General features: G+C 38.7%; 5 protein-coding genes and 2 long non-coding RNA genes across 8 annotated transcripts; 2 read left to right on the forward strand and 5 right to left on the reverse strand.

Annotated features, from left to right (window-relative positions):
- Positions 1–2092: 2092 nt before the first annotated feature.
- On the reverse strand, positions 2093–15455 carry LOC148862126 (C2 domain-containing protein At1g53590-like). 2 transcript variants are annotated; one of them, XM_088985372.1, is made up of 13 exons: positions 15322–15455; positions 14447–15200; positions 14046–14120; positions 13722–13865; positions 12953–13048; positions 12705–12836; positions 9612–9764; positions 9471–9512; positions 9223–9271; positions 4171–4263; positions 3883–4066; positions 3589–3712; positions 2093–3505 (listed from the first exon to the last, which is right to left on the reverse strand). In XM_088985372.1, exons 2-13 carry the CDS (start codon positions 14570–14572, stop codon positions 2417–2419), a joined length of 2307 nt encoding a protein of 768 aa, XP_088841498.1. In that variant the 5' UTR covers positions 14573–15200; positions 15322–15455; the 3' UTR covers positions 2093–2416. The 2 variants fall into 2 exon arrangements, with proteins under 2 accessions (XP_088841498.1, XP_088841497.1); XM_088985371.1 differs by having other exon boundaries at positions 12929–13048; positions 14447–15453.
- An 8581-nt stretch (positions 15456–24036) lies between these two features.
- LOC148862127 (uncharacterized) lies at positions 24037–28789 on the reverse strand. The gene is made up of 2 exons (XR_016112605.1): positions 28257–28789; positions 24037–27613 (listed from the first exon to the last, which is right to left on the reverse strand). It is a non-coding gene; the product is annotated as an uncharacterized LOC148862127 (long non-coding RNA).
- Positions 28790–35349: 6560 nt separating this feature from the next.
- On the forward strand, positions 35350–59856 carry LOC148862128 (high mobility group B protein 14-like). Its single transcript, XM_088984688.1, has 6 exons — positions 35350–35614; positions 35698–35880; positions 49065–49122; positions 49258–49302; positions 59317–59397; positions 59589–59856. Exons 1-6 carry the CDS (start codon positions 35556–35558, stop codon positions 59634–59636), a joined length of 474 nt encoding a protein of 157 aa, XP_088840814.1. The 5' UTR covers positions 35350–35555; the 3' UTR covers positions 59637–59856.
- Positions 39628–59098, reverse strand: LOC148862129 (uncharacterized). The gene is made up of 3 exons (XR_016112936.1): positions 58858–59098; positions 58583–58686; positions 39628–41525 (listed from the first exon to the last, which is right to left on the reverse strand). It is a non-coding gene; the product is annotated as an uncharacterized LOC148862129 (long non-coding RNA).
- A 6886-nt stretch (positions 59857–66742) lies between the features above and the next one.
- LOC148862130 (3-oxoacyl-[acyl-carrier-protein] synthase I, chloroplastic-like) lies at positions 66743–74221 on the forward strand. The gene is made up of 8 exons (XM_088985375.1): positions 66743–67021; positions 67277–68043; positions 69330–69761; positions 71083–71256; positions 73168–73281; positions 73387–73488; positions 73624–73690; positions 73871–74221. The coding sequence occupies exons 2-8, from the start codon at positions 67585–67587 to the stop codon at positions 73936–73938; spliced, it is 1416 nt and encodes a 471-aa protein (XP_088841501.1). The 5' UTR covers positions 66743–67021; positions 67277–67584; the 3' UTR covers positions 73939–74221.
- A 2254-nt stretch (positions 74222–76475) lies between these two features.
- LOC148862131 (uncharacterized protein At2g34460, chloroplastic-like) lies at positions 76476–79029 on the reverse strand. Its single transcript, XM_088985376.1, has 5 exons — positions 78653–79029; positions 78365–78562; positions 78083–78202; positions 76846–77118; positions 76476–76752 (listed from the first exon to the last, which is right to left on the reverse strand). The coding sequence occupies exons 1-5, from the start codon at positions 78761–78763 to the stop codon at positions 76588–76590; spliced, it is 867 nt and encodes a 288-aa protein (XP_088841502.1). The 5' UTR covers positions 78764–79029; the 3' UTR covers positions 76476–76587.
- A 2350-nt stretch (positions 79030–81379) lies between these two features.
- On the reverse strand, positions 81380–104751 carry LOC148862132 (DNA-directed RNA polymerases II, IV and V subunit 3-like). The gene is made up of 3 exons (XM_088985377.1): positions 104031–104751; positions 103681–103918; positions 81380–81903 (listed from the first exon to the last, which is right to left on the reverse strand). Exons 1-3 carry the CDS (start codon positions 104483–104485, stop codon positions 81631–81633), a joined length of 966 nt encoding a protein of 321 aa, XP_088841503.1. The 5' UTR covers positions 104486–104751; the 3' UTR covers positions 81380–81630.
- Positions 104752–113347: the final 8596 nt, after the last annotated feature.

The raw sequence follows: 113347 nt of genomic DNA on the forward strand, positions 1-113347 counted from the left end.
TGAATTTGACTGGATTGATATGGATATGGGCCCTTCCACCCCAAGTGATGACATGGGGAATTGGTACATGGACTCATGCGCTGGGGAGATGGTTGAGTTGGTTGAGTTTGGAGAAGTGATCAGTGATTATTCTCAGTTCTACTTTGGTGTTCCATTGGATCAGGAGCATGCCTACAGCTCCTTGTGGCAAGAATCTTATGATTCAGTGATTTTCTGATCAGAACAAGATGGTGTGGAGCACTGTGATGAACACCAACCATGAATTGTGCATAGAATCTTTGAAATGATCATGTAAACTTGATTGATTACAGATTTGTATTCAAAACTGAAGCCTCTTATGGAGTATCAATTTTTTTAAAACCATTACTTTAATTCAATTCTTGTTTCTCTTTACCATTTGCTCAAAAAAAGGATTATTTACTATAACACACATCCCCTATAGTTTCACGGATTTATTTAAACCTACCCTATAGACTATAGTTTCAATTTTCTAATTAAAATACCCTCTATAGTTTGCAACCTATTTACTTAATTGACCTTTCACTAAGAAGTGTTTGTTTTGCCATCTAACATTATCACCAAAACTGCGTGGAAATAATATTTTTGTTTTCTTTTTCTTTTGATTAAATTTATTCCAATGGACATTAGGGTTAAAACTGTCATTTTTTACTATCATCTAATGAAAGGTCAATTAAGTAAAATAATTGTAAATTATAAGGGGTATTTTTGTAAATTTCCAAAACCATAAAGCATAAGGGGTGTTTTAGTAAATTGCCCAAAAATAGTGATAAAATAAAATAATGTAAACAAGGAGTTATTAATTATCAAGGGGAGAGTACCATATAAAAAATGAGATGTGCCCGACAATGCACCTTTCTTTAAGACAAGATGCATGTATTTGGGTATAGAGAAATTAAAAGATGATGAGAGATAATAAAATGGGAATTGACTCAGACAGCACGTAGGTGCTTATGCAATAAGCCATTGACATTGGACTAGAACATGGATTAATTGCTTTTCATGCCAGTACAACGGTGGCTATGGTTGTTCTAAGTGATTCCTGTGGACAGTTGATTCTGGTGGGGGGAGGGATTCCTAAAGCAATATACCAATTAAATTGGTGGCTTCAGTTTGACACAAACCTTTTGAATGTGCATAGGAACTGTAGAACATATTTTAGAGGAGCTGAAAGGATTCTCTTAACATGATGGAAAGGAGGGAAGAACTTTAGATTTCCACAGTAAATAACTTTGGGGTGTAAGTTTAATAGAAAGAAAGTGATTAAGTGTTATCGAAGGAAAAAAATATGGGGATCAAATCATGAGATCTTCACTAGTGGGTGTAGTGACTGGAGAAGAAACCAACGATTCATTATGAGAATCAGTGAAGCCATGGCTGCAACGTGGACCAGAACAGAACGGCAAACTGAGCACTTTGTTCCTCTTCTGTTTCCTTTGACGAGCATCATATGTTGATCCCATAAAAAGATGCTCAGATGCTTGAGTTGAATCAGTAGTGATGATTTGATGATGTCATGAAGACAACCAAGACTGAAAAGATTTAGAGGTTGTCTGACGATTTCTTCTTTGTTTTGGTAAATTCTGACGATTTTTTCTGTTGGCAATTTGGATAGTGCAATCAACATCCTCCTGAAGCTTATTTTCCATGCTAGAATAGAATTCAACCGTTCGCCTGAGATTAGGACCTTAAATCTGGTACTTAACATGCTTGTATCGGCTGAACAATTTGAGGTTGTTCACGAAGTGTACTTGGCCAAACAGAAATTACATGTTTCTCATCCATGAGCAGAGGTCTCGTGGAAGAGATTTGACTGCAGAAAAGTCTCTGGATAAAGCCATCCTACATGAAAGTGTACAACAGAACTAAATCAGATCTTTATACAGCCTTTCTGTCGAATTAGATTCACTTGCATTCTCAGTCGAGTGACTCAAGTCAGCATGTATCAAGGATCTGCCAGGTTCCTAATTCCCGTTTCCCTGCTCCAAGGGTGCCATGCATTTCCTCTATTGCTTAGAGCAGCATCCCAGTCAATTCAATGGATCTGATCCACAAGATCTTGAACAACCATGACTTTAAAAAGCAATTTTTAGTTAGAATTGTACAACCTACAAAAAAACTCAGATACATTGTTTATATGATTTTTTCTTACAAATATCCTCCATATGAATCAACAGGCAATAACTCAAATAATATGTCATCCCATTCACCATGCCCGGTTCTGAGTTTCTCTTTGAATCTAAAAATGCAATTTAAAGTTCTAAACAAGAGAATGAGATATAGTACACAGATAGATCCAGCCAACTAAATGATTTGTTATCAAGTTCTTAAATTTCACCAAAGCAATTAATCTGAGGCCACCTTCAGCAAATTTGCATCTTCCAAGCTTATCATCCCATCATTCATTTGCAGCCAAGTTCTCTCTCAGCTTTGGGTCTGAAGATTCTTCAACTAGTCCATCACCATGTAATTCAGAGGAACTCACCACATTGTTTTCCATTTCCACATCCGAAGTTTCTTTGGTATTTGTTGCAGAATCACACAGGCTCTCCAAGACATTTTGCTCCTTGGGGGATTCTGCAACCTGCCCATTTATTGGAGTGGAATCAATTGTGACTCCCTCAACCACTGCAGTAAATTCCCTATCAATTGGGATTCCCTCAATCACTGAAGTATGATCCTTTGATGAGGATACGGATAATTCATCAGATGAGTCAGATTCCTGAAGGTTCTCAGTCAAGACTGACGGTAAATCCTTATCGTTTGATACAGATGATGTATCACCCTTAGACCTGTTTGACCCCATCCTGAAAAGAACATGCTTTACACCATGAGCAGACCTTTCAGCATTCTCCAGAATGCTATTTTCCATACCTTTAATGTTTTCCTTGCCTGGCCCCTCTGTCTCAGGGTTTAATGTCCCATCATCAGCTTTTGGCTCTTGGGCAGTTAGACCACCTGTGATACTATCATCCAGAATAATTTTTAGAGGCATTGTCCTCTCATTGACTGCTCTAAGGTTGACACGGGGTGTGGGAATACTGTCTCTCATATTGGTGGAATCCTCCTTTCTAGGACTTCTGTGGAATGCTGAACCAATTTTCTCCAGGCTCCTCCAAACCATGTTAAGAGGACCTCGCTTCTTTCCTTCTGAATTTTCATCACTGCTGCTGTCATCATTGCATTGGGACCCACCTGATGCTGAATGAAGGTGGTCAGTGGAGAGATCCTCTCTGTATATTTGGGTATCAAATTTCCTACTCTTCCCCTTTCTAGGCTCCCAAGTTGGTGAAACATCACTTCCTGGGTGATGAACCCATACTCCTACCCGCTGTTTCCCTTCAATGTTAATGGGTTCAAATTTATCTGCTATTTTTTGAGACTGATCTGTCATTGAAGTTGAATCAGAACCTTTCTCAGAAATTCCATTCGGATCCAGGCTGGTATTTTCTTTCTTGGTCGATAGTTCCCCAAATAGATTTTCTCTCTGCATCTCAAAAATCAATCCAAACTCTTAAGTGTTCTGTTCTTTTTTTCTTTTTTTTTTACACATAAATAACAAAGATATACCTTGCCATTGGTATCAAGTACAGTTACTGCTAGATGAAGTCTTCCCATTTTAATGTTCCGAAGAGGCAACCACAGGTCATGCCTCTGTCCTCCCCTTAGGTCAGTAATGTTTACCGAACAGTCTCTGCAGATAATATTCCGTTAGATGATTTCAAAACCTACAGAACAATGCTAATTATGTATATTCCAGCATACCAAATGTCTGAGTCAAAGTGGGGGAATGATACATACGCTTTTCATTACACAGAAAAATATATATTTAAGTTGCAGAAAACTAGGAATTAAGATGCAGACCCAAGGGTATCATCAAGGAAATGGTCTTTGTCACGAACTTCAAGAGTTAGAACATTGGGTGATTCCCATGTACAAATGGGTATTTTGAATTCCTCCTGCCACTTTGGAGCCAGTGTTTTCTTTTGAATCTTCGTCCGGAATCTGTATGGACCAAGTTGCCCTTTAACATACGGATCAGCCAATCCTGAAAGATAAATCCAGTCAAAACTCATAAAACGTTTTTTTTTCTTTTTTCAATTCTAATGGTCTTGTTGGGAACTAAGTACATGAATAAGTCAGAAAACCAACCATTTGGATCAGATGGTTTCATGTCAATTCCTTCCACAATTTCCACTCTGGCATAAGCAATGGGTTCTTTCTCATGCACAGAAAACCAACCACCTGAAAGTTTTTAAGCAGCACATAGCCTGTAAATTGTTGGAACCCTTGATACTGATAGAAAGAAATGACAAAACACATGCAGGCAACTATTACTCCATGTTCATCATATCCACAGAAACTTATAACAAGGATGTAGACCCTGACTAAAATAACAAGTTATAAATAAAAATCTACATGCAAAGCACAGTTTAGATGTCTGTTAGTCACCATAAGTAGTTATTCTCCCAGATCTTATGATGTCAAATCTTTGAGAACCAAGCTGAAACTCATGATATATGTTGGCTAAAGTTGCATTAGCTAACATTTCATTAGAAAGTTTCTAACATTCCTGGAAGCAGAACATAGATTTCTTTTCCCGGAACACCAAAATATTCTGTTGGAGTGTTACGAAGTGTCATGTAAAAGACCACCAAGTTCCATTTAAAAAATAAAAGAAAAGAAAGGAAAAAATGGCCACAATGTCTTTGTACTTCAGTTGTTTTCTTGCCTTAATCCTTGGAGAATTGCTAGTAGTGCTGCTTTTGTAGAATCCCATTGGCCAATAGATCCTGAAAAATGGCCATAACTTTACCATGACTTTTCATGAAGACTCCACCAATACCCTAAATAAAAAATATTATATTTTGGCAATATAGTTGAAAAGGACATGGGTAGAAGAGCTAGGGGTAGACCAAAAAGGACATGGGGAGAAGTAGTAAGAAATGATTTAAGCACTAATAATTTAACAGTGGATATGGTTTTAAATAGAATGGAGTGGTGGAACAGGATTCATGAAGCTGACCTCATATAGTTGGGAAAAGGCATGGATGATGATGACGATGATGAGTTGAAAAGGATGTACTTTATGAAATCTCCCATATGGAGGTTAGAAAAACTCGCATAGCCCCTCAAGTAACAAGGTGTAACATTGAAAAGGATCATGGACAGCATGCACAAAGGACTCTCCTAACTGATAAAAAAAGGACCCTCCTTTTTTGACAGTATGGTTTGACAACTAGACCCACTCAATAAAAAATTCAAGAAAAAACATAAAAGATGAAAATGGTTCTAGATTATATTTTAAAACATTTTTACAAAGTTATTATCAAAATAAGCTTGTAACAATAAATTTTATAAGTTACTAAACCTATTTAGACATGTATTTAAGTAGGTTTTACTAAGTCAACATTTCTAAGAACCAGGCAGACTAAAAACCATTTTGGCTTCTACTTCCCCATTATAATAGTCCAACATGCCAGCTCAAGCAAAACCTGAAAACACCAGGTCATCATCATATAGGCCTTGCCCCAACTATATTGGGCTGGCTTCGGCATGCAACTTGGACAGGGTGCCAAGGTGGGCTGGGTTTAATCACTTTAAGTCAACCCAGGCCCAAGTGCCCAACCCCAACACATGGGCCTAAGGTCCATTCCAAGATCAAGCCCAATCCATCCAATCCAGACCCAGCCCAAACTAAAATTTGACACACTCGGTTGGGCTCGGGCCAGCTGGCTAAGGGTTGATTACTTGGGCTGAGGCGGGCCTATTGGGCAATGGGCACAGCTTTTTAAAAATGTTCCTAAACCTATGCATGTATGTATGTAGTGTATGTAGTTGGGTCAGGCTTGAGCAATGTTGGTGTTAGACTAGGATTGGGCTCGGTTTTTTTCTTTATCAATAACAACAGCTTCATTAATTTAAAAGAAAAGAAGGATTATGGATACAAGAGGGGAAATAAAATATCTTAGCTCCCCAAAAACTGAATACAATGGGAATACAAAGAGAAAAAATTAAAGACTAAACCAAAAAACAGACTCCCTATTCACCCCTTGCTTGGCTAGACCATCCGCAAATGAATTGGCACTCTCTTCACCCAACTGTATTGTATCTCAACATCCCTACATAACCATAAGAACTGCTTCTTTTCATTGTTATAGTTCCACAATCCACTGTCCTCTTTCTTCAGCCAGCTAACCACCACCTTCGAATCACCTTCCAAGATCAAACGGCTGATATTTAATTCCTTTGCTCTACGAATTCCTTCAAGTGCAGCAAGGATCTCAGCCCTAAGAGAGTCGCCTTCTCCAATAGGGCCAGAGAACAAAGCAATAACAATCCCTTCCTCATTCCTGAAGACTCCTCCAATCCCTAATGGCCCTGGATTCCCTACACTACTGCCATCAAAATTCAACTTTATAACACCCAATGGGGGGGGACCAAGAGGGACAAAGAGTCCTCTTGCACCTAGCAGTGGAAGCAATCTCTTTCCAATTTCTTTGTAAGTCATCCATAGGAAAGTCTGAAAACGACTCTAAAAATTTTAGCCAGTGGACAGCCCTTAGAAGGATTAGGTCTAACAGTTCTTCCAGGGTTCTTTCCTTGTCTGAAAAAATATGTGAGTTTCTTTCTTCCCACAATGACCAGCACACAGCTACCTAATAATCCTCCGCATAGTCTTCCATCGCTTCTTAGGCCATTGGAAAAAAGAGGGAGAAAACAAACTTTAGACTCTCAGGCAGATTCCAAGAACACCCAAAGAGGGAGATAGCCCACTCCCACACAGTTTTAGCAACCTTACAAGAGACCATGAAGTGTTAGGCTAGGATTGGGCTCGGTGTTTTTTTTTTTGGTAATTAGCTCAGTTCAGGTTATCCAAAGACTAGGCTTGGGCCCAATACAAGAAAAAAAAGGGAAATGAGGTTTTAAGCCCAAGCCGAAACCAAGGACAGAGAAATCCAAACACAACCTGTATAAAATTTCAAATTGGGTCGATCAGGGCTAAGATGGGCCTGCCCAAGTTGTAACCCTAGCTCACTGCTTGAATCCTGTTCTGCCATTCCATTCTATTCAATGAGCCATATCCATTATTAAATTATGGACCTTTATACCATTTCTAACTACGTCTACCCAATGTTCGAAGTATTGATACATATTGTAACGTATCATACAATAAATAACAATTTTCAGGGTCATCAATATGCAAACATGGGAGTTCTGTTATTTTAACTGTTTTATATATTAATAATTACTGTAGCATATCCACTGTAAAATTGTCAAACCAAAAATATTAAAAGAAAAGGAGTATCAGTTAAAGAAAACTCTTGATATGCTGATTTTTCATATTGAGAGTATCAATACTTTGTACCTTACTTCTAGACATATCCTTTTAGACTGCTCCTCTAGCCCCTTCATTTGTAACATATCACTTCTTATTACAGGTGTCATAAATAGTTTTCTCAGCATGTGCGAAACCATCTTAGTTTACTTTTCCTCACTTTATCACCTGTTGGAGCTAGTCGTAAGTTCCTTCATTTCTACTCTTTCTACTGGTTTTCCTTTACATAGTTCTTAAATATCTTTTGCTTTCTGGAGCAAGGTGAAGTTTCATATTGAGAGTCTCTAGCTCCTTCATTTTGTAACATATCACTTCTTATTACAGGTGCCATAAAGAGTATTCTCTGCATGTGCCCAAACCATCTTAGTCTACTTTTCCTCATTTTATCACCTGTTGGAGCTAGTTGTAAGTTCCTTCGTTTCTACTCTTTCTACTGTTTTTTCCTTTACATTGATCTTAAATATCTTTTGCTTTCTGGAGCAAGGTGAAGTTTCAACAAGATTCCATCCGAGTAAGAAATGAAATTGTAAAACTTCATATGAATACTTTGAATGGTAATTCCTGGTGAAAAGAGCAACCAAGGGATTAGTAAACAAACCTTGAAGATTATCTTTGACTTACAAAATGTCCATTGTCAAGTGCAATGGAAAAACCACAAGCTGACCAGTGTGAGAAAACAAGTTTGAATCAGAGAGTGGTGGCCTTGTACAAAAATGTCCAAGTTTTGAAATCTATCCAATCCCATGTTTTCAAATGAACAAGATGGTGACTTCTGTAGCTAATGATATTAAATGTTAATTCACACATAAAGGATCAAACAACCCATCTTTGTAAATGTCAAGAGTACCCATTGATTTGGGTACCTTATGCCACCAGGCCTACACATTTTGAGAGCACAATGCTATTTATTAAGAATAGGGGCCATTGCCTTGAGGGATAATAATATAACCAATGTTTTAAGACATGGAGGCGTGACGCAAGGCATTCCACTACCTAGAGGCGTGAGGTAGTTCAGAATGTAAGAGGCATAAGCCTCCTTAAGAGGAGGGGGATGAAGAGGAGGAGGAGGAGGAAGGGGAGGAGGAAGAGGAAGAAAAGGAAGGAGATTCTCATTTTTTTCTTTTTTATTTAATAAAAATCTTTTACATTAAGAAGAATGAAGATTCATAGCACTAGTTGAAAGGAAGGAGAATCACATTTTTCTCTTTCCTTCCTTTCCTTTCCCTTTCCTTTCTTTTCCTTTCCTTTTTTTCTTTTTTTCTTTTTTTCTGTCCTTTGATATGAGGTGTACAAAAGGCATATGCCTCTAGCATGCCTCATAAAAAAAGTGTATGAGGCGCACACCTCTTGCACCTGAGGCGTATGCCTTAGACGTGTCAATGCCTCTGGCATACACCTCGGGGCATTTTGGAGGCGCCCCGCCTGGAGGAGCACCTCCAGGCATATACCTCCCACGCCTTTTAAAACACAATATAACAATGGATATGGCACTGAACAGACTAAAATGACAAAACAGAATTCATGTAGCCAACCCCATGTAGTTGGGATAGAGCTTAGTTGAGTTGGAGAAGCAATTACTTACTGCGATGGTAAAGTCTTGGGCTGTGAAAAGTGTGAGAACCCAAGTTCCATTACAGAGAAGCCATTTTGCAACAAATGAAAATAAGTTAAAATGTTAAGTTTGCATCCAGTCCACCCTTTCCCAAGACCCCAGATAGCAGTGACCAGCACTGGGTAATGCTCTATAGCTCCATTTAATAAGAATGCCAATTTTACTACTTAAACCACAAGCAAGTTAACATAGTTCCACCATTTAATAAGCTCAATATCGAGTCTGATTGATAAATATTTTTCACCGTAAGTACCTGCTGGTGCTGAGATAAACTTTTCAACATCAACAACCAACATATTGGGCTGCAGAGCAAAGAATTTATACCATAAATAAGTTCCCAAATAAATGCCATGGTCTGAAACTTTACAACTTCTGAATTAAGAAAAATATAGGAGTATGCTATAGAATTAAGCATTTTATCAATGGGTTTTTAATAAATATTTATTTTGTATAGAATGTGTTTAACTTTCTGAAAATATCAGCAGCTAACAAAGAACTAACCTCCACAAGTGTCTCTTCAAATGCAACAGCAAGAAGTTTATCCTGATTAAAATAAACATTAAAAAATTGGTTACATTCCTCTTAAAAAATATAAAGCAGTGGATCCTTGTCTTGAATCACAGAAAAATGAAGAAAGCTTACCAACCACCCTGCAATTCCTGGAAGTTCTGTAACATCAATTCCATGGTTAAAGATAGGTTTTACTGTCATTTGGAAGTAAGGTGGTTCAGCAAAGCATAACCGCAGACGCCCAAGGAAAGGCCACTCATGGAGAAATTTCACACCAATCAAAACCTACAAAAGAAAAAGAATATACATATACTTTGGAGTAATATTAAAACTAAACAATGAAATTATGTAACCTTCTTTAGTTATATATGATTCTTTTCTTCTTGACTAGGAACAGGATTTTTTCCCCCACAAAGAAATAGCACAGAACGAATAAATTGATATTATTTGATATAACATAAATTTAACTTGAATCAGAAATCATGAAGAAAGAAAATGATATAATTCAAAGCCTCTATGAGGAGCCATAATGGTGTAGCAGGATTAGGCCTTTTACCAGAATGCTTGATGCCACAGGTTCCAATGATTTCCATTTTCCCACAGTTTTAATTCCAAGGTGCTTCTATATTGACCCCATAATGAGGCATGCAGCATCAGGCCCATGACCCATCTTCTAAGGATAAAGTTCCTAGTTAGCAATGCAAATGGTCTACATGTGTACTACAAGTTATTTTTTATTAGTTTTTGTCTTCCTTAAAAGGTAGATTACTTATGCAGATAAGTTTCTTAGAGCCAAGGAGGGTTTCAATGCCTCTCCTTCTCTCACATATCAAGTCCCATCCTTTAAACTAAAGTCCAGTCTGCAAACTAAGACTGCAGGTGCAACATCGATAACATTCCATGTTCAATCTGAAAAAGAGGAAAAAATAAAACAATGACAAAGTATAAGTCCCAACATAGAAGTTCCTAACACGTCCTTAATCTGGCAGACAGAGAAACACAAGTACAACCTAAGAAACCTTTTATCTCGGAGTAGACCTGAAATATAAGTCACAGTGTAGAAGCTTCTAATCTATTCTTAATTTACAATTAGGTTATATTTTTTCCTTTTTTAACTTAACTGAGGTAATTTCAGGAAGCAATTAATTGGTGGAATAATCTTTAATCCTAGAGAAGAAGGGCAAAATGGAAAAGTGTGACCTTGTAACCAATCTCAAAGAGTTAACACCACTTAGATAACAACAAAAAGACACCATTTTCACATCTCTTTTCTACTTGGCATCAAGCTTAGCTTTCACGACAGAATTATGATCATTCATTGAAGATAAAACCAGTCAAAGCCCCTACAAGAATTATTAGAAATTTGGTAAATGAGTCCAAACAAAGTGAAGATCAGTAGCTTTCAATATGACTTATGACTTATCCTGTTCAAACTTCAAAATAATTCAATGCTTCTCATTTATTTATTTATTGTTTACTTATGTAACCAAATGTTTTTTCATGCTAATCTTATATGTAGCACTAATCTAATAGAAAGGTAAAAAAATGAAAATGTCCACTAAGATGAAAGCCTAAAAGAAGAGCCATCATCATCGTCTAATCCTTGTCCCAACTTTATGGAGTCAGCTACATGAATCCTATTTTTCCATTCCATCTATTTACTTCTCCATATCCATTGTCAAATTATGAGTTCTTAAGGCATTCCTTACTACTTCAACCCATGACCTTTTTGGTATGCCCCTAGAACTTCTAGCCCTTTCAACTTGCAACAAATTGCTTCTTCTTACGGGTGCCGAAGATGGTCTTCTATGCACATGACCAAACCATCACCCCATCTAGGGTTTCAGGTATGCAAAGGAGAAGACGAAGAACACTTGAGGGAAATACCCACACCCCAAAAGAGCAAAGTTTTATTGAGATGGCATAACATATGTACATTTATAAATGCCCTTACTAAGAGGGCAAACCAAAGAGAAACAAGAAATACAACATCATACCCCATATACAAGCTACTATATTATTATAGGACCTAACGAATAAAGAGAAAAACTACGACTGTCTACAGAAACCATCTTAGTCTACTTTCTCTCATTTTATCACCTAATTGGAGCTGCTTGTAGGTTCCATCAAATGTCTTGATATCTAACCCTATCTTTTATTTAGTTTTTCCACTCATCCATCTCAAAATATGCATTTCTACCACACCCATTTTCTGGACATTCTTTTTGATTGCCCAACACTCATTTAGTGAGGAAACTGATCACACTAAATGAACATGAAATGTACTACATCTAATGAACAATTGACAACTATGGTCCTCTTTGACCATTAAATCTTGAACTGTCATCAATTTTATCATACTCATCTCCCTGGTGGTTGGATACTTGGATAAACATTCTAGGCGGTTATAGAGACATAAGCTATATTACATGGAAAGGCCATTACCCAAGGTTTATCCCAGCTGTCTGGGGCCTTGAGAAAATGAAATGGATAGAGACCTAACCTTTGGCATGTTTTTTCTTTTCTTTTTCTTTTTCTTTTTCTTTTTATTTATTTAATGATGGATATGGTACTGAACAGAACAGAATGGGGAAACGGGATTCATGTAGCCGAGCCCATATAGTTGGGACAAGGCTTAAATGGTGGTGATGGTTTATTTATTTATTTATTTATTTATTTATTTTTGCACAAAGTGCCCACTCTCAGACTTTAACCTGTGTTCTTACACTCGGCAACCTGAGATTATAACATTACACCAAGCAATGGCCCCTATAAGCTACATAATATGGATATTTGAAAAGGAGAAACAACTGCTGGAAGCACTTCAATGGTGAGTAGAGAATGCCAAATTAAGTTGCAACTCTGCCTGACCAAAGGCCAACATCATATATCTTTAAAGGTTATATGGACTTCCTTTTTTTTTTTTTTTTTTGGAGGGGAAGAATTAGATTTTACTATGTCAATCCTTAAGTATTTGTGGTACTGTCAAGTATATTTCAAAGAGATCAACCCAAAAAGAAGAAAAACAAGAACAAAATAATTTCCAATTAGTTTTGCAATTCATACTTTATTGTATTCACAGAATTTTGAATCTCATACATATATATATCAAACTTCATTTTCCAGTATGTGTAGAAAAGAAAAACTTCAATGTCCAGTATGATTCAAAAGATATGAACGAGAACCAAATACTTCAACATAAAAATACCATACTAATTTCTGTACCTTCCCTTCAATATGCATGCTTGTCACATGCAATTTCGCCCACATGCCAAATCCAAATCTCTTTCTTAATTTTACAGCAAGTATTGCACTCATGTCATCCGCCGAAAGAAACTTCATTCCCAACTCAAGAACCTGCATGAACTTGGTTGTAACCACATCTAGTGGAGGAAAGACTAATAAACTTTAACCACAAACATATATTCAATATGACCTATATGTCTCACTTGAATGGCTGGAGTAACATATACCAGGTGATCATCATCAGCAGATTGACGAAGGACCCGTATATCTGTAAACATTGGAGGAGTCCTTCCCATGTAAAGATGCTGGATAACTGCTTTCTTCTACACATGCACATGGAATAAAATACATCAATTTCTCAAAGTCAACAACTAAAACATAATCATCCAAGTAAATATACACATAAGAATACATGCAAGCATGCAGAAACATGGAAAGTTGTGTCAGCAAGTTTCTGTTGACTCAATATAATTTAAAACCTTGATTCAGGCAGCCCAAATTTCTTTTAGGTAACAAAATTTTTGGGAATGCCAGAATATACCAACAAGTGTATAATAACCCATTTAGGAAACAAGCTGTCTAAAATTATAACACTCTAACATGGACTAGGCACCTTTCATGTGTCGCTAGCATACTTAGCTTGCATAAGGCTATTTTTCCACAGGGTTAAAACAAAGACCTCTCAAAACAAGATGTGATGCCATAACCACCATGATAAGGGGACACTGACCAGGTAGCAATAAACATCAAAACAAATGTCAAAATAGAATAGAACATGCATCAAAATGTAGGTTATGATTAACATACTAACTTAAAATATCAACTTATCAAAAAAGGGTTAACATATTCAACCATGGAAATATTAATATTCTAATGGAAGTGCTCTAGAGTCTAGACCCGGCAACATCACCTAGTCATTAGAATCATGTTGCTACAGAAATAAAATACATTTTATATGATTTCTGGGGTAGCACTAGTCAAAAAGGGGAACCATACAGCAGTCCATGGTTTATACTTTTCCAGAAACCAAGGAATAATGGGAAGAAGGATTTTCTGTGATGCAATCTGCTCGATGCATATAGGCCAGATCTTCTCCACTACATGGTTTAACCACCGGACTGTCTCTGAATCAGAAAGCACCTGAAAAGAAATGTCCAACATAATACTGAGGTCTTCATAAACTTCAAATGACTTTTTAACTTTTGGAAAAGACATAAGAAAACAAGTAAAAGGACAAGCAAACAGCATTTCATACTAGAATGGAAAAAGATGGCCCATTAAGCAAACAATACAGAACCATACTACCAGGTAGGAAATTACCCTTCTCTGATTTGCTTGTTTTCTTTCCTCAAACTGTACTTTCCTTCGCAGCCGCATGCTACAACGCTCATGGACCTTCAATAAAAGAGAAATGGATATTTAGAACAATAACAAAACAAATCCAGCATACAAGATAGTTACCTAATTCAACTTGGTCCACATCACCAGATACTGAAGCAAAGATGCATAATAGAAACATATTATAAAGAATCATGAATAACACCTAAACAGAAAATTAACATTTGAACAACAGAATCTCTTCCAATCGCAAGCGTTCCAATTTAGATATTAACAACAGCAGGATGACAGCAAATAAAAAAGCATAAAGTTGTACCTAAATAGAAAATTAACATTTGACAAAACAAATAAAAAAAACAAAACAAAAAAGCATAAAGTTGTACCTGATATAGATAGATTAAGGATATGAAGTAAACAGCAGGATGACAGCAATTGAAAGAAGACAAGGCCCAAAGCAAAGCGAACACAATGGCGACGTGATGTATGATTGAGATATCCGTGATAGCCATATTGGTTTCCAATTACCAAAACCCTGTAACTATTCTAACGAAGGCTCACAACTATTCATCGAATTGATTCCAATATATCTTTCAGAAAGATCCATTCTCACTCCCAAGATCCACAGTTCACACACTACGGCCGTCAATCAAATTATCTTTCAGTAAGATCCATCTTTGAGTACTCTTAAACCTCACATTCATCGAGCTCTCCCTCGATCCCATCCAAAACTTCAAATCATACTCTTCCGAGGAAAAAAAAAATCCAGTATTCTAAAGTAATCTGAGAACTTCACAATTTCACATGCGCCACCGATCACATTCAAACAGTTTTTAAGTCATCAAACGGCAAACAAAAATAAAAAGCAAACTTCACCACTTCCAAGCATCACATTCTTCACGATAAACAAAACCTAGAATTTCCTTTTCTTTCTTCCCAAACTCTTAACGTGCACCAATCTGAGAAACAAGTCAATTCAGAACAGCCCTTTGACCAAAAAAACAGACAAACGAGAACAGCCTCCAAAGCAAAGTCAAATGAACCAAAGAAAAAGCGTTATATAATCCCCTTATCTGCAAACCCAAAACCAATATCCTGTAACCAATGCTCCTATCTCGAAAACCAAAAATCTCCCCGCACCTGCATCTCGTAATTATTATTTTACACCTAATCAATTCGAGTTATTACAATGAAACCATAAATTTCCATTTAACGGAAGAGCTCCCAATCTGGGATAACAATTAGGGTTTAAGGATCTGACCGGTTTATGGCAAGAATTCGGTAAAAGCCCGGCCGTCACGAGGAGAAGTATGAAGGAGATGAAAAAAAAAAAAGAAAAAGATGTCTGTGACGTAAGCAAGAGAGCGGTGTCGCCGATTCAGGCTTCGGCTTCACTGTTTCAATGCAGAAGTCTGCACCTTTTGACTAACGGATATCGGGGGACATTTCTGCTGACGTGGAATACGCGGGAATGTGTAGATTGAGCGGTTCCAACTCGGATTGTAATGCTCTACGTGTCCCGGGTTTACCGGTTAATTGCGCGGTTTACCCGTCTAACCCATTACCCAACCATCACTTAACTGGAACCCGGAAGGGTTATCCATTTCCGGTTTTATGGTCCGACCATCCGATCTGGGTAGAAACTTAAAACTAGTCAACACTAGACCTGTTCATGGGCCGGGCCGGGCTCAGGCCGGGCTTTGACTCTTTATTAACAGAAAAATGTTAGGCCCGAGCCCGAGCCCGAGCCCGAAACCCCACCTAATAAAAATTCAAAATTTTCCCTATTCAAATGGACATTTTCTATTTTAATTTAGATGTTTTTCCCATATTTAAATGAACAATGCGCCTACAAGTGAATCACCAACATTCTCTAATCAAAAATTTTATTCAAATGGACATTACATAGGGTTTTTACTTAGATTTAACTATAGGTCGGGCTGGGTTTACTTAGGTTTAACTATAGGTTGGGCCGAGCTGAGCTCAGGCCGGGCTATTTTGGCAAAGCCCGAGCCCGGCTCGAATTTTATGCGGGCCAAGCTTTTTGGCCCGAGGTTAAGCCTATGGGCCAGAAAGCCTGTTCAAGCCCATCTGGGGGTCGGGTCGGGCCAGGCTAGCCCGTCGAGCCACCCGGCCCATGAACAAGTTTAGTCAACACATGTCGGCATGAATTTTTAACTAAATTAACAGTTGAGATACTCGGGATCCTCTTTTTTATCTATGCGAGCCCAATTCAGTGGCTTGATTATGAAATGAGTCAAACTCGAGCCTACGCTCGAACATATATATATACACGTTCGAATAATTATTAATTATTATAATTCTTAATTTTTAAATATCAAATAAAAAATATATTTTTATATATAATTTTTTATTTTTATAAAATATTTTTCTTAAAATCGAGCTCGAGCTCGAGCCTAGTAGAATAGTCTCGAGCCGAGCTCGAACCTAGTACTATTCGGCTCAGCTCGGCTCGAATCCACTCCTATCTATGACTTTTTTTATCCATGGCTTTATGTGTCACAATTTTGGAGGAAATGTTGGGAAGATGCCCATTAAGGAATTTAGATCTGTTGATCACAACATGCTCGTCACATTCATCTAGTCGCAAATTGAGAATATCTGTGATTATAATACAATCGATGTTGCAACTAAGTATAGACCATGGGGTGATTAACCGATGTTCCATAATGTAATCGATGTTCCATAATACAATTGATGTTCTATATCAGTGATTAACCGAACCGTGGGGTGATTTTTTGGACCGAATTGAATTGTTTGGTTTTTCAATTTAACCAAATCAAAACCGAACCGATGCAACTGGTTAACCGGTTAATTGCAGTTTGATTTTTCGGTTTTTTAATGCCATCAATATTAAAAAAAAAAAAAGTGGAAAACCTTCCCTGTCAATCGTCTAGAGAGAGTGAACACTTAATAGAACTGAGACTGAGAGTGAGAGAGATGAGAGAGAGAGATAGAAACAGAGATTGAGGAGGTACGTAGAAAAGATTGGATTTTCTGGACATCTAAGCTTGGGCTCGAGAAAGGCAGCATCATTGCCGACCAGAAACAAAGATGGGAATACTTGTGTCATCTCCCATGACAACAAACAACAATCATGAAGAAGTAGAGGAAATCGAGGCACCCACGAGTAATAATGCCAAGCCCCTGCTTCATAAATAGGTGAACAAGTTTGTGAGTGATTCATAAGCACCTAGGAAAAAGCCAGTCAACATCTTCGGTAGTCGCCACCATAAAGCCAGTGGCGTTTCAGTCAAGGAGGCATGATGATTCACTGTTACAACAGCAGAACGAGATCCATAGCACTATTCTTCATTGTAAAAGAGACAAAAGAGACAAGGGTTGAAAATTTTCGAAGAGACAAAAGAGAAGAAAAGCTTGAAATTTTTCAATTTTCGAGACTAAGAGAGTGGCAGTTTGGCACTCTAGCAGAGGCAGACTACCGAATTTTCAATTTTCAAATTGAAACTTTTAAAGAGAAAGTCTGAAAGTCTCTCAGACCGCTGAAATTATTTATTTAATTTAAAAAAAATAAAAAATATAATATAAGTATTATATAAATATATATTACTGTATATATATCGGTCGGTTCGGTTAACCGCTAATTTTTTAAATGGCTAATCGAAATCGAACCAAAACTACTAGTTTTTTAAGAATATCAAACCGAAATCAAATCGATTGGTTCGGCTTCAATCAGTTTTTTCAGTCGATTCGGTTTTTCAGTTTTCTTTGCTCACACCTAACAACACGGACGTGTGGGTTAGAAGCACTGTTTAGCGGTGTATTTTTTTTTTCTTTTTGGAAATGTTATTGTTAGGTAGGATGTTTCCTGGAACAATAACAATACTTTATGTTTGGTACCAGTGTTTCATGTCTGTTTTTAGCACTAATACCCATTATAGGAAGTCCACGTCACTGCCACATCATGTTCTCATTGGTAGCAACGAGCTACAATCTAAGAAAATGCCAAATTTGATGTTGCTCCAAATCAAGCTTTCTCAATTTCCAAGGCGTGGCTTGGAGCATCGTTTTTATGAAAAAATAGTTCCAAAGAAACAAGTATTTACTGAAGCATCATTTTTTTTTTTTTTGACGTGGTGCTAATGTGTCACCATTTTCTAGAATAATGGCATAGATGCCAAACAAATGCTAAAGGACAATTATTTTAGGTTTAAAATTGTTGTAATGTAATGTTGTCAGGCTAGGATGCAGTCATCCTTATTTTTTGTTCAGGCAAACCCAAACCAAAGAGATAAGCCAGATTAAACCGGTATGGTGTTTTAGTGTTGTCTAGCATGGATGCATTCGTCCTTCAGGCAAACTAAGACCAAGCAGACAAGTCGGATCAAATCAAGGACAGAATCTTCGTCTGTCTAGCAAGACATGAAAATGAGAAATGGAATGATTCATGTTTATAAAGAATTTGTGGTTAAAAGGAAAATCAATTCAATAAACCATAGGAGTGCAACATGGATGTACATGGATGGCCCCAAGCAGTGAAGCTTGTAGGCTGTAGCCACACATATATGTAAGACTTGTACAAAAGAGTTAAACATCACCTTATCCCTAAAAGCTCAATTAAGTTACTAGTTAAGTTGTGTGTCAAGGTTCAAAATTTTTATGCGATATGCTTGATATGAGGCATAGCGTATCATATCTTTGAGGTTTTGATATATTTGTTTACAAGTGTTTCAGAATCCTCTTTTTTTTAATAAAAAATATGTGAAAAAAACTCTCCCAAAAACCAAATTTAAAAAATAAATAAAAGTGCATGGTTTTAAGTATCGATACACAGGGGCGAATCAATACTTTGAACCTTAGTTGTGAGTCAAGGGCTATCAATGGATCGAATAGTGGTTCAACCCAATCTAGTTCAACTTGAGTCCATTACAAATGGATCGGGTCCAATACACTTTGATAAATATTTTGGACTAGACCAGTCCAATTTAATGTCTTATTGGACCATCCAAAATGTTCAATTTGGTTTTAGTTCAAATTGTGTCCAACCTAGGCATAGTCCGTTGACACCCCTACTCCTATCTTCTGTTAGCGGACTGGATATTCATGCAACTCAACCTCGTCTAAAATAAATTCATTACAGATGGGCCAAGTCCAATTCAATCCAATAAATACTTTGGACTATTAATAGGACTACTCATTTGTTAGCTGATGTTAGTTTTAGTTCTTGTTATAGTTTTGTTGAAGTCCCTTTGGAGTGGTTATAAAAGTCCCCAGGTGATGATAGGAGTTTTTCTAGTTTAGTTGGGGGTTAAAGTTTTGTTTTGTTTGGAATGATTAAGAAATAATAAATTAAATATTTAAATAATAAAATATTTATTTATCATTAATTACTAAATAATTAATTACTTACTTTTCCATATATCTATTTATCCATTTGTTTATTTATTATTTAATTTTGGTGAGATGATGTGACCATTTATCTTTTTCTTATGGAAATATAAGTTGTCAAAAGTAATGTGGTAAATTTGGTAATTTAAAAAAATGGCTAAGGGACAATATTGTCATTTCAAGACAATATATCTACATTTGAATTCAATTGAAATGTGAAAATGATCAAATTGGAGATGACTTCGGGGTTGTTCCATATTGTAGTTGGGAAAAGTATTAGATAGTGCATGCCCTTAGCTCTAATCAAATTGATGTACACTAATTTTCATGTATTAATAATATCAGTACATTATTGTTTTGTGTTAAAATTGGTGTGTTTCTATGAATTACTCCTTTGTTTGGTATGATTAAGAAATAATAAATTAAATATTTAAATAATAAAATATTTATTTATTTATTTATTTATCATTAATTACTAAATAATTAATTACTTACTTCTCCATATATCTATTTATCCATTTGTTTATTTATTATTTAATTTTGGTGAGATGATGTGACCATTTATCTTTTTCTTATGGAAATATAAGTTGTCGAAAGTAATGTGGTAAATTTGGTAATTTAAAAAAAGGGGCTAAGGGACAATATTGTCATTTCAAGACAATATATCTACATTTGAATTCAATTGAAATGTGAAAATGATCAAATTGGAGATGACTTCGGGGTTGTTCTATATTGTAGTTAGGAAAAGTATTAGATAGTGCATGCCCTTAACTCTAATCAAATTGATGTACACTAATTTTCATGTATTAATAATATCAGTACATTATTGTTTTGTGTTCAAATTGGTGTGTTTCTATGAATTACTCCTTAAAATGGATTGGATGCTTATGGGACTTGTATTAGTTTAGAATGTTTTTAATCATTGGATAAACTTGATAAGCTTATCTTGACAATGGTAACACTAATGTGCTATCGAATTGGTAGAGCAGCTTATTTCAATTTCTAGGGTTAAATCTCAAGCACAATTAGTGGGTCTTTGTGACTGAACTTGGACCAAATTTCTTTGGATTGTGAAGACATAGATATACATAATATAAAATATATATGAAATATATACATATATACATAAATATATACATACTAGTTGGTTCAATTAACCATAGGTTTTTTATATTGGTTAACCGAAATGTACAAGATAATTTTAAATATGGTATCCTTAATAAAACATAATATCGTATTTGTTTCTCATATTTGTAGGATTTTGACCATTTTCACTTACATAAGCCTTATATTTAAACAAATTATTGCATATATTAGCCTATACCATGACTACCAAATGGCCACACAACTTACCAAGTGTGTGATTTGTGATTTACATGAGGTTTTAATTCTCCATATCCACACTTTCTAAAGATAAATGTGCTTCATAGAAGTGTCATGACTTCAACTACATATTATAAAAGTATGCAAAATTACTTCCTATAAAAAAACACAAGTTTAACATAAGTACATACATGTTTTTAAGCAGTTAGAATTTGCACATAAAGGGACAAAATCGATTTTAAGGGCAATGGAATTTGTAGTGCCTCATCTTATTGTTTTGATAAATTCTTCTTTTATTCTTCTTAGATCTTACTCATCATGTTTTTAAGCTGTTAGTTACTACTCTCAATTTGTCTTTTACCTTATACTTATTATTTTGTTACTCAAATTGCATATAAATTATTATTTTGCTATTATTCTAATTGCTTGCACTTATATTTGCCATATCCTTGCTTTATTATAGAACTAGCGGAGTCCCTTGCATTGCAAGAGTTGATAAGAATGTTGTTACCATGTTTCTATTGTTGACAGTATCTCTATTTGTCATTTATATTGCATATTCTTACAGATGTTTACCATTTTCATCCACCATGGGAGCACTCTTGTTGAATTACCACCATTGATATACTGTGGTGGTGATGTAACATTGAGTACTATAATGTGGATGATGACTTGTTATCATATATTGAAATAGCTACAATGATGAAATAATTAGGATATGTTGATCATTAGAGAGTGTTTTACGAGAAGCCAGGCCATGATTTGATGATGGAATGGTACCCATACAAAATGGTAGAGATGTTTTAAAAATGTTTGTGGTCCATGAAGATAGGCCCCAATAGATTTATATGTGATCCATGATGTGGATAACGTCGGCCTCCCCCACAAGCATATTATTGCTTTAATGAATTAGATTGGAGACTAATAATGACAATGATGACCAGGATTATGTAATGAGCACTAAACATGAAGATGAACAGTCAACATCATTAGAGGATGGGACAAGTGCAGCCCAAGATTGGCGTGATGCTGAGAAGCACAGTGAGTATGATGGGAAAACATCAACTCTTGCCCCACCTAGTGAACCACAACAAGCTCATAGTGAAGCTCATGATGAAGTTAACAGTGTAGTAGCTCAGATGGATGTAATTGGACCAGAGTTGCTAGATGACCGTAAATAGCTAGATGATTTATGTTGTCCACATGATTCAAATGATAAGCGACACAACAATGGGAGGAATTTGTACCAAAAAGGCAAATGAGTACATCAAAGTTATTAGTGGGGTTGGCATTCATCAATCAAAAAATATTTAGGGAAGCTTTGGTTACATATGCAATTGTGAATGGTTTCTACTTTGTGTATGTGAAGAATAACAAAGATAAAGTTATAGCTCATTGCAAGAATAAGTGTGGTTAGTGCATATATGCATTTTGGATGTGGGACAGGGAAGCATTCCAAATCAAATCCTTTCTAGGAAAGTATGAATATGCAAGGGCTCTGAAGAATGATAAGATAAGTTCAGCATGGCTTGCAAAAAGGTTTAAGAACAAATTCTTGGATGACCCAAATATGAAGGTGCTTGCATTACATAATGAGACCCTCAAAGATTATAGTGTTGATATCAGTAGGTCAACCACATATAGATCCAAGATGAAGGTATTAAGTGGTATTAAGGGGATCCAAACTGAGCAATACAAGAAGTTTGGTTATTGTCATGCGTTGTTGAGTTCAAACCCAAGGAGTACAATGAGAATTGGGTTCGGGTTCAACGATTATTTTCCAAGACAATTTTAAATACTATTTTTGTGTTTTAATGCTTTGAAAGTTGGATTCATGAAAGGTTGTCGCTCATTTACAGGGCTTAATGGCTTTTATATTAAACAACCTAACTTTGGTCATATATTGTCTATGGTTCCCATGGATGGAAACAATTGTATATTCTCAACTGATTCTTCTGTTGTTGAGGCAAAGTGTAGAGTATCTTGGAATTGGTTTTTGCCTTTATTGTTTGAGGTAATTGGAGGCCCATAGGAGCATGGGTGGACATTTATTTAAGATAAACAAAATGTATTTTTCTTAATATATTTATTGCATATATTCCAATTCATGGATGTTATTTAATTGTTTGTGTGCACATGTTAATGATTGTTCATTGTGTTTCCAGGGCCTTATAGAAACATTTGAGAGAATGATTCTAAGTGTTAAGCATAGATTTTGTGTGAGGCACATGTATGCAAATTTCAAGGGAATCATCAAGGGAAGAGACTATTTATAGGGTGTATACAGAGCATACAAGATTGCTGAATTTGATTAGTATATGAAGAGTTTGCAGTCTTTGAACAATACTGCATATGAGTGGTTGAAGAAGATACCTTCATCTTTGTGGTACAGATCAGCCTTTGGACCAAGGGCACACAATGGTGATGTTTGCAACAATTTTGTAGTCTTTTAACAAGTGGATATTGGATGCAATAAACAAATCCATTATTACAATGATAGAGACAATTAGGAGGCAACTGATGAAGTTGGTGCAAATAAGGTATTGAATGCTTGCCAATGAGAGGAGTCCTGTATGCCTAAATGTCAAGAAGAGAATATCATATTTGCAAGAACATGCCAATACCTGTTCCACTATGTATGCTACAATGTCTTCATTCAAGGTCACTCAATTTGATAATAGGATGGTTGCCAATTTGGAAAGAATGACTTGTACATGTAGACAATGGACATTAACTAGGATACCTTGTTGTCATGCAATACCGTGCATACAGATGCAGAAGAGTTCAATATATGATTATGTGTGCCCTGTATACATAGTTGCAAGGTGTAAAGGCATACAACAACATTATTGTTCCAATCCTAGATGAGACCCGATAGCCCCATATTGAGGAACCGATCCCCATTGTCCCACCTGCCATAAGGCCGCAACCAAGAAGACCTAAGAAACTACAATGAAAGGGCCCATATGAGATAATTAGTGGTCATCGTGTGTCTAGAAGGGGTAGTTCATGAAATGCACATTGTGTGGGCAAGTAGGCCACAATAAGAGGGGATGTAAGAGCAAGCAGGCAGGCCAGACATCAACTGGTGGTGGAAGTGGGGGTATTGGTGATGGGAGTGATGCCCAAACTAGACATGGACTAAGGGCTAGGAAAACACGGGACCTATGAGTTAGGGTCTCAGTCCAATGTTCTCAAACATCCTCATAAAACCTCTCCTCTCATTTTTATTTTCTACCATGGCAGCTCAAATCCTGAATGTTGATTTCAATAATGCAACAAATAATACAAAATTTTGAATACATTTTATTGCTTTAGTTCTGGGTTAGTCCAGGTGATTGATGGGAGAACTCTATTTGTTGAATGAGCTTTGTAGGAATCCATGATAACAAAGGTGCTCATATCGACAAAAGCAAATCCTTTTCTTGTGAACAAATTTCTTTCTTTTCCAAAAATGAAAAGAAGAGAAAGAACTAAGATAAGAAAGAAACAAGGACCCATGAAGGAGATGATAAATAGAACAAAGGTGAAAAAAGAGCTAGGCCCCATACACTACCCTACCTTGTCCCATAAGGCAACCTTTGGGGGTTTGGCTGCTAATACAAATCAAATCTATCTATCCCACTTGTGAGCATCGGAAAACCGCTCATTTGGGCTAAATTAGAGTCACCACCCATTAGTTGAGAAATGGAGGTCATGGGACCTATGAGAAATATGTTAAAAAAAACCATTTTTATCTAATAGTGACTCCAATGGCCCAAGACACCGACTAAACTATTCATGGTATGACTTGGATGGGAGAGTGAAGGGGTTAGGCACCGATCTCTCGAATCTAATAGACGGGGCCTGATGAGGGCGGATTTGTCCCTCCAATGATATTGTAACACATGGCACCTCAGAACAACTAGGTGACACCTGAAACCACTTAGGCAACAACTTGCCTTAGCCAAGTTGATGGTGTCCCACCTGGCGGTCTGGCACAGGCGCGACCTAGCCCTAGCGCAAGCTGGCAGCCTAGCACTGGCGCGACCTAATGGCTTAGCCCTGATGCGACCTGGTAGCCTGGCACAAACGTGAGCTGGCAGCCTGGCACTGGCGCGACCTGGCCCTGGCGCGAGCTGGCAGCCTCGCACAAGCGCGACTTGGAGGCCTGGCACAAGCACCGACCTAGCGGCCTGGCCCAAGTGCGACCTGACAGCCTGGCACAGGCGCCGACCTGGTGACCTAGCACATGCACCGATTTGGCGACTTGCAAGTCGTGCTCGGTGAAAAATTCGGCATGCATATCCTAACACTCCCACGATCCTTGGAAGTTGACCCACGTGCCGAACGATCCGGAGGGTGATCAACATGCATGGCTGTTACCTCCGGGAATCTCGAACCACTTAGACGACTTCGCAAAAATCTTGGATATGGTGAGTGAAGCCCACGCCAAACAATGCATATATAAAGGCACGAACCCAAATGGCAAGTAAGCAACTTCTAGCTCTCATACTTTGTGATTTTTAACTCGTAGTCTACTATGAGAGCATTGACTTAAGCATCAGAGTGACCTCGTCGAGTTAGCCACCCCGGGTCCTCTGACATTTGGTTCCTTGTAGGTCTTTAAAGAGCAACGAAGCTCATCAATCCAGCTCATCGCCAGGCAACCCGACACCTCACAGGTAGCTCATCACCTCACATGCAACTTGGCACCTGGTCAACCCAGCACCTCTCAGGCAACCTGACACCTCACAGGCAGCTCGGCACCTGGTCAGATCGACACCTCATAGGCAATTCGGCACTATAGTCAGTTCGCCACCTAGCCTGTCCAACTCGATTCAACTCAGCAGCCAAAGTTCTCCACTTCGGCCTGAGTCATCGGCCACTTGGAAGCAGACCAAATGACGAGGTACTTAGCACAAAAAATTGATTCATTAATTGAAGTCGTTTGTGAAAAACTCTACAAAAAGTTAAGTTCTCATCCTCCGAAAGGCTAAGTCCATTCTTCCAGAAATCTAAGTTCTCACCTTTTAGAAACTAAAAGCTCTCACTTTCTAGTTTCCATTTTTTATGAACTCAAAGACTATGCAAGAGGTTGATGGCCAACAGACTAAGCAGCTCTACCAACTTTATTTCAACTCGGATAAAGCATCATCAGTCTTCTTTGTGAGGTACCATTTACAAAGATGTGCTCTTTGTGGCTTCCGCGGGAGTAGGCGACCAACAAACTGCATGGACGCCCCAGTCGGGCGAGCCTTCTAAGGCTCACGTGCAAGATGGTGACCTAAAGTCAGTAGTGCTGCCCCCGTAGGACGAGCTCCTAGTAGCTTCTTGTAGGAGTGGGTAACCGACGTCACTAATAAGGTTGATGCAATGCAGTCGTAGCTCTAAGGTGCGACCTGGCGGCCTGGCACGGGCGTGACCTGGCAGCCTGGCCCTGGTGCGACCTAGCGGCCTGGCCCAGGTGCGAACTGGCAAACTGATAAAAGACCTCGGCACCACATAAGACCCAGTTGTCTCTTCGGCATGGGCAAAATCAAAGATCAAGGAGAGTGGACTATGAGTTGCTCCTAGAGCCTAAGGGCTAAAGTGCCGAACTGGCAAAGACTGCGGCACCACATAAGACTCGGTCGCCTCTTCGGCATGGGCAAGATCAAGGAGAGTGGACTACAAGTCGCTCCTAGAGCCTAAGGGCCAAACTACCGAACTAGCGAAGACCTCATCACCACATAAGACCCAATCGCCTCTTCGGCATGGGAAAAATCAATGAGCGAACTACGAGTCGCTCCCAAAGCCTAAGGAATTGAATCGACGCTTATGAGCTCATCAAATTATTCATTCTGGGCCAAAATGAGAAATTTACTCCCTTTGCCGAGTTACTTTCGGTTCAGGAGTGGGGAGCAAGTGATGAGGGCGGATTTGTCCCTCCAATGATATTGTGACACATGGCATCTCAGAACAAATAGGTGACACCTAGAACCACTTAGGCAACAACTTGCCTTAGCCAAGTTGATGGTGTCCCACCTGGCAGCCTGGCACAAGCACAAGTTGGCAGCCTGGCCCTGACGTGAGCTGGCAGCCTGGCACAAGCGCGAGCTGGCAGCCTGGCCCTGGCGCGAGCTGGCAGCCTGGCACAGGCATGACTTGGCGGCCTAGCATAGGCACCGACCTGGCAGCCTGGCACAGGCATGACCTGGCAGCTTGGCACAGGCACCGACCTAGCGACCTGGCACATGCGCTGACTTGGCGAAACAATACCTAACACTCCCACGATCCTTGGAAGTTGGCCCACGTGTCGAACAATCCGGAGGGTGGTCAACGTGCATGGCGGTTACTTCCGGGAATCTCGAACCACTTAGACGACCCCATAGAAATCTAATATGGTGCGTAAAGCCCACACCAAACAATACCTATATAAAGGCACCAACCCCAATGGTAAGTGAGCAAGCAAGCAAATAAGCAAATTCTAGCTCTCATACTTTGTGATTTTTAGCTCGCAGTCTACTATGAGAGTACTGACTTAAGCATCGGAGCGACCTTGTCGGGTTAGCCACCCTGTGTCCTCTGACATTTGGTTCCTTGCAGGTCTCTAAAGAGCAACGAATCCCATCAATCTAACTCGTCACTATGCAGCTTGACACCTCAGTCAGCTCGACACCTAGTCAGCTCGGCACTTCACAGGTAGCTCGGCACCTCACAGGCAACTCGACACCTAGGCAGCTCGGCACCTCACAGGCAGCTCGACACCTCACAAACAGCTCACCACCTGGTCAGCTCGGCATCTCATAAGCAGCTCGACACTATAGTCAGCTCGCCACCTAGCCTGCCTAGCTCGACTCAGCTCGGCAACCAAAGTTCTCCACTTCGGCCTGAGTCATCTGCCACTTGAAAGCAAACCAAATGACGAATTACTTAGCACCAAAAATGTTGATACATCACCTAAAATTCGATTCATCAGGACCCACATGAGATTTTAATGCAACCACCACCTTATAAAAAGCTATGAAACTCACGTTTGAACATATTCTAAATACAATCGATATTGCAAACTACCGTATCTAAATAAATAAATCAAAACAGAAGAGAATATGCATTTCATCATCTTTTTTTTTAATCATGGCTTAATCTTCAAAGAAAGCGTAAAAGAAAACATTTTGAAGTAAACTCACATTTGCATGCAAAGTTAACATCCTAACCTCTAGAACAGGCAGAGCAAGATTGAAAACAGAACTGAACGAATAACCACATCATTAACAACATTCATCATAAGAAAACTAATTTCAAAGGTAAAACATAAAGAGAAAAAGGAAAAAAAAAAGATTAATAGCAATCCAATCACTAACAATGGTACATTCAGATCTGATCAACGCATGGTAGCAGGCAACAAAATTCAGGTCGGATTGGACCGGGGATGAAAATTTACCGGAGTTAGTTCGATGGAACTGACTCCATCAACCTTCTTCCCTAACCTCAAATCCTCACTACAGAAAGAAATACAAAAAAAGAACAAATCAGATGTACCTCTGTGGTATCCTAACCGGTTGCTTCATGTTGTGAATTGGAGATCCAGGCAAGATTGATTTATTCCACGTATACGAATTAGGGACTATGGTGTGCAATGGTGAAACGGTCGAGTCTACTTCCACCTTCTATACGTAAACAACTTGACGATGGCTTATGCAACTTGTTCGACTCAAACGACAAAGTTCGTAGAATAGAGGGGATCTCGGTCAGCTACTGGAATGATAAGAAGCAGAAGATACCAAAGGGAAATGGATGAGAGAGGAGAAACAATGCTGAAGATGACGAAACTCTCACCAAATATAGTAGAAAATGGGAGTTCTGCCACCAACTAGATGTCCTGTTCTCGTACGGAAAGCAGCAATGAACAAAGCAAGAGAGAGTGAATAACGACGAGGAGAAAGAAATAAGATGAAGCGGAAAGAAAGAAAGAAAGAAAGAGGGGGAGGCGAAGACGGAGAGGGGGCCATTGGAAGAGAAAGGGAAACACCGTCGTTGTTCAACGAAGAAGATGGTGAACAGTTGCGGTGAATAGTAACTTGCAAGATTAGGGATAAATGCTTAACTTGTGTTTTATAAGGGAGGCAGTGGCATTTTTGTATTTTTTGGGAAACCTGAGGGTTGAGATGGGTACATGGCTGAGACTTTGGGTTAAAATTTGAAGGATTGAGATGGCTAAGATTTTGGATTAAAATGTTAAGGGTCGAGATGGGTATGAGTGTGCATTGGCCAAAATGGAATATTTTTAGATGAATGGACGGATTTTTTCGGATCATAAAGATTTGAAAGGGTTTAATTGAATTAATCTAGAGCTTCGAAACAAAATCTGTATATAATGAAGTGGCAAACAAGGGTGTCTTTGGTTGAAATTTCACAGGGATAGGGTTTTTGGGCAATTTGAATTAATTGGTGGGGTCATATTAGTGCAACTAGGCCCAGATCAACAGATTTGGAGGGGGTTTGATTTGGTCAATCTAAAGCCTCAAAATATAATTTAGGTGTGATGAAGGGGCAAACAAGGGTGCCTTTGGTTGAAATTCCATAAGGTAGGGTTTTTGGGCACTATGAATTGATTGGTGAGGTCGTATTGAGCCAACTAGGTATAGATCACATAGATTTGTGATTCAATCAATTTAAGGCCTTAAAATGAAATCTTTTTATATAGGAGGGCAAATGAGGGTGGTTTTGTTTGAAATTTTATGGGGTGAGGTTTCTCGATTGAGAGGTGGTGCTATGTTGGCCCTACTGGGCTTGGATTAGAAAGATTTGGGGTTTGATCAATCAGGAGCTTTAAAATAAAATATTTTTAGATGAAGGGGAAAAACAAGGGTACTTTGGGCTGAAATTTCATAAGAGGGTATTTTGGAGTATCTAGGGTCTGAGGGTGATGTTTGATTGGTCTAGAGTGTCAAGGTCACGGAAATTTAAGGTCACGAGGGAGCCCAAAATGAAATCTTGGTTTGATGAAAAGGTAAAATGTGAAATTTTAGGTTGAAACCTTATGGGTTGGTATTTCGCTGCATTTAGGTTTTAATCATATGGTTTGATTAGCTTAGATGTGTTTGGATCAAGGGTATTTGAGTTGCAGGTGTTTCAGGCTAACAAAATAGGTCGAAATGGAATCTTTGCTTAATGAAATGATAAACAGAGGAATCTTGACTTGGGATTTGTTGGGTATGTCTTTGGGGAGGTTCTAGTTTGATGATAGTGTCTGAAATGTAGACGGGGGTTGATCGAGGTCAATGGATTGGTATCAAATATATTTAATTGTGGATTTGAAGGCTTTTGGGCTGAAAGTTGGGTTTTTTTGGGTATTTGGGTGTTTTAGAGAGATTGGAAAGGGCTTGATTGGGTGCTAAGAGTGAATTAGGGGTTCCAATAGTGAACAAAGCAAAAATCAGGTGATAACACCACCCCTTGTTATAGAGTCATATAAACAAGTATATTTATAACCAAGAATAAAATGTTAATCGAACGCGATATAAACCATACCATTTTATGATATTAAATACATATAATGAGCAAAGAAAATTACAAGTGCTAAATGAAAAACCTAATTTACTAAAAACAGTGGACTGGTCTTTTATTGAGCTCACCAAAATGGACTAGAAATAACTTTTACACTCCCATCCCTCATATTTTCTTGCTAACCTCATTATCTTGCAAAACAAAGATACTGGTAAAATTTAGTAGCTAAACTATACAGTCAATATTTTGAAAACTGGAGTAGGTGTTGAACCAGAAAGCTATCAAGTTCTTGGTTTTCATGATACTCCACGATACATCCCTACTTGGTCAAATGCACTTTTAACTGGTATTTTATTTTTGTATAACATAGGGATCTAATATTGTTGATGGGATATGTGAGAGAACTCTGATAGGGCAGGTTGATGGGAGGACTGTTTTTATTTGTTGATGGGAGATTCTGTTACACATGGTTAAGCTTTTATTATCTTTCAAATGGAGGAGGTGGAACTGGATTTGCCTTTTTTTAAGATAATGGATGATGCAGTAGGCGGATATGTTAATATCATCCTTTTTTTTGTTTGAATATTTTGTGTAAAGAAGGATATACATCTTTTATAGGACAATTGTGAATGGAAGGATATACAAGAAGAAACCCGAACAATGGAAGATATTGAATATTTTGTGTAAAGAAGGATATACATCTTCTATAGGACAATTGTGAATGGAAGGATATACAGGACAGTAGAAGATATGTGACGTTTGAACAGGAGAAATTCACACTTTTCTTTTTGTTTTTTTTTTTTTTTTGGTGAATATGTGATGAACAAATGATGTTGTTTTCATTTTATAGAAGAAGATATGTGATTTTTAGTTATTTTGCTGAAAACTAACTTGAATAACTGTGATGTCGAACATGTGGTTTTTAATTGTTTTTTGCAGCCAAGACTCACCAAAGATAATTGGTTTTATCTTTTGATGAATTCCAGATTTAACTAGCTTTTTTTTTGCAGCCAAGACTTACTAGTGATAACTGGTGATATTTGTGCAAAACTCCTGATGATAACTAGTTTTCTATACTGATGAATACCAATTTTAATTGTTTAGTGCAAAACTCCTTATGAATACCAGCTTTTAACTGGATTTTTGCAATCAAAACTCTTGTTGAATACCGGTGTTTAACTAGATTTTTGCAATCAAAACTCTTGTTGAATACCGGTGTTTAACTAGATTTTTGTTGTAGTCAAAACTCTTAATGAAATTTTTTAGAGTCGAAACTCTTTATGAAGACTATAGTTGCTGGACTTTTTTTCCAGTCAAAACTCCTGATGAACTCTGGATGTTTAACTGGATTTTTATCAAACACAAAACTCTTGATGAATGCCAGTTTTTAATTGGAATTTTGTTGCAGTCAATACTCCTGATGAAATCCATATTTTTAACTGTTTTTTTTTTTTTTTTGCAATTAAGACTCCTGATGAATTCCAGAATTTTAACTGGATCTTATCAACCAAAACTTACTAGTGCTAGGTGTTCCTGTAGAAGTCTGAACAAAATCAGATGGAATGAGAGTCTAATGACTGGTTCTTGCAGGTTGGCTCAATTTCTACATGAACCTGGGAGACTGCAGGTTAGAGTTTCTTGATTGGTATCAAAGATTGAATGGTGGGAACTTCTAAGTTCCTGCACATTCTGCGATCATTCAAATGATGGTTCTTGTTAATTGTGGTCTTGAAAGGGTAGACTGGATAAGGGACCTAGCCTTTGGCAATTATTGCACAGAGTTGTCATTCTAAGACTCAAAGTCAAACTGTCAGCCCAAGAATTTATCATTCCAATTAGGTTGGATCACACTGTATGCATTAAGATGCAAGTTAGGGTAAGGGAGGCTTTTAGTAATTTGATAGGATGTTAGTGGGTTGCATCACACTGTGGAATTATTAACTTTTCCTCATCTTCCATTAAGATTAACATTAGTAATATGATGGGATTTTAATAGATTAAGGTGAACAAAGGTTTTTACCTTTACTATTTGCTGGCAAATTGAATTTCTAACATTTTTCCCTTTTAAATATTGAACATGATAGAAACACTCAACCACATGCAAGGTCATCTACCAAATGTTAGTTTGCATCTCAATTTGCTTAGTCTATTAATCAATCTGGAGTGCTACCTACTTGTTTTGCTAGTAGTGAAAGGTTTTCAGGACCTCATGATCATGATCAGATTGTATATAAGAAAGATGCTGAATGTGAACTTTCCATTAAAAGAAAGCTTAATTTCCAGAATGTGAACCCTTCATTACCCCCATAATAATAAGGTCCCCATCATCAACTTCAATGTAACCATTCTCATACAATAAGGGAGGTTCATTAACAACCAAACTCTTCGCATGACCAAAACAAAACAAAGATACAAATAATCCTAGCTCTTGTACATGTACATAAGTAAGACTCTCATGATCTTCAGTCCTTCAGTAAAACTGCATGTTGGGAGTAGGGGTGTCAATTGGATTGGATTTGGTCCAATCCGATCCAGTCCAATGTGAGTCCATTACAAATGGACTTGGTCCAATCCAGTCCAATGGATATTTTTGGATCAGTCCAGAGGCTGTCCAATCTGTTCAAATTCCTATTAATTTAGATTGGTTTCAACTCAAACTTGGTCCATTGACACCTATATTCTTATCTTCTATCAACGGACCAAACATAGGCTCAATCCAATATAAATTCATTATGGACGGACCAGGTCCAATCCAATATGTCATATTGGTCCATCCTATCCATCCAAATTCAATCCGTCTTATTGGTCCATCTAAATCGTCCTAATTGATTTTGATTTGAACGGATTCAAACTCAAAACCGGTCCATTGACACCCATAGTTGGAAGGATTCCATAGCCTTCCTATGATGGATGGTCCAAATCAGCTACTAATACCTTAAGCTCTCCAATACAATTTTCCAGGTAAACCATTCTTGAGATGCCCTCATTAGAAAAGTTCATGGGAACTACCCACTGAAGAAAAATAATTGCATGGTAGAAGTTTGCTGCCCTGAATACAACCAAATGCAATGCAATGGAGGCCAGCATCCCTTCAGTGAACTAAATATCAAACATTAGTTAACTTATTTGCTTACATAACTAATCAGGTAGCTGTAGAAAATCCTATTCGGATTATAGTCTGTTTCCTAAACTCGAATCACAGTCCTCTTACCACATTTACAATCCCCTGGACTATACTTAAGGTACCTAGCATGTTGATCGGCACTTGATTGAGAAGAAGACTTCCCTACACACCGAAACAGAAAAAAACCACCTAAATAATTCTTCACACATGCAATTGCAATTAAATGTGTAAAGTGGAGTATTCCTTCTTCGTCCGTTTAAGTCCACCTCTTCGTCCAGTTGGAGTTGCTTGTTGCACAAGGGAGCCTCCCTCCTTTACCCGATTGTAGTTGCTCATTGCATAAAGGAGTTTGAGCCGAAAAACCTTTTCTCCCTTTCTTTTAAGTCTCAAATGGTCCAAAAAATATCGGAAAGGGTATTTCTGTTATTTTAAAAATATTTAATGCACACCTAATGTCATGTGACTGTATTGATTAACGGCGTAGGCACATACATGGTGGGTTAGGGTTTTATTAAAATTGAAAGTTTAGGAAAGGGAAATAGGTGGCACTCTTATCTTATTTGTTAGTTTGTCATACCCAAATTGCGAGGAGGTGGTCTGAAATATAGGTTAAATAACTGAATAAATTACAATATGTATCATGTACTTTGGGGGTAGTGACACATAGGTACCCTAGACTTTTAATTGCAACACCTTGAACTCTCAAAAATAAATACTTAGGCCCATCCGTTAGTATTCTATCAGTTAAACATTATATAATATCAAAAATACCATTCTCATGTACTTCTAAGATCATTCTCAAGTAATCAAACGCCTCCCATGATGACATTCCCACTAGGGGTGGATTTGAGTCGAGCCGAGCCAAATAGTACTAGGCTCGAGTAAAATATTCATAAGCTCGAGCTCGATTTTGAGAAAAATATTTTATAAAAATAAAAATTATATATAATTTTTTATTTTATATTTAAAAATTAAGAATTATAATAATTAATAATTCAAATATTTTGGGAAATTGTCAAAAACTCACCATGAGTTTTCAATTCTCTTAAACTCACCACAACTTTTCAAAATGTCTAAAACTCACCATGTCACTAACTTGATGTTAAAGAGACTAACGGCTGTTAATATGTTACCATTTTAACCTTCATAGAAAAATATAAAATATAAACACATATAAAGAATATACATATATTTTAATACTTAGATATGAAAAAAAGGAAATGTTTAAATAATATTTTCAAATATAAAATACATAAAAACACAGAAATTGCAAAAAATTTAAAAAATTATAGAAATTACACACAAAATAAAGAAATTTCAAATTATAGAAACTATAGAAATTGAAAAACAAAATCAAAAAATAAAAATTTTAGAAAAAATGCCAAAAATTATAGAAAAACATAGAAATTTCAAATAAATATAAAATATAGGAAACTTTATAGGTTGTAGAAAATAGAAAAATGTAAAAAACATAAATTATAAAAAAACACTAAAATTTAATACAAATATTTGAAAAATGAAAAAAGACCCTTTTCCTCTAACTCACCATTCAAGGGTGATTTGGTCATAAAAATTGTTATTTATGTTGACGTGGGCACCTCTATTAAGAAACATTAACGATGCACTAACGGAATGTGAGTTTTGGAAAGTAAAAGCTTACTGGCATGGTGAGTTTCAGACAAATTCCCTAATATTTTTATTTTATATATATATATATATATATATATTTGAACTAGCTCACGAGCCAAGCTTGTATCATTTAATAATCGAGCCACTGAATTGGACTCGAGCTCGAGCAGTTCGTGAAAAGCTCGACTTATTGCCATCTCTATTTCTCACGGACAACAAATACCATATTAAAATTTTCTGATGACAACATTCTACGGTGATGATTTTACTTCATAGAATGATCTTAAAAATACATAAGTATCTTTGATGTTATGTAATGTTTAAGTGACGAGATACTAACGAATGGATTGAAGTATCTATTTTTAAAAGTTTAGACTACTCAAATATTTGAATTGAAAGTTCAAGGTATTTATCTGTTACTTATTATGCCGAAAGTACAAGTACCTATATGTAATTTACCCTAAATTATTTAACTCGAATTAAAACATCCCCTTCCTGTCATGCTGTCAAAGTATCGGCCACTCCGCGACGGCCGGCAAAGTTTATAAAAACCCAGCAGAAACGGAGGGAGAAGAGAGATGGCAAAGAAACCTGCAAAGTCGAAGAAGTCTCTCTCTGCGTCTTCCTCTGCTGACAAGTAATGAACTCTTAGTACTCTCTATTTCTCCTCTGTTCTTTCTACTTGTCTGGTATGTTCATGGGTTCTTCTCTTTGTGTCAGGGAAAAGGCATTGAAGTTAAAATCACCAGAGAAGATGAAGAAGACTGTGAAGCCAATTAGAGTTAGCAAAATAGAAAAGAGACCAAAAAATTCCAAGAAGCCAAAAGCCAAGCCGAAGAAGAAGACAAAGAAAGAGGATGCCAACAAGCCCAAGAAGCCCCCAACTGCTTTCTTCTTCTTCCTGTATGTCTCTCAATCAATCATGCCTTTCACATTTCCTCTTTTATTTCATTTACTTTGTTCTTTTTCTCTTCCTAAAAAATTTCTATGTTTTCTAGGATATTGCTTCAGGAATTGTTTCTGATGTTTGTAATCCACATTCTTCTTAATTGGGGAGTTGGGTTCTTACTCCTTGTTGAACATCTGACTAGAACAGTGTACTCGGTGATATATTATTCTGATTGTTTAACAACACTCAAAGAAAAGAAAAGGAAAGATGAAATGAATTTGCAAATAATTATTTGCTTCTGTTTTGGAGCCATTTGGTTTGCTCTTCGCCCCTTTCCTGAAAGGGTCAACGAGAAAGTGTGTGTATGAGGTTCTGTATGTTTTCTCCTAAGCTCAACCACCTTTGTTCTGTAGCCATGGTGGTAAAGTAGGAGTGCTGCAGTGGAAATTGATCACTGCCATACAGAAGAAAGAATATTCAGCAGAGAAAGAAAAATAGTAGAAGAAATACTTTAATCATTATTTAGATCTAAATTTCTTGGGTAAAGTCTAAGAAGAAATTCTCTAGGTGCTAGTCCATGCAAGTCATCAGTTCCTAAAATTTAAAACGTACAAAGGTGAAATCTTGACTCAATATGCTGGATCCACTTTCATGCTTTGATAAGTTCTCTAGAAATAAAACCTTAAAACCTTTTTTTTTTTTGTGTTTTTGAGAGTAAAATAAAAAACTCCTTAAAAGAGAAGAAAAGAAAAGGCAGTATAGTTTGCAGGTGACAAGAAATCACTAAGACAAGAGGAATGGGAAATCCCCTTTACCACAACTAACCATGAAAGCTTATTTGGGCACTAGAAAAATCTCAATAGGCTATCCAGAATAAATAAGAAACGTACTTATAGAAATTATCGAGAACTAAAACTTGTCTGTGGACATGATTATCAAGAGCCTCCTACACTTCTTGTCACTTCTGCTTCATAACATCAACTTCTGCAGGAGCAATTCCTCTTGGAGCCTACTTTTTAATGTGATAGTTGCAATTTCCATTCCCTGAATTGTGCTAAAATCTTAGAGAATATTCCAATTACTACATAAAAATGAGATTTTCCATGTATTATATATAGCTTAAGCATGATAAAAAATGTTACAGATATGAGAGAACACTAAACTCTTCTATTTATATCAATTTTTACAGTTTTGGTAAAATGGTTCATTTGGCAAAAGGAAAATTTTACTTAACTTTATAATTACTCAGTTGAACTCACTCAATCCCAACTGTTTGGGGTTTGCTATGTGAATCCCATCTTACTCACTATTTTATAACAGTTTTTTAGAATTACTGTTAAAAAAGAACTGTATATTTAAAAACAAAAAAATGCATAACATTGATTAAGAAATCATTACAATATTTCCACTACATATCCCCATGCAGTATGTCAATATTGTAATGATTTCTTAATGGGTATTGGTGCATATCAATATGGCCGATACTCTTCATTTATTTATTTTTTATTTTTTATTTCATAATAATGAGAGGGTACCAGAAGAGGTTTGGGACCTTATAAAGTTTTCAAAATATTTGTGTATCGTTGTATCCAAGCATATTTGGAATTTGGATGCATCGATACTGATACTAATATGCCTGATATAGGGCATGTCGTATTGATATTTTAATCCTTGAGTGTAGCAAGCAATTCAGCTCTAATAGAATCTCCTACTCTTACTAGGCTCTGGAATAAATCAATGGCATGTCCTTCACCTCTCAACACCCCTCCTATTCCGGAGGAACCTAGGTTGCCTACTGCTTCTATCCAAATTTAACTTCAGATACCCTTTATGAGGAGGCATCAACACTGAGTTTACTTTCTTCTTTTGAGAAGAGCTTCTAGCCACTTCCTCCCAATTTCTCCAAATATCATCAAAAGTGAATTGCAAGAATGAGTCCATGGTTCTAATCCAACGTATTACTTTGGTCATCTGACATTCTTTCGTTGCTTCTTTACTTCTCTCCCTCTTTGAGAATATTTTAACATTCTTTTCTTCCTAAATTCTCCCTATCAATGCTGCTCCCACACATTTCCACATGACCCTTCCCCTTTTCTTAGGCCAAATAAAGGTAGAAGGGTCAAAAAGCATCTTTATTTCCACTGGTAAAATCCACTTATGCCCAAACAAAGAGAAAAACCAATCCCAAATATAAGTAGTAAAAGGATAGGAGATTAACAGGTAATAACAACTCTCTCTACTGGATTTACAAAGAATGCACTGGTTTGGTGAAACACAAAGAAAAGGTCTTTTATTTTGTAAAGTGTCCATAGTGTTAATCTTCCCATGACCCACTTCTCAATAAAAAGCTCCTACTTTGGGTGGAATATGTCTATATCAAACCTCTTGGGGGGGATAGGCAAAGAGAATTAGGGGGTGTTTTGTAATGTGGACGAGAAATTGGCGGGTATGGCCTAGTCCACACCACGCCACTGTCTACAGTTGTTTTGAACTATGGACAAAATGTGTGGACTAAAACAGTCCACACCCAAAATAAATTGGAAACAATAATACAAAAAGTAATGGATAAAATAAACACCAATATGTAATTACTAGTAAATATAAAAAATATATTTGGCATATATGTCAAAAGGAAAATAAAATCAAAATGAAAAAAAAAATAACTATGATGAAACCTAAAAAATTTTATGCTAATTGTCAACTATGGCGGAGGGGAGTGGTGATGGGAGCTACTTTGGAAGAGAAAACAAGCTTCAGTTTGGTTTTCCATGGAGAGCAAGAGAGATAGCTAGGCCCACATACCTGTTCCAATTCTAGACTGGTTGGTGAACTTGGCGGAGGAGTGGATTTGTTAATGGCGGTCCAGTAGCATAGAATGACGGAGGATACAGGAAGGTCCCCTGTTTTAGCAGAGAACGGAAAAGAGTGTGCTATGGCTTGACAATGTTAATAGAGAGGAGTTTAGGACAAAAAAGTGATGCATTAAATCATAAAAACCGGTTTGGCAACTATGGATGGTCCCCATCCATGAGATAAATGCGGGGACGATAAATTGGTGAGCAGATAGACCCTATCCACAAGATATTGTGGATGGGGACCATCCATAGTGAACCGAATGCATGATTCTCTCACGGAATGGACCAAAATGGTCCTGTCCACAAGATAAACACGAAAATGAATACCACTTAAATAGGGAGACAAAAGAAAAACGACCTTTGGGATTGGGAGTCCAGATATTTTTGTTCAGTTTGGACGGGTCCAAGCACACACTATCAAGGAGTTGTAACAAACCAGTCCATAAAGTAAGTTCACGAGGGTGGCAATTTGTGTTCACATGTCATGCCAAGGTGGGATTGGGAGTCCAGATACTTCTGTCCGCTTTGGAGGGGTCCAAGCACACATTATCAAGGAGTTCTAACAAACTAGTCAATAAAGAAAGTTCTTGAGGGTGGCAATTCTTGTTCACGAGTTGTGTTAAGGTAGGAGCATTTGGATATGGATCGACACGAACACGACACGATTAATTAATTATGTCAAATTTTCAAACATGAACATGAACTATTTATTACACGGGTAATATGACATTGCCCGAGTAACCCATATTAACACGATTAATCTATTTAATTTTGTACTAACATGTATAATCTGAATTAACACAAAATACACACGATTAACATGTTTAAATTAAACAATAAATATATATAAATAGTAAAATAAACATTCAATCATCCATTACCTAAATAAATTCATAAAAACCTTCAATGTCATCCTTAACTACGTTAATAGTATTTCAACCAAATATACATGCATGATCTAATACTCAACTTTGGGTTGCCATGATTTTGATACAAACATGATTAAGGTAAACCCAAATCCACTAACTTCATGTCGTGTTTGGGTCATGTGTTCATGTGTTGTGCCAAATATTGCCAGCCCTAAGTTTACCATCCTTCAATCCTCGATGGAAACCAAAATCCCAATTGTGACCCACAAGAGAAAAAGGGGTGACAAAGAGCTGGTCTAGTGGTCGAACTGAAAAACTTGACTAATTCGACTCATTCAAAAAGGTTAAGGCATATGTGAACACTTAAATTGTTAGGTGCCTGGACAAGGGCGTGCATTAGGAGACTGCTTTCTTGGTCTATCACCTTGCTTTTTTGACTTCTAGAGCCCCTCCCACTGTTGCAATGACTGAAAAAATTTTCAAACCTATACGAAAACCTCAGGGAGGTCAAATGGATCAAAGGGGGCTTTGGAATCTAATCTGGCTTGGAAACTGGTGTCCTTAAAGAATGTTACAACTCTGGGTAAACCCAACCCAAAGTTTTTTAGGCATTCTCGTGAAGATTCAGAGGAAGATAGCGATTGGGAAGACCTGTGATAGGAGGAAGATTATGAAGTGGGTAAACCATCTAGCATAGGAAGGTATGACTCCACAAAAACCTACAAGTTCTGGGATTGAGAGAGCTCCCTCTGTTCCAAGCGGATTTTACTTGGTCAAACATTCAATCTCCTCTACTTGCTCCAAACTAAATAGATTTCTGTTTTGCTGTAACTGGGAAGAATTGCGGGGGGAATTAGTTTCAAGAACTTTGCCTAGAGTTACTTCAGATCATTGTCCTGTACGTATTGAGAAAGAAGTACCTTTTGGAGGTCCTTCACCTTTCCGCTTGGAGAGCATGTGGTTTGAAGATCCTTCTTTTAAGGAAAGATAAAATGCCTGGCGGGAAGAATTTAGAGATTTGGGGAGAAAGAAAGAAGTGAATCACCCTTTTAAGTCAATTGAGTCTTTTTTCTTGCAGCTGTGCTAGACCCACCACTGCAAGCACTGGAGTGGATTGAAGAGCCTTGACTTCTATTCTTATGGACCCGATCCATATTCATCTTATAGGTCCGAACCAAATACGAAGAGTTATGTATTTTTGGGGGTTTTCTATCTTGTATACAGAGTCTAAGTCTTGTGAGAGACAAGTGAGGCTTTGGGTGTATTTGGGGCTTAGGGTTTTCTCTGTGAGAGCACAACTTTGTACTTCTTCTCCATTTCCATCTTCTTAGTGGATTTCTGTTCCTCCTTCACCCGTGGACGTAGGCTATAAGCCGAACCACGTAAATCTGTGTGTTCTCTGCGCTTGTTTCTCTTTATCTCTATTTTTACTTTCAGTGTGGGTGCCATTCGAATCCGTTTTCTTGGGTTTTTTTCATAACAATAATCCCTCACAGGCCCTGTTTGCCTAAGTTTAGATAGGGCTTTATCATAGTTGTCGAACCTTGTTCGTCCAAAACGAATACATAGAGCTTCTGTGAAATCCACCCAAGAATCTTGTGGATGGGTATGACAAAACCATTGGAAAGTATAACTTGGCCGACCTGGTCATTGTCCAACCACGATTTCCTCCTCCTTGATTTCTGCTATTCCCTTTTTGATCGCCATCATGGGTTCCTTCCACAGTTTTTCTCCACCTGGGCCATCAATGTTGCTGAAGTATGTTTGATCTCTTGCAAATTGCTCGTCATTTTATGCAGATGAATCTCCATTCAATCCATTCATTCTTCCATGGTTTCCAATCGCATGCTTGGCATGATGTGTCCTGCTGTAAGCTCTGATACCAAATGTTGGGGAGCTGCCTAACGCAAATCCTCTTCGAGGGAGGATGACATCCTGAATTAGAGAAGAAGACAAGAGAAGAAATTTGTGAAAACTTTATTCACATCTTATTGTAAGTACAATACTATTTTATATTCGTCTAGTTTCTATCATAGCTAACTTACAACAGATTTACAACAACTTGCCAACATGTTTAATTCAGTAAACTCCAGCTACCTTTGAAATGGATTCACTAGGCTGATGTGGGCTTCTTCTTCTGGAATATACCTGTAGCCTCTGTTCATTGCGTCTTTAACAGTACTATCAAGAGGTTTAAGGGCAATCAATGCAGTGGTATGTGGGTTTGCTGATAACCCTTTTTCTATGTCACTCCAAACTAAATCAGTTGGTTTCTCACAAATGAAAGCCAGCTTCTAGGCTCTGAAGGGATTGAAATTATGCAGAATGTTAATAAAGCTACTGCCTCTAGTTTTGACTATGTAGCTTTCCAGGTTCAAGGGAAGGGGGGAGGGGGGGAAGGTCTCTATGTTTAAAGCCGGTAAAGGAGGGTCTTGAGGTTTCCTCATCAGTGGCTTGAGGGAATCCAACATTGCATGCCACCCACAAGAATCATCATATTTGTTAAATTGATTTAGTTGTTGGTGTTAGGGTCTGTTTGGCTAGTTAAAGTGTTTTTCTTTATTTCGTTTTTTCACTTCTGTTATGTCTGTTATTGTACTCAGGGGCACAAGGGTCTTTTCCCTTGTTATTTCTGCCGCCCCCTATATATTATAATAAAGGCTGGCACCGCCAGCACTGTTACATTGCAAATCCCTTCTCTTCTGCTCTCTCTTCTCTTCTCTTCTCTTCCTCTTATTTCTGGCCGATCATACTGTCAAGATGGTATCAGAGCGGGAATACTGACTAAAGAGAGCAGATTGAACAACCTTTATTGAGGGAACAGATCGAACAGACTTGCTGAACCTGGGCGGAACAGAGATCTGAATCTGGACTGAGGAAAACAACTCTACATCTGGTACAGTTCTTCCGTTTTCTCTTCTTTACCCTTCTTGGTCGTGTACCAAGTGAAAACCAAATGAATCTGGGCTGTATGCTGTCGGATCTGTATACCTCTGTTTGTTTTTGGATTGTGTGATCCTGTTCATGTGTTAAGACGACTATAGGTCAAGGATGACATGTCACCTCAATAATTTGACTTGATTATAAGTGATAAGGATCTCTCCTGCTGATTAATGGCTTTAGACATTCTGGAAGGCTGGTAGGTTGGGACTGTTAAAACCGTACAGGTCTGAAATCTGTCAAATATTGCCTCTGTTTTGTCTTGAATTTGGTATTGTTTGTGCTCAGCCTGTTTTTAAACCCAAGTGTGTGGGTGTGGACTGAGCGGACCATTGTTTTGTGGAGTAAGGAGGGGTCCTAAGTCCGGTGTTTGGGATTGATTATCTGTTTTGACCATGTCATCTGAGAATTCTGCTACTTCAGATATTTCAGGGAGCCATAATGGAGTGAGTGGGGGAATGGATATGAGTTTTCCCATGGCTGTTGTTCCCTTTGATGGTCTGAACTACCTTGAGTGGTCTAGGGGAATAAAACTCTACATCACTGCTAGGGGGAAAATATGATACATCAATGGGAGAGTGAAGGAACCGAAGTATGGAAGTGCTGAATATGATAGGTGGAACCAAGAGAATAGTATGGTGATATCTTGGCTCTTGGTTTCCATGCTGCCACAAGTAAGGAAGACTTTTATGTGGGCTGAAACTGCTTGTGAGATATGGGAACAAGCGAAGTCCACTTATTCCGAGCAAAGACACTATGCCAAGATATATCAACTGCAAGCTGAATCCTCTACTTGCAAGTAGGGGGAGAGGAGTCTCTCGATGTACTATTCTGATTTGACATCGATATGGAAAGAATTTGATCACTATCAGAATGTGAATTGGAAGTGTGATGAAAACACAAAGGCATATAAGTCACTTGTATCTCAGCAACAAGTTTTTGCCTTCCTCCTAGGGTTGAATCCTTCGTATGAGTCCTTCAGGGTGCAGATCTTGGGTAGTAAAGACTTGCCATCAGTTCAGGAGGTGTATGCCCTGGTGCAATTAGAAGAGAGTAGAAGAAGTGTGATAAATGGTGTAGAAGGGGAGTCAGTTGCCCTAGCTGTCTGGGGAAATTCAGATACAAATGTCGGAGGTGGTTTTAAAAAAGGTGACTCTTAGAAAAAATCAGATGATAAGAGCAAACTTTGGTGCACTCACTGCCAGAAGACACGACACACAAGAGATACATGTTGGGATCTCCATGAAAAACCTAAATGGGCACAGGATTTGGGTAAGAAGTCAACACCTGATCAAGGCAAGAAACCAGGTCGGCAAAATCAAAAAAGGTATAACTCATCTTATATGGCATCGACAGAGACTAGTCCTTTGGTAACTCAGGAGAGGCATCCTAGTTCTGACCCTAAGGAAGATATTATCAACTTTCGTGAACATTTGGAATTGTATGGTAGGACTCTTCGCCAGATGGATTCTGGTCCTACTCCCTCTACCTCGTTTGCATCTACATCAGGTAATGCTGCCACAACCTTCTATGTGTCATCTCATACCACTGATTCTCCTTGGATTATTGACTCCGAAGCCTTAAACCGCATGACTGGTAAGTCAAATTTGTTTCAGACATATAACCTTCTCTTTGGGAGAGATAAGGTAAGACTAGCTGATGGTTCTTTTTCTACCATAGCTGGCCGAGGTACCATACCTCTCCCACTTGGCCTTACCCTTCCTAATGTATTGCATGTTCCTTAATTACCTATTAATTTGTTATCCATTAGTAGTCTAACTCACTCCTTGAACTGCTCGGTTACTTTTTTTTTGTCTTCATGTGTGTTTCAGGATTTGGCCTCGGGGAAGACGATTGGTAGAAGAAGCATGGTGGATGGTCTCTATGTGTTAGAGAATAATACTGGTCTTGTGTTTACAGAGTCCATGAGTTCATCAAGTGAGAGTCAAGTCTATTTATGGCATAGTCGTCTAGGTCATCTTTCTTTTGAATCATTAAAAGTTATATTTCCAAAGTTGTTTGAGTCATTGTCTGTGAGTCAGTTACAGTGTCAGATTTGTCAATTGAGTAAGCATTGTAGAAGTTCTTTACCTTTGCGAAATAAAAGATCTGAGTTTCCATTTCATATTGTTTATTCTGATGTTTGGGGCCCTGCTACTCTACCTACTGGGGCTGGCTATAAGTACTTCATTACCTTGATTGATGATTATTCTAGATACACTTGGGTTTACCCTATGCGATCTCGAGATGAAGTGCCAAAAATTGTGTAGCATTTTCAACGCATAGTGTTCACTCAGTTCCAAACGGAAATCCATATCTTCCAGTCGGACAATGCGAAGGAATATTTCCATAGTGATCTCACGGAGTTTTTTGCTTCGAGTGGGTCACTTCAGCGAAGCTCTTGTGCCAGGACACCCCAACAAAATGGTGTGGCTAAACGGAAGAACCGCCACCTTCTCGAAGTAGCTTGTGGCTTATTAAGTCGTATGAATGTGCCAAAACGGTTTTGGATGGATGCAGTCTTGTGTGTTACATATATCATCAATTGCATGCCCTCTCGGCTACTAGAGTATAAGGCCCCACATCAGCTTTTGTTCCCTACAGCCCCATTGTCCACCATTCCAATGCGTGTTTTTGGGTGTCATTGCTTTGTCCATAACCTGTCCCCTACTCGCGGTAAGCTTGATCCTCGAGCTATTCCTTGTGTTTTTCTTGGTTACCCTTTATCTCAAAAGGGGTATCGCTGCTATGATCCCACCTCTCGTAGGTACTATGTCTCCATTGATGTATCATTCTTTGAGAATCAACCTTTTTTCTCGGTTTCTCCTCAGAGGGAGAGTAGGGTTGAGGAGAAACAGGCGACTCAAACTCAACTACCTCTTTTACCCGATCCTTCTCCATTTCGGGTTTTTCATCGTCGCCATAAAAGCCAGCAGAGTTCAAGAGCCGTGGAATTTGACACTATGCAACCAACATCATCGGATTCACCCGAGGCAAATCCGTCTCATCAGCCAGATACACTTGCTCCTGTTGATATATCTGTTCCTCTAAATGTTGATTCACCTGTCATCAATGATCTTAATATTCCTATTGCTAAGAGAAAAGGTGTTAGGTCTTGTACCACTAATCATCCTATCTCTAATTTTGTGTCCTATGATCATATTTCACCTTCATACCATGCATTTCTTTCTTCTGTGGACAGTGTTCCCGTTCCTAAGAATGTGGCAGAAGCTTTGTCTAAACCTGAATGGACAGATGCAATGCAGGAAGAAATTGATGCTTTACACAAAAACGACACTTGGGAGTTGGTAGACCTTCCTGAAGGGAAAGAACCAGTGGGTTGCAAGTGGGTGTTCACAGTGAAACACAAGGCTGATGGAACTGTTGAAAGGTACAAGGCTAAACTGGTAGCAAGAGGTTTTACACAGGTATATGGAGTGGACTATGCAAAGACTTTTGCTCCAATAGCCAATATGAACTCTATCAGGATTCTTCTTTCATTGGCAGCAAATCTTGACTAGGAACTTCACCAATTGGACATCAAAAATGCTTTCTTGAATGGTGACTTGGAAGAGGAAGTGTACATGACTCAACCACTAGGATTCTATGCCAAAGGGAGTGAACAAAATGTGTGCAGGTTAAAAAAATCTTTATATGGGTTGAAACAATCACCCCAGGCTTGGTTTAGTAAGTTTCATTTAGCAGTTCAACAGATGGGGTTCAAACAATGCCAGTCAGATCATACGAAGATTGGGAGACTGAAATACGAAGACTAAAAAAATTCTTAGCCACTCATTTGAGGTGAAAGATCTAGGCCCCTTACGTTACTTCCTCGGAATTGAAGTTGCCCGCTCTCACAAGGGCATCTTTATTTCCCAACGGAAATATGTACTAGATCTACTAGAAGATACAAGCAAGTTGGGGGTAAAACCAATTGATTTACCAATTGAATCTAATCATCATCTAGGAGACAGTCAGGGAGAGCTTTTGAAAGATGTGAAGAAGTTCCAGAGACTCGTGGGGAGACTTTTGTATTTGTCTATGACCAGGCCTGATATTGCCTATGCAGTGGGTGTCCTTAGTCAATTCATGCACAACCCTAGGACAACTCACTTTGAAGCTGCAGAGAGGATCTTGAGATACCTCAAGAAGTTTCCCGGAGCTGGTTTGTTGTTCCAGAAACATGGTCACTTAAAGGTGCATATACTGATGCAGATTGGGCAGGAGCAGTCAATGACCGAAAATCTTCCAGTGGGTATTGTGCCTTTGTAAGAGGAAACCTAGTCACATGGAGAAGTAAAAAACAAAGTGTGGTGGCTAGATCTAGTGCTGAAGCAGAGTATAGAGCGATGGCTTATGGGGTTGCTGAAATCATGTGGATAAGAAATCAGAGTATAGAGCGATGCACAACCCTAGGACAACTCACTTTGAAGCTGCAGAGAGGATCTTGAGATACCTCAAGAAGTTTCCCGGAGCTGGTTTGTTGTTCCAGAAACATGGTCACTTAAAGGTGCATATACTGATGCAGATTGGGCAGGAGCAGTCAATGACCGAAAATCTTCCAGTGGGTATTGTGCCTTTGTAAGAGGAAACCTAGTCACATGGAGAAGTAAAAAACAAAGTGTGGTGGCTAGATCTAGTGCTGAAGCAGAGTATAGAGCGATGGCTTATGGGGTTGCTGAAATCATGTGGATAAGAAATCTGCTAGGTGAACTGGGTTTCGCAGTGAGCAATCCTATGTCACTCTACTGTGACAATAAAGCTGCCACCAATATTGCTGCTAATCTAGTCCTGCATGATAGGACGAAACACATTGAAGTGGACAAGCATTTTATCAGAGAGAAACTTGAAAATGGAGAAGTGTATACACCATATGTCAGCTCAGAAGAACTACTTGCAAATATCTTCACCAAAAGTCTTCGTCATGTGTGGCACAAAGATTTGTGTGACAAGTTGGGCATGACTGACATCTATGCTCCAACTTGAGGGGGAGTGTTAAAATAATTTAGTTGTTGGTGTTAGGGTTTGTTTGGCTAGTTAAAGTGTTTTTTTTTTCGTTTTTTCACTTTTGTTATGTCTGTTATTATACTCAGGGGCACAAGGGTCTTTTCCCTTGTTATTTCTGCCGCTCCCTATATATTATAATAAAGGCTGGCACCGCCAGCACTGTTATATTGCAAATCCCTTCTCTTCTGCTCTCTCTTCTCTCTTCTTCTTCTCTTCTCTTCCTCTTATTTCTGGCCGGCCATACTGTCAAGAATCTTCAGGTATGAACCCTGGCGCTTTCCTCACCTGCCCAAGAGGTGAAGTTTTTTATTTTAGTTGGAGGGTGGAGTGTAGGCCTCTGAAGAATAATCTCCTTATTTCCACAACATTTAAACCATCCTCTTGAAGCTGCAATAAAAGCTTAAGGAGTTTCCAATGCTTCATCCTCTCTAAGGGTCAATTTTTCCAGAAACCCCTACTTTTCTCCAATAAGAATGCAGAAGGCAGTGTTAGATTGGAGATTGCCCTCAATTTCAAAAGTTTTCACTTCAGTGGTCCCTCTGGTAGGGAGAGAAGGAAGGGATCTGAGTGTCTGGCAGGCTCCTACTTGGAGCTCATCCTGGCCACTGTAACTCATTCAGTCATCACTCTTTCTGAGTTTGCTACCTACATCTCTATTTCTGCCTCTTTTTCAGCACTTGGACTTTAATTTTTGATTCATTCTTGACATTTTCTTATATTTATTTATCAAAACCCAATCTTGAACATTTTCTGCTGCTCTAAGCACAACCATTACTACTGTACGGTATTTTCTCTTTTCTTATTTTTACCCCTGTTTTGTGAGGCTTTTTCATGGAGTCACATGACCATGGGTTTACTGGTTATTTTACTATTTTATACAGTTGCTATCTAAGTAGAATAGAAGCTGGCACCTGCACCTCATGCTTTTAGCTCTCTCCACATTTCTCTTTTCCTTTTTTCTTATTCTCATTTCTTTCTCTTCTGCCTCATTCTCTTCTAAATCTATACTCAAGACACTCAAGAAGAATAAATAAGTGGATGTATTTATCTGTGGTTTCATCCTGCATTTATCTGATTCAATATTCGTGGTTATGTGTTGCAGCAAAAGAAAAAAAATCATGGTTATGGATAACATAATGTAGAGCATTATATTGGACTTTGCTTTGGACTCTTTACAGCTTTAGCATTTGGAGTTCTCTTTTGTAAATTAACAATTAAAGTAAACTATTGTTTATGATCTAACATTTATGCCTTAATGCCAACACTCTTCCTCCCTTCCAAACTCCCCCCTCCCCCCCTGAAAAATAAAAAAATAAAAAGAAAGAAATAAAGAAAAGAAAGGTTTGGTCTCCCAGAATTACCTTCTGTTAACCATAGCAACATTAGCAGAAAATGGGCATTGGTTTTATTGAAACATGGAACTATATTCAGTGTGCACAAGTTCATGAGTATTTCTACATCATCATATAAACCATATGTTCTTTGTCACGTTCTACATTTTAACTGCACATTTTTGTGATTTTGAAGGGAGGATTTTCGCAAGGAATACCAGGAACAAAATCCAGATGTGAAGTCAATGCGCGATGTATGTGCTAGATCACTGCAGATTGTTTCTTTGAAATTTTCCCTACTAATTCAAGCCATTCATTCTTTCATTACCTTTATTTCTTTCCCCTTCAGTTTTTTAATTCATGCATTCTGTGATATTCTCATTCTTTAGATTGGCAAGGCATGTGGGGAGAAGTGGAAAACAATGACATATGAGGTTTGGTTCAATTATTGTTCTCAGTTTCTGACTGTCTTTGTGCATGTGATTTTATATTAAGGCTGTGAGTGGTTTTGAGGGCATCTCAAATCCCAACATGTCCTCATCTCATAGGATTGGCTTACAGCAGTATGAATCATGAACTGCATTCAAGGTTAACTTTATAATAGTACAGATAAGCTTTCAATCAGTTCCAAAATCAACACACTTAATGCACAAATAATGAGCTAAACTATAGATGAGATTAGCTACTGTTTTTGTCCTTTATTCTTTTAGTATAATATGAACATCGTTCAATAAGTAACACTAATGCATTGATTGATTTCCTTTACTGCTGCTAATTATATTTATCTATCAAAAAAACAAGTAACACTGGTGCATCAACCATGCACATGGAATTTGGTATTTCTGGATGCACTCATCCTTGTGTCATATGGGTTATTGTAATTCCAGTTTCATGGGTGTATAGCTTTACGACCATTGGCAAAATCATGTTGCATGAAGACCCCAGATGGCCAGCGGGGGAAGCTTGGAAAGAGGGAGGGAAGGTCAGTTCCTGCAAGCAAAAAGATGGAAGAAAGTGCTGAAGGTGGAAGCGAAGGCTTTCATCTTGGAAGAAATCTGGACTAGAAATGGACTCTCTCTAAAGATTGTATAATCGAGGAAAACTTCTTTACTTCTCGAAGGAAGGGCGGTACCATGGTTCCTAGGAGTTCTTAATGGAGCTAAAATAACAGAAAAATCAAGGGAGTGGAGGTGCTGTCTATTGGAACAGAACAGGAAGTACGTGGCTGAAAGAAAAGAGAACAAGTACGGGAGGTTTTTGGGAGTGCAGGAACTCTTTGGTGAGGGGCTGAAGCAGTTTACCTGTTTCCCTGAAGGAAGGGAGGCCTCGGGATGGGACAAGTTAGCAGAAGCAATTCAGGAGTTTATGGTGGTAACTAATGACAGAGAAAGTGTCCTAAAAGATGGTCAAAAAATTAAGGAACAATCTGAAGGGCAGTCGGGGAAAGTTTTCAGGGAGATCCCAGGAGAAGAGGAGATAGGGACGGAAAGTAAATTGCAGATTGATGCTGGACAAGGTTTGGTGAAATTGTGAGTGAACAAACCTAAAGAGGATTGGCAGCTTAAACTTGTCCTCTCGTTAAACCTAAAGAGGATTCGGCTGTAACAGAGCAAGGTGTGGTGGTGTTGGAGAAATGGAAGCCTTTTTGCAATGTACAGTTGGTAGAACCCACAGAACTTATCAATCTGAAAATTATTGGGTTGCCTTTCCATCTATGGAAGATGGAGGTATTCAGGAAAGTTGCGAAGCTATGTGGAGGCAAGATGGTTTCCTTTGATGCTTCCAACCTGAGTGCCGTGCAGATTAATGTAGCTGGAGCAAAGCCAGAGCTTATCCCAAGGTCTTTGGATTTAGCTTCAGATAATGTAGAACTTAGGGTTTGGATTGCAACTTCTACAGAAGCTAGATGGTGGAGATTGGGGAGGAGTGGGGAAGACGAAGATGACGTGGCCTCCAAGGTTCGAGTTAACACTGGGAAGGAAACTGTAAAAGCAAGGGATAAGAAAGCAGTACCCCAGTCTTCCAGTCTTCCACTTTAATTGGCAAATCAGAGGGTCGGACTAGGACTTTTGCTCAGGTAGTAACGTCCAAAGGTGGAGAAAGTTTGTCAGATGACTTTTTGAATTTGAACAAGTGTCCAAAGGTGGGGACAGGTGGAGGTAGATTGGAACAACAACCAGGTGGATTGTCATTTGATATGGCCCAGGCCTGCAGTCAGGGAACCAATACTAAACTTTTAAAAAGACTGGGTCAGGTTCAAAATTATAAGGATGGGCCAACGGTAGAAGTGAGGGGTACTGGTGGACCCAGTCTTAAACTTGAAGTGGATGGGCCTGGAAATAAGACTCCAACAGCAAGTAAGCCCATAGATAAATCAGGTGACCACTTAAATAGGCACGTGAGGTGGAACAAGGTTCAAAAGACTATGGACAGTCGCTGTGGTATATCTTCGTCCTCTTCAGATTGGTCTGCAACTGGCTCGAAAGAAAAAACGTTTGTCTGGTCCGACTTTAGCGTGGAAGCCAACACTTGTCTCTTACTCCACTAGCCCAGATAAACCTAATCCGAGATATAATCGCACGAGGTTAGAAGAGGAGGATTCTGCTTCAGATTGGGTAAGTGTAGATGATGAGTCTCTGAAAGAGGAGTTGTATGTTGAAGTGTCCAGCTATGGTAGTATACAGAGTAAATGTCGTTCAAGGTTCGGGGAGGAAGATGACCCAGGATTAAAGTTACTGTTCGAAGAAGAGGCTTGTACACTTCCAGGAGAGTTGGTTCGGCCTAGAAAGGAGTCGGAAAGAAAGAAAACAGGCTCGGGTGAGGAGAAAACCGAAACGGGGAGAAAAGGGGATTCAATCCTTTGTAAAGACCAGGGAATGAGTGCTTGTACGGTGTGTGTTGGCAATCTGGTTCCTCCAAGCAGAGCTGTAAATTACCCGCTTCCGACTGCAATTAATCCAGATCTTGATTTCGAGGGTCCTATTCCCAGCGAAAGTCAAACAAAAGGGTTCAGGCTATTCCAGCAACTCATATTGCGTCTTCTTCCTCCCAAGGTTTCGATTGTTTTCAGGTTCAGTTTTTGGTTACTAACTTTGTTTCCCAAGTCCTGTGTGTGTCTGGCCTACAGGTGATTCCAGCCCAGCTTTAAAGTCTGCCAATTCGTTTGATTCGGGACAAGTGACAGAGGTAGTGGGGGAGATAAATTCAGAAGCAGGAGAGAGAACTAGGGGACAAAATTTGGGTGTTGATCTTGGAACTATTTAGAATCAGAATGGAAGAGGAGCTGAATGTGAAAGAGGGTAGGATTGAGGAGGAGATTATTCAATTTCTCAATACAGTGGCGAAAAGTGGACACAGTGGAAAATCAAAAGGACAACTGAAAAAGAAGAAGGGGTCAGGTAAGAAACTAGAAGGAATTGAGAAGGTGGAAGAGTCTAGTAAGAAGGTAGGAGAGCTTTCTAAGAAGAGGAAGAAAAAGCTGAGTGAGGTGGAGAGGTTGAAGAGTGGGGTGGTTTATGATAAAGCGAGTAGGGCTAGGAAGGATAGAAAAAAGGAGTAAAGAGGGTGGTTTGGTTGGGGTTACCTGATTTGTTTGTCCATGAAGTTAATAAGCTGGAATGTAAGAGGTTTGGGGAGTTCAAAGAAAAGGCGAGTGATCAAAGACTTCTTGAGAAGAGAAAAGCCAGATGTGGTCTTAATACAAGAATCAAAATTTGAATGAGGTGGACGAGAAATGGGTGAGGAGCATTTGGTCAACAAGAAATTTGAGTTGGGCCTTTGCACAATCGTGGGGAGCTTAGGGGGAATTATTGCTTTATGGAGAAATGAAGACTGGGAATGTGAAGAAGAATTAATTGGGAACTTCTCCATGTCAATAAAATCGAAGAGAAAGGAAGATGGGTGGGCTTGGGTGCTAACTAATGTCTATGGTCCCACCTCTTACAGGGAAAGGGAAGGTTTCTGGGAAGAACTAGCAGCTGTTAGGGGTTTGTGGGATGGCCCCTGGTGTTTGGGTGGGGATTTCAACGTAATAAGATTCTTAAACGAGTCCAATAACTCCAGTGGTAGGATTACATCTAGCATGAGGAAGTTTAATCTCTTTGTGGAGAATTTTACATTGCGGGACCTCCCTCTTCAACAAGCAAATTTTACCTGGTCAAACTTCCAAGAAAACCCTACCTGTTGTCGATTGGATAGGTTCCTCTTTACAGTGGATTGGGAAGCTGAATGGGGGATTTTAGGTGTTACTGCATTGTCGAGACATATTTCATATCATTGCCCAATTAGGTTGTCTCACGAAAGACTAGATGGAGGGCCGTGCCCTTTTAGGTTTGAAAACATGTGGTTACTTCATTCAGAGTTTCTAGCTAAGGTAAAAGAATGGTGGGAAGTGGACCAAGTGGAATTCCGATGGAAGGGGTATAGGTTTTACAAGAAACTACGACTCCTGAAAGCTAGACTCAAGATTTGGAATAAAGAGGTTTTTGGTAGATTAGAGCAAAGGAAAGTGGAAATCAGCCAGAGAGTGTAGGAGCTAGATGGACTAGAAGCTGAAAGAAGGCTGAGGGAAGAGGGTAGGGTGGAAAGATGGAATTTGAAACAGGAACTGGAAGATCTTCTTAGGAAGGAGGAGATAAGTTGGAGGCAAAAATCTAGGTGCAAATGGCTAAAGGAAGGGGACATCAATACAAGGTTTTTTCATTCGCTGGCAAATGGGAGGAAAAGGAAGAATTCTGTTTCAAAATTGGAGTGGGATGGGCCCTTGCTGACAAGGGAAGATGATATAGCTCAAGCTTTGGTTAATCACTTCAAATTAGTGTATGACAACCCAAGGAGACCTAGTGAGAGCTTAGAGGACTTGGAGTGGAGGGTGGAAGATAGTGTCTTATTGGAATCTTTGGAAAGAAGATTTAAGGCCCAAGAAGTGAGAAATGCAATCTTCACCATGGATCGAGCTAAAGCTCCTGGGCCTGATGGTTTTTTGATGGCCTTCTATCAAGATTGTTGGGAGATAATTAGAGAGGATTTGTTGGAGGTTTTTGAAGAGTTCTATGAGAGAGGGCAAATGCAACTTTTATTGCCTTGGTTCCTAAGAAGAAGGACGCTCTCCAACCAAAGGATTTCAGACCTATAAGCCTGGTGGGAAGCATGTATAAGATCATCTCTAAGGTCTTAGCGCTAAGATTAAAAAAGATCCTCTCGTCTCTAATCTCACCGTATCAAGGGGCCTTTGTAGAAGGAAGACAAATTGTAGATCATATACTTATTGCCAATGAATGTGTTGAGGTGAAGAGGAGGAGAAAGGAAAAGGGATTGGTTTGCAAATTGGATCTTGAAAATGCATATGACATGGTGAACTAGGATTTTTTACTAGAGGTTCTCAAGCAGAGAGGGTTTGGGGAGAGATGGTGTAGTTGGGTAAAGGGATGCATTTCTTCATGTCATTTCTCAATATTGGTGAATGGTGTAGCTAGGGGTTTCTTTCCTACAAAGAGGGGTATTAGGCAAGGAGATCCATTGTTCCCATTCCTCTTTACCCGAGTAGCTGATGTGTTGAGTGCCATGATTTCGAGGGTCGATGCTAACAATTTGATAAGAGGTTGGAGGATTGGTAGGGAGGAGGTGGTGGTCACACACTTACAATTTGCAAATGACATCATCTTGTTTTGTGACATGGAGGAAGGGGAATTACGGAACTTAAAGAGTCTAGTGCTTCAATTTGAAAGGAAGTCCAATCTTAAAGTGAATTGGGGAAAAAGTTGTGTGGCAGGGCTCAATCTAGGCAGAGAGGAGGTGGATTCCCTAACTAGGATTTTGTGGTGTGAAGTAGGGGGCTGGCCTTTACAATATTTGGGGCTACCACTAGGAGGGAACCCAATGGTTAAGAGTTTTTGGTACCCTATAATTGAAAGATTCTCTAAGAGGTTAGCAAATTGGAAGAGGAATTACATCTCTTTAGGGGGTAGGATAACCTTAATCAAGTCAACCTTAGCCAACCTGCCAGTTTATTTCCTGTCTACCTTTAGAGTACCAATTGAAGTAACTAACCAGTTAGAGAAGATAATGAGGGATTTTTTGTGGGAACCAGGGGATACTAAGAAGGATCACTTAGTGAACTGGGAGGTGGTTTCTAGGAGTAGGGATGATGGAGGCCTTGGGTTAGGAAATATAAGATTAAGAAACATGGCTTTGTTGGGGAAATGGATTTAGAGACTACCGATGGAACATAATAGACTTGGGTCTAGAGTGATTGTTAGTATTCATGGATTAGCAGATAACGGCTGGGATGCAGGACTCGACCCTGAGGCTTCTGAATGTTCTCCTTGGAAAGCTATTCAAGGTATTTTGCCTCTTATGCTTCCTTATTTCAAATATGATGTCTGCGTTGGAAATAAAGTCCTGTTTTGGGAAGATGTTTGGGTTGGTGAAAACTCCCTTAGAGATAGATTTCCTTCTATTTACTCCTTGTTTGAAAACAAAAGAAAAGCAATATCTTCATTGTTTGTTGATAACTCCTGGGATTTGGGCTTGAGAAGAGGTCTAAGGGATTCTGAAATGGGGATGGTTGATGATTTGATCACTCAGTTAGGGGAAGTCTTTCTTGATCAATCCTGTAGAGATGGCAGAATTTGGAAACCTTCCCCTTCTGGTTTTTTCAATTGCTCTTCTTTCTATAACATTTTGCTTCAGACCTCTAACCTTGTAGGGAACTTTCCTTCAAAGGAGGTCCCTTTGTGTTCTTTATTTGGTCTTGGTTATCTTCTCTCTTTGACTACAGGTGGACTCCCTCCTCAAGCATGGCGAACCTCTTTGATCCAACTTTTTACAGGCAACCAACGGTTCGTGGAAGGATTATGTGGAGAGCCACTAGAGCTGCTGTATTGTGGTCAGTGTGGGAGGAAAGAAACAATAGGATCTTTAAAGGCAGATGTAGATCCAAGGAAGAGGTTGTGGAAGGAATAACTACTAAGATTATCCATTGGTTGAAATCCTGTTATCTTTTTAAGGATTTCTTAGTTGAAGGCATTTATAGAAGTTGGGGTATTGTGGCATCTACTACTACTTCCAAAGCTATGATACAGGAAGTTTGGTCCCCACCGGCACAACAAAGGGTGAAACTGAACTTTGATGGAAGCTCTATATGTAATCCAGGCCCATCTGGTATAGGAGGTGTTTTCAGAGATAATGAAGGCAAGATAAAGGCTTTGTTTTCAGGTCCAATAGGAGTTGGAGATTCCTTAAGAGCGGAAATCTTGGCACTACATCAAGGTGTAAAACTGGCCAAACAGTTGGGGTTACAGCAGATTGAGATAGAGGGAGACTCCAAGTTGGTAATTGGGTGGATGCAATCAGGGCAGCTGGGAATTTGGCAATATAGACAACTGATAAGGGAAATTCTTAGCATAACAAGGGAGGTGGGTGTTTGGTTCAAGTGGGTAAGGAGATAAGCAAATGGTTTTGCTGACGCCCTAGCAAAACAAGGGATTGCAAGGGAGAGTCTTTTTTCGGCAGTGCTGTAATGTTTGATGTTTATTGGATCAACCTTTTCTAATAAGGGTTGAATTCTGTATTTCAGGTTAATTTATCTCTAATGAAAGTTATCGTTTCTGATAAAAAAAAAAATCATGTTGCATGAACTCTCCTAAATGGATGATGTGTCTTGTTGGACACATATTGGAGCCCAACATTTCATGGATTTGTGAGGGCACTTCTATGTAACGTTTCTTTTTATCTTCTAGCTTATTTGACATAAATGAACAACTAATCTACAAGAATCCATTTTTTGCATCAAACATCACTTGGTAACGAAAGAAACATTTTTTATAGGTATATAATGTTAAAATTCAAAAAATATGAAATATTTTAATAGTATATACTTTTCCATAGATGTGTCTGTGACTCCATGTTTTCTCATCTTGCCGAGTCAGGCTCTTGGACAGGCATCTAATTCCGATTCTCATGTCTGTGTCCATGCAACACTGGGTAAAGTTGTGCCTATAAAAACATATTTTTTCCTTTTTTACCTTGATGCTGTAGCATTTGTATGGTTATATCAATTTGATCCACTTCAAGTCCCATAGAAGGTTATAAGATTGAAAAGAAAGAAAAAAAGGTTGACAGCTTCAGAACTCATTCTTAGCATATGAGAGGCCCCATAGAAAACTAGCAAATATCAGAAGTGGGGCCTACAGTGTTTAGTGGGCCAACCACATCGGAAAATTTCTTTTTTCTTTTCTTTTTTTTTTTTTTTGATGAAATGGAAGAAAGGGGTACAAGAGGGGAGGCAGCACACCCCCAGAAATCACAAAAAGAAATAAAATTTAACCACCAAAAGGACCTAGAGGCTGCACACCCTCTATCTCTAGATGATTTGAAGATGCGATCTTGAAGCACTCTTGGATGATGGTTCTTGGATCAAAGAAGAATTCTCATGTATGTAAGAGAACACTGATTTCTCTTGAATGTGGGGTTCTAGTGGCAGGTTTATGGTGTATAATTTTACCAGATTTATGGCTAGAATCAAATTATCTTTAAATTTAAATATTTATTTATTTTTTAGTGTGCTGATGGGTCATATTTTTCTCTTAAAGGTGCTCTTTGATAATCTTGGACTATTCTTAGTTGTGGGGTCAACTTGTATGATGTGGACTAACCTTCGTTCTTTCTCTCTCTCTCTGTCTTTCTCTTAAATATTTATGCAAGGCCAGAAGAGCAATAGATTGATAGTTTGATGAATTAAAGTTACTGGCTGTGGTTCTAGAATTGATGTTATGTTTTTTTAACCTTTCTCCATTCCTGTGTAAAATCTAACCTTTTTTCTATTTCTTGTGATTTAACCTGATTTTGTTTTTTGATTCTCTTACTACATGCTGCCATGTATTCATGAAAGGTTCTTGACTAATTCTTGGTAGTTCTAGTTCTTGAATTGATGTTGAACCTTTTTTATTTCTCAATACTTGAAATTCTTTTTTCCTGTACTCATTTTCTGAAACATTTTTTTCTGCTGCATTCTTATTTTGTGAGACGCCGGACCACATGATTTATTCTAACCTTCTATGGTTAACCAACCCACTGCATCAGCAGAGCATGTGCTGTTAATTCGAGTTTATTTTCTGTAATGTTAGGTCAAATCACCATGCTCTAGGGTTTCCTTAGCCACTCTAAACAAAAGAATTGAGTCACAAGATATCCCCTGTTTGCAAAAAGGCTTTAGGTTTATCCTTTTCCACCTAGGTGCCATCGAATTTCCAGGACACCAACTAGCATCTTTTATGTTTCTTCAGCATTACTGTGCATAGTAAAACTAGTTTATCTTGTTAGCTATTCAGACGATGCAGTAAGGGACCTAAATGGAACCTAACTTGTTGCTCTTTAGCAATGCTTTGCTGTTCATGAGTGACATTTATGCTTGATAATCTTGCTTTCTTTTTGCCTTGATGTGAAAATGTAATTTTATCCTGTTGGCAAGAAAATCTTAAGATTGAAGGTGTTAAGGCTAGACAACAAGAGAGCCACCTTGTCATGTAACCATGATGATTTGGTTAATTTCAACTTGTTTCCCTAGTTGAAGCAGCAAGCAAACATTAGAAGTGATTCTATTAATGTGAAGAGGTACGGGGAATATAATGTCTTTGTATTGTATGACAAATCAAAGAAGGAAAGTAAAAAAATGGGGATAAAGCCCCTGTCATGCTCTCTAAATTGAAAACTTACCTTTTATGCATTGTTTTGAAAATCGGACCAGAGTGGATGGTTGAACCGTTTGACCCAGGAAACAGTCATACCTCTGGGTCCTTTTTTCAAGTGGACTGCTATTTCTGAAAAAACCGTTGAATTAGTCAAAAACCGCTGACCTGGGCGGTGTAACCACTAAACAGTTTGACTCTAGAAGCGGTTCACGGTTTAATAAAAATTTGTTATTTAATTTTTTAAGAGCATGTACAGAGAGATCGAGAGATGGGGGGAGGGATTGAAATTAGATATCAGACCTGAAATCACTGCTCTGAGAGAGAGAGAGATCTGCGAGATCTGAGTCGCCACCACCTCCTCCTCGTCCTTCTTCTTCCTTTTCTTTCTTTCTTTTCTTTCCTTTCCCAGCCGACAGTAACTTCTCTCTTTTCTCATAATATATAGACACACACACACCATCCTCTTACCCTTACCCTAATAGGTCAAATAAATCAACCTGCTCGAACCACTCGGCCTAGACGGTTGAATTGCTGACCTGGAAACCGGTGGTCAAAATGGTTTTTGTTTTCGGGTCAATTTTTAAAACCTTTGCTTTTATGGTACTCTTTATACCATTTTACCTTATGTGATTTAGCTGCACTACACCAAAAATTTGTATACCATGATATAAAAACATGAAGGCACATGGTGACCCCTGAAAAAGTTTTACCTTGACAACTACCTTAACATCTTAGCTTTTAATTTTTGTCCTTTTCTAGGAAAAAGTTCAATACTATGACATCGCCACAGAAAAGAGAGCAGAGTTCGAGGAGGCAATGGCGGAGTATATCAAGAGAAAGGTAGCTTATTCACTGAACTCAAGGCTTTTGCCTTTTTTTTTTTTAATCTTTTACCTGTTACTTTTTTTCTTAATTGGCTTTGTAATCCAGCCTTTCTAAGCCACTAATTTGGATTTCCACAATTGGCATGGTTGGCTTATATAATCTTGCCCTATCTTCTTATTTTTAATAATGTCTTCATCTAATTGCAGGAAAGTGGTGAGGATCAAGAAAGTGAAGACTCGGAATATGATGAGTAGAGTTAGTTGAGAGAAACAATGTTGACTGGGATTAGAGTAGAAGAGGGGGGTGTAGGGTTGTATATTAGCTCCATAGGTCAACAACTATCATCTTTGTCATCGAAGCCATCTCTGTATCAATTCTAATGTAAATTTGATGCCCGCAAATCAAATTTATAGTAAGGAAAACCTATTGATTGGGCTTGTTCTCATTTTAACAATATTGCTAAGGTTATCTCTATGTTCTGGTTCGGGCAAGGTTTTAGGTAATTATAAGTGATTAATTTCCAAAACAAGTAACAAAAAAAACCGTAAAAAATGAGATGCCTCTTGTAGTATGGGGGGTAAGGCTAGATGGGGTGGTCTTTTTGAAGGACAGAGAGAGGCCTAGGGTTTAGGGAAAGATGCAGATTAAGGTTCCTAGAGAATGGGAGAGTCGGGGATACTCGAGGGTATTGATAGCACAAAAATGCTCCGATTGGATGATTCCTTCAATATGAGGAGGATCCCTATTTATGGAGATCTAGAGATCCTAAAAGGTAAGAGATGGGGATATTTGCTTCGTATCAGGAAAGGGGATATTTGATTTGCTGTCAATAATTAGATGCACTAATGGGGTATTGCCATGTGTTTCATGAGGATCTTCTCAAGGATTGGATTTCTTTATCCTTAAGATCTCTCATTACTCACATGTGCTACTACCCTTTTGCGCGCCATGACTAATCATACATGGCATCAGTGATGTCACTTTCAGTGGTTGGCGTTTCACCGCTAACACGTAGCGGCTCATAAGGTATTTTTCCATCGAGAGGTCTGCATGCCTCCGGGCATGCACGGGCCTCGTCATGGGCCCAGGCTACGTCTCTTTTGACCCATCATCTCAAGCGGGCTTGCAAGTTGTGAGTTCATCGCATGCCTTATTGGGCGTAGCTTTATTGTGCACACAGGTGGGCTTGTGACCTTTGGATGGGTCCAAATATGGTTTCTTTAGGTTCGGGTGCTGACTAGATTTGGTGAATTGTGGGTTCATTGTGGTATTGCAGTATCTACTGCCAGTTCAACCGTGGGTTGATCGCAGGTTGCTTGCGTGTGTTTATAGGGTGTTAATCATGGTGTTTGGACATCCCTTGAGGGTCTGACTGAAACAACTCTAGATGCAAACCCAAAGACAACCTAAACCCTGGGCACACAGAGGAACATGGGTATCATTTAACGTTAGTGAAGATGACAAAAAAATAGGCAGAAAATGTAATTTTTTTTACCTTTATTCTTTGGAGACAACAACGACAAGGGTTTTGTTGTCTTCTTTGGCGACGTTAACCGATTGAAAGCAGTGTCTTCTCTATTAAGCACTTGAAATATAGATTACCATCAACGTAGACCAGAGGGAATGTTGTCTTTGGCGTCGTGGATGACTTCAAACGACGGGTAAGATGTCTTGGACGGCGTTTTCCCAAGAAGGTACACTGGCGGCAACCTCTTTCTGAAACCAGGGTTCTGATTGAACATGCTGCCCATGGGACAAATAAGGGGTTTTTAGGTAGTGGCATTTATTTCATTTTGAAAATTTTCTCTCTCTCCTTTAAAGAAATAATGGGTATTTCCATCATTTCACTTAATTGTTAACAGCCGTTGCCGGAAAGGGACCTCATAGACACAATCTGAAAGATCAAGTATTGTAAATATACGTTTTGAAGTTTATGGACTGACTTGACACATAACCCAATTTTCCAATGCTTTGCCACTACCCCATTAAACTGTTATTTCGTTATTAACGAGCTTGACAATGTAGGTAAAAAGTAAAGTTACTAAAAATGTCAATAGTTTGAAGAATGATGAAGAGAAAAAAATACCAAAATAACAAAGAATGGGCTTATAAAAAAACAAAAATAGGCATAGTAAAGGTGTGGTATCTCATATTTCTTTTGCAATCTTTAGTGGTTTATCTAATTTTCATTTTCTTTATTATATTTCTACAATTTTGTATTTTTTTTCTATTTTAGTTGTATTTTCCATGTTTTATTTTTTTATTTGAAAACTATCGGTCGAAGGTCCTACCTACGCCCACAAAAAAAGATAAGGCCCTAGGGTGTGAACTAGGAGCGATGAATTTGATGGTTAAATTAGCCAAGGCCGAGGTGAGAACAAGATAATGGGAGTGCAAGTGTGAGAGTGTAAGAGAGGTAACCGTGGCTCATTAAGGTGATGACTGATGACCACGTGGTCGGATGTTACATTGACATTTAATGGGCCTGACTGACATCTTGGTCGCGGTCAGAAAGCCTCCGAGGGAGACTCGTCATTAAGTGTGGGGACGAAATACCGGGACGACCTCCTAAGGCCTGTGAAAAGATGTGGTTGCTCCATGGATACACCACATACATCCACATGCCAAATAGGGAACTTCCTTCATTAGGCGAACCTCCTTCAGAAGCCAAATCCGAGGAGATCGATGGGCAACTTCATCAAGCCAACAATGAATGAAGACTGATAGTACCAAAGAAATAAAAAAAGAGATGAGTGTAATCTTTTCTCCACCAAGAATCAAAGCTCATAAAAGAGAAACAAAGACCAATGAGCTATCCTCAGAAAGAAACAGGGGACTTCATTGGTATTTCTTGTACGTCCTTCGCTCTTTCTCGAATCAAATACAAAGAATATCGCAGAATTCCGAGGATCATGACGCAACAGAAAACACCACGACAACAACCAAAAAGGAGAGATGCCTTAGATTCTTTGAAAGCTTGGAATCATTGTCTCCAAGTCCTAATTCTTGTCTCTAACAATCGAAAAACAACCCAGATGCGTTTTTCTGCAACGAATCGTCAAAAACGCGTCCTTTTCACCATGAGCACACCTCCTGTGTTATATTCCCCTCCCCTCCACCCCCCCCCCCCCCCGATAAAACATCGATTAAACCTCCATTAAAGGACCTTCCGCTTCAACCCTTTGTCGAAACATTGTTTACTATACCCAGAAATCATAGGTTTTCCTTACTTGCAAAACAAAGTTATTAGGGTTTCCGTAGATCAAGCCCCTGTCTTACCAGCCTGTCTCATCATTTTCAAAATCAGTTTGGAATGTTAAGAGTCCAGACTCTCATCTGGTGAGAGAGCTCGGTGTTCTAAACGAAGATGATGAAGCGACCAATGATGTACTTAGCAGAGACACCCAGACTAGAGGATTTGGCCAGGCAGCCTACGAGTTCCCTCTGGGTAGATTTAAAGATCTATGAAGCAGGGGATGCAGATAATATCAAGGAAGAGAGAGGGGGAGAGAGAAGCTTGCCACCGTTTGATTCACCACTGCGTCGAGTGGAGAATATAGAAGTTCGAATCCAATTTTTCAAGTTAAATGAAAAACGAAGAGTGGGTATTCTTTTTTCTTTCAACACGGTCTGAAAATGAATGTCAGTGGCGTTCAGATCTGAAAACAAATTTCAGACCAATCTTCAGACGTAACACCAAACGAATCTGATGATGTCTAAAAACATCGTACCTCTGAAAAGTAATGCCAAACGCTTCGGTCTTCAATAAATTGATGATTCTACCGACTACCATCATGTCTGTAGAGTCAAATTGAAAGGTGTATGATCTCCTAAATTCGGACGACCCGCCCGGCAGTACTTGGTCCACCTCTTGTGAGTCTATGTTAAAGATTGAGAGTTCGGATCGACCCTCGGGAATGGATGTCTTACAAAGTAGGTATAAGATAACTCGTGCTGAGCGGGATGAGACTACCAACTCGACTGCCGAGAAGGTAGAGTTGACTTGAGGGAGCCCAACCATTCCTACAACAATTGTGTCTGTTGCGTTGAAATTGATCAAATTCTAGCCCAAGTGCTAAGCACGATAGATAAGCTCGAATTGTAAAATGGAAAATTCCAAACTTTGGGGGTGGTATAAAGTTAGTATCCAAACTTTTAAATGTGTCATTATTATAGTACCCAATTTTTAAAAAGTATTTAGTTGTCCAAAATCATCAACGAAATGCCCTTCACCTATCACCTAATTGCCATATGTTGTGCTAGGCATTTTTTTTTGCTCGCAATACATGATTAACAACTTTTTGAAGATATGTACGAATTCTTTGCCAAGAGGTGGAAAATTCAATAAGGCGGCTAGACGCTCAAGCCCACTTTGTTGTGGAAGCACAAACACAACAACGAATACAGGAATCAGATGACGGTAATGTGTGTGTGTATGAGAGAGAGAGAGATACGTAGACAGATTATTGATTTGATAAGCCATTCCTAACGGGCATTCATTAAAGGTAGATAGATCAATGATCAAATTTTGATTACTAATAAATGTGTGAAGGATTTAAAAAAAAATAAAGGATTTGTGTGTAAATTGGACTTGGAGAAGTTTATGATATGGTCATTTGGTTCTTCCTCTTGGACACTTAGAAAAATTTTGGATTTGGAGAAAGATGGTGTGGATGGATAAAATGATGTTTGAAGACTTGTCATTATTCGGTCATAGTTAATGGAGTAGTCAAAGACTTTTTCCCAACAACTAAAGGTTTGAGGCAAAGGGATCCCCTTTCTCCTTTCCTATTTATCTTAGTAGCTGAGGTGCTCAGTAATATTTTAGTAAGAGCTGATAGCATGGGACTTTTTAATGGATGGAGGGTTGGGAGAGAGAGCACAGTTGTCACACATTTGCAATTTGCTAATGATACAATTATTTTTTGTGAGAGTGTTGATCCTCAGAAGGAAAAATTTTGAAGCAGGTGATCAAATTGTTTGAATTTGTCTCTAAGTTAAAGATCAATTTTGAAAAGAGTTGTGTAGTGAGATTGAACTTGGGAGAGGAAGAGATGGATAGGGTTGTAGTAGCCATAGGTTGCCTTATTGCTAGGTGGCCTTTGAAATATCTAGGTTTTCCATTAGGAGCCAACCCATAGGAAGGAAGTTTTTGGAACCCAATTCTTTAAAGATGTGCCAAGAAATTGCTAGTGTGGAAGAGTAATTATGTGTTTCTAGGGAGTCATATTACTTTAATTAAGTCTACCTTAGTAAACCTTCTACTTTTCTTCCTTTCAGTATTTAAGATGCCAAAAAGGGAGGTAGTGAAATTAGAAAAGATCATCAGGGACTTCTTGTGGGAGCCTAGTGAAAGAAGGAACGATCACCTAGTGAGATGGGATTTTGGACTTGTTTGTTTGCTCTGAAGTCTAACATCTGAAAATGCAATAATTACATTAAGAGATATATTGGTATTGGTGAACTGTTCTTTCCTCTAAACTCTGAATACAGAGAATGTTGTTCTGAATTATGAAAATTATCAAATATCCATTTTGAACATATATGAGAGATTTTGTTTGTCTTTTTTTGGGGTATCATTGGAAAATAAAAAGTTGTATGATTGCACTTTAAGAGATAAGATATATGAGATAATGAACAATCATTTTTCTCTTAAAGTTAAAAGATTCCTCTTAAGAGATAAGAGTAAACGAACATGCCCTTAGTCTATAGAAGTAAGAAGCAAGAGGGTTTGGAGTTAGGCAATATTGGGAAGAATAATGAATCTCTGTTAGGTAAATGGTTATGGAGATGGTCATTAGAGAAAGGGAGGTTGTGACATAGGGTAGTGGGAAGTATTCATGGTTATGCATGAAATGGTTGGGATGCTGGAGTGTCTCAATAGGCTACACTAAGCTCTCTATGGAAGGCTATTCATGGTATACTTCTCCAATTTCTTAGCCTTATCAGGTATGACCTTTGTACATGTGATAGGATTCTCTTTTAGGAAGACACTTGGATTGGCATGTCCACCCTTAAAGACCTTTATTCATCTTTGTATTCCCTCTCCCTTTTTAAAAGTGAACCCATTCAAACCTTTGTTTATGTATCCCAATCCTCATTCTTTAGTTGAAATTTGGGTTTCAAAAGAGATTTGAGAGACTCTGAACTTGATCGCTGCTTTGTTGCTAAAAACCTAGGCTTTGTTTTTTTTTACCTTTCTAAACCTAGGGTAGAGTCTAGACTCCGAATTCTTTGGGTCTTTTTTCTTGTGCCTCTTTTTTCACGCAGTTGTGCTCAGCTCCTAACCCTCAGGCTTTCTATTGGAAGGAAGTCTGGTCTAAGCCCATTCCCCCAAGGTTGGAGCCCTTTGTTGGGAAGTCTCTCTTGGGAAATTAAACACTTTAGATACCTTGCAAAAGAAAAGGCCCAACCTTTGCATCTCCCCAAACTGGTGTGTCCTTTGCAAAGCAAATGGAGAGATGAATTTTTGGTCTTTTAGGGCGTGTGTGGAATATGCCACTGCAAATCAAGGGGGCTTTTTGACCCTACAACTTTTAGGTGGTCTAAGAGAAGAGTTAGAGTGTTATGGAGATGTGTAAGAGCTACTTTAGTATGGACTACTGTTTGGGAATGTTTGTTAATAAGGGCTACTAATTGGGCTAAAACTTTGGAGTTATTCTCACTTTTCTCCTTTGATGACATATGGAGAAATTTGGAATCTATGGAAAACTCCTCTTTAGCTAAGGACAAACTTGTAGTTGACTGGAAACCCCTAGAAGAAGACTTCATAAAAGCTCAATTTTGATGGCAACAACCTTGGCAATCCTGAACCTTCTGGCATTGGGGGTGTGTCTAGAAATGAAGACAGATTGTTGCTTTATACGCCGGCCCAAATGGTGTGGGATGTGGTTAGTGGAGAGATGCAAGCAGCTATACAGGGTGCACAAATTGCTAAAGAGTTGAACTTTGGGAGATTGATCATTAAAGGTGACTCTAAAGTGATAATGGGTGGCTAAAAGAACCAGACACAACAACTTGGTTTTTTATGGGAGAGATAAGGAGATTTAAGTGGCTTACTTCTAATCTCACAGTGAGAGTTTAGTGGGAGAGGAGGTTGGCAAATGGGCTGACAGACTTACTAGGTAAGCAAGGGATGAACAGAGATCACTTGTTATGGGCTCAATTGTAATTTTATTTTGATTTTCTTTGTTTTAAAAAGTAGCAACTCGGGAACTCTATATTGTATCCACTTGTCAGTTTACTTTATTTTCGTCATAATAAAATTATTCATGATTCATCAAAAGAGGGAGAGAGAGAGAGAGAGTGAGTGATGAGAACATATATACAGATAAAGCTGTGGTTGAGGCTTGAGGCCTGAGGGGAGTAGGGGACCAAAATCAAGTTACCGCTTTCCGTGTTTATTTTGTTTCCTCTTTGAAATCGATGTCTCCAGACTGCTTCAATCCCATCACGTCAGAATTATCTTTGTAATTCCGTTGGATCTGCAAGTTTTTCCCATACTAGTCTTTGAAATTTGTTTCTGGTTTCCTAATTTTTACAGATCTTTTGTCTTGTTTGGAATCGGTTTCGTGGATTAAGCGGAAAAAGATCCTGTGGAAATGGTTCTAGTGTTTTTGTTCAACTCCGTATTGCATTGGTGAGAACTTTGAGTTACCAACATCATTCATTGCGGGCTTTGGAATGTTTTTGTCTTGATTCCAACAAGTGTCTACAGTCGGAGCCATCAATATGTTTAGGTCGTCGGCCTTTTTATTGGCCAACTATGTCCATTTGTCCTTAAAATAGAAGATAACGAACATTTTCTTTTATTGAAGGGTACTTTTAATATTTTCAAAAAGCTTAAGGTACACATGTCGATCACATGTATTGACGACCAATTGGTTAATGGCAGAGACCAGTTTGGGCATTGCGGTGATACATTTGAATGGGGAGAACGATGGTTCAGCTCAGTGTCAAAATCTTTAGACCCAAAGTACAATTGGAAAATTGATGCCAGTTCACAATTCACAGGCGGCCACTGAGCCTATCCGTACTTTTTCCTACTAACTTCACACTACCCCAAACGCCAAAGTAGAATTTTCCCGTTTCTCATTACCAAATAACACTCCTACTCGCCCGCTTGGCGCTTGCTCCCGCAATCCACCGCGGTTCTCTCCCGAATCTTCCCCATCATCACCAGTAGCGGCGGAGGAACAATACATGGAGGCCCTTCAGTCACCAGCACTTCGAATCTCTCCACTGGAGCCTCTCCGCAAACAGTCCCCTCAACTCACCAATGTCAAGCTCATCACTACCAAGAAGAACGCATCTACTCCGATCTGCGCTGCAGTGTCAACAGCAACTTCAACTCCCAAGCGAGAGACGGACCCCAAGAAGAGAGTCGTCATCACTGGGATGGGCCTCGTTTCCGTCTTCGGTAACGACGTTGATACCTATTATGACCGTCTCCTCGCTGGAGAAAGCGGCATTTCTCTTATCGATCGGTTCGATGCGTCCAAATTCCCCACCAGGTTCGCCGGCCAAATACGGGGATTTACTTCCCAGGGTTACATTGATGGCAAGAATGACCGTCGCCTCGACGATTGCCTCCGTTACTGCCTGGTCTCTGGAAAGATGGCCCTCGAAAATGCTGGTCTAGCCGGTGATAACATCTCCAAGGTCATTAATTTTTGGTTATTTTGTCTTCACTTGGTTTCGTTACATTAGTTTTGATGCTATCTTACTGTAAATTCTCTTCGTATGTTCGTACATGTTTGCTGTTTGGCTAATTCTTCAGCATGTTGGGTTTCCCAGTTTTCCTTATCATTCATTTGTAAAATTGATGCCGTATTTCTCAGATTCGTCGACGTTGTTATAAAATTTTCATTCTTGGTGATTTGCGTCTGTTTTCTTTTGTCTTTCTTTTTTTTTTTTTTTTTTTTTTTTAACAATGTAGTGTATTTTGATTTCAAAATGCCGTTTGCCTGTAATTGACTGAAATGAGATTACTACATAGTGCTCTACCTAAGTAAGCGAACAATAATCACTTACAGAAACTATAACCCCTATTTGCTGTAACTTTTTTGATATTGATATTCCAAATCGAAACCTCTTTTTTGTTTCAGTTTATTCTGGAGAACAGGACACAAGATTCTGAAAATTTTGAGGAAATAATTAAAAACGTTAAAATTTGCAATACAAGAAATGGAAAATCACTTGGCTCTCCTGCTGTCTAGCTACCTTGGTCCTTCATCAATCCGGAGGCTTGTGTTCATCAAGAGAGGATGCTCTGTGTTACTTGACTTGCCTCCAAACAGCCAGTCGTTTTTGTTTAGCATAAAACGGATAGTCAGAGCTTCTAGTTGGGAATACAGAGTTGGTACTTGGTAGAGGTACCGGGGCAATGGTTCTATGGGATAGTTGCTAAGCTTGGTGTTTCCACAATGAACTTTCTTTATCATCACCCATGCCGTATCCCAACTATATGGGGTCAGCTACATGAATCCTGTTTTTCCAATCCGTTCTATTTAAAGCTATATCCACTGTTAAATTATTAATGCGTAAAACATTTCTTACTACTTCTACCCATGTCCTTTTTGGTCTATCCCGAGCTCTTCTAGCCCCTAAAATGTGTAACAAATCACTTCTTCTAACTGGCACAGTTGTTGGTCTTCTATGCATGGTATAATTTCTGTAAAAAACGGTAGCAATGGTATTATTTCTTGAAATTTTCATTTCTCTTGATTATTGATACTGTAGTTACCCTTCTCTCTGTGTGTGTGTGTAATAGGCATTAGAACTTAGGAGTTTTTCTTTCTTTGTTTAATATGATCAAATTTCTCATTTTAGTTTGAAATGTTACAAATGAACTTCACTTAATTACAACATTGCTTTTCTAGAAGTTTCACTGACTTGCATTTTATATTATCACACCTTATCCTTTGTTGTATTTATGTTTTCTTCAGATCGACAAGGAGCGAGCAGGTGTGCTTGTTGGGACGGGCATGGGTGGTCTTACAGTGTTTTCTGATGGTGTTCAAGCTCTAATAGAGAAAGGTCACAGAAAAATCACTCCCTTTTTTATTCCTTATGCCATAACAAACATGGGATCTGCGTTGCTTGCAATTGAACTTGGTTTCATGGGTCCAAACTATTCGATATCAACTGCTTGTGCTACCTCCAATTATTGCTTCTATGCTGCTGCCAACCACATCCGGCGAGGTGAAGCTGATTTAATGATTGCTGGTGGAACTGAAGCTGCAATTATTCCGATTGGATTAGGTGGTTTTGTTGCATGTAGAGCTTTATCACAGAGAAATGATGATCCACAAACTGCTTCAAGGCCTTGGGACAAGGATCGAGATGGCTTTGTTATGGGAGAAGGTGCTGGAGTATTGGTAAGTTTTGGAGGAATCTTTGTTCATATGTCCAGGATGTGTGTTTCTGGCATATTTTACATTTTGGTTTATTTATGTTCACTATCATGCATAATTCGTTTTTGTTCAGTAGCAGTTGGGATTTGCATCTTAAGGAGATTGCCTTAGAGGAAAAGTCATAAACTTCATTTCATGGTAAACTAAAGTCCATGTGGAAGAGGAATTAATTTGTGGACATTTACAGAAGCTCATAGAAACATCGTAAAATTATGGAAACTATGAAAGTGTTGGAAATCTATGATTAATCTTTAAAATTAATAGAATAAACCTCAATACACATTTGGGGCTCATTTACACAATTGGAACAATTTCTACCAAAAAAAAAAACAATTAGAACAATTATATAAAATAAAAAGGCTATTACCTATTGTTGGTCCCAGCTATCTGGGGTCTTAGACTCTTAGGAGGGGTAGACTGGATATGGACCTAATCTTTGGCCTTTTTTTTGTACAAAGTGGTTACTCTCAGACTTGAACCCACATAAAGTTTGTCACCCAAGATTTTACCATTTGACCAACCAATGGCTCCTAGAACATAAAATATAGAAAGTGATGTATGTCATTGGGCATGCTTGATATACTTGAAATCCAATTTTATATATAAATAATTCATATTCATGATTATAAGATAGTGCATCCTCTGTTAGAATTAAATACAAAGAACATTCATTCGTGCTCATTTGAGGTTTTCAAATAACTTTGTTTTATTTTGTTGTTTAAGTTTTAGAAAGAATCATCCCTTTCATTATTGTTGACATAAAAACACTTCTTTCTCTGTTATTTTTTAAGAGTTTTAGTTGGTGTGCTTTTGTGTTGTGACTGAATGTATTTTTATGCAATGTGCATAACATGCCTGATTGCAACAATCAAAACTCATTGAAAATTAAAGTTGTGACCTGAACTTCGATTATGTAAGTGTCCCTTCTGTTGCCATGAAGTGGAAGCTTTTCATTGGATTTAATTTGGTTTCAGTGGAAGTTTAAGTCTAAACCTCAGCGTAGCTTTGATGCAGTGGAAGTTAAAATCTGTCTATGCATGTCTGTACACACAGATACACCCACCCTAATGACTAAGCCATCATTTTTAAGGGACATGAGTGAAGTTGGAGTTGAGGCAGATCTGTTTATGACTCGTTACCACAGTTTACCTGAACTTTACTACAGATTGGATCTAGCTAATATTTCTTTATTAACAGTGAATGATTCTTTGCAGTAAACATTCTCACATATATAATAAGGTGTCTTGACTTGTTGGTTGATAAGGTTTGATGATTCTTTTGATAGGTAATGGAGAGTTTGGAACATGCAATGAAACGTGGTGCACCAATTATTGCTGAATATTTGGGAGGTTCAGTTAACTGTGATGCTTATCATATGACTGATCCAAGGGCTGATGGACTTGGTGTTTCATCATGCATTGAGAGTAGCCTTGAAGATGCTGGTGTGTCACCAGAGGAGGTACTCTCCTTGTCATCTATTTGTTCTCAGCATTATGATGGGTTGATTATTTCTGGATTGCACAGATTGCACAGAAGAAAATTTTTTGGACTTTTTATATTTAACATTTATGTTTTTCCTCTGTCACCTAAATGAAGAAGCATTTACTCATAGTTGAATATATCTACTCTTTGTTAAATATGCTTAAAGCTGCAAGTCCCTTTTCCAATTGTTGTTTTCCACCTGGTTTTTTATTGTATACTTGGGTTTTAAACAAGTATCTGTTGCTTAAGGAAAACGGTATCAAGGGGTTAATGTTAATGTTCTGTTTATGTTTTATGATTAAGGTGTGTAAACAGGGGTATTTTTTTCAATCAAGAAGAGGTTACTTATTAGGGGTATGAAGTTCTTTTTGTTCTTTTAAGTTATGGTCCAGCATGTAACTTAAATGCCACATATGTGATGGGACAAGAAATCTGAACTCCACAATCCCTTGTTTCTCTTCTACTCATCTCTCTTTTGTGGTTCTCCTCTTGTCTTTTCCTTTATAATATTCTCAGGTTGGATCAAAAGGTTACATGTATTGAAGTATTAGAATCTGATATGCTAGGTTCCCTCATTCTTATTCTTCATCTATAACTTATTGAACTGATCTCTGTATGAGGGCAATTCAAATTAAAGCTATTCTGATCAAATTCCTTGGTTCAATCAGTTTTCTTCCTTTTTCTACTTGTGATCAATGTGTGTTGGTGCTATGGTGTAAACCCTCTATTTGGCATCCACAGAGGGTGTGACTGGTGTCTGGTGAGAAGAATTTTATGGATGAATTGACTCGGATCCTTGGAAGTGATGTGAACATGGTTAGTTGGGGAGTGATAACTATGTGATGAAGTACAATTTTGGGGTATGAATTGGTGATTTATGATAAGTGTTTGTGATTGAATATAAACCATTGTGAAGTAATGCATATGTTCGTCCAGCAGTTGTGCAGGTGAGTTACTTAAGTTTTTGGTGAAGCTTCTTCAAAGTGAAGTTTGATAAGATGGAGATGAAAACATCTATTGTATAATCATTTGATATCTTCTTGGTTCAGATGACAGCTATCAAACTGAGTGGTACTAATTATGCTCACTGGGTCAAACCAGTTGAGGTGTTCTTGATGGAAAAGGGCACTATTTGGTTGAAGAGAATCACAAATTTAATGCAACTAACTTTTCATATTGGATTTAGGAGGATGGACAAATCAGAACATGGCTTTGGAATGGCATGGAGAAAAGAATTAGCAATAGCTTGATTGTCGTTGGCACAACGAAGGATGTCTAGTATCATGTGAATAAGATATATTTGGGGACTGACAATATCACCCAAATATATAGATATTTCAGAAATTCTTTTGTTTATGGGAAGGAGATAAGGGAATTGAAGAATATATTGTTTTTCAGAATTAAAAGCTCTATGTGAAGAGCTGAATTATCTACTAGTGCATCTCACTAGATGCAAAGCAGCATGATTACTTTGTAGCAGCCACGCTTTTATCTGGACCAATGTTTTAAAACATGGAGGCAAGACGCTAGGCGTTCCACTACCTAGAGGTGTGAGGCGTAGTTCAGAGTGCAAGAGGTGTAAGCCTCCTGAACACAAGGAGGCGTAAGCCTTTCTTAAGAGGGGGATGAAGAGGAAAGGAGAGTGTGTCCAGGCCTTGATTGTTTTTCATAGAACTTTTACAAGTGGGGAGTGTAAAATTTATAACTCATCATGCAATTGCCAACTGACAAATAGATTCTAATATGCTGTTACCTTTGTATTGCTGTTTGAAGTATTTTTCAATGCCAAAAGGAATAAAATTCTCTAGAAATTCCTTGGCTCATGAGTAAGCAAGTGGACTAACTTCTCTTTTTACCTCCATTCTCCTTTACTTTTCCTGCTTCCCAGGTTAACTACATAAATGCACATGCAACTTCCACAATCGCTGGTGACCTTGCTGAGGTGAATGCTATAAAAAAGGTATTCAAGAACACGAAGGAGATCAAAATGAATGCAACCAAGGTAAAATCTCTCTCTCTCTCTCTCTCTCTCTCTCTCTCCACACACACACACACACACATGAGCATCCTTGTATTGTAACTTTTAATTATCTTTGTTTGTGTTCAGTCTATGATAGGGCACTGCCTTGGTGCAGCTGGAGGCCTAGAAGCCATTGCTACAGTAAAAGCCATTACTACAGGGTGGCTGCATCCTACTATAAACCAGTTTGTATGTATTACTTTTGGAAGCATTTCTGAAATACGACATTAACAACTAAATGAAGGAAGAAATTGTTTTCAGGGTTTTCACCATTATCTAAGGTCCTATCTGAATTGGTATTTGACATTTCTTTAATTAATGCAGAATCCAGAGCCTTCAGTTGAGTTTGATACTATTGCAAATAAAAAGCAACAGCATGAAGTGAACGTTGGTAAGTCCTGATGCTCAATTTTTCATTTTTAACCGTTTGATGGCAAAGCATAGCATAGGTAGTATCCAGTCTGCCCCTCCCAAGACCCCTATACCTGGGAAACATTGGGTAATGATCTTTAGCTGTTTGATAGCAAAAAAAGGCAGACTTACCATTTTATCTTTTGATACCATTTTGCAGCCATTTCAAATTCTTTTGGGTTTGGAGGACATAACTCAGTTGTGGTATTCTCAGCATTCAAGCCCTGATCAATCGTCTGTGATTTTGGAAGAACAGCAATCTTGCTGATCCAAGATTCCCCAGATTTTCTTTTATAGAGGCTTCTTTGTCATTATTCTTTCTAGCACGCTGCTTTTTCAAAGAAAAAGCAATTTTGCGATAGAATCAAAAGCAGTTCTGCCGGTTTTTCCGTTAGCCATTGAACTAATTTAAAGATCTAGGTAGTGTAGTTTCTGAGATTTCATTCAGGTTTGTAGAATGTAACTGTTGAAGCTTATGCCAAATGGTCTTGCTTAGAAGCTCTTATTTTTAGATCTCTCTCTCTCTCCATTTGTTTATTTATGCCAAATGGTCTTGCTTCACGGTTGCAAGTCGTATTACAACATGTCCAACTATTAGACAAATGAGCTCCAGCCTGTGCTGACAGTAGCATAACCCTACTGTAGCGGCTAATCAAATCTAATTCCTTCAGAGGATGAGATCATGAGAAGAAAAATATGTTGTTTTCTTCCAATTCTTCATTGGAGCTTATTTGAAAGTATTTGATCAATACCAGATATTAATAGATTAAAACAAGTTGTATTTTGTTCGCCCATGTTGGTTGAGAGATTTAGCCCAAGAATGCGCATGCAGTAATGGAGTTCTCACCAAGTTGTTGAATGTAGATCTTGATCGCGTCAAACCCTAGCTAAAAGTTTCTCTTCCCCATTAATATGCACAACCATATCCCATAATGCCAAAATCCCGGACACCCAAAATTGTTATTAAACAAATTCAAATTGGAATTTAAAGAAAACAGTTTACTTCATAGAAGATGGAATACCTGTGAGAGCGAGATTATGAGTTTCTCCAACAGCTATCGCCATTACCTTTTGGGATAGCTTTCTGGAATCAGAGGATGTTGCTGCAGCCTCCATTTTTCCCAAAAAAACAAAAATTAAGAGATGTGGTCTTTTGGTGGCCTGGTGGATTAATAGAACTGAGATCTGCTTCTCACAGAGCACACCTCACACCGACGCTGTAAGGTCGGTGTGAGGTGCGACTTGTAAGGAGCAGATCCAGACTCAGATTGATAGGGATTAACATGAGAGTGGGTGATAGGAGGATGGGGAGAGCATAGCACTGCAATAGTATTTTTATAACGAAGCTGAATCATCAATCTCTACTATTGAATCAGAAATTGAATGATCGGGTCTCATTGATCAATCTCAAGATCCATTTTAAAACCTCTCTTGCCATCTCTTGTTAATGGTTGGAGGGGGAGAAGTGATATTCTGTGTATCTCAAACCATATTGGGATTTATCATAAACTCAGTGTATGTTTAAGCCTTTTACCCTTCAAAATATTGTAATTTAATAATGCATGTTTTATTAAGAGTGCAACGTGGACGGATGATTGTTTTTTTTTTTGTCAAAACCAATAAAAGGATTTGTGGGGGTTCTCCTGGTTCAATCATTATTCTTAGATGATCCCATCCTGTCTAACCTAAACCTGAAACGTCATGGTGAAAAAAAAAAAGGTATGACAGCTAAATATTTGCACATATCAAACTTTGAACCTTGGACTAAGTATTCTAATTCTCACTAGTTTCACTGTCAATGGGGATAAAGGAATATGGACATTTTACATATTTCAAGAAAATTATGTCTAATGTGAAGGCATATAAGTATATGCATAAAAACTTGTAAGAGGAAAGTTGAAAATAATTCCCAAGAATTGGAACAGCAGAATGTCAACAACCTCACAATGGGGCAGCTAGTCCTAATTTTACAACCACAACCTTGCAACTCATAGTGTCAAAAAAAACACCTCCTATATTAAATATCATGGCATCTCTTTGCTTTGCTTCTCTGTGCTTTTTTTTTTCTTGGTAAGATTCTCTGTACTTGACACATAAACCAGAAGTTAGAAATATATTTACTCCAATGCTTTTGGACTGTAGTAAGAGAGGTTCCAGCCTGTTGGCTGGTGGAAAAGTTTAAGGTGTGTAAAATATATTGACAACCTACGACCTAAAATAATTATGCTTGTGGTTATGCCAACAGAGAAAGAATTGGTAGATTCTTCTTCACTCCAAGCTTTCTTTAAATGCAATCAGCAGTTATCTACACAATCAGTTTCTCCTCTCTAATAACCATAAAGCTTAGTCAGAAATGGAGGGTCGCAAGTTGTCGTTGGTATTCACCATCTATATTATGGTTCTGATAGCATTTGCCACTTTTTGGGGTCAGTGTTGCAATTGAAGATGTTGGAGAGATTGCCCCATCACCAGCCATGGAGAATGCTGGAGTAGCTCTGTGTGCATCTGCCGCTATCGGCCATCGCAGCCATGGCTTCTCTGGTTGCTTGGTTCTTTTGAATTTTATCCTTCCATATGCTTGACTTCTTGTGAACGTTTAGTTTGAACTCTCAAATTATTTTTGTAAATGGGCGTGTCATGAGATTCTTGTTTTGGTGAAGCATGGTCTGATTTTTCATACAAACGTGTTCCATCACCATCCATTAAAAAGATTCTTCCAAAGTACCAGACCGCTGTTCTCTGCTTCTAGATCACATCACAGTAAATTAAATGCCAATGCGAGCAATGAATCTTGTACTAATTCGCTTTAATTCAAAAATCAGGAATACAAATAAATAAAATAATTGACATATGATTGTAGAGTGGGAGAGAGATCGATCAGTGTTGCTTTATAGAACTGAACAGATCTCCATAAGAACGTTCAGGAGCTTCAGGTCGAGAAACTATTTCCACAACTTTGTAATAAGATTCTGGGTGGAGCAATGCCTCAACAGCAACTTCTGCAACTAGATCTCTGGATATAGAGCCTTCATAAAGAGTATCCTAAAAAAGAGGCCCAAAAAAGACAAAACTGTTACGATGACAAACCTGGATTATGGAAACACATTTGGAAGGAAAAAAATGTTATAGCTCTACCTCAGGCTCCATGACTATATTTCCACTTGGGGGATCATTTCTCAATCCACCAGGCCTTATTATGGTATAGTTTATACCAGATCTCCTGATATAGTTCTCTGCCTGCAACTTTGCGATCAATGTAAGTCCAAATACATTTAGAAAGATGTAAGCTGGATTAAGTATTTGCCCCATTGCAGCTCCATTGACTAAAAGAGAACTGATAAGAATGAATCTATTAACACCACTTTTACGGCATGCTTCAACAAGGTTTATAGTCCCAAAATTATCCACCTGCAATAATAGGAAATATCAGATACTAGGAAGAGATATATGTAATGTCATAGATGAGAACTTAAAAGTTTATTTTGGATTTTAGTTTCAAAAAAGTACATAGAATGTGGCAAGAAAACCATATTAGTATAATGGTAAAATTATCAATCAGCATAATAAGGTTTTTCCAAGCAACTCAACCAAAATGTGGATGAATACTGAATTTTGTTCTCATACACAATAGTAGTAACTATAGAATGAGTCCACCAGAAAATATTTTTGCTGATAAGAGGCATAGTTGTCAAATTGTTACAATTTATAGTATCATGTATGATTTGAATCATGAAGTCCAATGTTATGAACCCACATTCTCTCACTTGTAGGCCCACCATTACACCAAGCAATGACCCCTATTGGTGTGATATGATTGAATACATACAAGAATATGAGAATCAAAGGAATGGCATGTAGCTTTTGCAAGGTTACCACACACCTTTCCAAATGTCACCTAACAAGTGATTATTCAAAGAATTCATACTCCTATGGGCGATCTTTACAAAAGTGATTGAAGAAGATGTGATCTCACAAATGGGCCTAACAGTCCACAGTGAAATGTGAGAGTGGTCAGCAGAAAGGTGGAGAAACTAGAGAAACAAGCTGCATAAGCCCTATGAGTATGTATGGGTGAAACATTACCAACATGTAAACAATTACAGTAATAAATTTGACAAGAACTAATTCTTTTTATGTGAAGGACTGTAAATTGGCCTTTCTGGGTTCCATGCCCTTGCACAAGTAAACTTCTTACATGAATCGTTAGTAGAACAAAGGGACTAAGCAAACCCCCAATTACTTTTTTTCCGTTTCTGCATGAACAAGGGAATCCATGGAGACAACGCACGCATAAAAGCTATTGACTCAAGAAGCACCATAATCAAGCATAAAGCAAGAATTCAACCATTCCACTGCCACAAGAGAGACTGACCTTCCAGGGAGCCAATAAATCCCATGAAGGTCGAAAACCAGTAGCACAAATTACAGCTTCTGCATCATCACCTATGGCTTCTGCTAGCTTTGTTGGACCCTCTGTTACATCAGCCTTCACCTGCATATGAATAAAACAACATAGAATCCCTTACACCCGAATAAAATACAATTCCTAAGAACCGCAGTTAACAGTGATTAATCTAAAAAAAAGGGGGAAAGAAAAAACCCAATCTAATTTTGAATTGAGCATCATAATGGGTAGAGAAATCAAAATACCCACAATTTGCAAAGCTGGGTTTTCAGAAAAAATGGTTTTTGCTTTATCTAAATGGAGTACTCCAGCTTTAACCGCAAAACCCTTGGCTAGCAGCTGCTCCACAATTCTCTTTCCGGTGCTTCCGGTAGCCCCGGCAACGAAGATTTTCTTTCTCTCATTTACATTTGTTTCTTCGTTCTCTTCAACTAGGCTTCCCTCCATCTAATAATAGAATTAATATTTCAAAGCAGAAAAAAAAATGAGCTACAGTCTCTGTGAAATGGGAATTGGAGAGAGGGAGAGAGAGGTTACCTTTGTAGCTTTAATGGAGTAAGAAGGGCGGGAATTGGAGATGTGTTTGTTACGAAAGTGGGTTCTTTTCAGGAGGAGATGAAAATTGGTGTGGAAGAGAGCTGTGGCCATGGTTCGTGCTCTCTTCTTCCACTCTCTTGCAGTCTTTGCTATGAGAAAGACCTCTAAAACGTCCACCTCAAATCCTCTCTCATTATTGCGAGCTGGCCGGTTCTCGTTGATACTTGTTAACCAGAGGAATTCAAATCTGCGCCCCACGTCACATTCCCATCGTCTATTAGGAACATCGTACCAGAAATGATGATATCATCATCATCGGGAGATGTTATCCAATGGGAATGTGCTGTGGGACATTGTCGAACGCATATGTGAACTCCAACCCAGAGAGGTCGTTTCTATCTGTTTATATGGGCCAGGTTCGGGCCATCAACAGAATACACTCAGGCCCAAGCCCAGCCTGACCATCAGGCCTAAGTTTTGAGCGTGAGCCCAACTCTCATATAAAGCCCGAGTTCGAGCTTGGTCAGAAATTTTTTATTCAATAAAAAGTGTTTTATTTATATTAAAAATTTTCAAAATTCAAACAGTAATAAAGATTTCACTATTACTTGAAAAAAAAGAGAAGATAGAACAAAGAAAAAATATTGTATATATATTTTTTATTAAATAAATTATATTTTTTATTATTTAATATATAGTATCAAGTCGGACTCGGGTTCGAGCTTGTCTTTTTTGAAAAAAAAACCCTAATCTGACCCCAAAAAAATCGGATCCGAACTTTAGACCCAAACCCAAACCCATGAGCCTAAAATTATGACCAAACCCGACTTAATAATAAGCCGGATTGGGCCAGTCCATCGGACCACCTGGCCCCTGAACAGGTCTTCACTTCCATAGCCTTGCTATTTACTAGAAACTAGCGTATTTACTAGAAAGTAGAAACTACCTGAAAGGCATATATAAATTGTTATCATATTGATATAAATTCTTACGATACAATGTTTCTTCAGACACCTATTTTACAAGTAATAAATTTTAATGCTTGCCTCCATTAAGGTTGCGTTTATTGTAGTATAAATGTACTTTTACACCATTTTAGTTATATGTTGATTGGCTGATTGGTTTAAAAGCTATTTTCAATGTAAATGAAAATCAGAATTATCAATATAAATGTTTGCATCGTTTTTATCGAAGTCAATATTTACATTGATTATCAATATAAAACTCAATGTATGTGTAATTTTCTGGTGTTCAATTGCATTCCACTCAAATGACTATAAAACCGGTTTATAATATATAATATAACACCAGTCTGATATTTACACCACAAACAAATACAGCTTTAACTTTAATTTCATTGTTGGATTTTGGTATTTTGTTTTACTAGCAAGGGGATGAGCTGCTGAATCATACGGTTAATCGATTTAAGGCAAAATCTGTGTTGAACAAAATTAAAATAACATGCAAGGGGCAATTAATTCCTTGCTTAAAAAAGTAGTGGAATGCATCGATGGTATATGAAATGAGTTCCATGTAATACTAAATAGCCTATACAGTGTGTTGTTATTTTCCCATTGTTGTGAAAGAGTTAAGAGGGATCATCGGGAAGTACCCATGACCATGAATGATGAACATAACAGACAAGATCAAGATCCCTCAATGACAATTTTCATCTTCATCCAACTGGTCTTGAAGCATTAGTGTATCAAGTTCAGCGCGGTTTCCCCTACTCTTTTAGTGGTTCTGTATCTCACCCGGTTTGGGGTTTAATCTTTAGCATACAGCCAAATGACTTACTAATCTTAGTTTGTTCGGTGAGTTTTAATCTTAGTTTGGGTGACTTGCTAATCCTCTTACAATGGTGTGAACTGTGAACTGTGAAGAATAAGGCTCACTGTTCTCTCTCTCTCTCTCTCTCTGCTCCAATCCATGGGGCTACACAACGGGGGGTAGCCCATCCTGACTGCTATTATCAACTCATTCTAAGCTGCTTCTAGCTGACTATATCATGGTTGCAATGATTGATTGACTAAAACTAATAATCACATTCAAGATTAAACTCCTCAAAGCCATAATTCAGATGTCATTTACTGAGGCAGTGCAACCAAGATAATTCAGAAGGCTAGGAGAGAGAGTTGGGTACCCAACTCGAAGAATTTACACAACATCACTGCATCAAGTCCAGGTCCATTCAAAATTTAACAAATCCTAAACCAAGCCCAACCAATTTGCAGTCCTAAGAAAGGCAGATGATTTTAAATATAAAGGAAACAGTGAAAACAAGGTAATATTGAAATTCAAGGGTCAAAACTTTGTCTTTACTAGTGGAATGGTATTAGAACTACCTAGGCATGTCAGTGGCCCATCACCTGGGACTCCAACCAGGAGGGCAGTAAGAATATAAACATAGTGGGTGAAATAAATAATTATGCCCCCTCTATAATATTGAACATGCGTGTTGGGAGTATATTTAGAGCTCCACATTAGGATTATTAATCCTTGTTTGCGTATGCATTTCTTTCCTTTGAACCAGAGAAGTTGTTCGAAGTCTTTGTTATTTTTTTCTGAAAAAATTTAAAAGCTGCAATTTGGTCATTTTACCAATTTAATATGTGATTTATTAGTATGTAATGAGTAATACTTATATATGGTAGCATACACAAAAATTACGTATATATTTATTTGTTGATTTGTGCTGCCTAGTTGTCACCTAAGAATCAACTCACCTTGCCAGGTCAAAATACCCAACTGTGGCATAGCCTGCTTGAACACAGTGAACATAAGTTACAACTTCAAGGGTAGTAAATAGAATTACATCCTCAAAAACATGAGCCTGGGATGTATATCATGTGACTTAAAATGAAAGATGTTTACTGTGTAGAACCCAAAAGAAAAGAATGTATAAATCCAAGTATACGACACAAAGGAAATCTAAATGCATGTATTCACTAAACAATGTCGGATAGTGATATGACAAACTATCCTCCACGCATGTGTGCACCCAGTTCACCAAACTGATCATCAGCTTCCTCAGTTTCCTCAGATGGGCGCACAACATCCAACTTCTGTTTTAGCACTTCTATTGCATTGACGACCAATTGAGAAGCTTTAATGGCACCAGTAGATTCAACAGTGAAAATGAAGCTATCTTCTTTGGCGTAAATCTCAACAAGTCCTGCTTTCCCCATGGCTTCCGCTTTCTTGATCACCTCATCATCATAGGTGTATGCTTCAGGGTCAACTGCCACAACCTGAAAATCAAATTTAATAAAAGAGCGTAATAAAATAACCAAGAGACACACCCAGAAGCTATCCAAAACCAAAAGTCATTTTTTTTAGTTTTAGTAAATAAACCTTCTTGGCATCTTCATTTTAGTAAATAAACCTTCAAAGTCGTCGGTGGAATCATTACCGAAAAAAGACAGCAATTTGGGACTTATCATAGTATTGGGTATGTATCTTATTTTTCAACAGTTAGATTAGGTTGTAATCTAACTGTTTTTGTGGTCCCTCCTTTAGATTAAAGTGGGTTTTACACATATGAGGTTCTTTTTGTATGTAGAATTTATGACAACACTTTTTTTTTCTTTTGGGAGAGGAGAGAAAGGGAGGTTGAGATAAGAACGGTGCTCTTGGTGTAAGAGTGGATTCTTTTTCTCTTGTAGTGTTCTTCAAGTTGAGAGAGGAAAGAAAGGGTGTACAAGGGTTAAACATTGGTTTGGGTTGCAAAGCACAAGAAACCATATACCTTTTTTTTTATCAATAACAGAAATTTTATTAAAAGAGATATAGAAATTACAACCAGAAGGGAGGGGTAAAAGTGTTAACCCTCCCTAACAAAACTGAAAGCACATATTACAATATAGCCCAAAAAAGATTTGTTCTTCTCACCCCCTGTTTGGCCAAGGTATCAGCCATGGAGTTAGTGCACCTCTTGTCCCATTGAACCCTTACAGTCATATTCTGAGTTAACTGAATAATCTTCTTTCTTTCATTAGAGAACTTCCACATGCTGGACACTTCCTTCTGCAACCATCTAATAGTCAACTCAGAGTCACCTTCCACCAACAGCTTACTAATGTTCAGTTGCTTAGCTCTTTTAAATCCTTCTAGAGCTGCCAAGATTTCAGCTCTCAGTGAGTCCCCCCAGAATGGCCTGGATTTCCTTCACTGCTACCATCGAAGTTCAATTTGATTAGACCCGGATCTGGTGGAGTCCAAACAGGTCTAAGAGCAGTGGACATGGGAGCTGACCGAGCCACTTCTTCCCACTTTCTAATGATGTCTCCTACTGAATAATCTTCAAAGAGCTTCAAAGGCTTGACCCAATGAGCCACCCTAACACAAATAAGTTCTATGATGGCTTCCTTACTTTTTTCTTTATCATGAAATACTCTTTGATTTCTTTCTTCCCAGACAGTCTAGCAAACAGCAGCTCTAGCACAACTTCACAATATTTTCCCACTCTTTTTTTAAACCCCTCACTATTGTGGAGCTAAACAAGCTTTGCACACTAGAAGGGGAGGCCCACCTGCAACCAAATAGAGAAAAAAACCAACACCAAATATTGAAGCAAAAGGGCAAGAAACGAACAAGTGATAACAGCTTTCACCATTCTTCTTACATAAGATGCACCAGTGCAGGGATAAACACCAATTAGGCCTTTTCTTTTGAAGTAGGTCACAAGTGTTACACTTTTCTAGGAATGCTTCCCAGCAAAAAGCGCCTACCCTTGGAGGGATTGGATTACCCCAAATTTACTAGACTGGAAAGGAAAACCCCAGAACCGGACTAGGCTGTGTCAGTGCTTTGAAAAAGGAGGGGCAAGAAAAGATACCCGAAGGGACAAGAGACCAGACCCTGGAGTCCCCAATGGAAGGCTCAAGGACTACCTCATCCAGGATTTTAAGCAAATTCGAAATGGGTTCCAATTCAGAATCTCTAAGCGCCCTTCTAAAACCTAGGTTCCAACCAATAGAAGAATTAGACACGGTAACAAAGGTAGCTACAGGTTCACTTTAAACCTAGACAGAGCAAACAAAGAGGAAAACTGCTCTTTCAAGGGGGAATCTCCCACCCAAATGTGTTCCCAAAAATTAACTAACAAGCCAGAGCCAAGATCATACCTGATGAAGGGAAGAAAAGATTGAAGGATGGCGTGGATTGACTTCCATGGAGAAATTCTTGAAGCCTTAGATGAGAGTCCCGAATCCCAGCCAATTGCCTCTTGCCCATGAATACTTAGGATTATTTTGGCTCACAGGTTCTCCCTTTCTTTAGACCACCTCTATAACCATTTCCCTAAAAGAACTCCATTCTTCTTCTGGAGGTTTCCCAGTCTCAGACCCCCTTCACTTTTAGGTCTTGTAACTAGATCCCACCTAACTCTATGGTCCCTTTTTTCTTCCCCAGGTTCCCATAAGAAGTCCCTCATCAATTTTTCCAACACCCTACAGACTCCTTTAGGCATTCTAAACACAGACATGAAATAGACTGGAAGGTTTGCCGATGTTGACTTAATCAGTATAATCCTACCCCCCAAAGAAACAATTCTTCTTCCAGGAAGCTAGCCTTTTACTGAATCTGTCAATCACCGGATTCCAAAAACTCCTTTTTCTAGGATTATCTCCTAAAAGAAGCCCTAGATATATTTCAGTGGCCAATGAGCTATTTCACACCTAACACTCGAGCCCTTACCTCCACCTCTCCATCACTCATATTAATACCAATCACACAGCTCTTACCAAGGTTAACTTTGAGGTTGGTCATTATTTCAAACAACTTAATCACCTTCTTCAAGTTACTCACCCAACTAATCCCCTCTCCATCACAAAACAGAATTGTGTCATCTGCAAATTGTAGGCAAGTGATTGGAACCCTATCCCTCCCCACTCTCCATCCACTAATCAAGCTTCTTGAGTATGCCCTCTCAATCCACCTCCCTAACACTTCAGCAATTAGGGTAAAGAGGAAGGGGGATAGAGGGTCCCCTTGCCTAATACCCCGAACAGCTGGAAAGTGATCCACCACCCTACCATTCACTAACACAGAATAATGACAAGTCCTGATGCACCCTTTTATCCACTTGCACCATCTCTTCCCAAATTAGAAAGACTCTAAAACCGCCAACAGCAAAGACCAATCCACCAGGTCATATGCCTTCTCCAAATCTAGCTTACACACCAGCCCTTTCTCACCTTTACTTCTATAGTCTTCCACACTCTCATTGGCAATCAGGGTTTGGTCCAGAATTTGTCGATTCATCACAAAGGCACCTTGATTGTGGGAAATAATTGAGGGGAGCACCTCTATAATTCTTCTAGAAAGCACCTTAGCAATGATCTTATAGAGACTATTAACCAAACTGATGGGTCTGAACTCTTTAGGGTGACAAGCCCTTTCAATCTTCGGAATTAAAGCTATAAAAGTAGAATTCAGGCCCGGGTTTATCACACCTCTTTCAAAGAATTCAGAGAACACATCTTGAAGATCAGCCTTAATTATCTCCCAACAATCCTAATAAAAAGCCATCGTGAAACCATTAGGGCCCAGGGGCTTTAGATCTATCCATGGAGAAAATGGCATCCTTGATTTCTTCCAAGTCAAACTCTCTTTCCAACCACACAATCAACTTAGCAGGGAGCTTAGGCCAATCCAATCCATCAATCCTTAACCTCTTCAACAGAGGCTTACTGAAGATGGATTTAAAGTGCTCCACAAAAGCCTTGGCAATCTCATGTTGTTGAGTCAAAACTATCCCATCAACTACCAACTTAGATGTGTTTTTCTTTCTGCTATTGGCAATTGCATGGGAAAATTTTGTGTTCCTATCTCCCTTCCTTCACCCATTTATGTCTAGATTTCTGCCTCCAACTAGTCTATTCTTGGAAAATTGTGTCCTCCAAGCTCTTCCTTAACTCCCACCTCTGTTCTTTATCACTTTCCCCAAAACAACCCCTTTCTTCCTTAGCATCTAATTCCTCTATCTGGCTTATCAACTGGTGCTTCCTCTCTTCTAACCTACCAAAGTGGGAGAATATTCCATTCCTTAATTTTGACTTTCAGTTCTTTTAGCTTCTAATGGAATTCCCTGCCCAATTGACTTTCGGGTTACTTTCATTCCACCAACTTTTTACCTTGTTTTTTAAGTTCGGGTGAAGTAACCACATATTTTCAAACCTAAAAGGGGAGGGTCCACTACCACCAAGATCAGACTTACAAATCATTATTGGCCAATGGTCGGAAGAAACTCTGGGTAAGGCCCTTGACACCAAATCTCCCCAATGCTCCTCCCAGTCTAGGGTGAACAAGAACCTGTCTAGTTTTGAGCAGATAGGTTTCGCTTGGAGATTGGACCAAGTGAACCAAGTGAAGCTATTGTATTGAAGATTCAATTCCTTTAGCTCAAAAGCATTAATGAACTCATTGAACTTCCTCATGCTGGTGGTACTCCTTTGTCTCTCCTTGTTACTCTCTTCAATGAATCTGATCACATTAAAGTCCCCTCCTAAACACCAAGGCCCCTCCCACAATCCTCTAACATCTTCCAGCTCCTCCCACAACTCCTTCCTCTGTTTATAACTATTGGGGCCATATACATTGGTAAGGGCCCATTCAAACCCATCTGACACCTTCTTAAGTTTAACCGAGATTGAGAACCTTCCCATTAATTCTTCCACTCCCTCCACTACTTCATCCTTCCACAGAATAATTAAGCCACCAGATGAGCCCCAAGATGGACTCATAGCCCAACTTAGACCATTCACTCTCCACACACTCCTAGCCCACCTTTTGTCAAATGTCATAAACTTAGATTCCTGAATTAGAACAATGTCTGGAATTTCTTTCTTTAAAACCTCCTTTACTAAAGCTCTCTTCCTAGCACTCCCCAACCCTCTCACATTCCAACTTACTATTCTTCAATACCTCTGCTCAGCCCCACTCCCTTTCTTCCTAGGAACCTCCTTTTCTTCCCCTCCCTCTCCTTTCTCTAGCATCATTACCCCCATCCACTTCCAACTTCAATTTCTCAGCTTCACTTAACCTTCTCTTCCTCCTTATCCCACCTTCTCTTTTAGTCTGTAAATATCCTTTTGTTGCAAGGCTTAAGTGTTCCTTGTAACTAATGTTAGTGGAACAGTTTCAGCTACTAGTCCTTTCTTTCTTTTTTTTCTTATTGTTCTTATCCTAGGATATGCCGCCAGGGGCATACTTGTAATTTTGTCTTTTTTATAAATATTAATATAAATAGAAGACTGACAACTGCCAGTACTGAGTTTGCTTTTCTCTCTCTCTCTCTCCTCTCTCTCTCTCAATCAATCACCACAAGCAACAACATGGTATCAGAGCAGAATTTCTGGGCTAGAGAAGACCTACGATCCTAGCATCAGCCTTTCTAAAAAGGATTGGACGTGGCTACTTTTCTATAAAAAAAAAACTAGCGGCGACTGGTCTCAGTTCTCTCTGGCGCCTGCACTTACAGAAACCCTAGCGGCGGCTTGTGTTTTCAATCTTCTCTGGCGGCTGTGCTTGCAGAAACCCTAGTAAGTCTTGCGGTTGTACTTCTAAGCGACAACTGAAAAACCCTAGTTGTGTCTGACCGTGGGATGGTGCTGGTCTGCTGAAACCCTAATCGAAGGAGGGTGTTGATGGTGCAATGAAACCCTAGCAGGTTTTGATCTAGTGTTGAACAAGTGTGGTTTTGTTTCAGTTTATCTCAGTATTCTTTATCCAATGGTGTGTAGGGCTTATGCCTTGATTATATGATTACTAGTTTGAATAATTGGATGGTTAGAGTGGGGGAACCACATTCAGATTGACAGTGATGTCTGTATTGGTGGTGTCAAACCGATGATTGGACTATTTATTGTTCTGTTTGGACGTTGTAGTGACTGATCTCTTATTCTCAGTAGTAATTCTTGTGCTCTCAGCAATATTCAATAGTTTGTTGCTCACATTCAAGGAGTAAACCCTGAGTTGCCACATTCCAGTTGTGGCGGCTGTGTTGTTAGGTGGCATTTGGATTGGATGGTTGTAATATTCAATGGCAAGTCATGAACTGACCTCATCAAGGAACACCCCAACCCGCAACACAGCAGGTATGGGAGGTGAAACCATGGTTTTTTCCATGCCAATTACCCCCTTGAACGGTCTGAACTACCTGGAGTGGGCTAAGAGTGTAAAACTCTATGTAACGGCAAGGGGTAAGGCCGGTTACACCAATGGAAGGGTGAAAGAACCCAAGGGTGAGACGGCTGAACATGATAGGTGGGACCAAGAAAACAGTATGGTGATGTCTTGGCTCCTCGCAACCATGGAACCTGATGTGAAAAAGAATTTTATTACCTATTCTGAGCAAAGGCATTATGCCAAGATTTACCAACTACAAGCTGAGTCATCAACATGTAAACAGGGAAACCGTAGCTTGTCCTCATATTATTCAGCTCTTACCTCCATATGGAAGGAGTTGGACCATTATCAGACCATAGAGTGGAAGCATGATGATGATGCTAAGGCCTACAGGAAGCTGATCTCTCAGCAACGAGTGTTTGCTTTCTTGTTAGGGCTGAACCCTGTATATGAACCATTAAGGGTGCAGATCCTAGGAAGCAAAGAATTGCCTACAGTACACGAAGTATACTCCCTTGTCCAATCTGAAGAAAGCAGGCGAAGTGTGATGGTTACAGTTGAGGGGCAGCAACAAGTTGCCTTGGCTGCGGTGAATAACAGCTCAACAGGGAAGAAAAGTGATCCTAAGAAGGCAGATGATAAAGATAAACTCTTTTGTACCCACTGTAGAAGGTCACGACATACACATGACACCTGTTGGGACATCCACGGGAAACCCAAGTGGGCAGCAAAGAATCAAGAACAAGGTAAAGGTCACTTGATAAGAACGAGTGCAGCACATGTGGCAACCCAAGACACTCAGGTTGCGGGTAGTACCCGGGACCCTCCTAATAAGCCTAACCCCAAGGAGGATATAATGAATTCATTCAGAGAGCATCTAGAATCTTATGGTAGGGCATTGCGGCAATTGGACAGCTAAGTCATTGGTACTCCCTCTACCTCTTTTGCATCTACTTCAGGTAATGTGGCTTCTGCATTCCATGTCACTCCCACAGATTGGATTATTGACTCAGGGGCCTCAAATCACATGACCGATAAGCCTAACCTATTCCATTCTTATAGCCTTTTGTCAGGAAGGGATAGAGTGAGACTTGCAGATGGTTCATTTTCATCCATTGCAGGTCAATGATCAATATCCCTTCCCCATGGCCTTAACCTGAATTGTGTATTGCATGTCCCTCAACTTCCCATAAATTTGCTTTCAATTAGTAGCATTACAAGTTCTTTAAATTGTAGTGTAACCTTTTTTGCTAACTCGTGTTTTTCAGGACCTAACTTTTGGGAGGACGATTGGTAGAGGAAGCCTAGTGGATGATTTCTACATTCTCGACAACAAAGTTGGTCTATCCGTATCATCCTTAGAGTCACATAGTTAGTCAAATAAGAGTCAAATTTTGTTGTGGCACAGTCGTTTAGGTCATGTTTCTTTCGAAGTAATAAAATGTTTGTTCCCACTTTTATTTAAGTCGTGTTCAGTGTCAGAGTTCATGTGTCAAACGTGTCAGTTGAGTAAACAATGTAGAACAACCTTTCATTCAAGCAATAAAAGATCAAATGTTCATTTTCATGTTGTATTTTGATGTATGGGGGCCTACAAATGTAATCTCTGAGGGTGGATATAAGTATTTTATTACATTGATTGATGATTACTCTCGCTATACATGGGTAATCCCTATGCGTAGCAGAGACGAGGTTCCAAAGATAGTGAAAGACTTCCAGAGGATGGCATTTACACAGTTCCATGTTGAAATGCAGATCTTCCAATCCGATAATGCTAAGGAATACTTCCATGGGGAGCTAAATGAGTTCTTCGCCTCCCATGGGTCTATTCATAGAAGCTCATGCGCCAGAACACCACAGAAAAATGGGGTTGCAGAAAGAAAAAACAGACACCTCCTTGAGTTAGCCCGCAGGATGATGTTACACATGAATGTCCCAAAAAGGTTTTGGGTGGATGCTATACTTACAGCTGTGTATGTCATCAACCGCATGCCCTCCAGAGTATTGAATTACATGGCCCCTCATCAGTTACTGTACCCTCAGTCGCCTTTATTTTCCATCCCCATGAGAGTCTTTGGTTGTCAGGCCTTTGTCCATGATTTGTCTCCATCCAGAAGTAAGTTAGACCCTCGGTCCATTCCTTGTGTCTTCCTGGGGTACCCATCCTCTCAAAAGGTGTATCGGTGTTTTGACCCAGTTAGTCATAAATATTTTGTGTCTATGGATGTGTCCTTTGAGTCCAAGCCGTTCTTCCCTCCTCGGGGGGAGAGTCGTAGTGTGGAAGAGGAGAAGCAGGTTCAGGTGTCTCTTCCTTCTATTCCGGACCTCACTCCCTTCCGTGTCTTCCAACGTACTCGTCAGAGAGATCAGCAATGTGATAGCATTATAGAGGAATATTCTAGACCAAAAGTTGTGGGAGAAGCTGAAAAACTCTATTTGAGGAAAAATTTAACCACAAAGTTGTATCTAAAGCGACAACTACATATGGATTGGAGATGGAGAAAGATGAGAATCACCTATAACTCTTAAACATGTTCAACAGTATCTTGCATCAACTGGGAACGTTACTGTCAAGGTAGAGGATGAAGATAAGGCCCTTTTGCTTCTTATCACACTTCCTAATTCATACAAAAATTTGGTCACAACATTACTACTGTATGGGAAAGATACAATGAAGTTGGAGGAAGTCACTACGTCTTTCTTATCCAATGAGGTTAGGAGGAAGTTCAAATATGAGAATGGATATGATTTTCCAATGGTTATGCAAGGAATCTATCAGAAATGAGGATCATCTAACAAAAGATTTGACAGTGGCAGATCTAAATCTAAGGTTAGGAAAAAGAGCAAGGTACAGACAGTGTTACAAATACACAAAGTTTGGTTACATAAAAAGAGATTGTCTTATATGGGAAAAAATGGGATGAATATAGTAGTGGTGGATAGTGTAGAGGAATTGATAAGAAAATTTACAATGTCTTTAAAATTCAAGAATGTGAGAGATGGAGGGAATTGTCTATAATTGGAGGTCTTTGGGAGGGTCCCTAGTGTGGGGACTTCAATGTAATTAGGTACTCCCATGAAACCAACCAACCAAGCCAACGAATAACCACTAGCATGAGGAACTTTAATATGTTCATTGAGTCTTGTGAGTTAAGAGAGCTTCCCTTGCTTCAAGGTGACACCCCAAAAAAACTACTCTACACAGAACTAATCAGCATTACATCTTTGAAGCTCTAGAACGCCCCACAAACCATCCCCTAAGGCTGCTCAAATGACCTGAGCAAAATCTGGAGGAACCAAGACCCAATTAGACACTAATTTACCAGCTATGGCCACTAACAACGCAATGATTTGGACTTGTTCTTATTTGTTCTTCTCATTCCAAATGATCCAGTTTACTGCAAATGGAATGCATCTCCAAATGATTCTTGCCTTCCTAAACATCTCTGGATCCCGCAATATGACCCCCCCCCCCCGACAACCCTTCGGCCTTTAAATTCAACCATTATTCACTATTCACTCCCCAGATTTCTTCCCTCATGCCCACATCAAAATTTTCCAATTTTGTTTGCTGCAGCCAACACTCTCTAGTATGTGTTTTCTAATCAAATTCCTCCCCACTGCCCTTCTGCTCTCTCCCTTAGCCCGCTCATATTCCAACTTAATAGCTTCATTCTTGCCCCCTACCTTCTGACAACTACAATGATTTCAGCCCTTCAGCCCCTCATTCTTCCCCTTGTTCAAAAGCAGCCTTTGCAAAGCCTCCCCCTCCCTAGAAGAATAAACCCAAGGATTCCCCAATTATCACATCCCTTTCCACTAGTTTATTAATCACCACTTCTCTGTTCTTAATAATTTTAGTACCATCTTGGCCTTTGACCTCTCTCGCCTCTTCTTCCTCCCCGCTCCCTCTATCCTCCTCCCCCCTTTCCCCCTCCCCCCCGCCTTCACTCCAACTTCACCACTCGTTAAACCCACTAATTTCCTTTTCCTATTATAAACCCTACTCCAAGAACCACTCCCTTCAACCTCGAACAACGACTTTCTCTTCCCACTCCCTTCCCTCTCTTCTTCTTCTACTATCTTCTTATTTCCTTCCATCCTTTCCTCCCTTTGCTCATCCAAGGCATCTGAAGAATTAGAGTCAAATGGACTTACTTCATCAATGAGAAAACCACCGTTGGATGACTCCTCTAGAGCATCCCCATCCCTTCTTCCCCTGTTCCTTTTTCATTCTCCTCTATCATAATCTCCAAGGGATTAGGATTGTCGACAACTTGTTGATTCGGTTGATGTTGCGCCTACACCAAGCAGTCTCCCTCAATCAGATCTCCCAGTGTTTAAACTCAATTTATAAGAGGAGTCAGGTCCTTTTCAAAAACTCAAAGGCTGGAAAGTGGGGGGCTTCGAGGAGGTTTTTTTTATGTCAAGGAAAACAGGGGAAAGTTAGATAAATGGATTTGGGTAATCACCAAATATGAAGAAGAGGTAAAGAGACAGATTGAGATGAGTGCCGAAGAAGAGGAGGAATGTAGCAGTGATTTTAGAGGCTTTCAAGATGGTTGTCTTCCAAATGCTAGTGACGGAAAAACCAATGAGTTAGTTGAGGAGGTTGGCAGACCAGCTGTTCAAAAGGGAGACTTTTCTTTGACTTGCGGTGCCAGTCAAGCTTCGTTAATGCCTAGAGTGTTTGGTTTTGGCAAGGGATAAAAAGTGATGGAGTTTGATCAGGGGAAAGGGTTGGTGGGGAAGGAGGTTGATAGAGTTGATAGTTTGGAGGTTGCTGAAAGTGGAGATGAACCTGAGAATATTAAAGCAAACGATGTAGAAGTTTGGCTTCTTCCTTTGGATAAGTCGGCATCAGATTATTCCTCTCCTTGTGAGGAAGTGGTGGTCGGCAAGCTTGGTGTAGATTTGGGGCGAAGAAGGAAGATAGAGGAGAGTGAGGAGCTGGCTGGTGATGTGGGGAGACAAGAAGAATCAATGTTCAAGTAATGCACACATTATTCATGTTACTAAAGTTGCATCTCATCTGGAAGAGAGGTTGGAGTGTTCAATTGAAGATAAGAATATTGAGTCATCTTCAAATGAGGAGATGGACGAGAAGAAAAAAAGAGGAAGCGTGGATTTGAAGAGCTTAGTTGATAGAGAAGTGGAAATCGGAAAGTCTCTTGGCTTATTCTTTTTGGGAGGGGAAAGTATTGTTAGAAAAGCTTTCGAAGCCTTTGAAATGAAGAGTAGGGAAGAAAATACGAAGAGACCAGCAGACACTCTTGAAGGAGAAAATTGGGATGGGGAAGGAAGCTGTGAAGAGTTTGGAGAGATTGAAGAGTGATTATGCTCCACTGCCATATTGTGTGAACGAAGTATAAGTGGCACCTATTGAGCATGCCTTTTGTATGTTTGTTTTAGAATGGGTTGGAGGTCTTGCAGGGGGGCTTGTGGGATGTTATCTAAACACCTGTTTTGGTTGTATTCCTTTTTTGTTTTCCCTTTAATATAATTTTTTCTTTTACTTATAAAAAAAATCATTATGAGACCTCAGGGCCCTTGTCTTCATCCTCATCTTCATTCTGCTGTAATGATCGATCTCTCTCAAGTTCCCCAACCGATCTCCCTTCTCTCAGTACCTTTGAAACTTTCTTACCATTCTCAAATGTGACAGCATCCAAACCAAATCCTCTTTGGGTTTCTAGCTTTCTTTCTCCCAACCGTTGCTCATTTTTTGTCAAGTTACTCAAAAAAAAAACCAACAACTTTGCTTTTTTTTCAATTATGTCCTTCCCCCCTCTTAAAACCTCCAGCCCCCTTTGACCTATTTTTATCTCTTAAGACCTTTGACCTTCCATTTTTTTAAAAGAATAAAGAAAAAAGATTTCATTAAAAAGAAAAAAAAAAGGAAAAGTACATCACAATCCAAATGAGTGTCAATGTGATACACCAATAAATCACAAATCTACTAGAAAACTTCCAATATTACAAGCTTAAATTTCAAGCACATCCCAGAAGTTCTCTCCCAAATATGCTCTATTTATTTGAGCAAAATCTGGAAGGATCTATACCTTAACTGTCACTAGTTTGCCAATTGAAGCAACTAGAATCTCAATGTTCTTGGGCTTGTTCTCAAATAACCTTCTATTCCTTTCGTTCCATATAGCCCAACATATTGCAAAAGGTATACAGCACCAATCCTTGCCTTCCTGCTCCCTCTAAATCTTGGTCAAGATGAAAAGGTTTCAGCAGTGAATCTTGGCTGAAAGATTCTAGCACTGGATAGTGTAGAACTTCCAGATAAAATTGGCTACCTTGCAAGAGAAAAATAAATGGCCCATTGTCTCCTCTTCCATCTTGCACATATAGCAGAAGCTCGCCATGCTGAAGCCACTGTTCTTCAAGTGGTCTGCTGATAAGATACTATCCAGGGAGACCAACCATGCAAAAGCTTCCACCCGAAGGGACTGGATTTCCCCATACACCTTCTGCCTGTGCTGTGGTCATATGGTCTTGATAAGGCCTAAGTAGAACTGTACTGAGAGTTTTCCATCCCTACTCTCCTTCCACCAAAGGCCATCACTAGATGAGACTGAAATGGACTACTTTCCAGCAACACAATACATTCCTCCAGTTCTTGATCCCATAGTGGTCTTCTAAACTTTGGGCACCAAACCACCTGATCACCTCTGATTTCATAGCATCAGTTAATCCTGAGTTGATGCTCCGACAGCCTTTACAACCTCAAGCAGACCTCATACAACTTCCCAACTTCACTCTAATCATCCTCCCAAAATCTCTCTCCCACCCTCTCCAACATTGAATCTAACCAAACTCTAAAATCCTGGTTGAAGCCCATTATTCCTTTCCATACACTCACCCCTTAAGAGTTAGTCACCTCCCTTGATTTTCCCACATGAACTTTCACCACCCCATATTTCCCTACCACCACTCTACTCCAAAGAGACGCCCCCTCCCTCTCCAACCCAAACCTCCACAGCCATTTGTTAGACAGTTTTGTATGCCCTTAGCTTCAATCTGATTTGATGTACTTTTGTTATTTAGTGGAAATAAATAAAGTGCATGTTTGATTCATGTTGTTTGGTTTAATTCTGTGTAAAACCCTAAAACTGGACATTTATAGAGACTCATGTTAGTTTTAAATGTTCACAGCCATTGGATAAGTCTGGGGAGATTTATCCTGCCAAGGCTGATACTAGTGTGCCACCAAGTGTTGGGATGGCCTGTCTCAGCCACCAGGGTAAGACCCGAGGCACATGCAGTATGGGATTACTTGAATCCTTGAACCGGACCAGATTTCCAGTATTGCCCTGGACCTTGGAGATAAATGGGCAAAACTGGAAAGTTACACCTGACCCCTAGACTCGATTATGACATTTCACTAGGTGTTGGATCAGGCTGCCTTTGATATGCCATTCAGTGAGATCCTTAGCGGGGATCAAAACCTGGGTATGTTGGGGCAGTTTGAGAATTCATCTGAGTGGGTGGTCATAGTGACAAAATCAGCCACTTTGTCGGACAAAGGGTAATGATCGGGAATGCACTCTCTCTGATGGAAACCAAACTGCCGGCAGTTGATTTCAATCGTTGGAATTTTGTTTTGCAAAATTAATATATTTATATATATATATGTACGGTTTCGAATTGTTTGCAAATGGTTTTAATTCCCGGGATCCATGTGAAAGGAGAGTGCGGCACTGTTCCTTGCAGCCGAGGGAGAAGTCCTCTCTTGTCGGGCAGTGCTTGATCATTAAGGGCTGAGAGGTTAAGTGTAAGACCATTGAGGATAATACCTGATGGGCTAATCTTGCACCTGCCCACAGTCCCTGGGTTTTTATAAGATGGCTTGGCCTAGGGACCACTTAATGTAAGTGTTGGGCCCATAGGGTCCATATGATGGACTCAAGGGGTTCATTGAGTTTTTCAGTGAATTCGGCTGGGCCTTGTTTTAGAGGCTGGGCCGAACCCATGTGGCTGGTGTGTAGATCAATGCTTGGGTCCCACGCCATACAAAGAAGCCCAACTGGGCAGCAGATTGGAAAGTAATTAGACATTGAACACTTAATGGGCCAAAAGCCCATTTCGAGGTGGGCTGATATGATCACCCATCCATGGGGCGAATTTGAGATTAAAGTTAGTAAAAGGATTGGGCCTTTAGCCTTATCCACTCTTAGAGACCAAATTCAAATTAGATTTGAATCTGGTAACCTCCTGATAAGATCAGGAGTAAGCTAACTCTATCTGCAGAAAGGATTAAGATTATCCCCTATCCAAATACTGATTTGGATTGGGATAACTCCTAAAAAAGGTTTCTTAATCAAGAAGAAAGGAGGAGATTTCGAACCACCTTGAAGAGATATAGGATATCTCCTGCGAATTGAGAGGGGCTCTAATTCATACTCTCCAGAAAAACAGAAAAAGCAGTTCAGCCTTTTTCGTTTTTGAAATCTCCTCCTGTCGCCGCCATCTGCCATTGCAAGATTAGATCTTTGCAGAAAAGAAAGTCAAGAAATCTGTTCTTGACATCAGTCTTGCAAGAAAGACTGAAAAGGATTCAGTGTTTAATACTTCCAGAGGATTCTTGTGAAGGATCCAGTGTATAAGACGCACCCTGCTGGTTCTGTTCCATTCACAGCTGTGTCATCTTCAGCAGGAACGGATCTTGGAGCATTCTTTGGGCGTGAACACCAACTTTGGGAGATACTGCTTCTCCGGATCAGGTATATTCCTCCCATTTATCTTTTGGTACAGATCTGGTTTGATTATGGTTCAAGTAGGATCCTTGAATATTGTATTCTAAATTTAGGGAATATGATTCCCAGTTGAGAGAATGTAGGAAATTTTTGAAATTCGCCCACCCATTCCGCAACCTTTATAGCGTCCATTAGATGGATCCTACCATTTTTTCACCATTTACCCAACAGTGCCTTATTAAAGATCTTCAACCTTCTAATTCCTAGCCCCCCCCCCCCCTCCTTTGGCCTACACACCTTGTCCCATTTAACTAAATGATCCTTCCTAAAGCCCCCAACCCCTTCCCAAAGGAAATCCCTTTTGGATCTTCTCTACCCTCCTGGCCACTTCTGATAAGATTTTCAGCAATGAGAGGTAGTAAGTAGGAAGAGATGATAGAACGCTTCTTATCAAAGTAATTCTACCTCCCAACAACAGGTACTTTGCTTTCCAACTCTCCAGCCTTCTCTCCACTCTCTCTACAGGAGGATTCCAAATCCCTGTTGCATTTGACTTAGAGCCAACCAGAAGACCCACGTACTAGAAAGGTAACTCCCCTACCTGACACTCGAGAACAACAAAAAATTGCTCCATGTCCTCTATTCTGATTTCCCCTACTCCAATCAAAAGGCTTTTTGCAAGATTCACTTTCAACCCTGTCAGTGTTTCAAAATTAGCAAGAATAGCTCTTATATTTTTTTATCAATTAGATTAACTTTTACATTTTACTAATAAAAAAAGAATAAAAGTTACATTCAACACTTGGTCCACCGAAGCATCTAAAAAAAGAAGTGTATCATCAGCATATTGCAAGTGTGATATGCAAGGCCCATCTAGCCCAACTTTAAACCCCTCAACCCAACCCAACTGCTCTCCCTTGTTCATTAATAGATTGTATTGGTAAAGGTGTATTGGTGCTTCAAGTGATATGCCTTTTTTTAGTTTTTTTTTTTTTCAAATTTCAGTTTTCAGTATAAGTATATATTATTTAATAAAAAAGGGGTTCCTGAAAACACCTGTGAACAGATGTAACAGGCACCCAAAGATATGATACGATGTGCCCGATACAGGGCATATTGTATCAATACTTTGAACCTTGATCATATGCTTTTTCTATATCCAACTTACACAGTTACACACCAAACAGCCCTTCCACTCCTTAGCCTCAAATCAATGCATTCGCTAGCCACTAACACCTCATCAAGAATTTCTCTTCCTTCCACAAACACCATCTGAGTCTTCACCCACCACCTCATGAATCACTCCCCTAAACCACCTTAACAACAACTTGCCAAGAGTTATGTGAAGCCCACCTGAACACTTCAACCTGTTAATGTTCTCTACCAGCTATCTTATTTCTCCCACCACCACGTTTTCACATGTTCCTTGCTCTTCTTTCCCCTTCTCCTTACAACTTTCCACATGCCCCCCCTCTTTTACTCCCTTACCCCTAACCTCCCCTGAACTTCCAGTTTTACCCTTTACCTCTTCCACCTCACCTTCATCTTCTTCCTGCGACCATCCCTTCACCTCCCCCTTCTCTGCTCTGTTCTCCATGATTTTATGCACTACCCCTTCCTCCCAATCCGAGCCAACCTCCTTAGCACTTAGCCATTACCGAACTTAGAAATGTTTCATCCTCCCTGGTTCCCCTTTACCAAGTCTAAAAGCAAACCCAACATGGTCCAAACTACACAAATTCTTGTTTTCCTTAGATTGGGAATCCCATTGGAAGGGGTTGACAGCTAGAACCTTGCCTAGAGTAACCTCAAACCATTGCCCAATTAGGCTAGGGCAAGAAGGTTTGGTGAGAGGTCCAATACCATTCAGATTTGAGAATTTGTGGTTAACCCACCCATAGTTTTTCCATAGAGTGGAAGAATGGTGGAAGGAGGAATTGTGCAAGTACAAATAGAAAGGGGTTAGGTTTCAAAGAGATCACAAAGATTGAAAGCCAAAATAAAAGAGTGGAATAGGGATCATTTTGAGAGACTTGGGGAGAAAAAATAACGTTTAGCTGCTCACATTGAATTATTGGATAGAACGAAAGTTGAAGAGTCACTAAATGCAGAGGAAAAGACTTGTAGATGGAATCTAAGAAAGGAGCTAGAGGATACAATATCATTTCTGCATTGGTGAAAGATGGTGTGGAGGCGATAGACCAACCAGAAATTGCACATATCTTTGTGGAACATATCAAATCAATTTATAAAAGGCCTGAGGAGGATTGACTGGTTGTTGAATGGTTAGATTGGCCCGCTTTGGATTAGTCCTTTAGGGATAATTTGAAAAAAAAAAATGATTTAAGATTTATGAAATTAAGAATGTTGTGTTCTTTATGGATAGATCTAAGGCCCCTGGACCTCATGGTTTTACCATGGCATTCTATCAAGATTGTTGGGAGATAATAAAATATTATTTGTTTGAGGCCTTTGAGCAGTTCTGTGAGAGGAGCATCATAAATCTAGGGCTAAATGCTACATTTTTAGCTTTGATGCCCAAAAATAGAGGTGTCTCTTCCTAGGGAGTTTAGGCCCATTATTTTGCTATAAAATAATTGCTCAAGGTTTCAAATGTCGCTAATGTCGCCCGACATATGTTGATGTTGAGGCTCACTGACATGAAAATGGATGGTAATATAAAAATTACATTATGTCGGTCGACATTTCCTATATTTCGGAAATGTCAACCAAATCGGTCCAAATAACCAAAAAAATACAGTTTTTCCTATTATGTCGACTAATGTACATTAAAAATATAATATATTAGTATATTATATTGATATAATACAATATATTAATATAGATTATTCCATCAATAATTTCTATTTAATATTTCAAATAAAATATTAACAAAATATAAAAACAAAAGAATAAATTAATTACTTTATAATATAAAACATAAAATATTTTTCAAGTAATAAAATATTAACTAGTTAGTATTTTTAAAATATTTATTAAAATCAGAAAAAGTTTATTAAATTTTACAATAAACCATATTCTACATTTAATATAAAAAATCAGAATAAATTTATTAAATTTTATACTAAATCATAATTTATTATAAATTTAGTATTAAAAATCATAATAAATTCATTAAGTTTTACAATAAATCAGAATTTATCATAATTTTTATACTACAAAAAGGAGAATCAGTTTATTAAATTTATAATAAAAATAATGTATTATAACTTTAATATTTAAAAAATCAGAATAAATGCATTTCTATTTACTAGTGTGAAATAAATATATTAGAATTTATAATAAATCAGAATTAAAAATAAGAAAAGAAAATATCAGATAACCTTGTAAAAACATCAAAATGCATAATAAATCAGTAAATTCATTTACTAATTTGTTATTGATCTTATTTTCTTAGCTTTATATAATGGTTGGGAATAAGATAATAGTCTAGAAATATGTATTAATGCTTTTTTTATCATTTTACAAAATACCTTTGCATATTTCCACATATTTCATAATATTTCCACAATGTCTCTAACTTTTACAATATTTCCCCTCAACATTTCCAACACTTCTGACATATGTCCTATATTTTGGTAAGCGACATTTCCATTGGCATTGACATTTTAAACCTTGTAATTGCTAAAGTGCTCTAATTGAAGCTCAAAGCAGTGATTCCTTCAATTACCACTCCATTTCAAAGGGCTTTTATTTAGGATAGGAAAACCACTGATCAAATTTTAATTGCTAGTGAATGTGTGCAGGAGAGAAAAAGATCTAGAGGTAAGGGATAGTGTGCAAACTAGACGTTGAGAAAGCATATGATCAAGTGTATTGGTCTGATTGAGGTAATGAGTATGTGGTTTTCGGGAAAAATGGTGTAAGTGGATTAGTGATTGCCTACAAACTTGTCATCCTACTATTTTGGTCAACGGTGTGGTCAGATATTTCTTCTCGACACATAGTCACATAGAGGGTTGATACAAGGAGATTCATTGCCCCCCTTTCTGTTTACCCTAATTACAAATGTGCTTAGTAGAACGATTACCAAGGCTAATCAAGAGGGGTTGTTAAGAGGTTGGAGAATTGGGAGGGATAGTATAGTGGTCACACATCCTCAATTTGTAGATGATATACTCATTTTCTATGATGATTGTAACCCACAACAGGTGAGAAGTGAGAACTTTGAGAATTTTATTGATGTTGTTTGAAAGGATTTCCAACCTGAAAATCGATTTAGAAAAAAGTTGTATAGCTAGGGTAAACATGGAGGACGTTGAGATACAAGCTACAGCGAATGGTTTAGGTTGTTCTACTAGTGAGTGGCCGATGAATTACTCAAGTTTTCTTTTGGGAGGCAATCCGAGGAACGATAGTTTTTGGACTCCAATTTTAGAAAGGTTTAAGAAAAAGGCTAGTGGCATGGAAACGCAACTACATTTCCTTGGGTGGAAGAATAACTCTGATCAAGTCAACTCTAGAAAACTTTCCCTTGTACTACCCCTATATAAGCTACTCAGATAATCCTCCCACAATTCTTAAGCCATATCAGGTATGATGTTTATTCTGGAAATACAATTTTATTTTGGGAAGACCAATGGGTGAATGAGATACCTCTGAAAGATGTTTTTCCTTCTCTTTATGCTCTCTCTCTCTTTAAAAGAAAAAAAGAACATGTTTCAAGATTCTACTCAGGATCTGAAAATTCTAACAGGGATTTGGGTTTGAGAAAAGGGCTAAGGGAGAATGAGTGTTCTGTTGTTCAGTTTCTGCAAACTCTTGAGGAAGTGGTGATGAACCTAACTAACCAAGTCAGATGGGAGGATTTGGATACCTAGTCCAAAGGGTCTTTTCTCTTATGCTTCTTTTTTGTGGGTCTTGGTTTCTCCTACTATCCTTCCTCCCACATTCCCTGCCATGAAGTTTGGTATAAACCAATACCCCTAAAAATTGAAGCTTTCTGTTGGGAGGTTTTTCATGGAAAGATCAATACTCTAGACATGCTGTAAATGAGAAAAGAGACTACTTGCTTATCTCCAAACTGGTACATACTTTCTAAGACTAATGGTGAATCTGCTTTTCATTTATTAATCTCCTACTCTTTCATTTCTTCTATTTGGAATTGATTCTTCACTCTTTTTTGGTGTAGGTGGACTCCTATGAGCTTGGCCAGCTTGTTTGAGGTTGACATTTTTAGATGGGAGAAAAAGAGAGGGAGAATGTTGTGGAAATGTACCAGGGTTGTTGTTTTATGGACAATGTGGGAGAAAAGAAATGCTAGAATCTTCAAGAAAGAAGAAAGAAGCTTGAAACCAGTATTGGAATGTATTTTGGTAAGGGTGATTCATTGGGTAAAAGCTCCGCATTTGTTCTCATCCTATTCTTTTGATGGTTTGAGAAGGAATTGGAGGGAAGTGGTTGTGTTTCAACAAGACAAAGTAGAGGTTACAAAGAATGGTAACCGCCTCATGATAGATTCTTAAAATTAAATTTCGATGGTAGTATCTTTGACAATCAAGGCTCCTTAGGAATTTGAGGATTGCTTAGGAACAAAGAAGAGAATATAGCAGCCTTATTTTCTGGTCTAATTGGAGTTGGAGACTCAACAAGAGCTAAAATGCTTGCAGTCCTACAAGGGGTTCAAAAAGCAAAAGAGATGAATATAGAGAGGCTAGTTATTGAAGGGGACTCTCAAGTAGAGGATAGGCAAGCTAAGGAATGAAATGGAAGGATCTTGGACTCATGGAAATGTAATAAAGAGGATTAAATGGTTAACAAGGTATATGACTGTAAGACTACATTCGGTTCCAATCGGTGCAAATAATTTGGCTGATTTGTCGGCCAAACAAGGGGTCACTAGGGGACAGTTGTATCGAGCTATCTTGTAATTAGTTGTATGGTAGAGAGGTAGATGCTTCTACCTATCCTTGGGACCCTTTCTTGTACATATTTTTTGTATTCTCCATTTATATTAATAAAATTTTTACCTGTCACCTATCAAAAAAAATCTACATTGGATGATGATGGAGATGTTCTCATAATCTCCAAAGGCATGCACATTTCTTCTCTAGATGAATGATCTTTAGATTCTGAATGTTTTATGCATATTTGGTCCAAGAAAATATTTTTTAATACATTTCAAGAGAAGGCAAGTATTGTCTGATTGGGTGATGGGTCTACTTGTGATATTGTGGGTGTGGGGACAGTGAAAATCAAAATGTTTTAATGATGTGGTTTGCAATTTGGATGGTGTGGCATCTGTCCCAAAGATGTATAAGAATCTAATATCACTTATCCAATTGGATTCTAAAGGTTGCAAGGTCTTTACTGCAAAAGGGGTTTATAACATCTATTTGGGAGAACAATGATTTCCAAAATTTTGATGGATTGTGGGAAATGGGATGCACAAGGTAGTGTGGCCACACGAAAGGTCTCTTTTGCAGTTGAGATGAAAACAAATGTTATGTGTTTACAAAGTTCAGATGATGGTGAGAAGAAAGTTTCTACTAGGAGAAAGGAATGATCGATGTCCCTCTCTGGAGTTAATTAGGATTGTTAGCTCGGGTACAGGTGCAAAAGTGCATTGGCTGCTTTTGTTTAAATCACATGGTAGCAGGACCTGGTGATGAAAGTTATGTGTAGCTGGAGGTGTTTCTCAAGACCAATGGATATTTGCCTTATTTGCAAATAAGTGGAAGCACAAATGAAAGGACTTGAAGGTAGTTAAAAAGTGGAGATAATTGGATTTGTCTTATTGTTCAACCATTGGATTAGATTGTAATCTACCAGTTGGTATGGTCCCTCTTTTATGTTAAAATGGGCTTTATGTATATAGGGTTTCTTTTGTATGTAGGATCTATGAGAATGCTCTTTTTATTTTGGGAAATGAAAGCAATAGAGGTTGAGAGTAGAAAGGAGTTTTAGTTTTAGTTTCATCTTAGAGTTTTAGTTTCATCTGCTGCTTCTAATACTTTTAGAATTTTAGTTTCATTGTAGATGGTTGTTCTGAAACCAACACTTAAAACCTACATGAACTATTATGAGATACTCCTCAGTCCTCAAGTTCTTTTAAAACATCATCTTCACAACCACCATTACAACTTTTAGTTTGTCTGACGTCGAAGGCACGTATCTCCGCAATATGACCACAATACTGAAAAGTTTAGAAGGAAGATAGCAAAGTTAACTTACCTGGTGAGTATTGGGATCAAGGCCAAAAACCTTGGTCGGGCTGCTTTCAATCCAATCCCTTTTCTCATCAAGAGTAAGAGTTTCCATCAAATCTTCATTAATATGGATTTCAGGTTCATACATAAAGGTAACAGTGGCTGCAGGCGACCACTTCGCGTGGTCTTTGCCAATCCCCTTTCTAGCTATGGCTCTCAGTCTCAGCTCTTGCCCACGACGCAATTTCACAATAATAATCCCCCTGAAGGAAACAAACACCGTTTACTTCTCAAACTACACAAAAAGGGGTTTAGGGTTTTAGAAGATCATCAGAAACTCGAAAAGGGTTCCATTATTTGGAGTCCTACTCCTACCTCTGCTCAGAAGCATCGTAACCGGTGGACTCGGAGTGCTGGGCGACATCAACGGGAACCACGGAAGGGTCAGAGCTTCTGAGGTCGTAGCTGGTGACGTCGAGGGTCTGGTCCGTGTCGCAGCGGACATGGAGGTGGAATTCAACGGAGCAATACTCACACTGGCCGTCGCCATCACAGGCATCACAGTCACGGGAGAAGCGCATGCCCATGGCACGTTCGCTAGTCAGAGGGATGAGACCAAGCCGATGAGCGATGAACTCGTCGTTGAGCACAGACGAGTTGACCTCGATTTCGACCAGGTCGATTGCAATGGTGGGGACCTCCGCAATCATCACGCGTCGGAGGGCGTTAGCAATACTTGCGTCCGTCTCTCGGAGCTCGAACTTCAGGTAGTCGTCCTTCATCTCTCTAATCTTCACCTTTGGAAATCGCTGGTAAGAAACTCCGTCCATCTCTCTCTCTCTCTCAGGTTTTGCTCGAAAATGCCCTGCCGGAGACCGGAGTCCGCCTCCTCGGACGAGCGATAGCCAACACTCAACAGTCAACAGTGTTCTTTTTAAGGAAGAAGACGAACATTTTATCCGGGCCCGGGCCCGGGTCAGGCATCCGGTCTTACCCGTATAAATTAAACGGCAAATAGATGAAACCACCCCTTATTTTTTTGACTGTTGCGATTAACCTGTTTTATGCTAATAGTAATACCGTCCTCCTCGAGCTTTGACATTGTTGGATCTACAACCCCTCTATTATCTTTACCTAACGGAGGCGAGCAAAATTACCAAAATATCCAATATTCACCGTTTGAATTGTAAATTGGCTTCTATTGAACAGGCCCTTTTGTTTTTTGATAAGTTATTTATCCAGGTAAATGCACTTATCCAAGTAAGTGTTTTTGAGTTAAGACTTACTCTAATAAGTGCATTTTTTTCATGTAAATAAGGTAATGACCATTTTAGCCATAAAAACCCATTATTAATAGAAGAGAGGTTTTTGTCTGATGACAATTCCCAAATACGGGAGGTCTTAGTCCATGTTAAAAGGAGAGGGGAGGTTTCGATATTTAGGGGGAAAATTAAGGGAGGTTTAAGTCTTTTACCCTTAAGTATTTTATATATTTTCTACTTTTTTATTGAAATAAATATTTTAAAATTTTGTTATCATTTTCTTTGTTTTATCATTTAAATTCAATTTAGAATGACAAAAGTTGACAATAATTTATTTAACCAAAATACAATTAATAAACATTAATAGAAAAATTAATATAAGTTTATTTAGCAATACATAAACCAAAAATGTTACCCAAAGAGAATACCACTTAAGGCTAAAATGGAGGGGGTGCATCTGGACTTTAATGTGATAAGAGAATACCACTTAAGGCTAAAAGGAAAATTCTATTAAATAGTTATAAGGATAGCTTGTTGTATGGAAATGAGTGTTAGGCAATCAAGAAACCACATGTCTAGAAAATTACCGTGGTATAAATGTGAATGCTAAAATGGATGAGTGGAAAAAACTAGAAATGATCAAATAATGAATTAAGTCATATGTAGGAACTTAGGAACTACTCCAACATGTGATAAAATGAGAGAAAATAGACTAAGATGGTTTGATCACATAAATATAAGACCATCAACAATATATTTGAGAAGAAGTGATTTGTTACAGTTGAAGGGGATAAAGGGGCTAGGGGTGGACCAAAAAGGACTTAGGTAGAGTAAAAAATGATTTAATCACTAACAATTTAGTAGTGGATATGGCTTTTAATAGAACAGATTGTGGCAAAACAAGAATCATGTAGCCGACCGCATATAATTGGGATAAGTCATGGATGATGGTGATGACATAACCAAAAATAATGTTTAGGTTGAAAATGCATAAGGGTCCTTCAACTTGGATTTTTTTTAAGGACCATGCATCTCACGGGGTCCTATTAGTATTTTATATCTAAGAGACCTAGACCCAAAACCAACTCTATCCCCAATTGGGCTTGAGCTCGGGCTATAACCCTTATCATAGGTGCAAAGCTTGCCCCAACCCATAATCACCCTAGACCCACTACATAGAAAATTCATATGATGTAATAATATAAAAGAGACCCCATACATATAGGGGAGCAAATGGATCGGATCATGTTTCAATCCAATTCAAGATCCGATCTTATTTAGTCAAATTCATATCACACTTGGTTGGATCTTCAGATTGGATCAGATCAGATCCTATGATCCGCTCAGAAATCGGATAGGATTCAGATCCCCCTATCCGGTCTGAGAAGATCCGATTTGATGTTTTATATATTTATAAATATATTATTTATATTGCATTTCTATAAAATTGTTATATTATTTATTTTTTATAAAAAACATGTGTATATATGATGAAAATAATTTAAAAAATACTTGTATTTTTTGTTTTTTATTTATTTAAATTGGTATATTTTATTATTTTTTAATAATTTATTAATTTTTAAAGAAAACAAGTCGGATCAATCAGATCCAAAGATCTGATAGGATTCGAATTTAGATCGAGTCTTATCATATCCGATTGGATCTTTGGATCCGACATGAACAGTATCAAATTGGATTCAAATATACCCTATTCAAATCTGACCCGATCCATTTGTATCCCTTAATACATAGAAAAGGAAAATGCATGGAAAAATGAAATGATAAAAAAATGCCTTGGAAAAGGTTTCTTAAAGCCCACCAAAAAATATAATTCATGGGTTCAAGCTCGGGCTATAGCCCTTATCATATGTACAAAGTTTGGCCCAACCTATAATCACCCTAGACCCACTACATAGAAAATTCATATGATGTAATAATATAAAAAGAGACCCAATACATAAAAAAGGGAAACATATGGAAAAAAAAGGAAATGATGATAAAAAAGTACCTAAGAAAAAAATTTCTTAAAGCCCACTCAAAATAGATAATTCATGGAATAGGAAAAGAGTTTTAATGAATAATTTAGATCAATCACCTATAGTGCTACCCACAAGACACTATAGTTGCACATCAGAAACATCTAAGGAAACATCTCAATGTCATTCATGGGGAGATGTTCTTGATACACAAATGTAGTGTCTTGTAGTTATGTGTGTGTTGTAGTTTGAATCTGGGTAACAGATATGAGAGGTGAGAGGTAGTTGGATCCAGACGAGTTGAAGAGGTTGGTTGAACTAACCTACTTCTGCAAGCACTTATAAGAGATAGAGATGGCATTGAGGTGTGTCTCTGGGGGAAATTCTTTGATGCTTAAGTCAGTAAGCAAGAGGTTGTCAGGCTGAGTTGAGGAGGTTGATTAGCAAAAGAAAAAAGAAAAGAAAAGAAAAGGATGAGGTGAGAGTAAGAAGAGGGTTATATTGTGTGTCCCTTCCTCTAGATACACCTTAACTATTTATAGAGGGGGTATTGTGTTTTCCAAGAAGTTGTAGTCTTCTTAAGAGATGGTATTTGGCCTTAAAGGCGGCCAAAGTGAATCAACTAGTTATGTCAATTGGCTAGGCTGATTTAGGTCATCAATGAGATTCTTGAGTTTTCGTTCAAGAATGCATGGTGCCCTGAGATTAAGCCACATGGATGGGCCACATCACTTGCCTCCCACTTTCAAGACCGAGGTGGTTGTATATTACTTATTAGTGAGAGAGTGAATCAATCAAAGAAAGTAGTCATGTTAATTGTTGGAGTGGGTGTCATGTTTGAGTTGTTTTATACTTGTTCCAAGGAGATGTGAGAATTTTAGTTTGCGGTGCATGGTTCATACGTGCTCTTAGGGTGGCTGCGTCAATTATATTCATATAACTAGCATATATAGTGTAATTAATGTGTTTCTTTGTATTTTGAGATGTTTTATCATAGTGACCCCTCAATGGCTCAACTGTGGAATGTGTGTTAGATGTCAAGATAGGGTAAGATTAGCATAATTGATTGGAGGCTGATTTGATCCATTGAAGGTAATGTATAAGGGAGGAGTCTTGAGTGACTAGGACTTTTCCATTTTCTTTTGGACTACTTGGGGAGAGTAGAGGTGTCTATTCTAGTTGGGATTGTTGGTTTGGTAAGTTTATTTTCTTTGTTCATTCATTATGTCTTCTTTGACTACCTCTAGCTCTTCTTGTTCTCAATCCAAGTGTCCTAGATTGGTGTTGGAGTTAGCAAGTGCCTTCTTCAACTTAGTTAATGAGGCAATTAGGGGGACCAAGGTTGGTAGTCCCCAAATAGGGATGAGTCATTTCCTAAGGTCAAGGGCCACAGAAACCAAGGTCTATGTAGGCAACTAGGCTGAGGTGGAAGGCACCGTGGTGGACGTTGTCAATGTGGACAACAATGAGAGAGTTCCCAAGGTTGGGATTTTGGAAGTTATTGTCTAGGAGGTTGAGTCTAAGGATGTGTCACCAACCAAGGACCTACTTGAGGAGGGTATTTGGCTTCTTAAGAGTGTCTTGAGGCAGGGGACATGGAGAGATTAGGCACAAACATCACATACTTGAGAAGTTTGAAGTGAGGGCACCAACCAAAGAAGAGAGGGGACTTGTCAAGACCTCATGGATTGGCTATGTGTTTATGAAGACAACTTAGTAGTTATTAAGGTTTTCAATGGATGATATGTGGTGAACTCTTTGAGATTTCTAGTCAATAAACTTGTGTTTGTCTAGACTAGTTAAAGTTAGCTCAATCAACCAAATGTAGGTAGAGGCCTATATCAAGCCAGCCAACATAAACTTGTGTTTGTCTTTATAAGTTCATATTGACTCTAATTTCTTTACTAACGTAGATATGGCTAATACCCCAAGCCTATTAGTCAAGATGCAGATGTTGAAGAGGAAATCTTTAGAGGGTAATGTTGGTACTTTGGGAGCTTAACTACGAGCTCAACTATAAGTGTAAATGCCATGGACTCTTAACAGTTGACCCAACATCTGAAGGTCCAAGGGAATGGTGCTGAAGAGAGAAGATGGAAGCATGGTTGTAGAGAACAGTGGAGAAGAGAGGAGAAAGGGAGGAGAGAGAGTGTGTATGTGAGTGAGTGAGAGTGAGTGAGAGAGAGAGAGAGAGGTCCTAAGAAACCCTAGAGTTAGGGTCATACGGTCATGTTCCATGGGAGAGAGTTGTTTTCCCTTTTATAGATGAGATTTTGATGCTATTAGGAGAAGATCCCAAGAGAGACATTTCCCTAATAAGAAATGAGATCTTTATCCTCACGTCATCTATCAAGTGAACTCCACTAAGGTTTTGCCACGTGTCTAGTGAGACTCTCTAGGGATAGATTTTCATTTCCCTAAGGGTTCTCACATAGCACATGTCGGTTACACCCTTTCATGGGTTATCTTGCAGCCATGTTTCAGGATTTTCAATCGGCTGATGTGTTCGAATGTTTTTGGAAGTCATATTTAGAGCATTTCGTTGTGGCTTGCCACGACTATGTAGAGTGTGAGTTGCCTGCGGACATATATTGTCGGCTTTGTCTTTGTTTATCGTTTACCACGGTGTGAGTTGCTATTCTATACTCATTGCAAGATGCTGGTAATGCATAGAGTTGTGATATCATTTTGTACCCATTGCTGGTTTCAAGGTCTATTCATCATTCGTTATAATATGGGCATCCATGTCATGTCCATTGCAAGGCACTAGTAGTGTGTTGGGTTTGTCTTAGACTGGCGATGTCATTTTGAGGGTGTTCTTTTTCTGGATTTTGAGAGAAGGAAAAGTTGGTCAAATTCCCATTGACCAAAATCCCATGCTCTTTTTTCAGATTTATGTGGGGACTAAGGAAAGTTTATTTTCCTGGGTAGTGTAAGTGATACTCATCTCCTACATGGGTAAATAAATTTCCCACCTTGGGGGAAAGTTGCCAACACTTGAAAGGGACAAAAATGCCCCTTGTAATAATGGACTTTTATGGATAAAATGGTCATTGCCTTATAAATATTTATATGGGAAATAAAAGGACACGGGTAAATCTTTCTTGGGAAACAATTACCCAGGTAAGTAACTTACCAAAATGCGAACGAGGCCTTTATGTCTACACAAGTCTCAAGGGACTCTCATTGCTCATTGCATGTCCTAGGAGGCATTTCATGCCCATTGAAAATCCTGAATGTCTCTTTGTTCTCATCACAAGTGTGTAAGCCTTCCACCGTTTTGATTAAGTGTCATTGTATCATTACAAAGGTGTCCCAATTGGGATTTCTCTGTATGGTTTCCTTTTAACATCTTCGTCGTAGTCCCGATGATGGTAAACTAGATGTACTTACAACAAGGTTTCAATAAAAGAGGCTAAGGGAGAGGGTGGAGATCTTGAACAATAAACAGGTTGTTAGAGAGGAGGCTCACTGGGAGGAACCCTATTGATACAAGATCGTGGATCATATGTGTTAGAGTGGACGGTGATAGTGGGTGATAGTTTCTAGGATGCTCAGTTTGTTGAAGCACTTTCTTGGGGGTTTTCCCTCTTAGTAGATTGGATTGAGATCTTGATGCATCCAACCAAGGTCCTTGAGAGTCATGCCTTCAGTTGGATCTTGGAGGTCGGTATTTCAATCAACATTTTGGCAACTTCATTTCGAGCAACTTTTACTCTAGCCATAGGTATCTTTCTCCATGACAATTCACACTTCTTAAGTCAAATAGTCCCTTCCCTCTCACAAATTTCACATTGCTCTATATAACCCTTTCCATAATTCTGACTTGAGACATAATGGTAGGCTCTTATACCACTTATCTAGTGTTGTAAATCGGGTCGTGCCTCCTGCAGCTTGGCACGATGACATGCAAGTCGTGCTAGGCACAACATAATCGTATGAGCTGTGCTGTGTTGGGGGTTTTAGGTCCATGAGGCAGCACGACATGCCACGATTGTGCATGTTGTGCCACCCTCGGCCCACATGTCAACATGACCCAGCCCACAACACAGCCTGTGGCACGACATAGAATGGCTCGGCCCATGGGCCTATAATGGGTTGAGTGCAACTTGTTTGAGAAAACTAGTTGTTGGGGCCTTTGGGGAACCCCCAAATGACTAGCTTTAGCTTTTTTTATGGGTTTTTTTATAGAAATACCCCTTAATCAACAATTATAAGCCTATAAATAGTTATATATGGGTATTTATGTAATTTGACTTTAGGAGAAGAAAAAGACAATAATGCCCCTCTAACAATTTGGGGTTTTTGGGGCATTTGGGTAAAGTGATAAGTGGCTTTATAATGATCAAAATACTCCTCCCAACAATTAAAAAATTACTAGTTTTTAGGGCATTTGGGTAAAGTGATAAGTGACTTTATAATGATCAAAATACTCCTCCCAACAATTAAAAAATGACTAGTTTTTAGGGTATTTTGGGAAATTGAATTATTTCCAATTCATATAAATAGTCCTATCCTCCACCATTATCACTACACCAATTTAGCAATTCTAAATTCTCTTCTCAATTCTTTATTCTCATTATCTCATACTCTCTTAGTTTTTCATCTCATATTGTCATAGTGTCATACACTTAGCAATTTAGGAGGTTTTGGGTCTTTGGCCTTTGATGCTTTAACCATTGAAATCAAATTGAGATTCTGAACCGGTAATCCAACTATTTAGGTAAGTGCAACTAAATTATTTATTATTTTTTTAGAACAAAAAGTGGCATGCTCCTCCTCCCGAAACCAATTCCCCAACAGTAAATTCACTAGCTCGATTTGGAAAGTATTTAAAATAGAGGAGGTTGAGGGGAAGGGAAAAAAACCCACTTGCCAAAAATGTAGGATTGACTTTAACTTCAGTAGCAAGGGTGATACTGGCCACTTAGGCAGACATTTGCTTTTCTATGAGAAACAAGAAAAAGACATATACTTTAAAGATTTCTTGGATGTTGAGGGTAAATTGCAAGACAAAGAAGGACATGGCATCAATTGATTGAAATCAAGGAAATGGAATAGTTTTTTCAGTTTTATATGAATTATTTGTTATTTTTTCAACAATGTAATTTTTATATTTTAAATGAAATAAAATTTCTATTTTTTTCCAATTTGTTGTCTATTTTGTATTTTGGTTAGTAGGGGTGGAGATAGGAATTATTTATAAGGGGGCCAAAACTTATGGATGGGCCATAGGGGGGGTGTGCAACCATTGGGTGGAAAGTGAGGGGAGGGAAGAAACTAACATGAAAAAATGTTCTACGTGTGGAGATTTCTTGACCATAGGGGGGCCATGTCTCCCTTGGGTCTCCCCTTGGCTCCGCCCCTAGATTTTTATTTTTTATTTTTCAATTTGTTTCCAAAGTAAAATTAATTACTTTAGTTTTATTTAACTAAAAATTAAAAAAATCAAAATGTCAAGCAAAAACAAGTTGGGCCATTCTGACCCCTCGATCAAGGCCCAAACCCACGGTATGGCCTACAGCCCACATGGCCCAGAATATCGCAAAACATCGCAAGGAGGGAGGTACGGCCCCGGCCCGTTTTACAGCTCTACACTTGTCACATACTTGACCAATATACCAAAAGCATGACAACTGATCGACGGCTTAGATAAAGCAATTAAAGTCTTCCTTGATGCTGATCATTATACCCACGCCGGATCTACAACTATTCTAGAATTACAAATCCAAATTAGGGTTAGTCCAATAATTAGGTTGTTCGATTGGGGTATTTTGGTCAATGCAAGCAAGAAATATGGAGAATTCTTTAAGGGCACTTTCGTCAATAGGGATACGTTTTGTCTTTTCTCAGGTTTATTCATTCGCAGAGAAGACGCTGAATAACGTGGCATTGTGGTCGGTGCTCAGTTTGGCAGTTCCGTCGGCATTTCATTCTTTTCTTCTCTTGTCATGATCTGGAAATTGGAACGTTGTGTGGTTAAGATGTAGTGATTTATAGAACATTAGTTTAGATTGTTATCTTTATTATTATCTGTTTGATTAGCATACGAGGGACTCACACCAATTCAGTTCTCAGATTGATTACAATCTGACGGTTTGGGCATTACTAACGACAAAGTGCGTGCTTATCGGCACTCCATTATATTAAAGCGATAATACTAATACCCTTTTTTTCACATTATTTACAAAACCCAACACGTATTCACTTTCTTACGAACCCCGAGTCCGAGGGCAAATAAGGAATAATGCTGTATAAATTTCATGGTAGGCAATGTCTGGCTATTTCCTAACTTCCCGCCTATAAAACGCTCGGCTAATTTTCTCATCCACCGGAAAGTCCGTGTAGGCTTTGATTTACCGGCGATCGGAGAAATGAGTTACGAGTCAGACGGCCTTCGAAGGAAGAAGCCGCCGGAGCGGCGGATGAGGGAGATTGAGGTGTTGATCCACTC

Source organism: Nelumbo lutea, chromosome 4 (assembly GCF_056320005.1).
Source record: "Nelumbo lutea isolate HS-2025 chromosome 4, American lotus-T2T, whole genome shotgun sequence".
NCBI classification, from domain to species: Eukaryota; Viridiplantae; Streptophyta; class Magnoliopsida; order Proteales; family Nelumbonaceae; genus Nelumbo; species Nelumbo lutea.

Coding starts and splice junctions, on each gene's coding strand:
- LOC148862128 (XM_088984688.1), top strand. CDS start 35,556: ATGGCAAAGAAACCTGCAAAGTCGAAGAAGTCTCTCTCTGCGTCTTCC. Junction 35,881..49,064: donor ACTGCTTTCTTCTTCTTCCT/GTATGTCTCTCA, acceptor GTGATTTTGAAG/GGAGGATTTTCGCAAGGAAT. Junction 49,123..49,257: donor ATGTGAAGTCAATGCGCGAT/GTATGTGCTAGA, acceptor CTCATTCTTTAG/ATTGGCAAGGCATGTGGGGA.
- LOC148862126 (XM_088985371.1), bottom strand. CDS start 14,572: ATGGCTATCACGGATATCTCAATCATACATCACGTCGCCATTGTGTTC. Junction 4,264..9,222: donor GTTTATCTCAGCACCAGCAG/GTACTTACGGTG, acceptor AAAAACTTTCAG/GTGGTTGGTTTTCTGTGCAT. Junction 3,506..3,588: donor TACTTGATACCAATGGCAAG/GTATATCTTTGT, acceptor TTTGAGATGCAG/AGAGAAAATCTATTTGGGGA.
- LOC148862130 (XM_088985375.1), top strand. CDS start 67,585: ATGGAGGCCCTTCAGTCACCAGCACTTCGAATCTCTCCACTGGAGCCT. Junction 68,044..69,329: donor CCGGTGATAACATCTCCAAG/GTCATTAATTTT, acceptor TGTTTTCTTCAG/ATCGACAAGGAGCGAGCAGG. Junction 73,691..73,870: donor ACAGCATGAAGTGAACGTTG/GTAAGTCCTGAT, acceptor ACCATTTTGCAG/CCATTTCAAATTCTTTTGGG.
- LOC148862131 (XM_088985376.1), bottom strand. CDS start 78,763: ATGGCCACAGCTCTCTTCCACACCAATTTTCATCTCCTCCTGAAAAGA. Junction 78,563..78,652: donor ACTCCATTAAAGCTACAAAG/GTAACCTCTCTC, acceptor TTCTATTATTAG/ATGGAGGGAAGCCTAGTTGA. Junction 76,753..76,845: donor ATATAGTCATGGAGCCTGAG/GTAGAGCTATAA, acceptor CCTCTTTTTTAG/GATACTCTTTATGAAGGCTC.
- LOC148862132 (XM_088985377.1), bottom strand. CDS start 104,485: ATGGACGGAGTTTCTTACCAGCGATTTCCAAAGGTGAAGATTAGAGAG. Junction 103,919..104,030: donor TACGATGCTTCTGAGCAGAG/GTAGGAGTAGGA, acceptor TGTTTCCTTCAG/GGGGATTATTATTGTGAAAT. Junction 81,904..103,680: donor TTGATCCCAATACTCACCAG/GTAAGTTAACTT, acceptor TTTGATTTTCAG/GTTGTGGCAGTTGACCCTGA.